General features: G+C 43.7%; 2 protein-coding genes across 3 annotated transcripts in view; both read left to right on the forward strand.

Moving 5' to 3' along the window:
* Positions 1-28,672: 28,672 nt before the first annotated feature.
* ccbe1 (collagen and calcium binding EGF domains 1) lies at positions 28,673-93,518 on the forward strand. 2 transcript variants are annotated; one of them, XM_056290845.1, is made up of 11 exons: positions 28,673-29,171; positions 29,265-29,348; positions 67,410-67,462; positions 68,282-68,416; positions 68,712-68,849; positions 72,850-72,959; positions 83,392-83,500; positions 84,183-84,313; positions 86,322-86,357; positions 90,079-90,114; positions 91,572-93,518. In XM_056290845.1, the coding sequence occupies exons 1-11, from the start codon at positions 28,726-28,728 to the stop codon at positions 91,842-91,844; spliced, it is 1,551 nt and encodes a 516-aa protein (XP_056146820.1). In that variant the 5' UTR covers positions 28,673-28,725; the 3' UTR covers positions 91,845-93,518. The 2 variants fall into 2 exon arrangements, with proteins under 2 accessions (XP_056146820.1, XP_056146821.1); XM_056290846.1 differs by having other exon boundaries at positions 29,268-29,348.
* Positions 93,519-119,274: 25,756 nt separating this feature from the next.
* lman1 (lectin, mannose-binding, 1) overlaps positions 119,275-144,179 on the forward strand; it is a 32,948-nt gene continuing 8,043 nt past the window's right edge. The window contains exons 1-10 of the mRNA XM_056290738.1: positions 119,275-119,522; positions 121,192-121,346; positions 136,451-136,558; positions 141,046-141,107; positions 141,472-141,571; positions 141,801-141,924; positions 142,689-142,747; positions 142,906-143,038; positions 143,343-143,530; positions 143,861-143,937. Coding sequence (XP_056146713.1) covers positions 119,303-119,522; positions 121,192-121,346; positions 136,451-136,558; positions 141,046-141,107; positions 141,472-141,571; positions 141,801-141,924; positions 142,689-142,747; positions 142,906-143,038; positions 143,343-143,530; positions 143,861-143,937 — 1,226 coding nt within the window. The 5' untranslated portion in view covers positions 119,275-119,302. The remainder of the gene's footprint in view (positions 119,523-121,191; positions 121,347-136,450; positions 136,559-141,045; positions 141,108-141,471; positions 141,572-141,800; positions 141,925-142,688; positions 142,748-142,905; positions 143,039-143,342; positions 143,531-143,860; positions 143,938-144,179) is intronic.

The raw sequence follows: 144,179 nt of genomic DNA on the forward strand, positions 1-144,179 counted from the left end.
AGGGTGAATAAGATTAACTGTATGCAGTATTGTTTGACGAGGTCAATTGCTGATGAATATTTTCAATTTTTACATTAAAAAAGGTCATGAAGGCGTTACACTGAGCAACTGAATACAGGTGAGGTGCAAGAGTGTCCGGTGGCCGTAAAATATTGTTTACCATGGAAAACAGGGCTCTAGTGTTCCCTTTGCCTGATCGAATTAAATTTGCATAATAAGACGATTTAGCTGTGGATATAGCCTCCTTATAATTAAGTATGTGGTTGTTATACATGTCTTTATGAACAACATCGCCAGCTCTCATGTAAAGGCATTCCAGGCGACGGCCTTTAGCTTTAAGCTGGCGTAATGCAGGTGTAAACCAACGGGCAAAGTGGGCAAAGGAAACAGACCGGGTTTTTAAAGGAGCAAGATCTTTTAAAAGACCATAAAGGCCATCATTGTAATGAGAGACCTGTTCGTCTGGGGTGGATAAATTGTATTTGCTGGTGGAGGTTATCAATTTCAGTAGTAAGAGCAGATAAATCAATACACATTTGTTTTGGATACTGTTAAGTTAACATCGCAAGACACTAACTTGTGGTCAGAAATGGGCAAATCAGACGCATTGCAATTAAGAGGCGTTACACCAGAGCAGCAAATCAGATCAAGTATGTGTCGTTTGGAGTGCGTAGGAAAATCAATATATTGCTGTAATCCAACACTCTCCAGGCATGATGTAAAATCCCTTGTGAGAGTATTGTGGACATTGTCCATGTGTATATTAAAATCGCCCAGCAATATTACATTAGGGGACAAAGAACATAAGAAGGTTAGAAAAACAGAAACGTCATTTAAGAAATCGTTGTTGGGCTTCGGTGGTCGATAAACAGTGGCTAGTATAGTAGGATTTGGTCCACTGATTTGTAGGGCAATGGGCTCGAATGAAACATGCACAGGCACAGTTACAGAAGACACTTTCCACTTTTCATTGTAAAGTATCGCAACACCACCCCCTCCCCAGCTGCTGGTGTCACGGAATTTGCAGGTGTACACAAACCCAGGAGGAATAGTTTGATTGAACTGTGAAAAGTAATTGGGTTGTTGCCACGTCTCAGTCAAACATAGGAAATCAAACTTACGATCATTCAGTAGCTCATGAAGTACATAGGAGGCCTTTGTTGGTTAGCGAGGGAATGTTAAATATCCCAATGGTGAGATTATTTTTTCCCGGTTTTGATGGTAGCTGACCTGGCTAGGTTAGCTAGTGCACTGTGTTCAACAGTCCATTGGGACTTGCTTGAGGGACGAGGAATGGAAGACCTGAAGAAACGTATTGGTTTTGTGTCATCGAAACTGAAGCTCTGGCGGGATCCACGGTGAATGTATTTCCGACGAAAAATTACAAACAATGTCCCAGTGAAGTTGCAGTGCTGGTGGTGGCTCAGAGAGGTGGGGTCATAGTCGAAAAAGTTCCACTGATGTTTATTGAAGTAATGGTATTACTGTATGGGGTATCAAAGATAGGGTAAACCAGGTGAACATAACCCATATAAACAGTCCATTGATCCACATTATTTCCGATATTGTACCAAACATAGGCTCCGGAGTAGAACGACAGTAGCCGGGGGAGGCGAGGAATCCAGTAGCCAGGTATAAAACAATTGGTAGCCAAAATCACATAGGATTGTCAGATAAAAACAAAATAAAAACAAGCAAACTTTTCTGAAATTGTCAGCAGAATGAGCTACTGTTCATTTGGCTAAAGGAACAATAGAGTCAACGACAGAGCAAAAATCAACAGAGATCCAGCAGGCAGCGGCAGCTAGTTTCGCCAGCATTCACCCGACCAAAATTAAAGTACTTATAAACGTACTTGTAGAAATCCAAGTGCAAGAACAAGATACATGTGTAAAAACAGTCAGTGCAGACTTTAGATGTAATTTGTTGGACAGTGTAATACAGTGGAGAATGTCTGTACGATAGTAAGGTGACATATAGAGTGGCGGCACGGTAGCCCAGTGGTTAGCACTGTTGCCTCACAGCAAGAAGGTCCTGGGTTCGAACCCCAGACTGTCCAAGGTCCTTTCTGTGTGGAGTTTGCATGTTCTCCCCGTGTCTGCGTGGGTTTCCTCCGGGTGCTCCAGTTTCCTCCCACCATAAAAAAAAAGAAATGCATGCTAGGGTTAATACTCCTGCCTGTGCCCCTGAGCAATGGAAAGAAGAACTGGTCCGCAGGCACTGCAGCTGCCAAACACTCCTATACAATAGGATGTGTTAAACTCAAGAGAACAAATTCATTGTAAGAATACAATTCATTGTAAGAATACAATGTTGAATAAAGTGGCTTTCATTCTTTCTTTCATTCATATTGTAAACAGTAAACTTGAGCAAATGGCAGATTGTGCAGTCGATCACAGTAACCATAATGAACAGAAATGTAACTGTAAAAAGTCCAAATAGCAGAAGGCACAGTCCGTGACAGCAACCACAATCAAACAGGTATTGTGAGTGTTTGCTGGGAATGATTTTATCTTTCCCTTCTGAACTTCTCCTGCATCCCGGAGGAGCTAAGGGAGCACAGAATCTGAATGGATTCTGTTCAAAACCTCTATTGTAGAAGTAGTTGCTTGGAGTTGTGGTCAAAAGTGAGTTGGTGCCTGTCATGGTGGCAACCCAAGAACCAGTTGGTGGATACAAGCAGTGAGGGGTCTGTCACATTTAAGAAGGTCAGTACTTCTCAGCTGATTCAGCAGAGAAGTACCTACAAGCAAAAACGTCTGCTGCTGGTGCAAAATCCAGCATATGGGAGAGGTATGAAGAGGCCATGGAGAAGTACTGGATTACCATTAGGTGACTTTGGAGGGGAAAGCAGGACAATCGCTGAAGTGTTGTTAATAATGGCTGTCTAACACTGACCTCAACTGGGGATACTGTTGGAAGGAATACTTTAAGGAAGGCAGGGAGTCTGAACCCATCTCCTTGGCAGAAGTTATATGGGTAGTTGGAGAGCTCCTCACCACCAAAGCACCAGAGGTGAATGAGAATGTGATCTGTAATGTGCAATGGAGCTGTATGCAGCTGAGTGTAGAGCAGTCAGCATAAGGATTAGCACCTCCAAGTCTGAAACCATGTTTACCTCTTGAGAAAAGCTATTTTGATTCTTGAAGTCGAGGAAGGAGCAAGTGCCTCAAGTGGAGGGGTATCTCAGGGTCATGAGGGCGTGAAAAAAAATTACTTATGAGCAGGGGTGGGCAATCTTATCCAGAAAGGGCCAGTGTGGGTGAATGTTTTTGTTCCAACCAAGTAGTTACACACCTGATCCCACTAATCAACCATTAGAGTCTTTGCTGAGGAACTTGATTAGGAGACACAGGTGTGTAATGGCTTGGTTGGAACAAAAACCTGCACCCTTTCCCTTGCGAAGTACTATTAAACACTAACAGATGATTGTAATGCTCTGGTCTTAAAGCTGAGATATTAAGATTGTGTCGATATTAACATCCAGAACCGCTCACTTTTTGTCAAAGTTTAGGTTAAAACAGCTTTGTATGTAAATAATAATGAATAAAACTTTATATAGCACTGTTCTTAAACAGCCTTTATGGAGTGCATCACAGAATAAAATACTTCTTTCTTTCTTTCTTTCTTTTTCTCTGACATTTTCTTCCTCTCAATTTTTCTCTCTCCCTCTCCCCTCACCATCTCTCACTCGCACTCCCTTTCTCATATGTCATGAATCTCATCATCACTGTGAGTCCCAATACATCACTGCTATCCTGTGCCCTTGAGCTATAGGCTCCCTGATAATTGGATTGAGAGGTGAAATATGCAGGTGCTTCAACCAATTCCCATTATTTCAAAAGTTAACAGCCTTCCAGTCGATCAGTACTGTTTGCCGAAGAGCTTTTCAATGAAATAACATCAAAGCCATCCACTCGCCTGTGTGGACATGAAGGGATCTGCATTATGGGCATAATACCAGGTCCATAATATGCATAGGCCAACATATCTCCTCCAATAAACCACCAAGAAACAAGGATATTCAAATGGGCCTACTGTCCCATCTTCTTCAGCATTACACATAAGAGTGCAGACAATTTGAAATTTGCAGAAAAAAAAAAGGGGGGGGATCCATGTAGCATTCATTGAAGTTTCATGAAAACAGTGTATCTTATTTGTATTTTGAGTTTCATATGTTTTATGATTCCTTTTTAATATTGCCATAGCAACCAATTTAAAGGTCAGAAACGTAAAGGCTCTCAACTCTCCTATGTTGTTGTGGGTGAACATTTCACCTATATTTAGTTACTGATACTTTCGTATTGGACAGTTCAATCACCCTTATGAACGATGGGAAAGTCTCACCACTCTACAGTTCAGTACATGTTCTGGCCTGTCTCAGATTATTCAGCATGTCTCCTAAATTATTACTGTCCAATACAGAGAATAGCGAATTATGTGACTGAAAGAGGCATTAAACATTGATAAACCAGCAGCTGTGAGCGTCAAAATGTTATGTAATCAGTTCTTACCAGTGTGTGTGTGTGTGTGTGTGTGTGTGTGTGTGTGTGTGTGTGTGTGTGTGTCTTTGTATGTCTGTGTGAGAGAAAATTAGATAAAGACAAGAAGACAGTGAGTGAGAGAGTGAGTGAGAGAGAGAGAGAGAGAGAGAGAGAGAGAGAGAGAGAGAGAGAGAGAGAGAGAGAGAGAGAGAGAGAGAGAGAGAGAGAGAGAGAGAGAGAGAGAGAGAGAGAGAGAGAGAGAGAGAGAGAGAGAGAGAGAGAGAGAGCGAGAGAGAGAGAGAGAGAGGTGAACAGGGGCAGCATGGCTAATATGAGAAAAACAGAGTGAAGTGGCCAACAGCCCAGCTGCGTGAGACCTACTCTGCTATTGATGGGGTGTAGACTTCACCTCCCACAACAGTGACTAAATTGTTGCTGTTTCATGTTTTATTTATGGGGCCTCAGGACTGTACTTTTTTTTTTATTTTATTTTTTTTACAATGATTAAACTATGTGAGGAGGTGCATTCTTTGTGCGTCATCAGATAAATGGGGCAGGCAGTGAGGGATAGATCATAGGCCTACAGCATTTGAAGTCAATAGGAAGTGTAGCTGCCTGGTTAAAGTCATGACCTCCAAGGGTGCTCATTAAATAGAGGGGCAAAATGCCTGGAGTTAGAATCATAAACAAGCACTTCCTCAAACTGCAATAAACAAGCAACCCCCAAGCAATCTGTGGAACATTCAGTTTGTTTTTAAGGCACTTAAAATAACCATCCTGTAAGCGTAACATGAGTCATGCTGTGATTTATTGTGTAAATCTTTAATGTATTTCCTATGTATGGCCGTGATGACTTTTTTGGCTTTTGCAATCAAAGCACAAATAAGAATTCCAAATGTAATCAAAACATTGCATAAGATGACCATATTGGCTTGATGCAGGAAATTAGTCCTCTAATACATGCAGGGACATTAAATGTTGGAAATATGATGAGACGTATTTGTATTCAGAAAGCCCTCTTCCCCTTCAACAAATAATATCTGGAATCACGATTATCTCACTCAAATGAAGGATGACAATGAGGTACAACAGATGTTTATTTTATTTTTTTTCATTTACTTTTTCCCAAGTTCCTCTGTTGCATGCAAACAAAATAAAATTGTAGTATAATGCAATCTTGTGACAAGATAGATAGAAAATCAATAAAACATGCTCTGATACTGACTGGCATTATATGCAAAACTATTGATTTACAGTGAGGTGGTCCAGGGGTTCTGTTATGCTGTGGAGGGGCATTTTCCTGGCATGGCAATAAATATTAAGTTATTCTGAGTGATCACCTTTATCCTATGCTGAAACATTTCTATCCTGATGGGAGTGGTGTCATCCAGGATAACAACCCTGACCAGAGCTGTGCCCGAAGAGCTAACACCAAGGGCAGTCTGACAGGACACGGAAACAGGGCAGGCTAATGCCCCTTTTCCACTACATGGTACCGGCTCAAGTCGACTCGACTTTTTCGTTTTCCATTACTGGAAAGTACTGGCATTTTTGTAACTGTTACCACTTTTCTGGTACCACCTTTGTCGAGGTTCCAAAAAAATGGAGCGGGAACCAAAATCAATGCAGACCAGCTACACTGAGGGGGTACTGTTACGGTAATGGAAAACGACACACTGCGAGTCGAGTCAAGTTAAGTTGTTACTATGTAGTGGAAAAGGGGCATAAGCTAACTGATAGGCCATGCAGACCGGCAGTTCTGATAAAACTGAGGGCGGTCTGGCAGCAGCCTTGCCTAGCGTTGACTGTGTTTTAGTGTTGTCGTGTGGAGTGTGGGGAGGTGTGTCGAAAGTGTCTGGCTGGGAGAGCTGGCGTTGGATCGGCTGGGGGAGCCTGATCTGCTGCATCCAATGGGCCCAGGGACCATGGCCCTTATGAAGCTGTGCCCGAGGAGGAAACAATGACGGCGGTCTGACAGGATGCGGAAACGGGACAGGCTAAGCTAAATGCTAGCCCATGCTGACCGGCAGTTCCGACAGTCATCCTGGATGGCGTTCGTTCTCTGGACAGACTGTGTTGCATTGAGTGGACTGTGTTGATAACTGTTCGTGTTTTATTTTGGGAAACTTGGGATGTGTGTTCTTGTCTTTTGTGTTGCACTGCTGTGGGCTGGGGGAAATGGAATTTCATTTCTTTCGTGTGCGCAATTAAACGAAAGAAATTACAATCATTTGTTCCTGATTCCTAATCCTAATTCCTGAAATGACCCCATCGAGTGGGCACGAGGGATCACTGAATGGTTCGGAGTATGAACATGATGTAAATCATATGCTATGGCCTTCGCAGTCACCAGATCTCAACCCAATTGAATGCCTATGGGAGTTTTTGGACCAAAATGTTAGACAGCACTCTCCACCACCATCATCAAGACACCAAATGAGGGAATATCTTTTGGAAGAATGGTGGTGTTCCATTAGGACCGTGTATTGGCAAGAATCTGGTGATACGATACGTATCACGATACATGGTTTACGATTCAATATATTGCAATATATTGCGATTTTTTAAATCTAATTTTAGGAAAACTGCCATAGTATAAAGAATACACCAGAGTAAAGAAAGGTCTAAGTCCGCGGTGGTGTAGCGGTCTAAGCATCGGCTCTATGTCGATGCAGTTGCCAACTGGGGACCGGGGTTCACGCCTCGGTCTCGTCAGATCCAACTACGGCCGGACTCGATGAAGCAGCAATAATTGGCAATGCTGTCTTCGGGAGGGGGGGTGGAGTCGGCTTGTGTTCGTCACACTCATGTGTCTCTGTGTGTGTCGGAAAAAGCAGTGGTTCAGCCTGGATTCGCCTTGTCACAGACGTGGCGAGGCGTCTCCTTCGAGACTGCCGGCCGGAGAGATGCAGTTGGTGAACGCATGCAGTATGAGGGTGGGTGTTTGGACTAAAATAGGGAGCAATTGGCTACTAAATTGGGAGAAAAATCAGAAATAAATTTATATTAAAAAAAAAAAGTCTACTTTATGTATGCGATTAAGTAAATCAAAAAAATTTAAACAGACAGTGTTACATATACAGACTATTTCTAGATCCTGGTTTGAAGGTTCACAGTATGCAAGTTGTTAATTTCTCAAGTAGTTAATAAAAGAAAATGCATAGTCCCTGTAACATCAAAAAACAACACTATTTTTGTACAATTTGACTAACAAAGGAATTACAGCTGCCTGTGTCAATAAAAATAAAAGTGCTTGCAGGATTCCTAAAGAAAACAAACAAATGTTAACAAAAAAATTAATACAGGTGGTGGACATTATCAGATCCTTTGAATGTGGATTTCACATGTTATTCTATTTTGTATATATGTCAGTGCTTATTTTTTTTAAAGTTTTTGTGGAGGAAAACGAGCTGGTCAACATGTCCAGCGTTCGGGACACTTCTCTGCATGTTAACAATGTCTCCTGCGTAGGAAAAAACTCTCCGCAGAGACTTTTGCCAGGAATGCACAGGAAACGCTTTGCTACTCTGGATAGCTGAGGGTACTCATGTTTGTGTTCTTTCCACCAACTGAGTGGATTTTCTGGGGGTGGCAAAGGGGGTTCTTCTCTAAACCTCTTAATTTCAGCTGCAGCAGCATAATGTGCAGATTTTGGTGCAGTATTGTTTTTGGCAGAGGCAAACGTAGGTCCAAGCAAGTCAGCCAATACACACGAGCTCCTTGGTCTCTTCATGAGTGGCTGGGGCGCCAAAGCAGGGCCACCCTCATAATTAAGTGATTGATTAACCTCCAGTGACTGGTCAGTCTCCTCCACTGGATTGTCCACCTCCTCTTGCTGCTGAAAAATATCAAAGTATCAAATCAAACTAGCATTGATTTTACAGTAAATTTACATTAACTACCACAAAACATAACCTGAGCCCAAATTCATCCTACTGCACATTACTATTTTTGTACATAATTATCCAAGTTCAATGATTAAAACTAAATGGTCATCAATATCTTTAATTTGTATTAATTTACTCAGATTTATACACTTATAACCTTTAATTTATGTAATAAAATAGCCTACTTTTTTATTTACTCACATTCTGTTGCTTCTTTATGGCAGCCACCACAGCATGAGTCATTTTGGAGTAGGTGTCATTGATCTCTGCTTCAGAGAGAAAGGGTAGATCCTTAAATCTAGGATCAATAGCTGATGCCATGCACAGTGTAGCACTCTCATTGGCATATCTTTTCCCCAAATCTTGTGCTATAGCAGCCTTGATGTTCCTCAGGCTTTCTTCTGTGCTCATGACAAGCTTGGCATAAAATGATGCAATTATGGAAAGGGTGGGCATGCTCTCCTCTGACATTACCAAGGTAGCATCCTTCATTGGCTTGAGTGCCTCGAGCACTTCCTCGGCACGTGATGTCAGCCTCGCTCAGTGTGAAGATATCCTTTTCACTCTTTCTGACCTCTGTTGAAAGTGCTGTTGCACAGATGGCTGGTTGTTGTTCTAACAATCTTTCAATCATAGCATAAGAGCTGTTCCACCTTGTGACATCTGTGATTAACCTGTGTTTTGGTAACTGGAGCAGGTCTTGGTTGTGTTTCAGCTGGTGGCTGGCTATGGTGCTGTGTCTGAAAAAGGATGTTACACGTCTGATCCTGCTGAGTAGTCGCTCTGCTGTTGGCAATTTCAGTGCTTTTTGTGAGGCGAGATTTAGGTTGCGTGCAAAACACGGTCATGTGTCGCTCTTGTTTGTAGCACATACGAATCCAGCTTCCACTTATCAGTTATATGATGTGCTGTTATGGTTACGTACGATTTAGTGGCCCTAGATGTCCAAGCGTCGCATGTCAAAGGGACTCTCTCAACTGAGCTACGAGAGTCCAGCACCCTCGTTTTAACCTCCTTGCACAGCAATATCAGTGATGTGTTGCTGGGAGGGTAGTGTAATGAGGCTCCATTGTATGCACCATGTTACGGAAGCCTTCATTCTCTACCAACACTGAGAGGGTGCATGTCTTTGCATATGAAATAAAGTATTGACTGAGTTATTTTTGTTGCACGAGCTGATGTGGGTGGTAACTTCAGTGTGTGAACTTGTTCCAGAGTGAGTTGAGAGGAATCCACTCAGTTAACGTTAGCCGCCTGCTGTTCCGTTAGCTGTACGTCAGAATGGTGTCTTGCTAAGTGTACTCTCAGATTCGGTGTGTTCCCCGAGTATTTGATTTTTGCATGGCACATTTTGCAAACGCCGTGGCTCTTGTCGATCTCCTTATTGTCTTCTTTATTGTGTAAACCAAAATGAGCCCATACTTGAGCTTTGTACGCCACAGGAGCCGGTCTAATTTTTTCGGATTCAGCCATCATTCAGCTATCGCTAGGTTTGCTAATGTTTACATTAGTGGTGTGCCCTTCCTCTCAGGCTGGGCGCATAGCGGTGCACCCAACTTCCTGTACGTTGGAATGGAAGAATCAAATGGCTGAACACTGCCATCTAACGGTCGGGGTTTAAACACACCAAAAAATTAACCACTGTCTGCCACAAATCTTTGCATATAAACTGTTATTAAAAAATCGATACAATGTTTTTGAGAATTGATACAATATCACAAGACATAATATTGTGATACTTGAGTGTATCGATTTTTTCTTACACCCCTATATTCCATCCCTCCAGTAGAGTTCAGAGACTCGCAGAATCTATGACAAGGAGTACTGAAGTTGTTCTGGAGGCTCGTGGTGGTCCAACTGAGACGCTTAATGTTGGTTTCTCGTTTGTCACCCATCTGTCTATATATACCTACTATGTGTCAAATAGGATGCTATCTCATTTGGCTGATTAGCTCTCCATATAGCAGAATAAAAAGACCTAATCTAGGTGATGACAGCCAGTATGAAAATTTGGAACTTAGGTGATAGCCAACAATTAAGCACAAAATTTATTTGTGAAAGACAGATAAGAAATAAAAGCTGAGGTTTCCCTAATTTTCACTCTTTTACAAACTGTGACCAAGAGATCACTGCAGTGTAAGATGTATGCTGCTTTTCATTACCAAGGTGCAACAGTTTGGAGCACAGAAGAAAAAAAATCAAATTGGTTTTAGCGCATAGTTTGGCGTGGATCAGTTAAAAACCCTGCTGGTTTCATGATTCTTGGCAAAATTTGTTAACCGTGCGGTACACAGCCAGGTTGTGCCAGTGGGAAGGCTTAAAGATATCAGTATTCAATTATTGCATTTATATTCACATCACATCCAGTGAAGTCACATCTGGTACAATGTTGATATCCTAAGCTGCCATTATCTTATCTTGCACTGATCCTACATGTCCTGAAACTGCACCAATAGATGTTTGTCTTTCTCGATCAGACAAAACAAACTAAAAATGTTTGAATCCGTGCCATAGTTAGTGGAGGAAATACTGCAGCATGGCGTGTGTGTTACATGGCATAGTTTGTTGTAGTCATTGTAGTTTCACCTAGTCCTGATCTGAGCTCCAATAGTAATGGAAATGCAAACGATAACTGTGCATGACTCCTTGCCAGCACAGCATGTCATGCGGTGGCCTCATTATGGCCTCAGCACAAAAGGTATTACACAGTTTGTAACAGCAATAAGCACAAAATGTTTCAAAATTTGTTCTGTGGGCATTCTGGATAAAAATGCAAAGCTTTTCCTAACAAAATAATCTTCTGACTGTCTCTGGCAGTGTCAGCTGATTCATAAAAGGAAAAAGGCTAAGTCAGTTTATTGATGTGTGATCAGGAATATTCTTCAGTCATTACTGTTGCATTTTAACTATTCCGCTGTCCCTATTTTCCAGAATGACTTTGACTTTTCTGTGCAACCACAAAATGAAAGCACTGGTGTGAGATAAAGGAACAAAATGAGAGGGGACTTTAACAAATAATGACTTTCAATGGGTCTTTTATAGTAATTCGACTTTAAAAAAAAGACACACCAAACCCAGTCAGGAGAAAAATCAAAATAGGAAACAGTTAATCACTCTGGATGATCAGGACAGTGCTGAGAAGCTGAATGACTTTTTTCTCAGATTCAAAACACAGGAGAGGGCTGAGGCCTTAGACTCGATTACCACTACTCATGCCTCTTAGAGGCTGGAAGTTGAACCACACCAGGTACAGTCCATTTTTAGCAAAGTATGCAATACGAAATCAACAGGGCTGGATGGCTTACCTGTCTTGCTGCTAAAAAAAAAAAAAGTCTCATCAGAACTAACTGCTGCATAGTTTCCGAGTTTTCAGCAGTCCTTGGATAGTCATACTATTCCAGCTCTCTCGAAAAAGTTCATAACCATTCCTGTGCCTAAAATAACGTGCCTATCGGCCAACAAGGACTTTAGACCAGTAGCTTTAACATCTGTAGTAATGAAGTGTTTTGAGAGAGTCAAAGTAAATATCCTTAAGACATAGACCACTGTGATGCATTAATGGTACAAAATAATTAAATTTCCTCACAGACACAAAGCTCACCTAATAAAGAAAGGGCAAAGTATCAAACAAAAGTGTAAAGTGTTTAAAGTAGCAACATAAACAAATTCACATATATCCTTTTGTCCCTTGTTTTGTACTTAAATGGTATTGCTTCCTCAATGTTTAGAGTATTAGTTATTTTGTGGGAAAAACATAGTTTCAGTGTTCCTTTTACCGATATTGTGATCACTTGTCTACCCGAGCAGAAACGTAAGAGTGCACGTGTTATCTTATCTGAAATCCTGACGAGGATCAGATCAGTCGCCACGAAGAAAGGAATCCAAACGAGTTGGCCACACTGGTTCCAAACGTTCCCTGCTTGGAGTTGCTCACTGGGCAGGCTCGCCACCAAGCTCAGGCATGGCTTGAAACCAAGGTAATTCCTGGTTCAATAAAAAAACAAATCTGCACATATAGTACAGAAAATATTAGTTAGGATGTTTATTTTCTTATCTCTTAACATGAAACCTCGTGAATTTCCATTTCTTATTTAACACAGTAGCATAAAACCATAAATTATGGAAATAACTATAATTTTACATTACCAATAGCTTGTTTGTACAACAGATTGGGCTACACAAATAAAATTGATGACTATGATTTACCATAACAGAATGAAATATTACACCTTTAACATTTTCCACATGTTCTTATTTCTTTTGGAAACATTGTTTATTTTGTCCATACTTATGAACTGGATATTGATATTGTGAATAAATTTAATGTTTATCCTTACCTGTAACATTAAATGTAATTTTAGCTTTCTATACAATGTATTCAACTTATAAATGCTTTGGCACAAACCATCATGGATTTAGCTAAATGCTCCTTTTACCGGATAATTCTATTAATTAAGTGCACCGCACATTTAATGTAAACAATGTTAACAGGCTGCTCGTTAAAATAAAATATGACGACATAAAAGGTAACGCTAATAAAAAACAAAATTAGCGAGTATATTACTTTAGCACCATTTACGAGGATACAGGACACGCAGGTAGCAAAAACAATAAAGCTAGCTAACTGCCTAGCTTAACATATTAAACAATGACAGAGAATGCACCAATGTAACACTCAAACAGTTCACAATACTTCCTTATTACCCCGTTTTTTGGGTTTTTTATTTTTATTTTTTACATTATGTGATTCCAACAACAGCATTTGCGGTAAAACGCTCACGTTTTTCAAGCTGGTATAGCTAACAACCCTGTAGCTTTAGCTAGCAAATATGTGCTTCATATTGACTTACCGGAAGTCCCGGTAGAAAAGCGGAAAAACGATGTAATAAAACTGGCTCCTCCCGTCATTAACCTGGTCGCTAAACAGAAGGCTACCTTATTAGCAAGGATTTATATACATTAAACGAATATTTTCATGTTTTGTGACTATTTTTAAACATTTCTCACCAAGCTTTTCCACAAGTAGTTCTGCACCCCGAAAAGCCTTTGTCTCCCGCTTAATTAGAGCACGCATGCGCTCTCTACTGGGCATCACCCATAATGCTCTCTTTCTCTTTTTTTTCGTTTTTTTTTTTAACCCTTCGATAACCCAACATTTCGTGCGGGTTACAACGCCTAATCAGCGAGCATTTAGAGGACCCCAAGGCATACGTGTTTTATTTGCGGATTTTAGTTTAGCTTTTAATATACTCCAACCAGACCTGCTTGTCCAGAAGTTAAATGGCATGCAAGTAAATCATTTTATTTATCATAAGGAGATTGCTACCTTTAAGTCCTGGGGTGACAACCACATTAACAAAGCTCACCACACATTTTAACATTAGTAAAACTAAAGAAATAATATTTAACCCCAAAGAGGTGAGAGACAATGAGCCTGTGGTCATTGGTAACGGTGAAATTGAGCAGATGTGCTCCTATAAGTACCTTGGTATACATAAAATTGAGGGTCCACGTTGGCAGAGGCGTAAAAACCAGGTCCAGAAAGTAAAAATCCAAACCATGTATTTGCTCCACTCAGGCACTACACCAGCAGATTCTAGTCAACGCCACTCCTCAACTAGGTAGGGAAAACTAGCTTATGAAATCAGCTGGTTTAGTAACACGGTTGGAGCGAATACACGGTTTGGACATTTACTTTCGGGACCTGGTTTTTACACCTCTGATTTGTGTGCTAGGCTGGCTCAGAGACCTCACTTTTCTCCACAGACTCAAGACTGTTTGCCGTGGGGGCAGAGATCATGTTAACCTTTTACAATGCTGTGCTGGAAAGCATAATTAGACATGGTATGGCATCATGGTATGGCACCCTTACAGTCCAATTAAAATCTAAAATTGACAAAATGGTGAAAACAGCAATGAAAGTGATAGAGAAGAAATAACACCCATCCCTTCACACTATCTATGAGAGAACTGTTGTCAGACATGCACACAAAATAGTGAAAGACCCTACACACATTCTATATTCCGAATATGAACTATTGCCTTCAGGTAGATGTTACAGAAATAGTAACGGTTAAAAACAACTGCTTCAAGCTTTCTTTTCTCCCAACCTCTATAACACTACTTAACAAACAACCAGTCCAATGCTTAATCATGTAATGTCTCATAAGAAAGTAGATATACTTGCACCATATCACCTCTTATTTCACCTGTATAAGTCAATCCCGTGTATATAGCTGAAGATTGTCATGTTGTAGTGTTGTTATTCTATGTTAAGTACACTGACTGAGAGAGTCACGAAACTGGAGTCAAATTCCATGTATGTGCATGGCCAATAAACATGATTCTGGTTCTGATTCTGATTTTAGTTCTATGCATAAGGAATTTTAGTTTTATGGTTTTTATGATTTCATTACTCATTTTACATGTGTATGTAGTTTTATCTCTGTCTCACAAAGCATGTGCAATATCTACATATCTCTTTTTTTGTATTTTGTTGTATGCAACTTATGGTTTTGCTGGTATGAATTGTTTTAAGTTGATGCAGCTTTATGTAGCGCTATTGTCGATGGCAAATTTCCCCTCAGGGACAATAAAGGGTGTCTTATCTGATCTGATCTGATCTGATCTGATCTGATCTGATCTGATCTGATCTTATCTTATCTGATCTTATTTTATCTTATCTTATCTTATCTTATCTTATCTTATCTTATCTTATCTTATCTTATCTTATCTTATCTTATCTTATCTTATCTTATCTTATCTTATCTTATCTTATCTTATCTTATCTTATCTTATCTTATCTTATCTTATCTTATCTTATCTTATCTTAAAACCCAGTAGAGACAGGGAAGGAAGAGCCAGGCTGCCGATAGTGTCCTGGAGGTATGGTGGTCAGAGCCGAATTAAATGGTAGACTGTATTTTTCGGGGGGGGGGTACACACACATTTTGATATTTGGTAAACAAGCAAAATGACTTTTCGCTACCGTATGATTATTATGTTCATTAATTTAGTTAGGTATATATTTTAGCTTATCTATTTATATGTCGGTATCCATATGCAATTTGTCAGTCATTTATTTATAGTGGAAAGTATTGCCCTTTATTATTAATTTCAAGCACTTTACATTTAATAATAATGTGTCTTTAGCTAGGTTAAGAGGAGAGGTGACGATTAGTGAGCAGCAGTATGGTTTCATGCCACGAAAGAGCACTCCAGATGTGATGTTTGTTTTGCTTTGAGAATGTTAATTGAGAAGTATAGAGAAGGTCAGAGCTTTATTATTGTATTTATTTATTGTGTCTTGGTGGATTTAGAGAAAACATATAACAGGGTGCTGAGAGAGGAGGTGTGGTATTGTATGAGGATGTCGGCAGTGGCAGAGAAGTATGTAAGAGCGTTGCAGGATATGTATGAAGGCAGGATAACAGCGGTGAGGTGTGCAGCTGGAATGACAGATGGGTTCAAGGTGGAGGTGGGATTATATCAAGGATCAGCTCTGAGCCCTCACTTGTTTGAAATGGTGATGGACAGGTTGACGGACGAGATCAGGCAGGAGTCTCCATGGACTACGATGTTTGTGGATGACATTGTGATCTGTAGTGAGAGTAGGGAGCAGATTGAGGAGAGCCTGGAGAGGTAGAGGGATACACTGGAGAGAGGAGGAATGGAAGTCAGTCGGAGCCAGACAGAATACATATATGAGAGGGAGGACAGCAGAATGGTGAGGATGCAAGGACTAGAGGTGATGAAAGTGAATGAGTTTAAATACTTGGGGTCAACTGTTCAAAGTAACAGCGAGTGCAGAAGAGAGGTGAAGAAGAGAGTGCAGGCAGAATAGAGTGGGTGGAGAGGAGAAGAGTGTCAGGAGTGATTTGTGACAGAAGGGTAATAGCAAGAGTTAAAGGGGGGGTTACAAGATGGTTGTGGTACCAGCTATGTATGTTAAATTGTTTGGAGACGGTGGCACTTACAAAAAGACGGGAGGTGGAGCTGGAGGTGGCAGAGTGGAAGATGCTAAGATTTTTGTTGGAAGTGACAAAGGATGGGTTGGAGACCAAGCAAGAGAGGCAAGATTGAGGTGGTTTGGACATGTGTGGAGGAGAGATGATTGGTATAGTGGAAGAAGGATGCTGAAGATGGAGCTGCCAGGTAAGAGGAAAAGAGGAAGGCCAAAGAGGTTTTTGGATGTGATGAGGGAGGACATGCAGGTGGCTGGCATGACAGAGGAAAATGCAGAGGACAGGAAGAGATGGAAATGGATGATCGACTGTGGTGACCCCTAACAGGAGCAGTCGACAGTAGTAGTAGATATGCTAAACATTGTTTAACATACATACTATACCTACTAGAGGCATATACCTCAATGCCTCCTATGTGAAGAGGGAAAGACCATCCCTGAACTGGGGGGGGTGGAGGGGTTGGGGGGGGCTAAGAGTACATCTGTCACCACCTTACAATGCTGTGATTGCAACTATTCCCCAATCTTCTGTGAATAGTATAAATGGCCCTTGAAACTCTAGTTAATGGTCATGGCAATTTGTATATGAAACTGGTCATTGGCCACTGTATTGTTTATAAGGGTGGGGATACCTGCAATCAGTTGAAACTGAAGAAGTCACTTAGATGAATGATGAAACATTTCTTTCAATAAACGCTGTCTAGATGAACTGATTAAACTTTCTGTGAACTGTCGGGTAGATTAAAATAAAGCTCCTTGAATTTAGTCTTCAACTTCAAACTCCTTCATGTGAAGTGCAAAATCAATAATGTTTTCACACTGTGGTAAATTCAAATAACCACGGACAACTATCACTGCAGGAAAAGCAAATTAAAGGTTATGAGAATAGCTTCCCTTCCAAACAACATGGATCGGTGTTCTGGTGCATGTTTCCATATTTGGCCTTTAAGTTCAGTGATACCTCAGACCAATTCTGCATGCTTTAGAGATAATATGAATTATAATGTGTCATTTGTTTATTATGCTGGCTACGATCACCAGAAGAAATCATCTTGACAGCGTGAGCAGGGCAGCAGGGTTGAAAAGTAACAAGTGTGGGAGGTAAGGAGATTGGTACAGGGAGAGGAGGGAAATCTGAGTAGGCTGAAGGCACAACAGAGGCTCCCACACTGCAACAGGAAGAAGACAGGAGGAAGAAAACTAAGTGGTGTTTGGGGAGGCGATGTTTAGGTAAAGAAAGTAAACTTCTTTGTAATACAAATCATCTGAGGTTGTTGTTAATGTCACAACTGGATGAATGTGAAAGAGTTTTTATCCCATATATATATATATATATATATAAACACCGTGAATAACGTGGCCGTTTTGTGCTCTGCTTGTCGGCACATGGAGAGAGCTGTCTGTTTCCACATCTCTTCTCCTTGTTGGACTGGTACAGCTCGTAACCTTCATCTCCACTTTCTCACAACAGTGGGCTTTATTTGTCCCCAGCCCTCATCCCCTCATGAAGAACGTTAGATATTCTACTATACTCTGCCATTGGGGTGCATATGGGGTTCTGTGATGTGCCATTATGAACACGCAATGAACACTGTGAATTCACGACACTTTAAATTCAACTGGCACTTGAACATGGAACACATTTTTTTAAACTATCATTTACATTCACGCATACAAGAAATTATTGCCTTCTAAGCTGATGTCCAATTTTAATGGCCTTGATAGTTATGAAGTTCAACTGGCACTTGAATATATAGTTCCTGGGTTTTGTTATTATTTCTGTTTGTGCATATAAGATATTAAAAGTGCATTTTTATTAGCGCGGTTAGCGTGGTCGCCTCACAGCAAGAAGGTCCTGGGTTCGAGCCCCAGTGTTGGCCAACCTTAGGGGTCTTCCCAGGTCATCCTCTGTGTGGCGTTTGCATGTTTTCCCCTTGTCTGCGTGGGTTTCCTCCAGGTTTCCTCCCACAGTCCAAAGACATGTATGTCAGATGAATCGGCCATTCTAAATAGTCCATAGGTGTGACAGTGTCGGCCCTTTGATGGGCTGATGGCCTGCCCAGGGTGTGTCCCCGCCTGCTGCCCAATGACTGCTGGGATAGGCTCCAGCATTCCACGACCCCGATTGGTATATGCAATCTGCAGTCTGGATATAGCATATATCAACATGGGTACAGGAAAAAAGATTTTAATATCTTGCAGTACAGGCCTGTTTCGTGCGTCTCGCACTCATCAGCTACTAATGTTTTATTCACAAAGAATCATACATTTTTCGTTGCCCAGCGTCATGCCCCTAATTTCGGTTAGACAGCGACCAATCAGATGGGGAAACATTCAAATTATAACAACCAATGGGGTAGGTACTTATGATGCACAGCAACCAATGGAGGGTAGAAAACATTACAACTAATGGGAGTGGGGTTTGATTTGAAAAGCATTTAGGGGCCAGGGTACTGTTGAGATGCCATACATTAAAAAATATAAAAAGGTACTTTATGTGAATTATATATTGGGGTGGTGTTGGGGCACAGTTGGAAGGACAGGCAGTTAAAATATAAAAAAAACTAATAAATATCATGTGTATCAACTAATGGGGGGAGAATAATAAATACATTTTACTTATAGTTACAAAGGAGATATTTTTTTCGGTGTCTACAACTGGTGGCCAATTCGTTTCTATTATTCAAGGTGGGCATGTCAGGTCTGCAAAAACTAAAATACTTTTCTGCCAAGCACAGGTTACATCTTTTACCCCTAACTGATGGTGCATTACTCTTTGCAAGGATTTTCCATGAGACAGAATAACTGATATTCTTGTCTACCAATGAGCAAATGTGGCAGCTTAAGGCCGTTGCATTTCTCGCATGCTCATTTCTGAAGCTACTCATATGGGCGTTAAACCTAATTTTAAAAGGGCCCTCTGTTAATCCCACGTAAGTGTCCACATTGCAGTTATCTTCTCTTGTCACCAATGAGGGTGACAAGAGAAGATCACCGAAACATTGGTTCTAATGTTTTCTACCCCTCCTTTGGTTGCTGTGCATCATAAGTACCTACCCCATTGGTTGTTATATTTTGAATGTTTCCCCATCTGATTGGTCGCTGTCCAACCGAAATTAGGGGCGTAACGCTGGGCAATGTAAACTGTATGATTCTTTGTGTAAACACATTGGCAGCTGATGAGTGCGAGATGCACGAAACAGGCCTGTACTGCAATGTATTAAAATCTTTTTTCCTGTATCCGTGTTGATATTCCGCCCCTCATTTGTCGAGCACTCACAACACCATTGACGGTTTCAGGAAAAAAAATACTATATATATCTATATCTATAGATAGATAGATAGATAGATAGATAGATAGATAGATAGATAGATAGATAGATAGATAGATAGATAGATAGATAGATAGATAGATAGATAGATAGATAGATAGATAGATAGATAGATAGATAGATAGATAGATAGATAGATAGATAGATAGATAGATAGATAGATAGATAGATTTGTTAATGTTCCACTCTATTTTAGATTTGTGTCAAACTTTCCTGTCTGACAGAGTTGACCGGAAGAACTGAATCTCTTCTTACTGACAGTTTTCCTATATGGATTCCCAAGGTTCGACTATCTGCCAGTTGGCGCTGTATATATCAGCCCACTCAGAAAAAGAGATAGGAAGCATACTCTTACTGACTAAGGGATTTAAACCATCATTCTGACAATAGATGTGCCCACAGTCCTGCCAGACAGTTTTACTGTTCATTAATCAGATGGTGGATGTGATGAGTAGACAGTCTCCAGCTCACCAACAGCTTAGTTTTCTACCGAGTTTTGACACTACCGTCTCCCTTCTCTGTTCTCTTCCTGCTTACATCCCTGTTCAGTCATCATGCCTGCCCCAGTTTCTCTTCACACGTTATTTTCCTCCCTACCTGTCAACACTTCAGCTTGCAAGTGCTCCTTCTTCTCATCCTCTTTACACTTTCCTCCCAAGTTTCCTCCGACCCAGCTATCCATCCGTGTTAGTCACATGTGGACACAGACCTGGTTGCTCCAACAAGTGTCCGGATCTGATTGGAGGAGAAACACTAAGGATGGAGTCACAGATGGATGCAGTGAAGAGAGTGGTAGGTGACAACAAAGGCAGAGAAGGGAGGGAGGAGGGGCAGAGAGAGGGAGAGAGAGAAAGCGAGTTGGAAGGTGGAGGGCCATCACAAGGACACTGCACTGAGGATATATTTATATTGATCTCACCACCACCGAGGGGACGTGTTCAGCGGTATATAACTGAAGCAGTGCGGACTGCACATATTCATTGATACTGATGTGGAAATGTCAGGGTTTTGATTCAGATTTATGAAACTTGTTTTATTATTTATTTATTTTCTCCCTTTTTCTGGTACTTGGTCAATTACCCCACTCTTCCGAGCCGTCCCGGTCGGATTTTCGCCAGGGGGGAGGTAGTGCATCAATTCCAGACGCTTAAGACCAACTGAGAGCAGTCCCCCCCGCCCCCAAAAAATGGCGCCCGACCCACCAGAGAAGGCGCTAGTGCAGCGACCAGGACACATACCCACATCCGGCTCCCCACCCGCAGAGACGGCCAGTTGTGTCTGTAGGGACGCCCCACAAAGCCCGAGGCAACACGGGGATTCGAACTGGTGATTTCCGTGTTGGTAGGTAACTGAATAGACTGCTATGCTGCCTGGGCGCCCTGATTTATGAGACATTGTATTAGACGGATCAACCCCCTTGAGATGAACCATCTCGTTTTCAAGGTGGTCCTTAACACAAATGCACAGAAAACACAACACTGGTTCCCCTAAAATGCCAGAACACACTCAGTAAATGTACACATACCCACACAAAGCTACATACATCCATTAATATGCAGCTAAATATTGTTGTTAAATTATTTATATCTCAAGTATAATTAGAAGCAGGTTGTTTGAAGATGGGTAAAAAGAGATGCCTTAAGGTGATGACAGGAAGTAACAAATCCAATTGAACTGGGCAGGTTGGTCCAACCAGAGATTTGAATTTAAAGGCACGTCGCCAAGTTTCTATAGAAAGTCAACAAACAAAGGAAAAATTATGCTCAGTATGACTTAGACTATATGGTGATCAATATGCAATTTCAAATTGTTTTAAGTAAGAAGGACAGTTAAAGAAAATTAATGTGAAAATAAATTGCAGCCAGTGAAAATGTCATCTAGATTTAGGCGTTAAACAAGTTAGTGACTCATACATAAAGCAGTGATGGGTTCTATAAGGACACCTCAAAACAAATGTAAAGAGACTAATCATAAATCACACTTAGAGGGCGAAGACTTGTTTCTGATATGATCTGATAGACAATATCTGCATAATCTAGTATTGCTAATATCAACCACGAAACAATTATTTTCCTGACCTATAGAGTGAAACAGCTGATAGAGCGATGTAATCTTATCAGGACGCAATTTATTTTCTTTATTTTTTTTAAATATTATTTTACTAATGTGAATATTAATTTATTTTTAGTTATCTCCACAGTTTTAGATATTAGTGTGAAAAGGTTTAGAGGATCATGGAGAACAGATTCTAGGAGATTCTGTTTCTATTTTGGCCATGTGATGGACTGGCGGCCTGTCCAGGATGTCTCCCCGCCTGCCGCCCAATGATGGCTGGAATAGGCTCCAGCATCCCATGACCCCAAGTTGGATAAGCGGTTTGGATAATGGATGGATGGATGGATGTTTCTATTTTCTGACAGTACATTTGATATCAGTGATGCGTCAGCATGAGTCTTTGAGTGTGAGGGCATGTGACTGCAAGTATATATATATATATATATATATATATATATATATATATATATATATATATATATATATATATATATCACTCTTCCCTCCACATCCCATTTTGTGGTGTTGAGGTGCATGGTTTTACACCAAATGACAACCTCACATAGAATATCTTTTTACACCTTTTGTGACTCACCAGTGAACCTCTAAACAGGTGGCAGGTGACAGACAGACAAACAGGAAGACAGACAGATAGATAGATAGATAGATAGATAGATAGATAGATAGATAGATAGATAGATAGATAGAGAGAGAGAGAGAGAGAGAGAGAGAGAGAGAGAGAGAGAGAGAGAGAGAGAGAGAGAGAGAGAGAGAGAGAGAGAGAGAGAGAGATAGATAGATAGATAGATAGATAGATAGATAGATAGATAGATAGATAGATAGATAGATAGATAGATAGATAGATAGATAGATAGATAGATAGATAGATAGATAGATAGATAGATAGATAGATAGATAGATAGATAGATAGATAGATAGATAGATAGATAGATAGATAGATAGATAGATAGATAGATAGATAGATAGATAGATAGATAGATAGATAGATAGATAGATAGATAGATAGATAGATAGATAGATAGATAGATAGATAGATAGATAGATAGATAGATTAGACAGACAGACAGAAAGTGAGAGTTCATGAAAAACACACTGACATGAGATGTGGGAAATTGTGAGATGGTGGAAGTGTATTTGCCTGCTGTAGTGGTGGGGTGAAAAGTAAATCAATGAAGGCTATTTTCTAACTCGCTCTGTGTTCCCCTCTCAGCTGGGTTGCCGAGGATGGCCAGCTGACATGGATTGCTTAGTTTACCCTGCTTTCTTCCTCTTGTGATGATGCAAAAAAAAGAAGCCTAAAAACAATGTAGAAAAGAGATGTACCATGTGTGAATTACAAAGAGTGTTTCTCCTGTCCTTTTTTTAACTTGAGCATCATTGACTATAAATCAATGTATGTGGTATGTGTCCTGGTCGCTGCACTAGCACCTCCTCTGGTCCGTCAGGGCGCCTGTTTGGGAGGGGGGGGGGGACTGGGGGAAATGGCATGATCCTCTCACATGCTACGTCCCCCTAGTGAAACTCCTCATTGTCAGGTGAGAAGAAGTGGCTGGCGACTCCACATGTATCGGAGGAGGCATGTGGTAGTCTGCAGCCCTCCCTGGCTTGGCAGAGGGGGTGGAGCAACGACCAGGATGGCTTGGAAGAGTGGTGTAATTGGCCAAGTACAATTGGGGAGAAAAATGGGGAAAAATCCAAATTAAAAGGAAAATAGCTTTATGAATACAGAAGCATTTATTTGTGTAATGTGAGCTTTTTGCTCAGGGGGCAGATGGGTGCTTATAGTAGTTCATGAAAATCTCCCCCGTTGTCTGCGGTCAACATCAGGAAGGATTGCTTTACACCTTGTTGGATTACAGATTGTGTTGTGATGCCTCACAATCTAACAGCTCCTCGCTGCAAGGTGAAAAAAAACATAAATATAAATTGCTGATGTTACATATGAATATTAGGTTCAACCAATAAACAAAGCATTACACTTACTCATGTAACATGATGCTGATGATTAAGTAAGCTAACGATGTAATACAATTCATTTTTTAATAATTCTAACCCTCATAACTTAAAGGTGATTGGTTTAATTGCAATGCATGGAGCCACTGTCCTTTGGCACCTCATTTCAAATCAAATTAAATGAGAGTGTTGATGCCTTCAATATAAAGTGTAGCTTGTGAGAATGGATTGAGATGTGTGAGGGATACAGCCTGCTCATATTTCCTGTGTGCTGAAACTTGCTGTGACTCCCCCAGTCTGTCTGGGCATGTGCAGAGAAGCACCGCAGTGCTGCACTGTGGGATGACAGATAGATAGAGAGAGACACAGAGGGAGAGAGAGACAGAGAGAGAGATGAGATAGTGAGAGAGATAGAGACATGGTGAAAGAGAGAGAGACTGACAGACAGACAGACTGACTGACTGACTGGTAGACATACAGACAGATAGACTGACAGACAGACAGAATGAGAGAGAGAGAGAGAGAGAGAGAGAGAGAGAGAGAGAGAGAGAGAGAGAGAGAGAGAGAGAGAGAGAGAGAGAGAGAGAGAGAGAGAGAGAGAGAGAGAGACTGATGAGGTTGTCGTACAGTGTTTGTTTACTGCCATATTATCCCAACAAGCCAATGTGTGGGGTAGCAGTTAAGGGATATAACCATGTCTCCCTTTATGCTAAAAACCCCCAGTCAGGTGAGTTAAATCGGTACCTATAGTCCAGCATGGACTAGTCCTACACCCATCTACAGGCCAGTGGCCACTCTTTCAAGGATGAGGACGTGCACATCCTTGATAGGGAGGAAACTCTAGTTAATGGTCACGGCAGTTTGCATATGAAACCGGTCGTTGGTTTGGGTCGTTATGCCACTGTACTGTTTGTAAGGGTGGGATACCTGCAGTCAGTTTAGACCGAAGAGGTCACTTAAATGAGTGACGAAACGTTTCTGTCACTAAAAGTTGTGTCCGGATGAACTGATTAAACTTTCTGTTATTAGTCCAGTCCAGTTTTCTTCTCTATCGAGCAACGGAAGAGCTGGTTAAGGTCATACTACGAAACCTACTTTTAGTTGAGTGTAGTTGTGTAGTCCTGCTAAATCTTTGTCATCCTGCATCTCGCCCCAATACAGCTTGAGTTGTTTTCCTTCCTCTAGTGTAGATTTAAAGGCCTGCAGATGGGGTCTCCTTTATACAGCAGTGCGTAAGAGCCTTACCAAAAGGCTACGTGCGCACCAAATCCGAAAATGGCGTGCAGGTACAGACAAGGCAGCTACAGGAACAAACAAACAAACACGTACAGGTACACACAAAGGTACAGGAACGTACAGGTGCGCACATTCTCCCGTCAAGTTTGTTTTTATAGATCACATTTTTGGGGGGAAGTGGAGTCGCCAGCTGCTTCTTTTCACCTGACAGTGCGTGGGAGGATCACGCTATTCCCCCTCCCCCGAATAGACGCCCCGACTGACCAGAGGAGGCGCTAGTGCAGCGACCAGAACACATACCCATATCCGGCTTCCCACCCGCAGACACGGCCAATCGTGTCTGTAAGGACGCCCGACCAAGCGGTAACACGAGGAAATCGAACCGGCGGTCCCCGTGTTGGTAGACGACGGAATAGACCGCTACGCTACCCGGACGCCCCACAAATACCTTTCTGCTGGGACAGGCACACATAAACATGCGCGCACGCGCGCACACACACACACATACACACTCGTTTCACTATCCTTATGAGGACCCCTCATTGACTACATTCATTTCCTAGCCCTTAACCCTAACATTAACCACCCAAACTACATGCCTAACCCTAACCCTTACCCTAACCTTAACCTAACCCTAATTCTAACCGTAACCCTAAAACCAAGCCCTAACCCTAAAATAGACCCTTTTCCTTGTGAGGACCTCTGAAATGTCCACACAAGGTAGGTGCTGTCAGGTTTTTCTATCCCAATGAGGACATTTGGTCCACATAAGGATAGCTAAACATGTACACACACACACACACACACACACACACACACACACACACACACACACACACACACACACACTTGTAAGCACACATAAAACATGAGGACACATACAACTAGGCACACACATAAACCCCTTGGTTAGAAATATACTCAGGCAAACACGAATTTATACATAAACCCTGTATAAACATACCAGTGGGTTTGTCACGGCGGGTGCATATGTGCATATAAGTTCAAGCGCATACAGACACCCAAACAGTAATACCCAGCAAGAGGTGAGGAAGAGAAAAAAGGAAATATTTCATCAAGGCATGGAAGACTTTTCTATTTCAAATGCACCGATGATCGTGATGATGTGTTAATTAAAAGGGCTCTCAAAACATAGTCACAGGCAGTCAGTTCATATAATTATGGTAGGAAACGTTGCTCGACTTTTTAAGATTATAGATTTGATAGAAGTCCCTGCAGCCCTGATCAACCCCAAGCTAATGATACTGGTCAGGTGGACTGTTGCAGACGTGATAACCGTTTCCTCCGGGCTGCTGAGGCATCAAAACAGGTGGAGCACAAATGGCACAGCGTGTGCACCTCGTAGTCGTGACGCACCCTGATATTGCTCAAGGCCTTCATCCATTTTGTGGGCAACGATGACGGTGGAGAAAGACGCTGCGGAGTATTCCCTGGTTTGAAAGGGCCATCTAGTGGCCACAAACAAAACTGGACCTTCAAGACCCTGGCGGAGTATGGATCCTCGGTGTATTGTCATGAAGGAAGCAGACCGGAGAAACGCTGCTTTCCCTGAAATTGAAACGGCCATGCTTGAGCGGGCCCTCTAAATCAGGTGAAACCACCCCCTGCCGCTCGTGGTTACTGAATCGCACCACAATGGACTTGACTCACAGGCTTGTTTAAAAAAGACCCCCCCTGATTGAAATGAGTAATTGGTCCCGCTGCCATTAGTCACTCTAGGGTGTCTTTGGCCCTGACAAATGACATCTGTATTAAGTGGGTTTTGCACAGCTGACCCCGGAGTTGAAAGGCCAGTAGAGGCTGTAAGTGACACCACGGTGCTCTTGTTTCACCGGGTATCTTTTACAAGCACCTCGGCGGCTCCGCTAACCTAAACCCCTGTAATGCCATACCGCTTTCCTGAGAAATAGAGTGACTCCTTATTTCTGCAGAGCTTCGTCAATGAACTGGCTGTGATTAGATCAGGCGTATTGCTGGTTGAGGGAACAAAGGGATCAAGGTCATTCTGGACAAAAGTCCTCAGAATGCCCCATTGAGCATGGAGTTACTCATTACCCGCCTTCTCTTAAAATCGACAGAGGCGTAAATTGAGTTCATTGCCTCAAGTCGCTGCAGGCCTAAAAAAGGACAAGTCTGCAACATGTGCTGGCATGCAATGCTCGAGCAACTAAAACTTGTCAGCTAATCAAAGGAACTCTGTTACAATTTTTTAGCACAAAACTTGTGTTTTCTTATGTTGTTTGTGTTTGGTGTTAGAAATCTGATTGGAATCATTTTGAGATTGATTATTTTAGCACAGTTCGCCATCGTGGGCATCACGGTGGCCCAGTGGTTAGCCCTGTTGCCTCACAGCAAGAAGATCCTGGGTTCGAACCCCAGGCCGTCCCAGGTCCTTTCTGTGTGGAGTTTGCATGTTCTCCCCATGTCTGCGTGGGTTTCGTCCGGGTGCTCCGGTTTCCTCCCACCATCAAAAAGACATGCATGTTAGGGTTAATATTCCTGTCACTGCCCATGAGCAAGGCAATGGAAAGAAGAGCTGGAGTTGGTCCCCGGGTGCTGCATGGTGGTTGACCGCTGCTCCTCGCTACACAGCTAGGATGGGTTAAATGCAGAGAGTTAATTTCATTGTATGTATATACAAATGACAAATAAAGCGTATTCTATTCTATTGATAGTCTGCATTCAATTGAATTTAACCTTTTTTTCTCTATCAGACAATGATGAGGAGAAAGCAGTTAGCTATCATTAAATGTTAGCATTATGAAGCCTCCTGAAATCTGTGTAGTAAACGTCTGACACACTGCAGGGATGGGCAACATGATCCAGAAAGGGCTTGTGTGTTTGCAGGTCTTTGTTCCAGCCAAGCAGTTCCACACCTGACTCTATTAGTCAACCAATAGTCTTTGCTGAGGACCTTGACTTGCACACTCAGGTTTCATCACTTCTGGAGTGATGAAACATATCTGTCAGTAAGCGTTACATCCAGATGAACTGATTCAACCTTCTTGGATTTTCTTACCTGGATTATTGAGCATGAATCAAGACAGTAAGCTATGAATGTTTGTCCGACAATACTTCACTTTGCACCATTTGGTTCTCTCCGCTGATGTGCTCATCTGTGAGCAAATCTTAATTTAATTCTTTCAAACTTTTTGTTTTTAACTGACCCGCACAAGTCCTATGTATCATGTATCTTTTATCACTGTGATATATATATATATATACATACACACACACACACACACACACACACACATACATGCATACATATACACACACATATATATATATATATACATATATACATATATATATATATATATATATATATATATATATATATATATATATATATATATATATATATATACCATTTTTCTGATATGGACGTTGCCAGTTGTAAGGAGAATATTCTTCTGAAATAAAATGCAATCATTTGGGGTTTTCTATCCCATTGTCGCCCCCTCCCAAAATTTATTGTATTTATTTATTTATCTATTTATATATTTTTTGTATTATTATTTTCGTGATTAGCCGCGTGGTGGTAGCAAAGTCGTGGACATCACGACGCGCGAAACGCGCTCGGACGCAATGAACGCGCACGCGTGTACGTTCGTGTGTGCGTGCTGCGCGCAAGCGCAAGCGCGTTTGTCAATCAAGCTTCGAACGAACGTTTCACGGAAACATAATCATTAACCGAGAGTGCACCAGACGTCCGCGATGACCCATTTACTCAGAGGCTAGTCTTCTGAGGTGGCCCTGCTGGATCAACGATGGAAAGACACACATCTGTCCTTGGCGTGAAGCTTGGCAAAACTCTCCCAAGTTGCGCGAAGGATGATGTGTCAGCTGACGGAGAGGTCTCCACAGACCGCCTAGGGGGAGTACAGTACATAAACCCACACCTATTCAATAACGGTGTACCTAATCATAAAAGCGAAGCTCACGACAAGGGGGAGGGTCCGAATGTGGATGACAAAAAAAAGAAAAAAAAACACTTTCTGGAGGTTAATTCCACAGCTGGGACCGAACAGCCAATCATTTCAAGCCTCGAACACTCCGCGCACACGGACGCAGTACACAGGTGTTCACGAGGCGACCGGACCTATGAGATGAAACTAAAAGGCAGCGGGAGTCCTCTTCTGGTCACCGTGACGTGCATGTTGCTCTCAGAGGGCTTGCTGTGGTCGTACCGAGAAGAACAGGATGCCTCTGACAGGTAACGTAAAGCGCGCCCGGCGCCCACACGCGGCAGCATGACGATTGATTGCGTTGAGATTCAAGCCTTCACTGCGACATGTTGTCTCCGCAGCAGCGAGTCCTGCTCCGAGAACAAGATTGTCACGACCAAGTACCCCTGCGTGAAATCAACCGGAGAAGTCACCATATGCTACAGGTAGGGTGGTCGGGGGGGGGGGGATACAAGGATGCTGCAATGACGTAATAACGCGCTATACTGAGATATCTGAAATATGGTGAGGTCTAATGTAAGATGTTAAGGTTATAACAAGTGTTGAATCATCAGGTTGCAGCCTTGGGTGCTCACATTTGCATGAAAAACGATAATACATGCATCTAATTAGTTATTTTGTTAATTGAAAACATGCAGCCGATAATATGTTTGATTTTAATTCGTGAAATTCCTAACAATAGGGGGACTTTTTGTTTTGTATGTCTGTTTCAGGAGAAAAAAATAAACCATGTTGTTCTGTGTTGAAGTAACTCTTTGACATTCCCTCTGATCATTAATTACCAAAGTCAAACAAGTTCATACATTTAAATCTTGACCTGAAACGAATGTTGTGTTTTTCTTGCCAAACACCGATGATGTGCAAATTATTGCAAAGAAACCTACATCACAGCTATTTATGTTTAAATTAAAAGGTCAGTGAGCACTACGATTCAAATGTGAAAAAGTTGGGACCCTATAATTTAGTTGGATTAATATCTCAGATGGTTCCCATATTGCCCAGTCTTTCTAATAGAACAGTATAGATAACGAGGAACAACTCTTGACTGTGTTCGCGATTGTATTGATATGCACCTCGTGTGTTGGGAGCTGGAAGTGATTTCCGAACAAAGGCTGGCCAGTTTACAAATTTCCCTAATTAGTCCGGAACACGCATCTTATCCAAAATCTATTGATTGGTCTTTTGTATGCTAATATCTCTGCCTTGCGTGACAGGTTAGGTAGACCCAGGCGTGCCTAAGCTGTTGGGCTTAGTGTTAGATCCTCATCTTTCATCATTAACCAGGGGCCACGCTGAGTTTAAACAGACATTTCAGCCAAAGCCATTAGAGCACTACCAGATCTGTCCTGTGACAGTCCTAGGAGGTTTAGTTGTACATTGTATCTTCCATTGATGTGGTTTCAGTCAGGTTAGTGACGTATAACTCATGTGATACTGATATCACATCCTTTAGGCAGGTAGCAGTTTTGGACATGCATGCAGGACATGCATGCAGCACCAGAGTGACAGAGGGGCCATGCGTGGTGTGATAAATGCACCCCTGAGCCTGTCCAGTCCGTTTAAAAGTTGCATCATCTGAAACATAACAGGAGGAGCTGCTTCAAATCCCCCCTATGTGGGTTCTCCTTTACAATACATTCAGATGAACGAGCCAACCATCATATTGTGGACCACCCTCAAAGACAAAAACAGCATACTTCAATGTGATTATGTTATTAGTCGCCCAAATAATTTGGGTATACACTTGCCTGTTGGGGATTTATTGGTGTCCTTTTGATGCATACCATAATACTTTGTAAGGAAATATGTTTCAGATTTGCAAATCAACCATTTATTCGTAGCAGACTGCAACAGACGAGAGGTAGCCTCTGCCTAAGTTATATTTACTGTATACTTGCAGCCTCTAAAATAAAATATGAATTCATTCTTACTAAGAGTCTATAACCAAACCCTATAGGAACATCTTGCACTAATGGAGGACAAGATAAAATTGTGCATGATATTTCATGCATTACAATAACTTGAAGCTAGACATTTCGGGGGGGGGGGGATTCCTATGTAGTCATTAATATCTGTGATTCCTCTTTTTAATGTCTTACAGTTTTTGTAAAGGTCACAAATAGAAGCAGCTTGTCAGACGCTCTGTGAAACTGATTGAATAAGTAACAGATTGTTTCCCCAAAATCTGGTGACATTTTGTTGAATGGTTGCTTATTCCGGTGGCACGAAGGTCCTGGGTTCGAGCCCCGGGGCAGTCCAACCTTGGAAGTCATCCCGGGGCGTCCTCTGTGTGGAGTTTGCATGTTCTCCCCGTGTCTGCGTGGGTTTCCTCCGGGTACACCGGTTTCCTCCCACAGTCCAAAGACGAGTAGGTCAGGTGAATCGGCCGTACTAAGTTGTCCCTAGGTGTGAATGTGTGTGTGTGTGTGGGGGGGGGCTGTGATGGACTGGCGGCCTGTCCACGGTGTCTCCCCACCTGCCACCCAATGACTGCTAGGATAGGCTCCAGCATCCCCGCGACCCTGAGAGCAGGATCAGCGGTTCGGATAATGGATGGGATGGATGGGTTGCTTATTCCGCATAGTTTTTCGGAAGCTGAAGCACCTTCCCAATATGTGCGGTTTAGTCAGTCACCTAAAATCCAGAAAACTGTGGTCCGATTCAAAGTTTTGTAATTGGATCATCGCTCTGCATGTCCCTGTTGCAGAATTTTCCATTCTGAACTATCTATATTAAGTTATATAAAGTGCCAGACTGCTGAATGGTCCATTAGTATTACCATCCAAATGTGAACTTTATACGGCCTCATTCTTGCATCACTTGGTGTAAAGCTGCTTTCATGTATGTGGTGACACCCTGTTTTATTTCTGTCTTATCAACTTCCTTAAGCTATGTTGTATTATGGTTATTGGGTGTTGTCACAGTTGTCATGTGTAATGTTTACTTAAAGAAGAAACATTGCTGTTGGTCAAGAGACATGTTTGTTTGGTCTCTAAAGCTTTGGGTGCACTTCAGTCCACCTGCATTCTGCAAGTCAACACATGACCTTCTTCATATTAGCTAGCTCTGTTGTGGGCTGCAGTAAAAACATACTCCCGTTCCGTGGAGCTCACCACTTCCAACCATATACTTGGGGTATTTCCGAAATCAGGAATCAGGAACATTTATTTGTCATTTCATTTCATGCACTTGCGTACATGAAAAGAAATGAAATATCATTTTCCCCCAGCCCACAGCAATGCAACACAAAGACAAAAATCCAAACTACAAAAAAAATTACAAAAACTACAAACTACAAAAATACATATATCCAACACATCGGGGGGGGAAAATCACTCTCCAAGAGAGTGAACGCCAGCCAGGATGACAATCGGAAATGCCGGTCTGCATGGGCTAGCAGTTAGCTTAGCCTGTCCCGCTTCCACGTCCTATCAGACCGCCCTCGGTGTTACCGGAACTGCCGGTCTGCACGGGCTAGCATGTTAGCTTAGCCTGTCTCGCTTCCGCATCCTGTCAGACCGCCCTCGGTGTTACCGGAACTGCCGGTCTGCATGGGCTAGCAGTTAGCTTAGCCTGTCCCGCTTCCGCGTCCTGTCAGACCGCCCTCGGTGTTACCGGAACTGCCGGTCTGCACGGGCTAGCATGTTAGCTTAGCCTGTCTCGCTTCCGCGTCCTGTCAGACCGCCCTCGGTGTTACCGGAACTGCCGGTCTGCACGGGCTAGCAGTTAGCTTAGCCTGTCTCGCTTCCGCGTCCTGTCAGACCGCCCTCGGTGTTACCGGAACTGCCGGTCTGCACGGGCTAGCATGTTAGCTTAGCCTGTCCCGCTTCCGCGTCCTTTCAGACCGCCCTCGGTGTTACCGGAACTGCCGGTCTGCACGGGCTAGCATGTTAGCTTAGCCTGTCTCGCTTCCACGTCCTGTCAGACCGCCCTCGGTGTTACCGGAACTGCCGGTCTGCACGGGCTAGCAGTTAGCTTAGCCTGTCCCGCTTCCACGTCCTGTCAGACCGCCCTCGGTGTTACCGGAACTGCCGGTCTGCACGGGCTAGCATGTTAGCTTAGCCTGTCCCGCTTCCGCGTCCTGTCAGACCGCCCTCGGTGTTACCGGAACTGCCGGTCTGCACGGGCTAGCAGTTAGCTTAGCCTGTCCCGCTTCCGCGTCCTGTCAGACCGCCCTCGGTGTTACCGGAACTGCCGGTCTGCACGGGCTAGCATGTTAGCTTAGCCTGTCCCGCTTCCGCGTCCTGTCAGACCGCCCTCGGTGTTACCGGAGCTGCCGGTCTGCACGGGCTAGCATGTTAGCTTAGCCTGTCTCGCTTCCGCGTCCTGTCAGACCGCCCTCGGTGGTACCGGCACTGCCGGTCTGCACGGGCTAGCATGTTAGCTTAGCCTGTCTCGCTTCTGCGTCCTGTCAGACCGCCCTCGGTGTTACCGGAACTGCCGGTCTGCACGGGCTAGCAAAATGGAGTATCAAAATACCTGTGTATTACCATGTGCTATAACCCCAGGCGCACTTCAAGAGGAGAAAAACTTAATCTGTGTGCAGTAAAGACTCTGAGCTGCCTGCAACTGGAAAATACATCCAGAAATTCTCATGTATCCTCTTTCATGCAGTCCGCATAATATAATGTTGCATAATACACAACATTTAGTTTGCCAAGGAACAGCTCCTTTTACGTTGTCTTGGAAACTTTGAGTTTCATGAATCACTATTAGATCCCGTGGAAATGCCGGGGAAATACTACCGCAATGCTACTGACCGCACTGTGATGCAGTTAACGCTCAACACTGAGTCACTCGTCGTATTGGGAAAGACCAGAAAGTCAGAAGATGCATCATTGTATACAGGAAACTGGCGCTGAGGAAGCAAACAAATCTTGCCCTGTTTTTCTGGCTGTCTTGCTGTGCAAGTGTAGGCAACTTCTTTCCACACACTTACTTGGTCAGAAGCAACTTTTACATGTCAAGGCATCTACATTTAGGGCCTTTGTGTTATTTGTCTTGAAAAGTTCAATGCTTGAGAGTTTGAGACAGAAACAAAAGCGTGTATATATTTGCTATGAAATATTTGCTTATATTGGTTTTTGAATATACATTTTGGAGTTAGATTGTTCAAATTTTCTAAATTTGAAGTAACAGTGGAATAAAAAAAAAGATGCACACTCGTAAATACCCATTTTCCCTTTCAGAAACTGTATTTTAATACTCCAAAAAAAATGTTGAAATGTTTCAGAGTTTGTTGAAGGAAACCGCTTACTTAGCTGGTTTTCAGATTGTTTTATTAGACTCGGAGACCTCATTAGAGTTTATCCTGAGATGAAGATGATTTGACTACAGCAGCCCGGTGATTATGGGAGGACATCTTAGCTGCGCTACACCGAGTACGGTGCGGCCAGACCCATTGTTTCAAACACTGCAGTATCAACACCCATGAGCAATCTGTGTTTAGAACTTTGCCTAGGTGACAAGTGAAAACACGAAGCACTGATTACATTGCCTTGATTTATTGTGTTTTACTTGCTAGCCCCAGCTACCCTGCAGTGTAAATGCTTTGCTAGTGGTGGTGCAACACTCAGGCAGCGAGTGTTTCCATTGTACAACTGTAACAGTTACACATAATTGATATGTGGCGTGTGTAATTGCTTCTTTGTTATTCCTCCAAAATGTGTCTGGTGGTACCGAGTGGCTTGTTGTGTTCTCCACTTCTCCTTTCTCCTCCTCCTCCTCCTCCTCCTCCGTGTGTGTGTGTGTGTGTGTGTGTGTGTGTGTGTGTGTGTGTGTGTGTGTGTGTGTGTGTGTGTGTGTGTGTGTGTGTGTGTGTGTGTGTGTCTGACCTCAGTCTTTCACTCGTGGAGTATCAGAGAAAACCTAGTTCACTGAAGGCCGAGAAAGCAGTCAGACTTTTTTTCCCCCACCGCCCTTGTGAGGCAGGATAGCCACAAGGCCTCACATGATCCCTGCCGATCCCAACACCCCTTTACCTCCGTCGAACCACTCAGAACTGTTCCAGTGAAAAACTTTACCATTCGTTTTGGACTAGCATTTTCTATTCTGTCATTTGTCACTCCCAGAATTAAAAAGCACGAGGGCGTCCGGGTAGCGTAGCGGGCTATTCCGTTGCCTACCAGCACGGGGATCGCCTGTTCGAATCCCGATGTTACCTCCGGCTTGGTTGGGCGTCCCTACAGACAACCCGTGTCTGCGGGTGGGGAGCCGGATGTGGGTGTGTGTCCTGGTTGCTGCCCTCTGGTCAGTCGAGGCGCCCGTTCGGGGAAGGGGGTGACTGGGGGGAATATGATCCTCTCACGTGCTACGCCCCCCCCCCCCCGTTGTAACTCCTCACTTTCAGGTGAAAAGGAGCGGCTGGCGACTCCATATGTATCGGAGGAGGCATGCGGTAGTCTACAGCCTTCCCCGGATTAGCAGAGGGCGTGGAGCAGCGACTGGGACGGCTCGGAAGAGTGGGGTAATTGGCTGGGTACAATTGAGGAGAAAAAAAAGGGGGGGATAATTAAGAGGCATGGAGGTTGGCATGGTTACTATTTGTCTACACAAACCAAGACTGGCAGGTATTTTTGAAGAATAACTACAAATTATATTAATAAATAATAATAATAATGCAATAAACGTGAATGATGAGATCAGTTCAAGCTGTACTCGGTTGTCAGCGAAAAAATCTGCTTAGTGTGCCAGTATAGTTTATCCTTCCCCTGACTGCTCCGCAACCTTCCTTCTCAGTTCAGCTATTATGTTTGACCACTCGTCAGTTTCCCTGCAGTCCGGCCCGCTTTCTGAAACTGCATATAAATGTCTTCCATGCCTCACAGTTAATCCTTTCCCCAAGTGCTTCAGCGTGCAGCTTCTGCTCCAAACAGCTTTCAGCTGTAAAGTGAAACAGAGTTATGGTTGCTGTTATGGAGTTGCCATAGTGTCGTCCCTCCGGTGGCTGCAGGGAGGATTTACTCGTGGCACGGTGGAGGGGACCGAGCAAGCCTATTCGGACGTCTAGTTTCGCTGTTTCTTCACCTTTGCCGTGAATGTTCTGCATTGTAAAGCAGAATGACTCGAGACGTGAGACGCGAGCGAGAGTAAACACGTGACCCTGATCCCGGGTCGGTGTGGTCAGTTTAATATCGCCGCGTCACCCAGTGAGTCAGGTTCGAGGCCGCGCCGACGTCAGAGTTAAAGCTTTCAAAGCCTGCGGTCCCGCTCTTTATAGATGCGTTATTGTTTTACGCATGCTTTGTGTGTTTTCAAATTACGCCTTCTTACGGACAAAAAGATCCCTTTCACGAGGACAATGGTCATTCTTGTACAATGAAACACTGGTAAACTGTTTATTGCACTCAGGAGTCAGTCAGAAATGTGTTATGCAATTTACAGTGATTAATATCTGTTGCGGTCATTCTCTGCAGATGGTTTGTGTTAGGGAAAATTAGACAGGCCCTTGAAGTCTTTTTACTGAAAATGCTGTCAGAAGACCGGTAAGGTGAATTCGGAGGAATGTAACGACGCGTTTCATAAACAGCGACGGCGTTCATGACCGCGCTGCACTGTCATGTTAAACTGTGAGTTCACAGGAAGTGTTTTCGTCTGTGTGCACGTGGGTGTGTGTGGGTGTGTGTGTGTGTGTAAGAGAGGGGCAACGAGCAAGCGAGAGAGACAGACAGACAGACAGACAGACAGACAGACAGACAGACAGACAGACAGACAGACAGAGTGAGAGAGAGAGCTACAAAAAGAGAGAGAGCGATAGGGAGTTACAGAGAGCGAGACAAACAGAGCGAGAGGTAGCTAGAGAGAGAGACAGAGCTAGTGAGCTAGAGAGAGACAGAGAAAGAGAGAGAGCAAGAGGGGGAGAGACAAACAGAGCAAGAGAGAGCTAGAGGAAGAGAGCAAGAGAGAGGGAGCGAGAGATAGAGAGAGTGTGACAGAGCGAGAGAGAGAGAGAGAGAGAGAGAGAGAGAGAGAGAGAGAGAGAGAGAGAGAGAGAGAGAGCGCGCAAGAGGGAGAGACAAACAGAGTGAGAGAGAGAGCTAGAGAAAGAGAGCAAGAGAGAGAGGGAGAGACAGAGAGAGAGCTAGAGAGACAGAGCGAGAGAGCGCTAGAGAGAGAGCGAGAGAGAGAGAATGATTGTCTGACCACAGTCTCTCACTCATGCTGTGCTTCACCTCATGAGGCCCAACAGCAAAACAGCAATAAATTTGCAATAGATTGTCTTCTATTCTAAACAATATTTGTAAGATTAATGTTTCACTCAAGGGTCTCCATGTCTCCAAAAACACAGAAAACAAGTGTCAGAGTCAACTCAAGCATGTTTTGATGTATTAAAATCCAATTGTGCCTTGACTTCGCGAGTAAGCATTTTTTTGTTACTTGGCTTTTAGTACAAAAGATTTCCTTTTTCTTTTTTGCGGAGAAGAAAATGTTACAGGCTATTGCAGATTACAATTTTAAAAGAAGAAAAAAAATCCATAGTGATAAGGTTAGCCAGCCATCCAAAATGTGAAAAAAAAATCCAAAATGTTTCCCAGCAGCTCTTGGAATGAGGAAAAATGTATGAGAGTTAGCCTTGTGGAGATGGCAAAGTGATAACGCTTATGAAAATCACAGCAATCACAAACATCCAAACTGATTTACAACATGACACTTTACCTTGACCTCGTGGAATACTAAGTCAACATACAGACAGTGGGGGGTGTTGATTCCTAATATTTACATTGTCGATTTTCTCTGTGTGAGTGTGCGTGTGGGTGTGGGTGTGCGTGTGGGTGTGGGTGTGGTGTGAACGTCTCCCTGCAGCATATGTTCCGCACTCTGTTTCCGAGACTCTTAATTTTGTAAACATCCATTTTAAAATATTCATAAATGACACATTTTAATAGTGGGCAGAATATATATAATTCATCACAAACGCAATGCTTGACATAAAAACTGCATTAGCTAGACTCGGAGGCAGAGGTCCCATCAAAGAAAATAAATCACCATATGTTTTCACTCAAAATGGAGCGTGTTAAGCCCTCTTTTGACTGAAAGAGAATTATTGCGGCCTTTAAAAGATATTCAAGGAGTCAACATGGAGATAAACTCATTGGTATGGGTATTTGGTGTAACACTTTAATGATAGCACCCACGCTGCTGAAAGGTGACACTATCCAAAGCTTAAGGAGGGAGATTAGCCGCCATACTAAGCTAATGATCCTCATATGTCAGATTAAAGACTTGTTGTTTATTATACTTGAGAGTGCAGATGAAGTTGTCAGGTGAAATAATAATGATGACCACTGCTTTTCCTTTCGTTCTTGCTCTTCACCTATAGCCAGCTACCGGGTCCATTCATCAAGGCGAGTCAGCAAGTTTTGTCCTTAGTTGTGGACCAGGTGTTTGCAAGTCCCTCAGCTCCTGGCACTGTTCCTCTGTGATGGATTGAGTTTGAGCAAACTGCATCGTTTTCAAATGTCAGCAGAGGAGAAGCAAAACCAGCCTTAACTTTTTTATCTGGGGTCAGGCGAGAAAAGTTAGCTTGGTCGTGTCAACACCGAGCTTTGCCGTCGCTCAAGAACAGGAGAGGAAAGATGGTTGCGCACCAGTAGGGAGGCAGATGACTCCCATGTATGTTCCTTAAAAGGACGGAGGAAACTGCGGTGGAGCGTGAGTTATCGTGGTGAAAGTTGGGGAGGACATGTTGTTAGTGTTTTGGAGCATTCCTCAGTGATGGATGAGACGCACCAGCAGCAGTGCACAGACTCAGCTATGGGTAGTCGTCACCATTTTCTCCTGCTTCTGTTGCAGCACACATCTTTAGGAATTATAATAATACATGGGGAGAGTAAGGTTAACTCCTTATCTCTGATGTTTCATTCATTCTTCCAAAAAACAAAAACAAAACAAAAGAGGAACTTACATAACAGTTTTCAATTGCAATGTCAAATGACATAGGTAGTCCCCGGATTACGAACGCCCGACGTACGAACTGACCAGCGTAAAGCCTATTTAAAAAAAAACCGAGTTACACAAAATGGTTCGCACGAACGAACGGACGGACTACTTTGCGCGGCGCTCAAAGCGCTGTGCTTTTTGTGTGGTTCGTCGGCCCGAGGGAGAACAACGTAACGCCGTCGTCGCCATTTTATGTCGGATCGTGTAAACGTTGTGTGCGTTGTGTTTTGACCGAAACATTTTCGTGTGTTTTCCCTCGTAATGGCTTCAAAGCGTAAATCTGATGTAAGCGATGCTGATGCAACGAAGGAAAGGAAAACGATCACAACTGAAACGAAAGTGGGAATAATAAAGCGTTCAGAGAGGTGAAACGCTCTTATCATTTTACGTGGTGAGGCGGGGAGGCGAGCCCAGAGCGGGCTTTCGTTTCTGGCACCAAATGGCGGGCCTCCGCCGGTCGCGACCCGCTCTGGGGACAGCGGCAAGTGGGTAGGTTGGAATGTATGAAATGTTTCTTTATCTCTCTCAATTACAAAATACAGTACTGTAACTAGATTTATTGTTATTACTGCATTATTATATGTATGAGGTTCTGGGCGTCCGGGTAGTGTAGCGGTCTATTCCATTGCCTACCGATACGGGGATCGCCGGTTGGAATCCTCGTGTTACCTACTGCTTGGTCGGGCGCCCCTACAGACACAATCGGCTGTGTCTGCAGGTGGGAAGCTGGATGTGGGTATGGGTCCTGGTCGCTGCACTAGCGCCTCCTCTGGTCGCTCGGGGCGCCTGTTCGGGGGGGAGGGGTACCTGGGGGGAATAGCGTGATCCTCCCACGCACTACGTCCCCCTGGCGAAACTCCTCACTGTCAGGTGGAAAGAAGCAGCCGGCAACTCCAAATGTATCAGAGGAGGCATGTGGTAGTCTGCAGCCCTCCCCAGATCGGCAGAGGAGGTGGAACAACGACTGGGACGGCTCGGAAGAGAGGGGTAATTGGCCGGGTACAATTGGAGAGGGAAAAAAAAGTTTATGATGTTTTAAGTAAAATATATACCGTATACTAAGACAAGCATTTGACTAACAGACGCTAGATGTGAACTGTATGTTACTGTTCCGACTTACAAACAAATTCGACTTACGAACAGAACTCGTTCTTAACCCGGGCACTTCTTGTAGTTGATTAGGCTTTGACAATTATAATTCTTGAAAATCATATTTCCGCACTTCAGAGTCATCCTGCACAAACCAACAAACTCCCCATCCTGTCCTAGTGGATGCAGTAGATATGGACTGTTGTCTGTCCTCTTCCACGTGTCCAGTCTGCAACAGATTCAGTAAAGCATTCACAGATCTGGGGCATATTTCATCATTGTTAGTCACTGTACGGCATTTTGTAGTATTCACCAGACTGTTAAATGATACCTCTTTAGCATAGATCTGTCAGTGAATCTCTACTCCATGAGTTCGTTTATCAATATCCTTTGTGTAACCTTTGTTTCCTCCAACCAAATTGTATGCCCTTTAAAGGGTTAAAAGAAAAATGGAAACAGACTTTCTGTGTGACCTCATTTATAACGTGATCTTCATATATAGTTATCTGTGAACCCAAGGTAATTCTGACCTCTGAGTATTGTCCATGTTATGGACATTATTTCTCCATTACGGAGAAATAATGGCGCATTAAGATTTAGTTATCACTTAATTTTTTTATCTGGCTGTGCTGATGAGTACCACTAAAAAATGGATGCAGCCTTTTTTTTACAGCACAGATAATAAAGAATAATATCTGTCATGTGTTTGAATAGCAAAAAGAAATGTCATTACATTGTTTTAAATTGCTATACAGGGTAAAATTTGATTTGTGTCCTTAGACGACCATTTCACCATCTGTTTCCATTTGAAAGGCAATTGTAAAACAAACTGCACTTTCCCCACAAAGGCTGGGACTTAGAGCTGAAATGCTTTGTAAAGGCTGCTGATACCCACAGTGGTCTTATCTGAATAGGTTCATAACGTTTGTTTAGATAATTTGAATTTACCTGCCAGGTCACAAATTACCCATCAAACAGTAGGTCCTACGTTTTGGGACAGGTCAATGTATAAAGAGCAATGTTTGTTGTCTGTTTAAGCACCCTGATCCTCAAAGGAAAAAAAATGTATTTTTTTTTTAGCTTAAGAACTGTTCTTGTAAATCACAGTCGAGATAAGTCGACATGTAAATCAAATGTGAAAATGAATTACCATAAATCACAAGATTTCATTATGTAATGGGGTTAGTGCAGGAAATCTTATAGGGCTTTTATTCCCCACATTGTAGTCTTGAAACAGAATCAGAATCAGGATCACTTTATATGCCAAGTCCAATAAATTCAAATGAATTCATCCTAATGGCATTTTTGGTCACACAGAGACAGATGTAACAGAATGTCACATATCATAAGGATTGCTTTGTCAGTATCACAGTGGGGTAGTTTGGGATGCATTAATTGTATTGAATTTTAACATTAACATTAAGTCCACCCAAAATTTGAAATCTCTACACTTTCGATGTAAAAACATTATAAATCAAATCAAGATTGGATTAGGCCTCATGGTGGTGCAGTGGTTAGCACTGTCGCCTTACAGCAAGAAGGTCCTGGGTTCAAACCCCGGGGTTGTTTAACCTTGGGGGTCATCCCAGGTCGTCCTCTGTGTGGAGTTTGCATGTTCTCCCCGTGTCTGCAGTGGGTTTTCTCCGGGTGCTCTGGTTTCCCCCACCATCAAAAAGACATGCATGTTAGGGTTAGTACTCCTGTCTGTGCCCCTGACCGAGGCATGGCAAGACGAACTGGAGTTGGTCCCCGGGTGCTGCACGGTGGCTGCCCACTGCCCCTAGCTACACAGCTGGGATGGGTTAAATGCAGAGCATAATTTCCCTACGGGGATCATTAAAGTATATCAAAATAAAAATAAATAAATAAAAAAGATATCAAAGTTATTGTGAGTATTTTATATTTTCAAAAAGAAGGCAAAGCATAGTTTTGGAAAACGGCATCTAGACCTCACACCACTGAGTGGCCGTTCGCATATCATTTGAGTGACAGCTGAAAGCCAGCATTGCTGGGAGACTCTCTGCAACATCCTTGTCATGCAGCTATGAACGGCAATGGCTGGCACATCTTTAGTCATCCAACACTATCTGGCAATTAACTTTGTGAACTGTTCCGTCAAATTACATCTAGAAGGACCAGTCGTGAAATTTGCTGATATGTTTGTATGTTGCTCAGACAGCGCCCAAAACTTTCGTCATCGCCGCTTTTATGCTAATTTCCTTCAGTGACAAATTCAAAAAACTGTGTAGTGTTGGTATTTGTATGTCTTATCTCCTGGCTTCAACAGCAGCTGCAAACCCAAGCCGCTCCGTTTCTCACCCCATGTAACGAATGCGGCCAGGTTCAAACTAGTGGTATTAGCAACACATAGTGGCTTCTTATTCACAAAAGCCACTAATATTTGTCTTGCTAAACAGCAATATAAATCATTTCCATGTTCTCTCATTTGGACCTTCGGAGGGTTAACATTAGGTACAAAAACGAAACATGAATTCATGTACTTACTTGTGCGCTGTTAAGGACTGCTGGTTTGGCTCCAGGCTTCAAAATGATGTGAGAACAGAAGCCACTTTGTTTCTGAGCCCAGCTGATAAAGCACCGTGGGAGGAAGTGGAGGCTGCAAATCTGCACGGGAAACTCTAATGTGTCGCACTTCCATACATCTCACCCATGTATCTTGTGTAGGCCACTGAACCTGCTCTCAGGAGCTGACACGTGGGGGAAATAAAACCTGTACTTCAAATAAAATGTGAAAACTGGCTATTCTCCTTAAAGATGGATAACCAAATTCACACCTACTAGTAGCAGCTGAGATGGGTGGTGACCTCATTACAAAAAAGTAAAATGCAAATTTATTCTGTCACTTTCATGATTTTTCTTCCAACAGAGGACACAAGACAGCAGGGCAAATATATATATATATATATATATATATATATATATATATATATATATATATATATATATATATTATTGTTTCAAAAAATATGCTTTTAATTTCGGTTGGACTTTAAAATTCATTCATAACCCTTTTCAATATTTTAGCCACAAAATATACACTAAATTGTAATGGTTCATGTTTGAAGAGAATGATGAGTCGAGTCAAGTAAAGTCGAGTCAAGTCAATATTATTTGTAAGACCCAATATCACAATTTACCAATTTGCCTCAGGGGGCTTTACAGCAATACAACATCCTGTCCTTAGATACTCACATCGGATAAGGAACAACTCCCTAAAAAACCTAACAGGGATTAAAAAAATAGGACGAAACCTCAGGAAGAGCAACAGAGGAGGGATCTCTCTCCCAAGATGGACAACGTGCAATGGATGTTGTATTTACACAATTTACAGAATACAACATTCAAAGAGGATAAAAAATTATTATTTTATTTTTTTGTGTGGATTTTTCACCCTTTTTCTCTCCAATTGTATCCGGCCAATTACCCAACTCGTCCAAGCCATCTCAGTTGCTGCTCCGCCCCCTCTGCCAATCTGGGGAGGGCTGCAGACTACCACATGCCTCCTCCGATACATGTGGAGTCGCCAGCCGCTTCTTTTCACCTGACAGTGAAGAGTTTCACCAGGGGGACATAGTGCATGGGAGGATCACGCCATTCCCCCCAGTTCCCCCGAACAGGCGCCCCGACCGGCCAGAGGAGGTGCTAGTGCAGCGACCAGGACACATACCCACATCCGCCTTCCCACCCGCAGACACAGCCAATTGTGTCTGTAGGGACGCCCGGCCAAGCCGGAGGTAACATGGGGATTTGAACTGGTGATTCCCATGTTGGTAGGCATGGAATAGACTGCCACGCCACCCGGATGCTAGGATAAAAAATGATAATGGAATGATAAGATATATGAAGAATATTATGAGGAGGATGCCAGTGTCCAGATGGCGTCCACCATCACCATGGAGACCTGGGAGGAGGAAAGACTACACGTGCACACAGGGGAGGCTCACATCACACCATTCACATACACAGGAGAAGAGAAAGGAAAAGACATAATTCAGAGAGAGAAAAGACATGTGAGAGAAGAGAACAATTTGCAATAGTCAATAATCTCATCTATAATCGATCTATAATCTGTATTCTATAATCTCGTCGGTAGAACAGTGCTTGGTAAATTCACTGAGACAGAAACCGACCAACCATGGGTCGTGAAGTATTCAATTTAAAGGCAACTAATTGTAGGTTAATGCAAAAAGATGAGTTTTAAGTTTGGATTTAAAGGACTCAACAGACTTTGATTATCTGATGGCAGCAGGCAGGTTATTCTACAAGAACGGGGCCTGATGGGAAAAAGTCCTGCCACCAGCTGACTTCCTTTTTTGTCCTTTTTTGAGGCCATGTGTAGTGTGTTTTATATTCGTCTGTAGTGAAAAGACATTTCTGTCTTCTGTTCACAGACATTTTCACTTTATTCCCATTTGTGGATAATGACTGCAAGGATTTTGCAACTGTCTACTCTGCCCTCCTGCCTACTCTATATCTTTTCACTGATGCGTTTTTGTCCTTTTTTCTCCACAGTGAACCATACTGTGACTGTGTCTTGGTCATGCTATGGTTATGTAGTGGTTAATATAGCATAATGGTGGTAATTGCTAAACCAGGCTTTGTGGTTATGCAGCTTCCAAGCCCTCTGCTCTTCATAAGCAAAACTCCACTGAAGCTATAAACAAAACAAGCTGTCGTATTGTTACCCACAGCCCACAGGAAGAAGCTATTTAACCAAACCCACAGCTATTTGATAATGCAATTGCAACACTTCTCTTAAAATACAAAACAGTGGTTTGAACAGTATTTCCTTATAATAATAATATATAATAAATATTCAACAAATAAAGAATGTTAAAGCAAGAACGGGTGAATCTGCTAATTGATCAGCCACGTGCGCAATGCAAGTTTTAACTCAATGTACTGCTCTTTTTCATAGTTAACTGTTATTCACCCTGAGGCAACCTGAAGTGCTAATTTATTCCCAATTGGTGGAAAGAATAAGCCGCTAATTCATCAATACTGCAGTACACCACCTAGCCAAAGGAAATGTTCTCCTGCACCATTAAGCACACAGCCATTCCAATCAGTTTCTATTGCAAACAGCTGCACCATTCACCATTAATAAAAAAAGATTAAACAAAAAAGGACATTTTGGCACAGTAGTTTTATGTTTATTACCTTTTGGCAGTGCAGATATTGCGTCCAACTATTAATTTTGCATACACGTGTTGAATTTCGATATTTTTGTGAATCAGTTCCAGTTCACTGAAAATTTTCTTTCCCTTATACATCATCATTGTTTCTGTCTTGTTTGTTTACGAGTGAACTTGGTATTTTTCAAGTATTTTGCCTTCCCCCTCACCTTGCATTTTACTACAAATAGACTGTTAAGGAGGACTGCTTATCATTACATTTTATATGGCCTGGCTAAATCATGGAGAGGTTAGTAACAACAATATTGAAAAAGCTGGTTCATCCCTTTTTTTGCTGTAACCCTGTAACCCTAATTCTAAAAAAAAAAAAACTCTAAACTGAACAGTTTTCTTTTTAAATGGTGTGTGTTCTGTCATGTCTACTTCGACTGAAGTTCACCTTTTAAAAAAGGTTAAATCTTTGAGGGAAATTTTTCTGAAAATATATATTTTTTGCCACATTTAGCTGGGTAGTTGCCCAATATTAGGAAAAAGTTCATTATAATTTTGATTCATATTTTATTTTACCAACTTATTTAAAAAAATAACATGCATTTATTATCATGGACCATAATCTACCATTACTTTTGGCTGCTCCCGTTAGGGGTCGCCCCAGTGGATCATATGTTTCCATCTCTTCCTGTCCTCTGCATCTTCCTCTGTCACACCAGCCATCTGTATGTCCTCCCTCACCACATCCATAAACCTCCTCTTTGGCTTCCCTCTTTTCCTCTTCCCTGGCAGCTCCATATTCAGCATCCTTCTCCCAATATACCCAGCATCTCTCATCCACACATGTCCAAACCATCTCAATCTTGCCTCTCTTGCTTTGTCTCCAAACCGTCCAACCTGAGCGATCCCTGAAATGTATTCATTCCTAATCCTGTCCTTCTTCGTCACTCCCAATGAAAATCTTAGCATCTTCAACTCTGCCACCTTCTGTCTTTTTGTCAGTGCCACTGTCTCCAAACCATATTACATAGCTGGTCTCACAACCATCTTGTAAACCTTCCCTTTAACTCTTGCTGGTATCCTTCTGTCGCAAATCACTCCTGGCACTCTTCTCCACCCACTCCAACCTGCCTGCACTCTCCTCTTCACCTCTCTGCCCTACTTCCCGTTACTTTTAACAGTTGACTCCAAGTATTTAGACTCATCCACCTTTGTCACCTCTACTTCTTGTATTCTCACCATTCCACTGTCCTCCCTCTCATTTATGCATATGTGGTCCATCTTGCTCCTAATAACTTTCATTCCTCTTCTCTCCAGTGCACACCTCCACCTCTCCTCAACCTGATCCCTACTCTTGCTACAGATCACAATGTCATCCGCAAACATCATAGTCCACGGAGACTCCTGCCTGATCTCATCTGTCAACCTGTCCATCACCATTGCAAACAAGAAAGGGCTCAGAGCCGATCCTTGATGTAATCCTACCGCCACCTTGAAATATATCCTTAATTTCTACTGCACACCTCACCACTGTCCCTCTGCCCTCACACATATCCTGCACCACTCTTACATACTTATTATCGTGGACCATAATAAGTGGCCATAAGTGATTTCATGAGATTCCTGGAATAGCTCTTGTGAATATCACTTAAAGTGCAATTTAATATACCTTCTTAGTAATGTCTTTTGACAAGGAATGGTAATGCTTGGCCTGCACCCAACAGAATGGTTTGAGTTAACAAAGGAGCATGTAGAAGGGATGATGATGGTGATGATGATGGCTTGCTTTCCTGGAGTATCAGCCCCAAATACATTACACAAAGCCCTTCATTTATCTTTACCTTTCAACTTCACTATTTCTTAAAGGTTCAATCGGTAATTGTGACCACGATTGGTGACCAGTAGGAATTGCAACAATGGACCATCGTTGCTCATATTAGTGGTAGTTGTGTCATTTGAGGGATGGTGGGCCACGCCAACATTGCTAATAACATCTCACAATTTCACAGACTACATAATGCAGAGATCCTACAGAAATGACAAATGATATTCTAAGTAATCATGTCGATAAGCATAATGACTACTTAATCATGTTATAAAATATTCTTCAAAATGGCTTATCACATACGGCTATATGCTCAATGAAAATGTTGCTGTTACCAGTATCAAGTCCAGATTGAAATCAGTTTTTATGCCTTTAAAGTTGCTAAATGTTTGCCCTCATTGAAAAGCAATACACAGAAGTTGAATCAGTTCATCCGAAACAACGTTTATTTGGAGAAATGTTTCATCCCTCATCTAAGTGACTTCTTCAGTCTAAACTGACTGCAGGTATCCCCGCCCTTATAAAGAGCATAGTTGCATAACGACCGAAAACAATGATCGGTTTCATATTCAAATTCCCGTGACCATTAACTGGAGTTACAATGGCCATGTGTACTGCAACTATTTCCCCAATCCTCTGAATAGTAAACATGGCCGCTGTAACTCTAGTTAATGGTCACGTTAATTTGCATATGAAACCGATCATCGATTTCAGTCTTTATGCCACTGAATTGTTTGTAAGGGTGGGATACCTGCAGTCAGTTGAGACTGAAGAAGTCACTAAGATGAGTGATGAAAAGTTTCTCCCAGTCAACGTTGTGTTCAAATGAACTGATTCAACTTTCTGTGATTTCCTGACCTGGATTATCTAGCATGCGTAAAGATATGTTTTACTCTTTTTGGCGATAATTGCCTTTAACTTGTACATGAGTACAAGCAAATGGCGCATTAGATGGCAGACTAAAGAAACCACCTGAGATTAAGCATCAGGTGCAGAAAGAGCGAGATTACACCCAAGAGCCTGCAAAAAAATAAAAATAAAAAATATTTGGCCAAGGGCCACTGAGCTAGCAAGATCCTCCAGAAGGCACAGAGCCAGATGTTAAACGAACAGGTGAGAAAAACTAATTTTACCATCGACACTTTGAAAGCCAAAGAGGAGCAGATCCAACAGATTTACGTCGCGTCTAGATGAGACCACTTTCCAATGTGTGATTGAGTTCACGGAGGATGCTCATCTAGCGCTACATGGAAAGTCGAAAACCAGGCAGCCAAAGAAGTTCGACCTACATGCTGCAAGCCAGAGGCATCGGCAGACAGAGAAACGGACGCCAGATACACGCCGGTGATGTGGACACGTGGGTGGAGAATCTGTCCGACAGACAACTCGCCCAGGCGGAGGAAGACATCCTTCCTAAGGGGTTGAATGTTGCTGTCATAGTGGGGCAAATCCCGCTGGTGGAAGCGATCGTAAACAGACCCGGAAGCGGAAGCGGAGCAACTGCGGACGAAAGTTTCAGCCGGCCTCAGCAATGCCAAGGCACCGCCGTTCAACATCAGCTGATTGAGTTGCAGTCAACCAGGAAATGCCAACGCAAGACTCGTGAAACTGGTATCAAAGTTAATAATAATCTATCCACGTACTACATATATATTCAGCGGATCTATTACTTTCACTAATATACTAATAGTGTTCTTGTGAAGCAGCCATTTCGTGTTGGTCTTGTCTTAGTGTGCGATATATTTGGAATGCGACTTCACGTGGCAGTCAGGCGCAGTCAGGTTTCCGGTGTTCTGACAATTTATGCTGCCTTATCGAAAAATGCCATCGTAGTGTGAATCGATAGTAGTCTACCCCTAACCTCACCTAACCATGCGCAGAACTGCTAAGTTGCACATATCGATAGGAAGCACATATTGACACATCACCGGGTACCGGTGGGCTTACATATTATCCTCAGGTTCTCTATCAGATCCACCTCTCGCTCCTCCCCAGCTCCACCATCGCGTCCAAATGTGGTCACATCCGGTTTCAAAAAAACCAAGATGACGATGGGAAAATGCAAACTGAGGCTCCAAAATGGTAGTCCACAAACCAGTGGGTAACATCACGTTGGCTACGTCCTCTTCTTTTACATAGTCTTTGGCAGGGACTTGTGGTTTCATGGAAGGACACTGGATTTCTAAAGAGCGGGGTGCCCTCTACTGGTTTCTTTTATCAAGTTATTCGGGGCCAGAACGCAGGTTTTGAAAGCCGAGAATCTCAGCACATTGTTAAGCTTTTGTTTTGTAGTGGGTACAGACTGACAACTTTTTCCAACCCCACTAAATCATGATCGTCATCTTTGCTAAGAGACCATCTGAATTTCACCAGTAGTACCTTTAATAAACACTTTTCCATGTTTGTCTAGTTAATATTAATAAATCGTATTTAAGTTTTCAGAGTCAGAAAACTTAATTCATCCCGGAGGGGAAATTGGATTCAGTTTTTAACTGAATCTTAAACTCTCAATTTCACTTTTATGGAGGTTATACGTTTTTTATTTTTCCTCTTGAGAACTTATGTTTAAAAGTAACCTCTTCTGGATGAATCATTCAAGAGCCTTGTTCCTTTTGTAAAAAAAAACAAAAAAAACAGCAAATTAACTGATTTTTTTTAACAAGATGAGTAGCATGTCAAAATGTGTCTAAAGAACACTTTTTTGTCTTATTCACGAGTCTTATTCATCAGTGGACTGCTGTACAGAGGGTTTGCTGAAAACCAAGAAGCAGATAGATGATGAATATGTAGTGCACCCAATAGGTATCCAAGGATTCTGCAAGAATTTTAAGAGCTTATCACTGTTGATTTTAATTGCATTTAATTATCCACAGAAAAAGCAAATAGTTGAGTTTATTATCTGAAAATATGTCTATCATTGCATTATAGACCAGTGAAATCTTTTAAAGCAAAAGCCACATTCATTATTTAGAGACTGTATGGCTATGCTCCTGACAAGTGAAATACTTTCTTTAACATTTGTCCAAAGCATCTCGTTAAAGATTTGTGTTACAAGGGAAATGAAAACATGGAAGCCAGACGTCAGAGCAGGGATTTGAATTAGCGATATTAAATTGAGAGGTGCATTTGTGCAAATATCATCCAGAGAGCCTGTTTGTTTTAGACAAGAAGTGATAACCAGGAAAATTATACTGTCAAAGGGAAGGGACACCAGAGTTTAAATGGTCAAAGGTTAATGACCATTTGAACTCTGGTTAATGACCAGCATTCAAATGGTCATTAACCAATAGGTATTGTTAATGTGCCATGTTAAAGTACCCATGATTTGAGCAGGAGTATATTCACTTGCCCTGAATACAGACCAAAATAGTATGACAGGGAGCAATTAATGTTTAAAATGGAAAGAGGAGATTTTGCATGCTGTGAATGTTTGCCATTTGTAGAAGGCCTTTTTTACTTGTTCTGCTTTGCTTCATTGCCACTAGTCTAGCACAACCATTTATCTGTAACCCTCGCTCTGTAAGTCGATCTGTCTGTTTTAACCACTTTCTCTTTATATCTCTATGTATATGGCACTCTGCCTTAACTTTAATCAGCCTTGAATATATCTGCTTTACCCATCTGTCTTTCTATTATCAATTCTCAACCCTCCATGCTATCATACATGTACAGTATTCATACAATATTGTGGCGTTGCACAGTCTGTGTCATTGATCAAACAGTGCAGAAGTCCTCCTGCCAGGGCCAACAAGGTTGTCAGCATAACTGGAAGCAGAAGGTTTCAGGACCTTTAATAGATCTGTCAGTTATTCTGCAGACTACCAGCTGTGTTGCTAAATCTGCCATTTGCCTGTTGGAAGAAACTTTAATTTTCAGAGCTACTTATTTATTTGCTAAAGAAAGACACGTTAGTCCAATGGATGCAAAGCACAACTATTGTGTGACTTTGTAGTGGACAAAACAACACAGGATCATTGTTTGGAGTTTGTAATTGGAGGTAGGCCTCATATTGATTGCACATTTTCAAATTAGTAACTCATGGGGCGTCCAAGTGGTGTGGCATTCTATTCCGTTGCCTACCAACACGGATCGCCGATTCGAATCCCCATGTTGCCTCCTGCTTGGTCGGACAACCCTACCGACACAATTGGCCGTGTCTGCGGGTGGAAAGCCGCATGTGGGTATGTGTCCTGGTTGCTGCACTAGCGCCTCCTCTGGTCGGTCAGGGCGCCTGTATGGGGGAGAGGGAGAACTGGGGGGAATAGCGTGATCCTCCCACGCGCTATGTCCCCCTGGTGAAACTCCTCAGTGTCAGGTGAAAAGAAGCGGCTGGTGACTCCACATGTATCGGAGGAGGCATGTGGTAGTCTGCAGCCCTCCCCAGATTGGCAGAGGGGGTGGAGCAGCGACCGGGTCTGCCTAGAAGAGTGGGGTAATTGGCCAAGTACAACTGGGGAGAATATGAATACCTAACATTACACATTGTTTATGTCTAGATTGTAGGCTTAACACTGTCATTGTGAATGCTTTTGCACCAGTTGAACAGAATTTACCCTGTCCGACTCGTGTTTTTAACTAACCAACAACCCAAAAGCAAACTGACACATCCAAAATCATATTTTGTCAAAAGATTGATTTGTTTGAGGTGATTAAAACACGTCTTGCTTGCATGTCTGGCATTTCTGTGAATTCCTACCTTGAATGAAACTGCATGGACGATACCAAGTGGTGGAATATATGACCGTGAGGCTAAGAGAGAATAGTAGTCGGGTTGCAGAAAAAGTATATTTTACCAATATTTTACCAAAGAGGATTATAGCGTTACTTCAAAAAAAAAAAAGCTCAATATTGACTGTCTTACAACAGGATATGTTTTTAGTTGCGCCCACTCACAAACACTTTTGGAGGGGTCACGACCTCCAGTTTGAGTGCCTTTATTGACCAGGGAATTTCATACTATTGAATCAGGTCTGCAGTTTTCTCCTTCCTCCCTCAAATACCCCTCCTTGGTGGTGTCTGTGGTATTCCAGCTGATTTCAAAATACATAATTATATCCATACAGTAGATTAGACAGGCCAATAACAAGCAGGATATTCCATTCGCCCCTTGTAAATGTTGCTGGGCTGGATATAATCCTCCGAAAGTACACCCTGTCTATGAAATATCCCTCTGGTCTTCACACTGAGTTATACTGCTAAGTGCTTTGGGGCTGCGATGCTAAAATCATTGACTGTGATGGAAGGCCTCCAACAGGCTGACAGCAGCCTGTGGAAAATATCTTCATCCAACATCATTTACCCTCCATGGTGTCTCCAAACAACCTGTAATTGTGTTACTTATGAGTATTAAGGATAATGGGACATAATGTAGCAGAGGCTAGAGTTCAACTGCTGAAGTCCAAGACTAGGTCAAAACAATGTGACATTTTCTACTTTCCCTCTTCTTTTTTTCCAGGACTTGGATGATTTACTTAAACACGATAGGGTGTTTAAGCACTTGTTCTTGGAACAGGGGTTGTTCTTTACAAGAGTCTCTTTTTTTTTTTTGATCTCGTCATTTTGAAAACAAAAAAGCTTAAGCAATCTAGGGAAGTATTCTCCCTACTTCACTTTTTCTGTGTTTCTGTAAATCCATTAGTTTCAGAGAATTATTTGGTGGATATAGAATTACCAGTCCCGGTTCATATAGAGTTGTCTAGCCAAGCGTCTGGCTTTTCCTGATATGCAGTTTGTGGTGATGAACAATTTAGGCTTACGGCAAACAGAAACATTTTGACATGTTAGATTATACTTCTGAAAGAGATAATGAGATTCCTCTGACGTCATGTCTAAACCCTGAGCTCTTACACAGCGCAGTGCACCCTTATTCATCTGTTTGTTTATATTACACTTTAGTGACCTTAAAGTAGAAGGCAGGGGGGCCATTGTGTCTTCGTCATGGGGGCAGTGTGACATGGTGTGTGTCTGTGTGTGTGTGTTTGAGAGAGCGAGAGAGAGAGAGAGCGAGAGAGAGAGAGAGAGAGAGAGAGAGAGAGAGAGAGAGAGAGAGAGAGAGAGAGAGAGAGAGAGAGAGAGCGAGAGAGAGAGATGTTGATGAGTGTGTGTGTGTGTGTGATAGAGAAAAAAGAGAGAGCGAGAGAGAGAGCTGGGGGGAGGTTGATGTGTGTGGGGGAGAGAGAGAGAGATGATGATGAATGTGTGTGTGTGAGAAAGCAAGAGAGACAGAGATGGGGGAGGTTGATGTGTGTGTGGGGGAGGAGAGAGAGATGATGATGATGATGATGATGAGTGTGTGCGATTGACAGAGAGAGAGAGAGAGAGAGAGAGAGAGAGAGAGAGAGAGAGAGAGGGACTGAGAGAGAGACGTTGATGAGTGTGTGTGAGATATGTTGATGAGTGTGTGTGAGATATGTTGATGAGTGTGTGTGTGATAGCGTGAGAAAGAGAGAGAGAGAGAGAGCAAGAGAGATGTTGGTGAGTGCGTGTGATAGAGAGCGAGAGAGAGAAAGAGGGGGACGGAGAGAGAGAGAAAGTGTGTGTGTGTGTGTGTGTGTGACAGAGAGAGAGAGAGAGAGAGAGAGGGAGGGGGGGTGTTGATGGGGAGGTGCATTCTGGGAGAGGTTATATGGATAGGAATGAGTTCAGATGGCTTCTCACCGTCAAATATTCGGACAGTCTCCAAGTTATTTGTTGATATTGGACTCTGTCCTGTTTATAGTACACACTGGCCTCCATAACTGCTGAGGGGGTGTGCTAATGTTTTTCTCTTAAACTGTTGTTTCCTGTTAATGGGAGTTTTTGTTTTTCTTTTCTTTTCTTTTTTTTTACTTTGTTTTTTGGGAGTCCATGCATGAAGTGCTGGAATTGCTCTGTTAAATTGATAGTTTGTTTAGTTTTGAGTTATGTTTTGGACTGTATTCATCAGTCAAAGTGACATCGTATTTGGGCTGGTTTTACTCTCATCGACACTTCCGATTTTACATTATTTTTCAGAGTTGAAATGTTGCGCTAGTGGAAAAAAGAAAACCAATTATGTTATGTTATCTGGACAGCAACCTGCATTTTGCTGATAGGGTGGCATCCTCATGATGTCAGACGAATCAGTTTTCCAGTTTTCTGCATATCTCTTCCAAAAATGCTCAGCTCTCCTCTATCTGAACAGTCATACAAACCAGCATACTTGAACAATTTTGCAGCTGGGTAATCTGTCTCGTATTTATAGCTAAGAAGATTAAGTATGAGGCCACAATTAGAGGTATACACATCGAGGCTTCGACATTTGGTCTCGATCCAGTATATACTGTTGGGTCTGTTGTGTTTGGCGCAAGTCCAAGAATTCAAGAACTGAAGGAGAACTCACCTATGCTTCAGTTGTTCACAAACCCGGTAGGGACGCTGGAACGGGGCTGAAACCCATGCGGGATTGCTTTTTTCATGGAAGGAATTGGGGTTATCTTATTTGGAAACGTGGGGGGTATTTTTGTGTATGAAAGGAGAAAAAAAGACAAGTTTATCTGGCTCTGGTTCTGAGGAATGTTAGCAATTTGTTGTGCTTCGTCAGCCCTCGATCTAGAGACTGGCTGTTGAGCTCAGCTAAGAACTTAAGCTCGTAGCAGAGTTTGCTGCCAGTAAAGTTGGGGGGGGGGTTGTATACTTAAAGAGTTAGCTTGGGAGAGTGAAAGATATTTTACAATATGCTGAACGAGAGAGGTATAACAAAAATCTCCCAATGCTATGACATCCATATGTGCAGCCAGGAGTTACTGTTGTATCGTCTGCAGCCTTGCTGATTATCTGTCGTTCTGTTGAGGTGGAAGCCTTCATGTCTGTCGTCCCACTGTTCAGACTGTCAGTAGTTCAAAATCAACAACACAACTGAAGTTGAACACTTGATCCATTCAGAGTCGTGTGAAAGAAAGAAAAAAATAACTAAATTGAAAAAATCAAACTAAATATTCGATTCTTTTAAAGCTTATGAATTTGTTTTTACTCATCGCTCATGTGTGCTTCTTTTTTAGAGTTTCAAGCAGTTTTTTACTTATCGTTTATCATTTATCGTTTATCATTTCACGCACTTGCATGCATGAAATAAAACGAAATATCCTTTTCCCCCAGCCCATAGCAGTGCAACACAGAGACAAAAACACATCCAAATGACAAGAATACATATATCAAAACTACAAAAAAAACTACAAAAGCTACAAAACTACAAAAACACATACATCCACCATACCAAAAAAATAAATAAAATTCACTGTCCAGTGAGTCCTCAGAGCAGCTTTAATATCCATACTCCACATTTGGTCATAGGATGATGCATGCGTAGGCCAAACTGGTTTGAGTCCAGCAGGTTCCGGTGTAAGACTGAAATACCAGTCTATAGATAGACAATGGGATGACTTGGTGGTGAGTCTCTTCAGAAGAAGGGTGACTCTCAAGAACCATATCTGACTTGAAGGGAGATCCTGAGTTTCCAGAGATCAGGGCCCAGCTGACATAGCTAGGAAGGGGGCAGAGCATCAACTCCCTAAATATTGTAAATCATGATATTGTAACAGTATACGATCAAGGATGTGTAGACTCACTAGCCTGTTGGCTATCGGCTCAGACCCTTTAGTCAACTGGTTAATGTAGTCCTCCATGGTGCGGGGCACTCAAGTTCGATTCCCGCCTGCCCCCTGAATTCACGCTACACATTTGGTGGCAGCGGTGGGATGCATATGCTCTCAGAGGCGTGAGGGGGAGCTGGAATGGAGACGCGTGGGGATGCACTTCCCGAAGGAGGGGGAGTAGGGTAACAGTGTACAACCACGGATGTGTAAACTCACCAGCCCGTTGGCTAACGGGTCGGACCCTGTAGTCGACTCGTTAATGTAGTTGCCCATGGTGCGGGGAACTCAGGTTCGATTCCCACCTGCTCCCTCAATTCACGCTACAATATATTAATAACTTATCAGTGATGCTTATGTATAATTTCACATTGACAGCTACAGCTCCTATAGCCAGTGTAATGTAGGCCGCGTTCCTTCACTGAACCGGCTCAACGGTTGCTTCCTGTTTGCTCACACAGAGTTTATATTGATAAAAAGTCATTGATGGATGTCGTTCTCGGTTGAAGTACAGCGCTCTTCAAGGGCTTTACAACTACATCTAATGGGGTTTTTCCATTTCCACTTCTCCCTACAGCTCCACACTTCATGTATAATTGTTGTGATTCCAGCAGTTGTGTCCTTTGCCATTTGACAAGCGGCTCCCCTTGCGTGGAATGCGGACACATGTTATTGTATAGCACTGGCAGCGATGCTGGACAAATAAGCCTCCACTGAGCAGACTGCTCATGTTGTCTCACAGCTGCGTGCATGTGTGCATGTGCATGACCCAGAATGATTTTGACTGGTAATCTATGTTTGAGAACAAGCTGGGATGTTATGAAGAGGGCCCCTTCAGAGAATGTGAAGGTGATGCATGTGGTTGTGCGCGAGTGCAAATCCATCGTCTGTCAGACGTATGGGCATCTGCCATATATCTGTACTTTGTCTGTCTGCGTTTTGTTTTTCTGCATTGGTTTACTCATGTCTGCGTCTACTCGGACACATGCATGCTGGTTTGCATCAGTGTATTGTGTTCGCCAGACAAGGCAAGACCGTCCCGCTACAGCCCGACCTGTTTGTTCAGGGGAGGGTATGTGTTTATAAGGTAATTAGAGTGCTTATGGCTAACAGGGGGCAACTGAGGTCAAACTAATCTGTGTCTGGGTTTCAAGGGGCCCTTGTAATATGACACGAATCACGGGTAAAAATTAAATAACCTTTGGGTGAAGGAAGGCACAGGTGGCAAATCAGTCACAAATTGCCTGAGACTGCACCAGTCAGTGTAGGCCTCACAACATAGCAGCTTTTGCGAGACTAAAAATCATGCACACCACATTGGTGTGTGTGTCTGTGTGTGTGTGTGTGTGTGTGTGTGTGTGTGTGTGTGTGTGTGTGTGTGTGTGTGTGTGTGTCTGTGTCTGTGTCTGTGTCTGTGTCTATTTGTGTCTGTTTCTGTGTCTATTTGTATCTGTTTCTGTGTGTTTCTGTGTCTTTGTGTTTGTGTCTTTATGTGTCTGTTTCTGTCTGTGTCTGTTTCTGTCTGTGTCTGTTTCTGTGTCTGTGTTTGTTTCTGTCCATTTCTACCTGTGTCTGTGTCTGTGTCTGTCTGTGTCTGTGTCTGTCTGTGTCTGTTTCTGTGTCTGTTTCTGTGTCTGTGTTTGTTTCTGTCCATTTCTACCTGTGTCTGTGTCTGTGTCTGTCTGTGTCTGTGTCTGTCTGTGTCTGTTTCTGTGTCTGTTTCTGTGTCTGTCTGTGTCTGTTTCTGTCTGTGTCTGTGTCTGTTTCTGTCTGTGTCTGTGTCTGTTTCTGTGTCTGTGTTTGTTTCTGTGTCTGTTTCTGTGTCTGTCTGTGTCTGTTTCTGTCTGTGTCTGTGTCTGTTTCTGTGTCTGTGTTTGTTTCTGTCCATTTCTACCTGTGTCTGTTTCTGTCTGTGTCTGTTTCTGCGTCTGTGTCTGTGTCTGTCTGTGTCTGTTTCTGTCTGTGTCTGTTTCTGTGTCTGTGTTTGTTTCTGTCCATTTCTACCTGTGTCTGTGTCTGTGTCTGTCTGTGTCTGTTTCTGTGTCTGTTTCTGTGTCTGTCTGTGTCTGTTCCTGTCTGTGTCTGTGTCTGTGTCTGTTTCTGTGTCTGTGTTTGTTTCTGTCCATTTCTACCTGTGTCTGTGTCTGTGTCTGTCTGTGTCTGTTTCTGTGTCTGTTTCTGTGTCTGTCTGTGTCTGTTCCTGTCTGTGTCTGTGTCTGTGTCTGTTTCTGTGTCTGTGTTTGTTTCTGTCCATTTCTACCTGTGTCTGTTTCTGTGTCTGTGTTTGTTTCTGTCCATTTCTACCTGTGTCTGTTTCTGTGTCTGTCTGTGTCTGTTTCTGTCTGTGTCTGTGTCTGTTTCTGTGTCTGTGTTTGTTTCTGTGTCTGTGTTTGTTTCTGTGTCTGTGTTTGTTTCTGTGTCTGTGTCTGTTTCTGTGTCTGTGTTTGTTTCTGTCCATTTCTACCTGTGTCTGTGTCTGTGTCTGTCTGTGTCTGTTTCTGTGTCTGTCTGTGTCTGTGTCTGTCTGTGTCTGTTTCTGTGTCTGTCTGTGTCTGTTTCTGTCTGTGTCTGTGTCTGTTTCTGTGTCTGTGTTTGTTTCTGTCCATTTCTACCTGTGTCTGTTTCTGTGTCTGTGTTTGTTTCTGTCCATTTCTACCTGTGTCTGTTTCTGTGTCTGTCTGTGTCGGTTTCTGTGTCTGTTTCTGTGTCTGTCTATTTCTGTTTCTGTGTCTGTTTCTGTGTCTGTGTCTGTGTCTGTTTCTACCTGTGTCTGTTAGTGTCTGTTTCTGTGTCTGTGTCTGTGTCTGTTTCTACCTGTGTCTGTTAGTGTCTGTTTCTGTGTCTGTGTCTGTGTCTGTTTCTACCTGTGTCTGTTAGTGTCTGTTTCTGTGTCTGTTTCTGTGTCTGTTTCTGTGTCTGTGTCTGTTTCTGTGTCTGTTTCTGTGTTTGTCTGTGTCTGTGTCTGTTTCTGTGTCTGTTTCTGTGTTTGTCTGTGTCTGTGTCTGTTTCTGTGTCTGTTTCTGTGTTTGTCTGTGTCTGTGTCTGTGTCTGTTTCTGTGTCTGTTTCTGTGTTTGTCTGTGTCTGTGTCTGTTTCTGTGTCTGTTTCTGTGTCTGTTTCTGTGTCTGTTTCTGTGTCTGTTTCTGTTTCTGTGTTTGTCTGTGTCTGTTTCTGTGTCTGTTAGTGTCTGTTTCTGTGTCTGTCTGTGTCTGTTTCTGTGTCTGTTTCTGTCTGTGTCTATTTCTGTTTCTGTGTCTGTGTCCAAACTACTTTTAATTCCCTTAAGTTGCAATTCCTCCTGCAGGAAAATGTCAAGTACCTGTTTAGGATCTCCTTCCCTCCCTGTTTGCTCTCATGAATATTGCAGGACATTCACAGGTGGTAGGAATATGTCAGCTGAAGTGCACTGGCCACTGACATCAGGGGTCACTGTTTGCACGGGTATAATTTGGTGCGATGGTATCGTAAATGGTGTATTTGCGATTGTAAAATTAGCATCTTTTGCATTAGGTTAATTTATTGCACGCCACTGTAATAAATAAAATCATGTTGAGTTTCCCTGGAGCAACGTGGAAATTAATTATGTCTGATAGTTAAACTGGGGGAAAGGAGGTGATGTAATATCGAATACATTTTGGGTAAATCCGTTGCAGGTTTATTGACTCAGACAGGTATTCATTTTTGGACATTATTGTTTAAAAAGCATTCTGTCCTTCTTACTTCATGTCCATGTGCATTTCACTGCAGCCTGGAAGTCATTCAGTGGCTGTAAAAATAGAATAGTTAAATTGTCCTTCAGCACCATTACAGGCCCCTAGATTCTGCAACCATGAACAAACATTGCCTTGAACAGTCTAAACACTCATTTAGAGAGGTCATGTTTGGACCGCAAACACGAGTCTTAACCTTGAACATTGCTGCAATATATTATTTGAAAGGAATACGTTTTAAAGAGGTAATGAATTCAATTGTGTCATTTACTTCTGAATGTTATGCCAAACTGGCAATAACATTCAGAAAAGATTTTAAAAGTGGGCGTAGGGGTAGTGTGGTGATCTATTCCATTGCCTACGACCACGGGGATTGCCAGTTCGAATCCGCATCTTACCTCCGGCTTGGTCGGATGTCCCTACAGACACAACTATCCATGACTGCGGGTGGGAAGCTGGATGTATGTCCTGGTCGCTGCGCTAGCGCCTCCTCTGGTCGGCCTGTTCGGGGGGGGGGGAATAGCATGATTCTCCCACACACTACGTAAGGCTGGATTACGTACCAGGCATGCCGGGCAAGTGCCCCAAAAAGTCAGGGGTATTGTGTTCACATATAGTAGAGATCCTCAATCATACCCTACCAGGGACGTTTGTTCCAACCCTGCATCATAATGCAGGGCCCAAGGTAGTCTCTGTTGATGCGGGAACCCCAAGCTACAGTCTCTACTGATGCAGGACCCCAAGCTACAAAGTCTCTATTGATGCAGGGCCCCAAGCTACAGTCTCTACTGATGCAGGGCCCCAAGCTACAAAGTCTGTATTGATGCGGGGCCCCAAGCTACAAAGTTTCTATTGATGCAGGGCCCCAAGCTACAGTCTCTACTGATGCAGGACCCCAAGCTACAAAGTCTCTATTGATGCAGGGCCCCAAGCTACAGTCTCTACTGATGCAGGGCCCCAAGCTACAAAGTCTCTATTGATGCAGGGCCCCAAGCTACAGTCTCTACTGATGCAGGACCCCAAGCTACAAAGTCTCTATTGATGCAGGGCCCCAAGCTACAGTCTCTACTGATGCAGGGCCCCAAGCTACAAAGTCTATATTGATGCGGGGCCCCAAGCTACAAAGTCTCTACTGATGCAGGGCCCCAAGCTACAAAGTCTCTATTGATGCTGTGAGCTGCTTTCTCATCTCTGATAGTTTTGTGATTCAAAATTGTGTTGTACTTTGTAGTCACCATCCGAATCCCATGCAGATTGGCATAGCGCCAACTACCATGTTGGGTATTTGAATTTAACAATGTTTAGTATTGTTTGTGTAGCCTATCTGATGGGGCGGGGGGGGGCAATGGACGTGCGTGCCCCGGGGCCCCTGGTGGGTTAATGTGGCCATGACGCTATGTCCCCCTGGTGAAACTCCTCACTGTCAGGTGAAAAGAAGAGGCTGGCGACACCACATGTATCAGAGGAGCCATGTGGAAGTCTACAGGCCTCCCCAGATCGGCAGAGGGGGTGGAGCAGTAACCGGGACTGCTCGGAAGAGTGAGGCAATTGACCTTTCACAAAGCACCGCCCCAGAACAGTGCTTGTCCAATCCTACCTTAGCAAGGGTTTCTATGTGAGGGAGGTCCGTCAAGCTTTCAAACAGACAGCAAAATGCTGAAATGGTGTGGCTGTGGGATCTGCAAATCGAATACTAGATATCTGAAAAGTTTGGACGGCTTAATCCATCCAAAATCAACAAAAATACCGGCCTGCTCCAAGCTACGTTTGCTACTAGCGATTATTGATAAGTAATACAGCTAACGTATTATTACTGTTACTTTTACCCACACAATGATTATTACCATTATCAACATATCAACGTATTACTGAGTAACAAAATGACATTATTAATGTCCCTGATGAACGTAACCAGCTTAGTCTGTGTCCAGAGATACCTAACTTGATGATAGCTAATGATAGCTAGCCCACTAACATAACTTTGTTATGCTAGTCACAGGTTAGCCAGGTTCCACCTTTCATTTCAGAGCATTAAGACCTGCAGGGAGGGTCGGCTGGGATGGTCTCTGGCCAGTCTGACCTCCTCATATCCGGCCTATTTTATACGTTTCTCCCCCTCTGTGAGCTCCAGGTGGGGACCGGCTGTTCGGAAAATTCTTCCCGCCCGCGGAGGCATCTCGTTTGCCTCATTTTGATGAAAATACCGGTTCTGGTCCGAAGGTTAAAAAAAAAAAAAAAAGATAAATAAATAAATCACGGGGCGGTTCCCCCGGCCCCGGAGCATATCCCTGGCCGCCCTGTGACCCCCAGGACCCCATACAGTACCCCCGAAAAAGCCTGGATGAAAGAATACCATGGGGAACCTTGGTCAAAATCAACACTATTGTAACGTGCATGGATAAGTAGACACGCTGGCCGCTGGCTGGCGGGTCTGACCCTTTAGTCGAGCGGTTAGCGATGTCTCCTGCGGTGCGGGCGATACAGGTTCGCTTCCCGGCCGCGGCAGTTCCTGTGGTTGCGTTATCCCCCGAATTCGCTACACTATATTACGGTGATGTTGACAATGGATTATTAAAAACATACAAATAATAGCTGAAATGTTTAACTTACCCTACAGTGTAAGGGCACAATGTGTCTCAGAATTAGTTGATGGGGTTTCTCATTCTTTGATTGCAATTACAGTCGCACCCGGCAGCCCAGAGTCCACGCAAGTCAGTTTTACCTTTAATATTCTGAATGTATCCCTCCTGCATACTGTAGCCCCTTCTGCCTTTCACGGGACGATATTAAGGATGAGTTACTCCAGAATGCATCACTTATTTTCTCTGTGGGAATGTGCTGATTTCTTCCTTCATGCTGTGGGGTTTTCTGGCTACTTCCTAGATGGTTCTGAAAAGCTTGATAGGCATAACAACAGTAACTAAGGGGGCGGGACTTTGCGAAAGGTCAATTGGCCGGGTACAATTGGGGAGAAAAAAGGGGGGAAAAGTTACCAAAAAAAAGGATTTGAAAGTGGTGAATGTCAAATGTGGCAGGCGTCCTGGTAGTGTAGCGGCCTATTCCGTTGCCTACGAACACGGGGCTCGTCGGTTCGAATCCCCGTGTTAGCTTGGTCAGGCGTCCCTACAGAGACAATTTGGCCGTGACTGCGGGTGGGAAGCCGGATGTGGGTGTGTGTCCTGCTCGCTGCACTCGCGCCTGCTCTGGTCGGTCGGGGCGCTTGTTTGGGGAGGGGGGGGGATAGAGTGATCCTCCCATGCGCTACGTCCCCCTGGCGAAACTCCTCACTGTCAGGTGAAAAGAAGCTGCTGGCGACTCCACGTGTATCGGAGGAGGCATGTGGTAGTCTGCAGACCTCCCCGGATCAGCGCCTGAGGGAGGGAACTTTCCAGATTCATCCTAGGAAGAAAAAAAATTCTCTCCCCCGGATAGGCAGAGGGGGTGGAGCAGTGACCGGGATGGCTCGGAAGAGTGGAATAATTGGCCGGATACAATTGGGGAGAAAAAGAGGGGAATATCCACCAAAAAAAAAAAAATCAAAGTGGTGAATGTCAAATGTGAGTGCTAGCCTGGTTTTTGGTTAAGACTTTTTTGTTTTGTTTTCAAAGTTGTACAATCAAGGTTATGTGAACACAAGCTTAAATACGTCACGTGGCACCCCCCTTCCGCATTATGCCCAAAGATATAACAAAAAATTGGATCTTCTTTTTCCTTTCATTCAGAGGTCCTACATTTACATGGACCTACAGGTTTTTCCTCCTCCGGATCTTTGGAGGTCGTGTCCCTGCCTTAGTGTGATGAACTTTGGTAATCAATTTCAGCTCCGTGTCAGTCACCCGGAGTCTACACTGGACATGTTGTTGTAGCTTGTGACCGGGTCGTGTCATTACCATCTCCATCTTCCTTCTGGATTTCCCTGCCTGTCCGCCTGCTTTCATGTCCACAGACCATGTCAAAGTATGAAATACGTTTTCTACAGATGCAAGAGATGCAAGATAACACTTATCGCCCCAAAATGTTCCATTTAAAGGACACATTATGTGTCGAAATAGCGCTTGCATTTTCATCTTATTCACGGTATGCTATTGCGAAATAATATCATTTTCTGGCAAACAAGCCAATTCCTCAAAGTGAAGACTTCAAAAACCTTCTCTGAAAGCCGATCCCGCAAGTAGATTTCCAAAACAGACTTCCTACGTCAAGTTTCCATGAGATGCTGCCTCTTTCATGTGATTCTGGAAACAGACTTCGATGTTTGTTTTCTCGCGGTTGTTCAGCGAACCCTGGTTATTTTCCTAGGCTGGTTATTTGCTATAAGTGCCTTCTGTCCTCAGGAGGATGTTATTGTGAGATGAAATACTGGGTCACACAGGAAGCCATCTTCAACTGAACTCTCTCAGAGTGTCCGCGTCTTCTCCTCTGCAGACATCTCTCCCAGCGTTAGAAAAGGTTGATATCTAATAAGCTGAGAAGAACTGAGAGCGAGGATGCCCATTCTTCAGAGTAGCTACAGATGTGCATGCATAAACACATGGCACACATGTCTACAGTTGTTGAAGTTAACGTTTAAAATATGGTGACATCATCGTGCAGCCCCCCCCCCCCCCAGTCAGAATCTGTTTTCCTGTGCTGTGTCAGTGGCTGCGTTTCCTCGTGTGTATTTCATTTTTTGTGGGCAGGTTCTCTATTCAGCCTTACTGTGGAGATATGCAGTGGCTGAGAGGGAATCGGGGATTTTTTGGGCGACACGGTGGCACAGTGGTTAGCGCTGTCACCTCACAGCAAGAAGGTCCTGGGTTCAAACCCCAGGGTTGTCCAACCTTTGGGGTCATCCCAGGTCGTCCTCTGTGTGGAGTTTGCATGTTCTCCCCGTGTCTGCTCCTGTTTCCCCCATCATCAAAAAGACATGCATGTTAGGGTTAATACCCCTGTCTGTGCCCCTGACCGAGGCATGGCAAGACGAATTGGAGTTGGTCTCCGGGCGCTGCACGGCGGCTGCCCACTGCTACTAGCTACACAGCTGGGATGGGTTAAATGCAGAGAATTCCCCTTCGGGGATCAATACATCCATCCATTATCTGAACCGCTTATGCTGCTCTCAGGGTCGCGGGGATGCTGGAGCCTATTACCACGCCAAAGCGTGTAATACACCCGCCGGTCCAACGTGTCAGGGTCACGGTTTGCCTCCGCCCAGAAGTGAAAAGTACATGCATGTGTGAAGATGCACTGCCAGCAGAGGGCGATGATTAAGAGGTGAAGGCAGGTTAGGGTTAGGGTTGGGTTAGAGTTAGGGGAGGGATTTTGGGAAATGCTGTATGCTTCTTTTCCTCCGCGGGGAGTTGCTGTCATTTTTTTATGTGCATTTTTTAAACCACACAAAGGTGAAAGAAATAATTTACTTGACTCACTGGATTATATACACACACACACACACACCCATCCATCCATTAGCTTGACTGCTTATCCTGCTCTCAGGGTCGCGGGGATACTGGAGCCTATATATATATATATATATATATATATATATATATATATATATATATATATATATATCCCCTTTTTTCTCCCCAATTGTACTTGGCAAATCAGCCCCCTCTTTCGAGCCGTCCCGGTCGCTGCTCCACCCCCTCTGCCGATCCGGGGAGGGCTGCAGACTACCACATGCTTCCTCCGATACATGTGGAGTCACCAGCCGCTTCTTTTCACCTGACAGTGAGGAGTTTCACCAGGGGGACGTAGCGCGTGGCAGGATTATGCTTCCCCTTCCCCGGGTGCCCCGACCGAGACCAGAGGAGGCGCTAGTGCAGCAACCACGACTTATATCCACATTCGGCTTCCCTGCCCGACCAAGCCGGAGGTAACACGGGGATTCGAACCGGCGATCCCCGTGTTGGTAGAGAACGGAATAGACCGCAACGCCACCCGGACGCCCCGAGGTGCAAGAATATTTAAACACATGCCCGAACGCACAGAAGCAAACTCCCAGCCAAAGACGAAAAGCCCTCTGCAGCATTCTGACATGTGTTCTCTCGCAGCCACACACACACACACACACACACACACACACACACACACACACACACACACACACACACACACACACACACACACACACACCCCGCCTGCTGGCGCCTCATGGAGTGGTTCTCATGGGAATTGTTCCACCACCAAATGTCACAAGAGACAAAGTGCTGAGTGGCGGCAAAAGACTTGTAATCAGATTGTTACAGATTCAAACTCCCCAGTGGGGACTTCAAGTGCAGTGAAGGAGGTGCTCGGAGCCCCAACCTAAGGTGCTAAATATTCAACGGCGTGAGTAACCGAGCTAACTATCTACAAGAGACGAGGCCGGTTTACTGTGCACTCCGCTTGTTTCCGTGCGTGCTTTTTGTTTCCACTCTGCAGGCTGTCAAAGCTTCACGTTTCCAATATTGTGATTAGATGCTGCGATTTGATCTGACAAGATAAACCGCAGGGTAAAATCTCAGCTAAATTTTGTTATAAGCATGAGAAGCGTGTGCGTGTGCGTGTGCGTGTGTGTGTGTGTGATTAGGCAGACCCATTAGAATATCCTTGTCGTCATGACCACACCTGAATAAAAGCTGCAAAGAATTACCAAGCAATCTCCCTTTTATTACCACTATCAAACCGAGGGTGGCTGTATGGCCATGACTTTATACATGACTTACAGTAATTGGATTTTTTTTCATCGCCTCCCTTATGAAAGCAACAGCTGGTAGCGCTTTCCTCAGAATTGAGACAGAGCGTGGGGTGAATACCTCACGACGGAGCCGATAATAACTTGACTCATGAATATAGTCATTCTTGCGCAGCGCTGTAACGCCGGCTCACCTTGCGGTTCCTCATTACTCTTGTTTACTATCGTCTGCAACCCAGGAAATATTACAGCGATGTACTACAGCTCGACGGGACGGAATTACTAATCCAGTGGAAAAGATGCTGGAAAGGATGAGAGGGAAACCCCGGCCCTTCTTTTGGCGCTCTGTAGAGTTCGACTCCTTCCTTCACTGTCTCTCTCTCTCTCTCTCTCTCTCTCTCTCTCTCTCTCTCTCTCTCTCTCTCTCTCTCTCTCTCTCTCTCTCTCTCTCTCTCCCTCTCTCACGCACACACGCACGCACACACGCTTGTTGGAGTAGAAATGTGTAAAGATTGCATACAGTTTCTTGGTGCCGTGTCCTCCACAGCGTTTGTGAGAAAATACAGGTGAGGTGAACTGAGGACAGGGAAGGAGAGGTCATGGGGGTGGGGGGAGGAGCATGGAAATGAGTGAACATTTAAAACAAAAAATTCCCAAGTTAAGCCAATAACTAGGGTTTCAAAGGAAAATATTCTGGAGAATGGGGAGGAGCTAGCACATTCACCACGGTGGGGGGTGGGGGGGTGGGGGTGGTAACTAACAGTAATTCAGTGGAGTGTCATCGAACTTGAACCAGCATGCCAAAACAGTGAGACCTGGCCTGCACAACTGTGTGTGTGTGTGTGTGTGTGTGTGTGTGTGTGTGTGTGTGTGTGTGTGTGTGTGTGAATGAGGGAGGGAGGGGGAGAGAGAGAGAGAGAGAGAAAGGGGGAGCGAGAGAGCGGGAGGGAGAGGGAGAGAGCATGAGAGAGAGAGAGAGCGAAAGAGAGGGCGAGAGCGTGAGAGAGAGCGGGAGAGATAGAGGGATGGAAAGAGAGAGCGGGAGAGCGAAAGAGGGGGCGACAGAGGGAGAGGGAGAGGGAGACCGAGCGAGCGAGAGAGGGAGAGAGAGAGCGGGAGAGCGGGAGAGCGAAAGAGAGGGCGAGAGAGATAGAGGGAGCGGGAGACCGAGCGAGAGAGAGCGATGGAAAGAGAGAGAGAGCGCAAGCGAGAGCGAGGGAGAGAGAGAGAGCAAGCGAGAGCGAGAGAGGGATGGAGAGCGAAAGAGAGACAGAGTCCTGACCGTAGCCAGCTTTGTGGAGATGGTTCTCACATTATGATAGAAAATCATAAAAACAGACAAAAATAACAAGCCGAATTAAGAATCACTAGATGGAAACAGAAACCTAATCGAGTCCCTGGGGATTCGTGTACATTCAACAATGCTTAAAGGACATCCTGTGGGTCAAACATTCGTCTTTAAAAGTGTTTGAAATTTGTCTTAAACACTCGGTCGTTTCATCTTTTACAGAAAGAAATGCTGCGAGGGTTTCAAGTATGTGTTGGGCCAGTGCATTCCTGAAGGTAGGGAAATCGGCCCAATCTGTTTGGATTTCTGTCTTCCCCCCCGCCTTTCTTTTTTTTATATAAATTTTGGAACACGCTCTCATCCTTTCCCATAGGTTTTTAGCCCCATAAAACATTTCAATTGACTTTTTGTTGTTTTAACCTCACTGAAAGTGGAATAATGCATGTCAGGGCTTTTTCAAGCAAACGTTTTTCTACCCTGTCACCCAAAGTTTTGAACTCAGAAACACAGACTTCATGCCAGACTTTTTCTTTTTCTTCTGCTTCTTCTTCTCTCTAAATGCCCAATGGCATTTGCAAAGCAATTTTAATTTAACCGCAAAAAAACTTAGCTTATTTTCCTTCTGATGAAAGACTTGAAATTTACAGAACATTAATAGAGATTAAAACAGATAGATAGATAGATAGATAGATAGATAGATAGATAGATAGATAGATAGATAGATAGATAGATAGATAGATAGATAGATAGATAGATAGATAGATAGATAGACGGACGGACGGACGGACGGACGGACGGACGGACGGACGGACGGACGGACGGACGGACGGACGGACAGACAGACAGACAGACAGACAGACAGACAGACAGACAGACAGACAGACAGACAGACAGACAGACAGACAGACAGACAGACAGACAGACAGACAGACAGACAGACAGACAGACAGACAGACAGACAGAGAAACAGAGAAACAGAGGGGAAGAAACAGAAAGCGATAGAGATGGACACATCTTTGTCCGTAAACCCATTTTACACTGTGTCTGTATAGCGGTTCCAGTTTCAGTTTCTACTTTTTTTTGGTCTACTCTAGATTATGACGTGTGTGCGGGCGCCCCCTGTGAACAACAGTGCACGGACCATTTCGGTCGCGTGGTGTGCACCTGTTACCCTGGCTATCGCTACGACCGCGATCGCCACAGAAAACGAGAGAAGCCTTACTGTCTGGGTGAGATTAGGTTTAAATACTTTGTTAAATCGTCTGTAAATACCTCCAAAAAACTTCCTTTTTTCAAAATGTCTTTGAATTTTTACTTTATTTTATTTTTTTGTGTCATCTGTGTTATTTGACTGGAACTTGAATTGTGTTTACCGGTATTCGAAACAGTCATCAACTGTATAAGTGAGTAATTTTAAATAACACTCATCTCATGGTACCCAATGCCATTAAATACAACGTCAACGTATGAATAAACTTCTCTCTTTTCTCTTTCTTTCTTTATCTCTTCCCATCTAAAAAATAGACATCGATGAGTGTGCAGACAAGAACACGACAATGTGCACCCAGATCTGCATCAACTCGGCGGGGAGCTACAGGTGCGAGTGCGAGAAAGGCTATTTCCTGGAAGAAGATGGAAAGACGTGTACCAAGGGGGAGAGAGGTAAGGAGGGTATATTCAGTCGGACATTTTGCCCAGGGTTCACACCCAAAGGCCACATCTGACTGTGATGAGGAGGTGACCAAACACTTATTTTGTGTGTATGTGCGTGTATATAGGTGAGAGGGGAAAGAGGGAGCAGGGAGGAGGTGGGTAGCAAACATACACACCTGGTAGTCATTATTTATCCTCTCTCCTTGTATATGTCAGAATTGTTCTCTTTCGCCCTGCTGCCCTCCTGACTCCCGGTCTCTCATGATTTGCTTGATGCATTTGTGGCAAACATCACAAATGGACCAGGGTATATAACAGAGAAAAAAAAGGAGTCTCGCCCCAGATTCAGTTGCAAATGGAGCGGTCACGGGCTGCAGATTTGCTACTTCCTCCCATGAGCTTGTCTTCCATTACTCAAGATAGAAAAGGGGCTTTGACTCGAACACTTTTTGGGGTTAGGGGCACTGGTACAAGCTCACGCTTCTGCTTTGGCAACATGCTGGAAAAAAAATACTGTCCAGACACTCTCATTCATCCATTTAATGTATGCATTCATACAGTAAGTCATATTTTACTCCTGACCAGAAGCGCAGCGAAGAGAGCACAAATCAGCCATGTTTTTTCAGATTTCTGGCTCTTCTCTTTGGGGTTGTGCAAGGCTCTGGGTTAAACTTTAATGTTTTTGTGCGGTTTCTGGAAAAAAAAGAAAAGAAAATAGGAGTGGCAGGTAAATGCGGGTGGGAAATCTAGAGCAGGAAAGTAAAGTTGTCGTCAGACACGTGTCCTTTTTTTTCAATTTATTTCTGATTTTTTCCCCCTTTTCTCCCAATTTAGTGGCCAATCGATCCCTATTTTAGTTCAAACACCCACCCTCGTACTGCATGCGTTCACCAACTGCATCCCCCCGCCGGCAGTCTCGAAGGAGATGCCTCGCCGCTTTCGTGACAAGACGAATCCAGGCCGAACACTGCTTTTTCCCACACACACCCAGAGACTCATTCATGTGACGAACACAAGCCGACTCCGTCCCCCTCCCGAAGACACCGTCGCCAATCATTGCCGCTTCATCGAGTCCGGCCATAGTCGGATCTGACGAGACCGGGGCGCGAACCCCGGTGCCCAGTGGGCAACTGCATCGACACAAAGCCGATGCTTAGACCGCTACACCACCGCGGACCCGATCAGACACGTGTCTTTAGTGTATTTTAATTTCCCTTCTCTTGTACTTGAACATGTTACGACGTTACAATTTCATTTACATTTCATTTAGCAGACGCTTTTATCCATAGCGTATAGCATAAATATCTGTTGCTAATGGTACCGGTGACATTGTTTTGGTCAGACTTTGTAAACATTGTTCGCTTTTTTACTTCAATTTGAGAAAACGTTTGTGGCTTTTAGTTGTCTCCGTTTCCTATTCAGATTCACTATTTCAACGTATGGTAGATAGGTTGTGGGAGTGCAGGAATGAGGAGACGGAGAGATCGAGTCGAGTCAGTCCCGTTTACTCGCCACACAAAACAACACCGATACAGCACAATCTCTCGTGGCAACCAGCTAACTGCTAGGCTGCTGCAAACATGGCTCCACCCCGGAAACTCCCAGCAGTGCCTACGTCAGCACTCTGAATGTCTGCCTTAAAGGAGCAGTAGCCCCTGGTGAATCTACCCTCAATTGTGTATCACCACAAGGTCATGTTTCTATTGGAGCGAATTCGCCGGGAACCGGCGCAGCCGGGACGCGAACCCGGGTCTCCCGCATCACGGGCGACTATGTTAACCAGCCGACTAAAGGGTCCGACCCTCAGTGTTGGGGAGTAATGGAATACATGTAACGGCATTACGCATTTAGAATACAAAATATGAGTAACTGTATTCAAATACAGTTACAATTTAAATGTATGGTATTCAGAACAGTTGCATTCTTGAAATTAATGGATTACTTTTTTTCCCTTTGGTGCCATTCTTATTTTAAGAGGATTGCGACACGACATGCAGTGAAAGTGATACCTAAATGTTAGTTCAGCAGTAAATTCAGTAAAACAGTATGCTATATTTTCATCTTTGTCTAAGGTTTTTCATTCTAACAGCTATGGAAAGAAAGAAAAGGACACGGAAAAGTTTTTTTTTCTTTTTTTTAACCAGATTTTAAAAAATGATAAATCTTTTGTGTTTACATACTCTTCTAGCCTTTGTAAATATGTATTTAGGTGACTCAAAGGCATTCAGCCAGTTGATACAATAGAAGAAACAGAATAGTCTACTCAAGTAAGTAGTATTGTGTGAATGCTACATATACTGTTACACAAAATGTAAGAAAATATTAAAGTAATCCAAAGTATTTAGAATACGTTACTCACATTGAGTAATCTAACGGAATACGGTACAAATTACATTTCATGACATTTATTCTGTAATCTGTAGCGGAATGCATTTTAAAAGTAACCCTCCCAACACTGCCAACCCGTTAGCCAAGGGCTAGCGAGTCTACTCATCTGTGGTTGTTACACTATTGTCAATAGAGCGCTCCTGTTGTCAAGTGCTCCACATGGCCATGGTGGCACACGCCATGACAGGTTGAACCTTTCAAGTCTGGAGAGCAGTAATCTGGACGGAGGCATGGTAAAATATGATTAATATGTCATATTGAGTCCTTAGCTGTTTTTTTTATTTGAAATCGCCAAAAAAGGGTATGATTTCACATTTCACCAATTACACCTGTAGACTACTTTTCACTATTTTGAACATTAAATTGAAAGAGTGAATGGATGAATGAATGACTTTGAACTTGTAACTAAGCAGGATATAACATACAGATATAAACCAATATGACGTGATCAACAAATCCACACATCAAACTCAGCAAACAAATCTCCATGTACATGTTTATTTGTTACATGTTCGAAAAGGAGTAGGAGGAAGTGTACACTTGTTTTTTCCTACCCCTTCTCACTTACTCTTACTTTAATTCAGCTACTATACATGACAAAAAGGAAAAGAAAAAAATAACAACAAAAAAAACAACAACCAAGATATCCACTCGGTGTCATATAAAGGAAAATAAAAAAATGTAATTAGAGGTGTTTGGAGATAACAGTTAATACAACTCTTTATTGCCCCTATATCGCTTGATTGAAATTGGAGATGAAGGATTTCCAATATTAGAAAATGTAATAAGTAACATTACAGATAGATTTGTTTCAGCTTAGATTGTCCAAAATCTTGTGTCCAAAGCCATCTGGCTGCATTTTACCTCTTTTCCTGATCATTCATAATCTTTCAAGTGTGAATCCAGGAACTAGTAGAAATCTTTTAGTTCTTGTAAATAACACAATGAACCTGTTTTATTTCTAGTCCCAGGAGATGAAATGCGTCACAAAGATTTTGACATGCTGAGATCAATACTACCTGGTCCCCTAGGCTATGACACACTTAATAGACCAATTTCTTTTCCAGGTCTCAAATGTCAAGTTACATAAAATCCAAAGGTCACAGTAATGACAATGTTACAGTTTTGATACACAGAACTAGTCACTCATCCACTAAACAGACAGCTAGCTTGCAGATACTGCAGCTCTCTCGAATTGGCATTGTGGTAAACTGTTAAACTGTTTATAATAACAAGGATTTGTGTTTCAGTCATATCAACACTGACAGTGTTCTATGTGTAATTACAAAACAAGCTCACAAAATTGTGACGCTATGTCGATATGTATTGTGGAGTTACTTCAAGTTTTCATCATGGGTATTAGGTTTGCTTTACCACTGTAAACCATAGCTTGGTAAACTTTAAACCACTATTTGATTTATATTTTTTTTACAAGAGGACACAACATCTAGATACACCTGATTTTACAATCCATTACAAAATACAAGTTTCCCAAACCGTCAGTAGTACTGTAAACACATACATTTGAAGCTGAGTTTTAATCTATGCTGGCAGTGGTATAATTATTGAATGTTCTCTAAAAGGGAATTTGGGGAAACAACCTTTTTTTTCCACCTTCCAGCTGCACGCTTTTTTGAGAAGTCTGACAATATGATGAAGACTGGGACCTGTTCAGCTACATGTGAAGATTTCCACCAGATCAGGACATCTGTATTACAGCTCAAGCAGAAGGTATGGGTTCCAAATAAACAAATAGAAGGGATAAAACACTTCTCCTTTGAAAGTATGCAAAATTGAATGTCAAAAGCTAAACTGAACTTGAACTAGCCTACATAGGCCCTTTGATAAATCGTCATTGTATTTTCACAGAGCACAGTTCATGCTACTTTATGGGTAACACATTGCCCCTGAGACACCCTAATGCCAGGATCAGACTACACAATAATTTTGTCTTTCAAGATGATCACCATGTCAGATTAGGCAATCACAGTGCTATAAATTCGTGCTGTCTTGGCCGGGAGACTGGCAATGTTACCGGTACTGGGATAGCAACAGTGGAGGTGGGGCCTCTACCCAGGGCCGTGATCCAGACTTCCTCAGCCAGGTTTGATGGGATTCAGGCCAGATTGTTAGAAGTCCCTGCGGGCAGATCGTTCCTGCATCAACCCCTCACTCACCTGTAGCCGTATGCCCTTCCAGAAGGAGGGAGTCAATCTTGCAGTTTCTAAAGAAGGTAGGCTCCTCCTGGCTGATGACATGGGCCTGGGGAAAACAGTGCAGTGCTGGTGGTGTCACGCTTCTCTGTATGATTCACCTGGGCTGAGGCTTTCAGACACTAGCTTCCCTCAGTGGGTTCGGACAGCAGCAACGTGGTGGTGAAGGCAAAAGACAGCCCGTGCTCCAGTTTGGTTAACATCATCAGCTACGACCTCCGCAGTAGGATGGACAAACGGCAATTAGTCAACTTTAATGTGCTTATCATGGATGAGTCCGAATTCCTTAAGAACATGAAGACCACTTTGCCCCTGCTAAAGGCAGCAAAGAGGGTGAGCCTTCTGTCTGGGACCGCTGCCATGTCCAGACCCTCAGAGCTCTACATCCATGATCCAGGCAAAAATTAACGTCTTGGAGCAGTTGGCCTTTCTGAGTCAAACTTCTCTGAAAATGCACTGAATTCAACCTTCCACTCGAATGACCCTCTGCAGAGTATCATTACAGAGATGTTCCAGAGGATTTTTACAGCAGAGGATGACATGGATGAGGCAGTCTTATTGAATGCTCTGAATGACTGGGAAGATGACGACCCGCGACACGCTTACGGACAGCATAATGACATAGTCACAGAGAGCCCCAACAAAAAGAGATGCATCATGGACTATTTCACTACATGATCTGGGAAGCATCTGTTCTGCTTTTAAGAAATTATTTAAAGATGACTTGATCAGATTTTGTGTTACTACTCACAAAAGGTCTCGTTTGTTTAGGGTAATCAGTGCTTATTTCTCTCTGATTCCACTGGAATCTATTAATCATGTCTGGTATGAAATTTGTTTTAAATTCCTTCAGCTAGTTGACTTAATGTAAATAAACATGAAATAAACCTTTATTTTTACCACAATAAATCTTGAATGGAGGTCAATGGAAGCTATCAGAACTCAGAACTTAATTAGTTGCTATGATGATGAACACTGCTTCCTAAGTTCTCCAAGCAACAACATATTTGCAGACCAACTCAACTGTTCTTGAACTCATTTCCAAGTAACAGAAAGCACAACAAAAGTTAGAGAACTGTTCCTCTTGAACTTCAGCATGATGGACACTTCATCAGAGAGCCCTGAGATCCTTGGCTACTTTACTAATGAAGACTTTCACGGTTTTTTGAGCATTGTTGGATTTGTATGCACCCTCCTCTTTGGTGCCATAGTAATCACCCTGATCCTGTCTAAAATCTTCTGGGAGAAAGAAAAGTGGGGTACATTCTTAAACGAAAGGAGAGCGGGTTACAACATTGCAAGTGGCTCTTGTTAGTTATAGGTTAGTGGATCCCGGAGGAGCCCCAATTGTTACCGCCACCAGACCTAGGGGAAATCTGGACCTGCAGCAAAGGTTACACAGGCTAAGAAGCATTGTGTAGCCAAGACAGAAACACTGTGGATTGATAGAGAGAGGACCAAAGTTAGCATCTGACTCAGGCCAGTGCTTGCTTATTTCTGATTAAAGTGCATATTAAGTTAATATCAAAATGTTTCACAAATTAAATAAATGGTGTAACTAAACTCCATTCCATTACCTAACTAACTAAACTGATGATAAATAATATAAAACATTCAGCCTAAAGAAAAAATAAAAGCACAAGAATTCAAAATAATTTAACATATATTCCACATAAACAAAATTGGCTCAACTCAAAATACTAATATGTACCAAAATAATATAACTTAAAACACATTCACTTCACTCTAACTCCTACAGTCACTCACGTAACACATACAGTCCTGCTAACACACATTCAACACTTGCGTAATATGTGCACAACCTTATTTTTTACACAATACACTCTCATGCACATGGGGTGGGCAGTCTTATCCAGAAAGGGCCAGTTTTTGTGAAGGTTTTTGTTCCAACCAAGCAGTTACACACCTGATCCCACTAATCAACCAGTAGAGTCTTTGCTGAGGAACTTGATTAGGAGACACAGGTGTGTAATTGCTTGGTTGGAACAAAACCCTTCACTCACACTGGCCCTTTCTGGATAAGATTGCGGCGCTTAACAATTTGGCGCGACCATGTGAAACCAGTTTAACTACTGCATCTTTGTCATCACCATTTACCGAACGCTGGCTGACAAATACTCTTAACAGTGTCTAGAACACATTTTCTCATGTTACAAAATGCTAACATCAAGTCATCACTTACACTTAGGTTAGTAGTTGTGTCAGGAAGGACATCCCATATAAAATTTTGCCAAATCATGCGGATTGACAAGACCGCCATTGGTGCTGTGCCCTCACATGGTACCAATGGAAACTATCAAATCTGCTGTGGCGACCCTTGGCAAACAGGGAAAAAGCCAAAAGAAGAAAAAGAATGTCAGTCACTTACACTTACAAAACTACTGTGTAAAACTGAAGTCCATGGAAACAACTATCAGCATGATGACGCTTGTCTGGACAATTATCTACAAAATTAAACTTACTACACTTAACACACATCTGAAAATCACATTAAAACACGACAAAACGCTTAATGCCTTCACATTATATTGTAACGTGCACGGATAAGTAGACACGTTAGCCCTTTGCTAACGGGTCGGACCCTTTAGTTGACTGGATAACGTTGTCGCCTGCAGTGCAGAAGATAGGGGTTCGCGTCCCGGCTGTGGCGGTCCCTGGCTGCCCCCTTAGTTCGCTGCATTGGTGTCACCTGAACCAAGTTAAAGATAGGAAAAATTGATTGTGCATTACCGTTATGTAAACTAAATAGTGTTAAGAGTAGTTCAAATATTCACACAAAAACAGGGAGGTGTCTATCTAAGTTAAAAAAATAAAATAAACAAATATCATTTTCAGTCTACAACAGCAACACTACAAATATTTCCCCGACCAGTCATCGTATGCTACCTTTCACAATCTTGTGTGAGTTCATAGGTCGTCGGGGGCAAGAAACTGTCAATCATGGCTACAGAAATGGTGTGTCATGCTGGTGGTCTTGTGTTCCGAAAATAAACAAGAAAGAAGAAATGGTTTTGGACGCTGTTTCGACTAGTGCTACTGGGGAATGATAATACTCACCGCCGGGTTGCTGAAGTGCCTCTGCTATTTCTTGCCAATGTGGTGGACACATATTGGGGACAGAATTCAACCCAGGAACTAAGGGTTAAGTCATGGTTGCCCTGGCAGGTTAACGCAGGGTTAAGTTATGGTTGTCCAGCCAGTTTTCTGGTCATTCTTGCCACCTCCGCTCAGTCGAGCTGTGGTTTGGTTGTCTCTCTGATTTACCGTGGATTAAAGAAAGTTGCCTACACGGCTAAAGTGTGAACCTACGGTCTTCTCCGTTCCTTCGGCTCTACACTGGTGACCCCGACGTCGGTTTTCGGATAAGTTTTCTGAAACCACACACATTATGGCTACGAACGCCGTTGCAATTAAACTGCCGGAGTTTTGGGAGTCTTCCGCGGCTACATGGTTCGCGCAGGCTGAGGCACAGTTCGCGCTCAGAGACATAACAGCAGACGAGACCAGGTACTACTACGTATTGGCAGCGCTGGGGTGCGCTACGGCTTCCAGGATAAGCGGTTTCATAACCAACCCACCGGCCGATGGTAAATACGCCGCACTTAAACATCTCCTCCTTGAAACTTTTGAACTGTCAACAACGGAGAGAGCACGTCGCCTCTTCGCAATTCAGGGCTTGGGAGATGGCAAACCATCGGAGCTAATGAGCAGGATGTTAAACCTACTGGGTCAAGAAAAGCCATGTTTCCTGTTTGTGGAGCTGTTTCTGCGCAACATGCCGCCCCACGTCCAGACTGCGCTCGCTAACTCCACCATCACTGATCCCCGTGAGCTGGCAAAGGAGGCTGACCGATTCTTCGTCGCTACACAACGTTCCTCCCATGCCGGGGTGCTGGCTCCTACCTTCACTGGCCCCCCGCCAACATCGCGGGCGTGGCCCGACGGTGGCGCCACAGCATCAGACCGCTACAAGCCCTCTGGACTCTGTATGTACCACGCTCGATTTGGTGCGAAAACTAAACGGTGCCGTTCCCCCTGCAACTACAGGCCGACGGGAAACGGGAGGGCCAACACTCAGTAGTGGCCATGAGTGTTGGCGATACGAGCAGGCTACTCTTCATCCTCGACACCATCTCCGGTCGGCGATTTCTTTGTGACACGGGCGCACAGAGAAGCGTGCTCCCTGCTACTGACGTCGACATCATGGGCGGGGAGCGGGGCCCCCAGTTGGCGACGGCTGACGGCAGCCCTATCCACACCTACGGCGTGCGGTCTGTAGAACTGTGTTTTGGTGGACAACGTTTCACGTGGGAGTTCGTCATGGCCAATGTAACGCTTCCCCTCCTCGGAGCTGATTTTTTGTGCGCTTACGGTTTGCTAGTGGACATTCAGAACAGCCGTCTGGTCGATGCCTTAACCTTCTCCTCCTTCGCATGTACGCGGAGGGAAGCGGCCTATGCAGGTCTAGCCAACTCTCTCTCAGAGGCAGACAAGTTCAACCTCCTCCTCGCTGAGTTCCCTGACCTCACCCAGCCTACCTTCTCTGCACCCACCGCTAAGCATGGGGTGGAGCATCACATTGCTACGAAGGGGCCCCCGGTCTACGCCAGAGCCAGGCGTCTCGACCCCGCCAAACTCGCCATTGCCAAGTCTGAGTTCGAGCACCTGGAACGCATGGGGATCATCCGCCGCTCTGACAGCCCGTGGGCGTCCCCACTCCACATCGTCGCTAAGCCTGATGGAGGTTGGCGCCCATGCGGGGACTACCGCCGACTAAATGACGCCACCACGCCCGACCGCTATCCTGTCCCGCATATCCAGGACTTTTCTGCAAACCTGTCTGGCAAATGCGTCTTCTCAAAAGTCGACCTGGTCCGTGGTTATCATCAAGTTCCCGTGCACCCCTCAGACATCCCCAAGACAGCGGTGACTACCCCATTCGGCCTATTTGAATTCCTACGAATGCCATTTGGACTCAAAAACGCGGCCCAGTCCTTTCAGCGGCTGATGGATTCAGTGCTCCGTGGCCTTCCTTTCATCTTCGTCTATTTGGACGACATACTCATCGCCAGCGCCTCCGAGGAAGAACACCTGTCCCATCTTCATGCCCTCTTCACACGCCTCAGCCAGCATGGGCTGATCGTCAACCCGGCGAAGTGCCGGTTCGGGCTGACAGCCATTGATTTCTTTGGGCACCGCATCACTGGGGACGGGGCAGTCCCCCTGCCCTCAAAGGTGGAAGCGGTGGCGGCCTTTCCGCGCCCCCAAACAGCTCGTGCGCTCAGGGAGTTCATCGGGATGGTGACATTCTACCACCGCTTCATTCCCCGAGCCGCCTTTATCATCCGGCCACTGTACGAGGCGCTGAAAGGCATGTCCCCCAACCAGGCGGTCGACTGGACAGCAGAGCGGGACCGTGCGTTCACCGAGACTAAAGCTGCGCTCTCCCAGGCTACCCTGCTAGCGCATCCTTCACCTACAGCGCCTATTTCCATAACCACGGATGCATCGGACTATGCTGTTGGTGCGGTTCACGAACAGTGGGTGGGGGGGGCTTGGCAGCCTTTGGCCTTTTTCAGTCGCCAGCTTACACCCCGAGAGCGCAAGTATAGTACTTTTGACAGGGAACTCCTCGGTCTCTGGCTCGCCGTCCGGCATTTCCGTTTCCTGCTAGAGGGCCGCGAGTTTACTGCGTACGTGGACCACAAGCCCCTCACGTTTGCCATGTCCAAGACGGCCGAGCCATGGTCCGCTCGCCAGCAGCGACAACTCTCCTACATTTCGGAATTCACTACCGACATCCAGCACGTCGCTGGTAAGTCTAACCAGGTAGCTGACTGCCTCTCTAGGGCAGTGATTGGAGCGGTCCACCTAGGCCTTGACTATGCACAGATGGCTGCTGACCAGGCCACGGACCCGAGCATCCTCCGTCTCCGGGCCTCCGACACGGGGCTCCGCCTGCAGGACGTTCCTTTCAGCGACACAGGTGTCACCCTCCTGTGTGACGTCTCCACAGGACAGTCCAGGCCCATCGTCCCGCACAGCTGGAGACGCCCCGTATTTGAAGCTGTGCACGGCCTCTCTCATCCAGGCGGTAAGCCATCCGTGCGCCTGACCTCTGCTAAGTTTGTGTGGGAGGGACTTAAGAGAGACGTGAAAGCGTGGGCCGACTCGTGTGTTGCCTGTCAGCGGGCTAAGATACACCGCCACATTAAGGCGCCCCTGGAACGCTTCGCAGTGCCGGAGAGACGATTTGACCATGTCCACGTCGACCTGGTTGGTCCCCTACCCCCCTCCCATGGGTTCACCTACCTCTTCACTGTGGTGGATAGGACTACGCGCTGGCCTGAAGCTGTTCCCCTGGCATCCACGACGTCTGCTGATGTGGCCCGGGCTTTTATTGGGTCGTGGGTCTCACGACCGCGGGCCACAGTTTACCTCAGAGCTATGGAATGCTGTGGGTGAGGCTCTGGGTGTCAAGCTTCATCGCACTACCGCCTACCACCCACAGGCGAACGGCCTATGTGAGCGCTTCCACCGGTCCATGAAGGCTGCGCTTCGGGCTACTCTCAAGGACTGCAACTGGGTCGACAAGCTCCCATGGGTCATGCTGGGCCTGCGGACCGCCCCGAAGGAAGACCTACAAGCCTCCTCTGCGGAGCTGGTGTACGGCACGCCGCTGCGAGTCCCAGGCGATTTCATGCCCAATGCAACGCGTCCCTGGTCAGCTGTGGACCAACGAGCCTCCTTGCTGGACGGGGTCAGAGCTTTCACACCCGTCCCTACCGCCCAACACGGCGCTCCGGTGTCCCAGGTGCCCCCAGGTCTGCAGTCAGCGGACTACGTGTTCATCCGTCACGACGCACACCGCCCCCCTCTGCAACCCCCTTATGACGGCCCCTTCCGCGTCCTGGAACGGGGAACTAAGCACCTGGTGGTGGATTTTGGGGGCACGGCCGAGCATGTTTCAGTGGACCGAGTTAAACCCGCACACCTGGACTTGACGCAGCCGTTGGAGTTAGCCCAACCTCCTCGTCGCGGTCGTCCCCCGGCTCCGCCTCCTCCCCCCGTGGAGGCCCGAGCTGCCTCTTCTGCTCCTCAGGCCGACCTCCACAGGCCCGCGTCAATGATTCCCAGAGACACTCCGGCCCCTGTTATCCGGAGCCGCCGCGGACGGCCTGTCGTCCCCCCGCGCCTGCCTGACTTCGATTACTAGGGCGAATTCTGGGGGGGCTCATGTGGTGGACACATATTGGGGACAGAATTCAACCCAGGAACTAAGGGTTAAGTCAGGGTTGCCCTGGCAGGTTAACGCAGGGTTAAGTTATGGTTGTCCAGCCAGTTTTCTGGTCATTCTTGCCACCTCCGCTCAGTCGAGCTGTGGTTTGGTTGTCTCTCTGATTTACCGTGGATTAAAGAAAGTTGCCTACACGGCTAAAGTGTGAACCTACGGTCTTCTCCGTTCCTTCGGCTCTACACCAACATTTATCTTTTTTGACTCTGTGATGGTACTCCCTCAATGAAACATCCAAAAAAGGCATGCAGGGGTATTCTTACTACTGCTCAACAAACCTTTCCTCGGTTTTGTTGATCCACCTGACGGCAGCCAGCAACAGCAGCATCGCTTTCTCTTTGCCATATTTATATATGTGCGTCAGAGAGCACTCTGTCATCCTATTGGTTAACGTCAAGGAACACGTCACAGCAGTTGGCGGACGGGGCGGGAAAGTACAAAATATTGTGACGTGCTGGACTTTTCGTCGGGGTGTGTCCTGTGGCATTCCAGACGCCACCTCGCTGTTCTTAGATTATGTCATACTACAAGGGGTAATGACGCCTGTTCGTCGTTCCCGGCGTTCATAACTGAGCCCGACGCTGGAAATTCGTCGGCGACAACAAAACGTGTCAAAATCAGGCTGCTTCAGACTACACGAATTCAGCCTGATTTTGACACGTTTTTGTCGTCGTTTGGGCATCTTTACCATGGCTTAATCTTCTAATAAGGACTATGACTGAATATATTTTCCTGGCTAATTTGGTTGGAGCCCGTAGGTTTTAATTGGCTGTTTTATACTTAGCAGTAGGTCTTAGACTTGGCTGTCTGCACCTATGAGAATACTAGTCTGTCAACAGTGGCACTCACCACCCTCCCCTATAACATATGATATATCGCTTGCAGCTGTGTGGTCTAGGTGCTCTTTGAGGCAATATGTACCTATTTTTTCTTACTGTTAAAATTAAAAAAAAAAGTTGGGGTATGTTTTTATATGTTCTGCATGAGTGATTGAGTGTTTCCACCCCTAGCCCCCCTCACCACCACGCCCCCCCAAAGATGCATGCAACTGAAGAATGAAAGCCAAAATAAAGTGTCGCTAAAATCTACTGGAGGGATGGAGCACCATTCTTCCAAAATATATTCCCTCATTTTGGTGTTTTGATTGTGTTGGTGGAGAGCGTTGTTTAACACGTCGGTCCAAAATCTCCCATAGGTGTTCAACTGGGTTGAGATCTGGAGACTGTGAAGGCCATAGCATATGATTTACATCCCTTTCACCCTCATCAAAACATTCAGCGACCCCTCGTGCCCTGTGGATGGGGGCATGGTCATCCTGGAAGAGACCACCCCCAATCAGGATAGAAATGTTTCATCACAGGGTATAGGGGATCGTTTAGAATAACGTCACATTGATTTGCAGTGACCCTTCCCTCTAAGGGGACAAGTGGACCCATACCATGCATGGAAAATGTCCCATGTAGCATCACCTGTTATCAATTATCCAACCCGCTTATCTTGCTCTCAGGGTCGCGGGGATGCTGGAGCCTATCCCAATAGGCATTGGGTAGCAGTCGGGGAGACACCCTGGACAGGCTGCCAGTCCATCACCCCCTCCCCACCACCACCACCACACACACACACACACATAGGGACAACTTAGTACGGCCGACTCACCTGACATGTCTTTGGACTGTGGGAGGAAACCGGAGCACCCGGAGGAAACCCACGCAGGCACGAGGAGAACTTGCAAACTCCACACAGAGGACGACCTGGGATGACCCCCAAAGTTGGACTACCCCGGGGCTCGAACCCAGGACCTTCTTGCTGTGAGGTGACCGCGCTAACCCCTGCGCCACTGTGGCCGCATCCTATGCAGCAGTTAAGAGAACATTATTTCAGTGAAAAGGAAATTTGCCACACTTAAAGTCATCAAGCTGACTTATTTCATTCTTTCCATATCAATGAAAGGAAGGGATAGAAGGAAAATCTCACAGACTAAGAATTTAGAAACGTGTTGGGGTCCCTTGATCGTGCTGCAAAGGGAACAGCGGGTGACACATGATACCTCCCCACGGGTGTGTGTCGGGGCTCTATGTGTGTAGGTACATGAGTGTTCATGCTTGTGCAAGTACAGTTGAGCATGTGTGTGTGTGTGTGTGTGTGAATTCTGATTGTACCAAGATAGGACACTCTTTCAAGTGCTGGCCCTGGAGAAAACCAGATCCAGATGATGTTATACAGAGATCAAAGACAGATATCCCAAGGACAGCAGCGTACGGAGTAGGAAATGTCCTCATCAAGCTCCGTAATGCAAAAGGGCTCTCGGTCTTCCATCTGTCTGGGTTACAGCTGCTATCCCGCAACAGATGGAAGATCAATTTCCATCTCTGGCAGGGTGCACTTGTACATTAACTCATGTTCTTTCAATATAATTTAATTTGCAATTGGCTTTAAGAGCATGTTTTCCTGACCTGTGTGACACTGTTAACATTTATAGATCAATATACTACGTTCAGCAGTTTTTAAAAGCGCTACATGTTTTTAACACCTATTTGTACCCCCCCCCCCTTTATATTTTGTGTTACAAACTTCTGACAACCTCCGCCTTATAAGAAATGATTTAAGGTTAGTTTTCTCCACCCTTGATTTTTAGATGGCCATGCTTTCAAACACAGCCGAGGTCCATGAGCAGAAGACAAATGAAAAGATGCTGACGTCACATTCATTGTTATCAGGGTCTCCTGGTCTCCCCGGTCCTCCAGGTAAGACATGTCACAATAAACACAATTAGTTTCCTCCACAAATGTTTAGCCTCTTTCAGACAGAAATGTTTAGAGGCAACACAAAAATAGAAATGCTGGAAAAATATCAGAGCCCAGTTAAATATCACATTCTAGGAGGGCGTCCGGGTAGTGTAGCAGTTTATTCTGTTGCCTACCAACACGGGGATCGCCGGTTCGAATCCCCGTGTTACTTCCGGCTTGGTCGGGCGTCCCTACCGACGCAATGTCTGTGGGTGGGGAGCTGGATGTGGGTATATGTCCTGGTCGCTGCACTGCACTAGCATCTCCTCTGGTCGGTCGGGGCGCCTGTTTGTGGGGGAGGGGGAACTGGGGGGAATAGCGTGATCCTCCCACGCGCTACGTCCGCCTGGCGAAACTCCTCACCATCAGGTGAAAAGAAGCGGCTTGCGACTCCACATTGTATCGGAGGAGTCATGTGGTAATCTGCAGCCCCTCCCCCGGCTCGACAGCGGAGGTGGAGCAGCCACCGGGACAGCTTGGAAAATACGTAATTGGCCAAGTACAGTTGGGGATAAAAAAAGGGGGAAACCCCCCCCCCAAAAAAATTGCCTTTCTATCTTTGCTTTGATCAAAGTTTTTAACAGTTCACGAGCTTATCCTTCAGTTATATCAGTCATGCTGTTTATTTTATGGCACCCAGGACCAGAGGGGCCTCCAGGACGCACAGGGCTTTTGGGCCCACCTGGCCCCCCTGGACCCAGAGGCCTGATGGGGCCCATAGGACCCTCACCGGACCTGTCCCACATCAAACAAGGCCGCCGAGGTCCCATGGTCAGGAGATATTCTTTTCCTTGGCATTACTGAATAGATGTTGTTTAAACTCATCCCACTTCTCCCAGATAATAGAGATGGATTCCATCACTCCATCTCTTGTCTCGTTAACGGTGGTCTGTTGAATAAGCAAGTAGGAATCATTTATGTTTGTGTGTGTGTGTGTGTGTGTGTGTGTGTGTCTGTGTGTGTGTGTGTGTGTGTGTGTGTGCATGCATGTGTGTGTACATATCACAGAGAGTCCTAACTCTAACCTCCACAACTGTCAGTCATCTCTCTGAAGGTTTCTAGGACTTAGCTCAGAGGTCTCTTTCTGTCTGTGTTTTTCTATTGGTCCACTCCCAAAGAAGTGCTTGACTTGTTCTCATGCAGTAAGCCTTGGTGGGAGGCAGCCAAGTGACCCTCGCATTGCATATAACACTTGGCGAAAAAAAAACAACCTTCAAAACGACATGGAAATTGATACCAAAATCCATGAAACTCCCATCCCCGCCCCAACCCCAAGACGCTCACACCAAACCTTGGCAGAGGTTTGGTGTGAGCAGTGGCTCAAGAAGTAGAGCAGTTGTGAAGCAGCAGTCAGAGGGTTGCTGGCTCACAGCTCCTCCTCACCTCATGTCCAAAAAGTCATTGAACTGGACTTGACACTGAACCCCCCCAACTGCTTCTGACGAGTAGGTCTGGCGCCCTGCATGGCGCCCTCTGTTGTCTGTATGTAGGGACCCATGAATGTGAGGCATTCGCTGCAAAGCACTGAGTGCTCTGTAAAGTAGAAAAGCAAATTATATGTAAATGCAGTCAATGAAGCGTCCGGGTGGTGTGGTGGTCTATTCCATACCAACACGGGGAGCGCTGGTTCGAATCCCCGTGTTACCTCCGGCTTTATCGGGCATCACAGTTGGCCGTGTCTGTGGGTGGGAAGCCAGATGTGGGTATGTGTCCTGGTCGCTGCACTAGCGCCTCCTCTGGTGGGTCGGGGTGCCTGTTCGGGGTGGAGGGGGAACTGAGGGGAATAGCGGGATCCTCCCACACACTACGTACCCCTGGTGAAACTCCTCACTGTCAGGTGAAAAGAAGCGGCTGGCGACTCCACATGTATCAGAGGAGGCATGTGGTAGTCTGCAGCCCTCCCCAGATCGGCAGAGCGGGTGGAGCAGCAACCAGGACGGCTTGGAAGAGTGGGGTAATTGGCTGGCTACAATTGGGAAGAAAGGGGGGGAGGGTAAAAAAAATGCAGCCAATCATAGTGTGATGTGAGTGTAAAAGTGTACAAATGTAAATGTAAAAGAAATTCACAAGTTGACACATGTTAACGATAGAAGCAGGAGAAAATGACGGATCCAGTTGTAGTTGTTTTCTTTGGCTCAGAGCTTTGTGAGGGCCGCTCATGATGCCTTCCTCATATTGACTGCCTGAGTGCTGACCTGACATGTTTAACATGTAAGCTCTGAATCAAAAACATGTCAGACGTCTCCTCAGAGACGCAATCATGTGTGTAGTAGTGGGGTCCTCTAAACTTCCAGTAACTGTTTGCTGCGGATAATGAGAAACCATCCTGACGGCAGCTACAGTTAGCAAAACTGTTTCTTCTGCAGTCTGTGTGTGTGTGTGTGTGTGTGTGTGTGTGTGTGTGTGTGTGTGTGTGTGCGTGAACTGAGGATGGATCGCCAGCTCATCAGAGATCACAGTTGATGGCCATTTATAATGTATAAGTCAGAGTATTAGAACAGGTCTGATAATTGTTCCCTCTCCCAATATGACAGCATCACACCTGTTGAAAGCTGACGATCTTGGGAAAGAGATCAAGAGTCTGCCGTAATTTCACAGGGGACTCGACAAAGGCCAATAATTCTACTTAGAAAAACATTGTTAATGGCCCACAGCAGGATGTCAGTTATGCATTTATCTCGTGCCCCCCCCCTATGAAAATATTCTAGAATACACAATTAAAGAATGCAACTGCATAAATGTGATTCATTCATGTTGTTGGTTTATGTCACACTAACAGGGACCTCCTGGAGCTCCGGGAAAAGATGGCATGAAGGTAAAATCAGATGCTTCCCATTTCCCATCACGCTGTCATCTAGTGTGGTGTAACCCATCCGTTATCTATTTCCCCATAGCAGTTTAATGGGAATCAGTATTTAAGACAGGATAAATAACTATTTAATGATGTAAGAATGATGAAAGAATAACAAGCAATACGTTTCCCAACACTGAAGGGTTTGAATACCAACAATGCCATTGCGCAAAATCTTCCCTGGAACTTCAGACATTGCAAAAGTCTCGCATTGTTTAATGACTCAACGTCATGCCAGCTCCTGGTCTTGGTTAGCTACATCTGTTCTGCATGCTACTGCATGTAGAACAGATGTAATAATTTATAATATAATAATTATAGGTAGGTAGGTCTTTATTTCAAATACAGCAAACGAGCAAACGTTACATGTTGAAAAGGAGGAGGAAGTTTCTAATTATAATATAATTTCTAATCTTCTAATTTCTAATTATAATATAAAATAATAATTTAATATAATAATAATGCCACGAAAGAGCACCACAGATGCGATGTTTGCTTTGAGAATGTTGATGGAGAAGTATAGAGAAGGCCAGAAAGAGTTGCATTGTGTCTTTGTAGATTTAGAGAAAGCTTATGACAGAGTGCCGAGAGAGGAGGTGTGGTATTGTATGAGGAAGTCAGGAGTTGCAGAGAAGTATGTAGGAGTGGTGCAGGATACGTATGAGGGAAGTGTGACAATGGTGAGGTGTGCGGTTGGAATGACAGATGGGTTCAAGGTGGAGGTGGGATTACATCAAGGATCGGCTCTTAGCCCTTTCTTGTTTGCAATGGTGATGGACAGGTTGACGGACAAGACCAGGCAGGAGTCTCCATGGACGATGATGTTCGCGGATGACATTGTGATCTGTAGCGAGAGTAGGGTGCAGGTTGAGGAGAGCCTGGAGAGGTGGAGGTATGCACTGGAGAGAAGAGGAATGAAAGTCAGTAGGAGCAAGACGGAATCCCTATGCGTGAATGAGAGAGAGGACAGTGGAATGGTCAGGATGCAAGGAGTGGAGGTGACAAAGGCATTTGAGTTTAAATACTTGGGGTCAACTGTCCAAAGTAACGGGGAGTGCAGGAGAGAGGTGAAAAAGAGAGTGCAGGCAGGTTGGAGTGGGTGGAGAAAAGTGTCAGGAGTGATTTGTGACAGAAGGATATCAGCAAGGGTTAAAGGGAAAGTTTACAAGATGGTTGTGAGACCAGCTATGTTGTATGGTTTGGAGACAGTGGCACTGACGAAAAGACAGGAGGCGGAGCTGGAGGTGGCAGAGTTGAAGATGCTAAGATTTTCACTGGGAGTAACGAAGAAGGACAGGATTAGGAACGATTATATTAGAGGGACCGCTCAGGTTGGACGGTTTGGAGACAAAGCAAGAGAGGCAAGATTGAGATGGCTTGGACATGTGTGGAGGAGAGATGCTGAGTATATTGGGAGAAGGATGATGAATATGGAGCTGCCAGGGAAGAGGAGAAGAGGAAGGCCAAAGAGGAGGTTTATGGATGTGGTGAGGGAAGACATGCAGGTGGCTGGTGTGACAGAGGAAGACGCAGAAGACAGGAAGAAATGGAAACGGATGATCCGCTGTGGCGACCCCTAACGGGAGCAGCCGAAAGTAGTAGTAGTAGAATTTAATATAATAATAATGTAATAGATATCATATAATAATATAATATAATAGATGGGTGGCATGGTGACGCAGTGGTTAGCACGGTCACCTCACAGCAAGAAGGTCCTGGGTTTGAGCCCCGGGGTAGTCCAACTTGGGGGTCATCCCGGGTCGTCCTCTGTGTGGAGTTTGTATGATCTCCCCGTGTCTGTGTGGGTTTCCTCCGGGTGCTCCGGTTTCCTCCCACAGTCCAAAGACATGCAGGTCAAGTGAATGGGCCATACTAAATTGCCCCTAGGTATGAATGTGTGTGTGTGTGTGTGTGTGGGGGGGGGGTCCTGTGATGGACTGGCAGCCTGTCCAGGGTGTCTCCCCGACTGCCACCCAATGCCTGTTGGAATAGGCTCCAGCATCCCCGCGACCCTGACGGCAGGATAAGCGGTTTGGATAATGGATAATGGATGGATGCTACATGGGACATTTTCCTGGCATGGTATGGGTTCCCTTGTCCCCTTAGAGGGAAGGGTCGCTGCAAATCAATACAACATTATTCTAAGTGGTCGTCTTCTGTGTGGACTTTGCATGTTCTCGCCGTGTCTGCGTGAGTTTCCTCCGGTTTCCTCCATCCATCCTGGGTAGATGGATGGATAATAGATGTAATAATTTTACGACATATTATCAAATTATGGCATTGTTATTGAAAAAGTAAAAAAAAAACTTAAATTGCACTCAAAAGAAGTAGGATAGACTGTTAGGAACTAAACTAAAAATAAAAACTAATAGGTCATTAAACTGTGAAAACCCTGCGGCAGCCTCTTGAAACTGCAGCTAGCTTTGTATTGATTCATTGTGTCGTTCGTGAACATTTTTTGATAATTTTTATTCAATGATAGCTCTGTATTGATAAAATGCGGTTGGATAAATTGGAATACCTTACCAACCAGAACATCCGGGTGGCGTGGTGGTCTATTCCGTTGCCTACCAACACGGGGATTGCCAGTTCGAATCCCCGTGTTACCTCCGGTTTGGCCAGGCAACTGGCCGTGCCTGCGGGTGGGAAGCCGGATATGGGTATGTGTCCTGCTCGCTGCACCCACGCCTCCTCTGGTCGGTCGAGGCACCTGTTCGCGGGGGAGGAGGGGGAACTGGGGGGGGGGGGATAGCGTGATCCTCCCACGTGCTACGTCCCCCCTGGTGAAACTCCTCACTGTCAGGTGAAAAGAAGCGGCTGGCGACACCACGTGTATCGGAGGAGACAGGTGGTAGTCTGCAGCCCTCCCCGGATCGCCAGAGGGGGTGGAGCAGCGACCGGGACGGCTCGGGCAGTAGGGTAATAGGCCGGGTACAATTGGAGAGAAAAGGGGGGGAAAGTAAAAATAAAAAATAAATTTACCAACCAGCTTTGCTACACATACCACTGAATTGATACAAAGTATTGTAGCATGCATGGATAAGTCGGACCTTTTAGTCGAGCGGTTAGTGATGTCTCCGCAGTGCGGGAGATACGGGTTCGCGTCCCGGCTGCGGCGGTTCCTGTGGTTGCCCCCCGAATTCGCTACAGTATAAACAAGAGGAAGAAGAACGTTTTAAACCAGCAGGTCTGGCTGTTTAGTACCCTTTGATTGTTGCCTGCATGGGTCATGTACGGACGATGCCTCTGCTCTTTTGACACGGTACCTTGCTGTTCTTCCTCTACACTGGGGATGTTTGTGTGGATAGAAACCAGGATGATAGCTATCTGTCTCTCCAAGTAACAAATCCAAACCATCTGCCACAACACTCACAGCCCTGTCGTGACCCGGGGCCTGGCTAATAACCACAGTAGTCAGGACAGTGTTTGTGGGCTACCTTAGGTCAACAGCCGGCCGTGGTACTCGTCTGCCTGGTTACACGTGCGGTGTGGGTGGTGTCATTCAAAGGACACAAAATCTCCCCGTCTTCTCATCCTCAACGTAGCATGTTAGCTTGCTTTTAGTCGGGGCATCCTCATCCCTTAAAAAAAAGAAAAAAAGTTTCCCTGACCACAATAATACCAATCTTCTCCTGCTAATTCTCACCGTAACCCATCTAAGCTAAATATTTGTTTTGTTTCCCAGGGGGAGAGAGGAGATCCTGGGCCCTCTGGACCACCAGTAAGAGTCTGACTATCTTTATTGATGCCACACTATTGGAAGCTATTGTCTTAACCTGAGAAAATACACTTCATATACACTTTGACTAAACCGATAGGCAGATGGTAAAAAAAATCTTATGTCTAGGTAAATAGCAGTATGTGTACATTGAAGTATTCAGTTTGCAGTCACAATGGGTGAATATGATTCAGAGTTATTAAAACCTTACCACTGCTGCTCAGAGATGTCAGGACATAAGTCATGTAACCTCCACAGAGAGGCGCTCTCACTGCCGCAGGCGTGAAACTGATTTCAAGTCACAAGAATAATGTTTCTGAACGCCGGTCCCAGATGGTCCATTCATCAGCACCGTCCCGCTTGTGATTGTTCCTTCTGTGTCTTGTGCTCACCGGCTTTAACAATCATTAGTCAGTGTGTAGTGCATCAGGACAACACATTTATAAACACTTACATGCACTTACACACACATACACTCACAGATGCATACAGGCAGCCACACACACACAAAAAGATATGAAACTACTGACTTTGTAAGGTAGATTGTAAAAGAAAGGGGTCAGTATAAATAACTGACTCTTCCGGTTGGTAGAGAGTCAGGAAGCCTTGCATGAATGAAGCAGAACAACAGAGGAGAAGCTCTTCTAGCCCTGCTCATTTTCTTCTCAGCCCTCACCGATCTCAAACAAACAGACAACCAAACTCGGGGTTATTTGCAGGATTTACTTGAGAAGATGACTGGACTTTTTTCTTTTTCCAATTTCTTTTTTGGCATTTTAGCCTTTATTGACTGGACAGTGTAGACGGACAACAAATGAGGGAAGAGAGGGGACTTCCCAATGTGGTACGTGCACTTCCAGTCAAGCCACCGGGGTGTTGGAGCGTCCAGGTGGCGTGGCGGTCTATTCTGCTGCCTACCAACACGGGGATCGCCGGTTCGAATCTCCGTGTTACCTCCGGCTTGGTCAGGTGTCCCTACAGACACAATTGGCCGTGTCTGCAGGTGGGAAGCCGGATATGGGTATGTGTCCTCCTCTGGTCGGTCGGGGCGCCTGTTCGGGGGGGGGGGGGGACTGGGGGGAATAGCGTGATCCTCCCACGCACTACGTCCCTCTGGTGAAACTCCTCACTGTCAGGTGAAAAGAAGCGGCTAATGACTCCACATGTATCAGATGAGGCATGTGGTAGTCTGCAGCCCTCCCCGGATCAGCAGACGGGGTGGAGCTGCCACCGGGACGGCTCAGAACAGTGGGGTAATTGGACAGTTGGGGAGAAAAAGGGGGGGTAATCCTAAAAAAAAAAAAGCCATCGGGGGCCCTGCTAATAGGACATTTCTGTAAAGTGGCCAGAAAAACCCCTAAAGATACTTGGTCTAGGAGGTGAAAGTCTAATAAAATATATTCCAGTCTCTCATTTGTGCACTTAGCACCCCCTATCTGCTCCTCCTCACCTCTACCCAGGGCCCGCCGGGTTCCTTCGACTTCCTGCTGTTGTTAATGGCAGATATCCGCAACGACATCGCTGAACTGCAGAACAAGGTGTACGGCCATCCAATTCAGTCGCCAGGGGAAGACTCCACTGTGGTCCCTGACAGCTGGAGGGAAAGCCAGGACAGTCTGGATATGGGCTCTGGAGAGGACAAGGATATGAGACATCGAGCTGAGCAAGGCTCGATGAGAAACAAGAAGAGAAAACCAACGCGGGGCAGGACAGACTTTGATTGGACTACTTGAAGAGAACGGATATCATTACTTGTTTGTGGCAGATGTAAATATTGAGCAGTTTTCTTCTTTATTTAACTCTCATGAAACTGAATGTATACCTTTTTGATCACAGAAGTCTATTTTTGTATTGCGTGTAAGATTGTCTAATTCTATTTTTTATATAAGGACTAGAACTGAATGTTTTAGTACTTGTAGGGTTTTTTCTTCCATGTTGAAAACAATCTGTTTCAGGAGCATTTTTTTTTTCCTAGAGGACATTCAGTGAGTCTCCATTTTGTTGAAACCAGTATATACACCATGTCATTATATCAATGTTACATAATCTGTCCCTTGAAGACTCTTAAATCAAGTAGGTTGTCTAAAGGAGCACACATGAGAGTTGAGGTGGTGAAGAACGTGTATTGTTACCCTTTATTTCTTCATTCCTTGTATGCAATGCACTTCAGTATCACACTATACAGCAATGCTCCAGTTACTAAATAAATAGGCAATTTTGATGCAAATAGCTGTAATTATATTCTTAACATTGATATTAATGTTAAAAAAAGGTGATCTGACGGTTTGCTGAGACTCACTGGCCAGCCCACAACCACATGTGCAGCACTGATGCTTGACAAGGCAGGAAGGTGATGTCTTAGTTAATGAGGGCTAATAATTAGTGCTTGCCATCTATGTTCATAATCTAGATAATGCCGGCAGCCATACCAACATGTACCCTGGCTCTGCCAAATGACGGAAGCTAAGCAGGTATGGGCTTGGCTGCTTGGATGGGAGACCTCCCGGGAAAAACTGAGTTGCTGCCGGAAGTGGTGTTGGTGGGCCAGTAGGGGGCAGTCTTCCATCTGGACCGAGTAAAAACAACAAATATCAAATTCCAATGCCCCAGTGCAGTGATGGGGGCACTGTGGTGTAGGAGATGCCGTTCTTCGGATGAGATGTTAAATCGAGGTCCTGACTCACTGTGGTCATTAAAGGTCCCATGGCACTTATTGCAAAGAGTAGGGGGTTCCCCGGGGTGCTGGCAAAATTCCCAACCTGGCTCTCTCCATCTGGCCACCTAATCATGCCCCCCATGTAATTGGCTTAATGATTCCTGCCTCTCCACCTGAAGCTAATGTGTGGTGAACATTCTGGCGCAAAATGGCTGCCGTGCATCACGCAGGTGGGTGCTACACATTGGTGGTGGTTGACATGAGCTACCCCCTTCAAGGTGAAGCATTTTTGGTGTCTAGAAAAGCGCTATATAAATGTAATTATTATTATTATTATTGTTATTATTATCAATGGAACAGATGTTTTCAAAGTTACCATGAAATACTTAAAATTAAATCTTGGTTGTTTAAAACTGAATGTAACATAGATTAGTTGAGCTAAATTACGTTTCTTCTTAGTTTTGAGCTAATTACAAACAGACAAGAGTCCAGGCCACAAATAGCATAGTTACACAGTAGGATAACCCTACCAAGTGTAAATTACTTTTTTTTATCATCAGAAGTATTTGCATAAGTATTTTTGGAGATTTCCGACTCTTTCTGTTTTTGTCTTGATGTATGAGGTAATAACTGTTTGTTTTCTTCTTGTCCTGTTACGTCTGAATGTGTTATTTTGATGTGGACCCCGACAAGGGTAGTGGAAATAGAGCAACCGTCCAGATTCAAAACAGAATAAATAAAGTGCAATTTGAAGTCCTCCTTCAAGGCTTAAGATCCTTAGCACAGAGAAAAAGAAGTACGAGAATTACTTGGAAAAATGTTATGAAACTCACTGAATGTGGATATGAAAGCTGAAATCTGTGACTTTTCTCCCGTAAAAAATAGTTATTTTACCCATCTGGACCATGGAGGTCAGGTTGCATAATCTAATACGACTACTTTTGGCTGTTCTCGTTAGGGGTCACCACAGCAGATCATCTGTTTCCATCTCTTCCTGTTCTCTACATCTTCTTCTGTCACACCAGCCACCTGCATGTCCTCCCTCACCACATCCATAAACCTCCTCTTTGGCCTTCCTCTTTCCCTCTTCCCTGGCAGCTCCATATTCAGCATCCCTCTCCCAATATACCCAGCATCTCTCCTCCCAACATGTCCTAGCCATCTCAATCTTGCCTCTCTTGCTTTGTCTCCAAACCGTCCAACCTGAGCTGTCCCTCTAATATACTTGTTCCTAATCCTGTCCTTCTTCGTCACTCCCAACGAAAATCTTAGCATCTTCAACTCTGCCACCTCCAGCTCCGCCTCATGTCGTTTCATCAGTGCCACTGTCTTCAAACCATATAACATAGCTGGTCTCACTATCATCTTGTAAACCTTCCCTTTAACTCTTGCTGGTACCCTTCTGTCGCAAATCACTCCTGACACCTTTCTCCACCCACTCCACCCTGCCTGCACTCTCTTTTTCACCTCTCTTCCGCACTCCCTGTTACTTTGAACAGTTGACCCCAAGTATTTAAACTCATACGCATTCATCACCTCTACTCCTTGCATCCTCACCATTCCACTGTCCTCCCCCTCATTCATGCATATGTATTCAGTCGTGATCCTACAGATTTTCACTCCTCTTCTCTCCAGTGCACACCTCCACCTATCCAGGCTCTCCTCAACCTGCACCCTACTCTCACTACAATGTCATCCACGAAGTCCACGGAGAGTCCTACCTGATCTCGTCTGTCAACCTGTCCATCACCATTGCAAACAAAAAAAGGGCTCAGAGCCGATCCTTGATGTAATCCCACCTCCACCTTGAACCCATCTGTCGTTCTTACCGCACACCGCACCATTGTCACACTACCCTCATACATATCCTGCACCACTCCTGCTTACTTCTCTGCCACTTTCGACTTCCTCATACAATACCACACCTCCTCTCTCGGTCGATACCCTGTCATATGCTTTCTCTAAATCCAAAAAGACACAATGTACTCTTTCAAACCATACTGCTGCTTGCTAATCATCACCTTTCCTCTTAACCTAGCTCCACTACTCTTCCACTATGCACATCACCCTTATTCTTGAAAATCGGTACCAGTATGTTTCTTCTCCACTCCTCAGGTATCCTCTCACTTTCCAAGATTGTTAAACAATCTAATTAAAAACTCTCCTTCCATCCCTCCTAAACATCTACATGCCTCCACAGGTATGTAATCTGGACAAACCACCTTTCCACTCCTCATCCTCTTCATAGCTGCCCTCACTTCCTCCTTGCTAATCCACTGCACTTCCTGTGTCATCATCCCCATATCATCCAACCTTCTCTCTCTCATTTTCTTGATTCACCCGTCCGTCAAACTACTCCTTCCACCTTCTCAACACACTCTCCTTGTTTGTCAGCACATTTCCATCTCTATCCTTCATCACCCTAACCTGCTGCACATCCTTCCCTGCTCTGTCCCTCAGGCTAGTCAATCAGTACAAGTCATTTTCTTCTTCCTTAGTGTCTAACCCCTCATACAATTCACCACACACATTTCCCTTTTCCTTTGCCACCTCTCTCTTTGCTTTATGCCACATCTCTTTGTACTCCTGTCTACTTTCTTCATCTCTTTGACTATCCAACTTCTTCTTTGCCAACCTCTTCCTCTGTATCACAGAAAGTTGAATCAGTTCATCTAGACACAATTGTTTACTGAAAGAGAAACGTTTCATCACTCATCTAAGAGACTTTTTCAGTCCCAACTGAGTGCAGTTATCCCCACCCTTATAAACAATACAGTTGCATAACGACCAAAAACGTGACAATGTGTACACATTGCCATTGAAACTCTAGTTAATGCTCACGGCAATGTCAGTTAATATGCCACTGTATTGTTTAAAAGGGTGGGGATGGCTGCAGTCAGTTGGGACTGAAGAGGTCACTTACATAAGTGATGAAACGTTTCTCTCAGTAAATATTGTGTCCAGATGAACTGACATGACTTTCTTTGATTTCCTGTACTTCCTCATTCCACCACCTACGTAGTCTCCTTGTCTTCCTTCTTCTGTCCAGATGACACACCAAGTACCTTCCTAGCTGCCTCCTTCACTATTTCTGCAGTGGAATTTCTGCAACTCTTCAATACCACCCAGCGCCTGTCTTAACTCCTCCCTGCACTCCACACAACAGTCTTCCTTCTTCAACTTCTACCATTTGATCTTTGGCTCTGTCTTCACCCTCTTCCTCTTCTTGGTCTCCAAAGTCATCCTACAGACCACCATCTGATGCTGTCTAGCTATGTTCTCCCCTGTCACCACCTTGCAGTCTCCAATCTCTTTCAGATCACACCTCCTGCATAAAATATAAATCACCTGTGTGCACCTTCCTCCACTCTTATACATCCCCCTGTTTTCCTCCCTTTTCTTGAAATATGTGTTCACCACAGCCATCTCCACACTTTTCACAAAATCTACCACCATCTTTCCTTCCACATTCCTCTCCTTGACACCATACCTACCCATCACCTCCTCAGCACCTCTGTTCCCTTCACCAACATGCCCACTGAAGTCTGCACCAATCACCGCTCGCTCCTCCTTGGGTACACTCTCCACCACTTCATCCAACTCACTCCAGAATTCTTCTTTCTCCTCCACCTCACACCCAACTTGCAGGGCATATGCACTGATAGCATTCATCATCACACCTTTGATTTCCAGCTTCATACTCATCACTCTGTTCGACACTCTCTTCACCTCCAACACACTCTTGACCCCTACCCTATTTCTCCTCCCATCCACACCAAGGAAGAAGAGTTTGAACCCTCCTCCGATGCTCCTGGCCTTACTCTCCTTCTACTCGGTCTCTTGCACACACAGTATATCTACCTTCCTTCTCTCCATCAGCCAGTTGTCCCCCTTTACCAATCATAGTGCCAACATTCAAAGTTCCGACTCTCCCCTCCACACTCCTGCCCTTCCTCTTCTCCCGCTGCCTCTGGGCATGCCTTTCCCCTCTCTTTCTCCTTCGCCCAACAGTAGCAGTAACAGTAGTTTCCACTGCCACCCTGCTGGCCAACAGTACCAGTGGCGGTCGTTGGTAACCCGGGCCTCGACCGATTTGGTATGGAAATCTGATTTATGATCCACATATTTGAATTGGCAAAGGTTTTACCCCAGATGCCCTTCCTGACGCAACTCTCCCCATTTACCTGGCCTTGGACCAGCACTAAGAATGCACTGGCTTGTGCATCCTCAGTGGCTCAGTTAGGTTGCACAATACTAACTATCATCTTTAACATGGTTTGAGACACTCCCCAGTCTCTGTATACTGCTATTATTATTTTTTTATTTTTGGGACCGGGTAGGACAAGCACAACAGCAGCAGCAAACACGTATGTGTTGGAAACACCCCAGCAGGAAAAAAAAATTGAATGTGATGCTGATGTGGTGATACTTCTACCAGAGATATGGTCAATATCACTGTAGAACAATGTGATGATGTAGTTTGATGACGTTTAGACTGTCTGCGTTGGCTGTAGTCCAAGGATACCATTTTTACAGGAGTGCTGACTATTTACTGGTGAGCTGACAGCAAACGAGCGATAATGGCTGCCACTTCTTGTTTGTAGCCTGAGAAAAGTTAAAAAAGCTCTATTTCTTTCCGTCACCTACATTACATTATATTGGAATATTGTTCTATTGCCACATTGTCATCACATTTCAGATGGTTAAAGCAGCAAGGAAAGTCATGGACTGCAGCTTTAAGAACTCAATGCTAAGTTAAGGCTGTGGCTTTATACATTTGTTCATATTTATCACAAGCAGTGCAAAAGAAAACACATCAATCTTAGCACCATTCTTATTCATGCTGTACCACATTGTCTCTGAGAGATGCATATATGCATAAATGAGCGACACGGTGAATACACAAAGGCTATTGTCAAAGGAAAAACATGCAACGTCAGTTTGTTTTGATACTTCCTCCATTCTCACTCCAAGGTTTGCATGGCACCTCGTTAACTGGGTCTTGTGACCCTGGAAACCACATTCACTCATTGCATTTTATATGTTGAAAAATACATGGCATCACAGAGAATGTGCTTTTTTTATGTCCTTGAAAAAGGCAAAAAACACAAAGAAACAAATGAAGGCGTGTGGGGTTTTTTTTCTGCAGAAACACAGTAAGCTCATATGCAATATGTGCAGTTTATTCTGCTCACACCCATTAGCTTCATGTCTCCAGTCTCTCCACCTCTCTGGTAGTTATTGTGTGGGGTTCTGTACATTGGCCTTTATTCTGTTTACCTGTGTTGGAGAATGTAATATGAATTTATAATAATAATAATAAATCAATCTTATATAGCACTTTTCGAACACTCAAAGTCGCTTTACAATAAACAGGTGAAACAAGACAACAGATAAACATTGCACAGACATACAGGGGTGGATGGGAAGGGGGGCTACGAGAGGGGAGAAGCGAAGCAGCCACACACGATGCCAGCAGTACTCTCCCACTTAGACAGATACAAAAGGGCAACAAAAACAAAAAACAACAAGTCTGTGGATGTTGGTTTTCTGTAGGGGTTTACTCCCGTAGCCTAGTCCTCTCCCGGTGGATCCACTAGGGGCAGTGGCACTATTCATCCCATAGCTGGGGGCTGGTTCGTGGGCATCAGGGAATATCTACACACCGGTGGGCCTGCGTACCGCACATGTAGGGGCCAGACCTCCTCCGAGTCCCTTGTAGCTCAGCCAGGGTCCAAGGTGTACCCAGTTACCATGTGTTGCCACGAGGAGGCGCTACATAGGGCTTGCTGTCGGAGAGGCTATGTACTGGCAGGGAGAGACTTAAGGGCTCAGCTCCCCTGTTTGCCTTTCTGCTAGCCAGCGGTGAAGGGTGAGAGTGAGACTTGACAGACACACAACACTACACCAACACACTAGACGCTTCACAACAACCCCACTTCTTACACAAGAATGTCAGACACACAATTTAAAAGCCATCTAAGACTTAACTGTGATTTAGGGCTACATGAATAAATTTGACTTGACTTGGCTGGAGCTTAAAGGAAGAATGTTGAGGCGTATGACAATGTAATCCTTCCTATTCAATATATATTGGGATTATGGCCTAAATGAAATATTGGTTTGGGTTTCTAACTGAGAACAGGGTGAGATTAAGCCCTCCCTGTTTCTCACAAAAAATATCTTTCTGTGCATTTTTTGGGGGGGGGGGTTGTTGTCTCTCGTAAAGAGACTGTAGGACAACAACAAGTCAAGTCAGTTTTATTTGTAGAGCCAATTATCGCATGCGCTCAGCTAGCCCACTAATAAACCTTCTCTCCTGTTTTATATCGAAGCACTTAATTACCTATGGCCTATACCTAATTACCCATACCTTAATTATATGTAAGAGATATATGCATGTAGAGACATGTAGAACGAGTGATATAGTGCTTTTCCCCCACAATGTGACCACTAAAAGATATTTACTAATCTTAAGCTTATTAATAAAGCGTACTACTGGTACTTTGTTTTAAATTCTTCATCTACCCAACGTAAAGCTGACATGGCAGTTAAGCTAACATCTTTTAAATGCTGGTTTTCAGGGATAATGACTGCGTGCTAACATCAAACACATTATTAAAAATAATTATTTCAAACGTAAATGTTACACATTATATATTCTCCACCAGAATGAACTAATTTAGAAAGCCATGTTTCAATTTCAGAGCCGCAATCACTGCTTTCGAATTTCTATCAAATTATTGTTTCTTTCAAATGTTAGCTTTAAGTTATTTCAATGTCCCTCGGTACTCCGTCAGCACCGCACGGAGCTGACTGAGGGGCGGCGGTGGCTCCGGAAGCTGAGCAGGTCGTCTGGTGACCCGGGGGCTGCCGGGTCGATCCCCGGCTCCTCGTTGCAGAAGTGTCGAACTTGACCAAGATGGGAGAGAGAGAGAGAGAGAGAGGGATAGAGAGAGGGAGAGGGAGAGAGAGGGAGAGAGAGAGGGAGAGAGGGAGGGAGAGAGAGAGCGAGGGAGAGAGAGAGGGATAGAGAGAGGGAGAGAGAGAGAGGGAGAGAGCGAGGGAGAGAGCGAGGGAGAGGGAGAGAGCGAGGGAGACAGGGAGAGAGGGAGAGCGAGAGGGAGGGAGGGAGAGAGGGAGAGAGTGTGTGTGTGTGTGACGAGCTAGTGGCTGTTTGTAAGAAAATCGAGAAATCGTTGTATTTTAAAAAAATACAGTTACCACTTAAAGCCACAAGATGGCAGTCATCTCTTATTTTTCCCCATTATTCTCAGCCGGCCATTAATTACAACGCACCCGACTACATATTCACAAGTCATACAAGTATAATAATAAAGTAAAGTAAAAAAAAAAAAAGAAGTTTTTTTTGGTTTTTTTTTCTTCAGGGATTTGTTCCTTATCTGATGTGAGGGTCTAAGGACAGGATGTTGTGTTGCTATTAAGCCTACTGAGGCAAATTTGTAATTTGTGATATTTGGCTATACAAATAAAATTGACTTGATTTAACATTAAAACAATTTTGTTTTGCTATTTGCCTTGCATGTCCAACACGAATCCGTTCCTGTTTGTGTTGTGCCTCATAGAGTGGGCGTTTCTTCAGAGAGAAGCTTCTGGTCAGGTTTTGGCAAAAAATCAGTATATAGGTAGAATTGCAGTTGAGTTTTTGCACTTTGTTGGCTGCATTTATGCTTGCAGCAACTATTGATTCTGTTCCAACTCATGTAACTTAGACAGCAATTTAAGGTGGTTGTAAAACAGCATGATTTGACCTATGTAACTTGAAAACGAGTCCACCTTAAATCGCAGCAAGCATCCGTCAACAAGGCAGCGAGTCTCTCTCGCTGCGAGCAAAACAACGCTGCTGGTCACTGTGGACCTTAAGTTACTCACCGTTCATAACACCTATGCTGCCTGTTCATAGACCAGTCTGACTTTATTTCCAGCAATGACAGCTGCTGACAATACATCAGGTATTTAGCCAGATTCGTTGATGACGGTTTTTATTATTTGGTCAGGCGATGAGAATGAACGTTCAAGCTTCTCCCCCTTCTTAAATCCATACATCGAATTACTTCTTTCTCGATGGAGGAGAGCAGGTTACCTAAACGCTCCTTGGATGCTGAACTAATCAAAGCTGCAGCCGAAATAATCACAACCATCTTTAGGAAACCCACTGACAAAAAACAGCCTGCTGAAATTTGAGAGCCACCATGCAGTTTCTCTGAAAAGAAGTTTACCTGTGAGTCAACGTCACACGCTTAAACGCATCTGCAGCACAGAAGAGGCCACAGAAAAAAAAAAAAAAAACAAAAAAAAAAAACAAAAGAAACAAAAGAAAAAGAAACAGGGGCGGACTGGGCATCTGGCCGCCGCCGGCCCGGCTCCATCATCGACCAGTTAAGAGTCAGTGTGACGCTAACAGTCAACAGCAGAGGGCGCTAATGCAATCATTTGTTTGCCAAGCGTTAAAAAAACACTGGGGGAAAAAAAACAAACGAGTGGGATGGCAAGCAGGAAACGCCAGGAGAAAAAGTTGGAAAAAAAAACAAGTCACTGGAGACGGATGCTCCCAAATGTGAAACGCTGAGCTGTTGGCTGCAGTGCCCCTGCCAGCGGCAGTGACGTCATCATGATGCGGGCCCGGTGGCCGTTGGGCCTGAGCAGCTTCCGCAGGCTGCACATGACGGTGAGGGACAGACCGCAGGGGGACGTTCATACCCGCAAGTGGTACTGGTAAGTAGCCTGGCAGGCACCATGGACGCAATTACAAACATTCAAGCTTGCCCCCTTCCTCACTATAGTTAACGTCCCTCAACTAGCTCTGCACGATTGGCCCACAGTACCCACGTGACACCACTCCTCGTGTCTCTATTCAAAGTGGTACCTCTGGTTTATTAAATGAAGAGAAAATAATGATCGTTTCTGTAAAACGATAGTGTCATTTGAGCTATCCAGATGAATTCATATGAAACAAAAGTGCAATTACATTAAAACAAACATGAAATTGTCTGCATGTACTACATTATATAAAGTGCGGTTATAAGCAATTAGACATGTAAACCCTTTGTCTAAAATAAATTACATTTATAAATTTAGCAGACGCCTTTATCCAAAGCAACGCACAAGCATTTCAAATTATCTATTCAATAATTTCTTTATTCAGGTTGAAGATAGTTTCAGCTCCAAATATCACAGGTTTGTAGTTGGACTAGACTAATAGATGTTATTTGTAATCTGTTCTTCATATGTCAAGGTAATGTCACTGCAGTCACGGCAAAGCACTGTCTAATGTGAGATTCTCCTTTTTCGTTGGCCATACTGACTGGGATAACTGAACGATCGGATAACACACGGACCCACGGTTGTGATGGGTTGAGACTGAAGGCTACAGCAAAGGTTTGCAATGAAAGCTGTGTCATCTCAGTTGTCCCTCTGTATAGCATAGTCGTTTAATAATGTGCAAGATCGAGCCATCGACCCACTGTGGGACCTCCGGGTCAAATCAACAATAGATCACATACACCCTCCCTTTTCAGTGGAATACATTAACACATTTTCAAAAGAGAGCGGTCAACTGAAGCTCCTCCCAACAATGTTTAATGAAAAACAATTAGTATGAAGACAACTGTAATATTTTGCTTTCAAACTGCTTTAGTTACAAAACAAAGTGGCCCAAAGTGAGGAGCGGAATGTCACTTGGCATGGGAGAGCAGAGGCAGGGTCGGTCTTTGAAAACGTTGGCCTTTGTGCCAAACATGCAGACAGAGGCACAGATAGCCTCAGCCGCAGCCTCAGCCTCAGCCGCAGCCTATGGCCTTAAACTTCCTGCATTCAGGAATGGCAATTTTAGGAGCAAGCTGTGGCAAAAGGTGCATATCATACTTTTAATACAATTATTTTGACTAGTTTTACTGGAGTATGTGTAGTACTGCGACAAATTAGATGTAAGTGTATTATATAAGTATGAAAGATATACGCATATATAAGTTATAGTATACATAAATATATAATATATAAGTGAGGATACTCAACCTGTTGATGATGAAGTGAAGATATAGTTATATTATAATATTATATTATATCATATCATTGTATAATATACTTATATTTTATTCATATTAATTAATTAAATAATTAATATCCATCCATCCAAACCTCTTATCCTGCTCTCAGGGTCACGGGGATGCTGGAGCCTCTCCCAGCAGTCATTAGGCGGCAAGTGGGGTGACACTCTATGATAATTAATTATAATTATCATGTTATTGTTAATAAATTATTATCCATTAATATTAATTAATATTAATTATCATATCATTCTATATTATATATAATATATAATGGTATAGTCCTGAAGATTGTTGTTATGTTATTCTGTGTAAGTACATTGAGAGCCACATAACGAGAGTCAAATTGCTTGTATGTATAAGCATACTTGGCTAATAAAGATGATTCTGATTCTGAAATTATGAATAATGAAAATTTAACATAAAATAAATAAAAATTATGATTATGAAGAAATTAACAACAAATACAATTATCATGTAATTGCAACAATATTGTCAACTTTGGCGAGGCACTGCCTACCCTAACCTCACATCACTGGCCAAGCCCATTCAACGATGTGCTCTTTGATTAAACAAAAGCTAGTGTCTATTCTATAGGGGTAATTTTATTCATTTATCTATTCATTTCAACTATGTCTCCAAACCCATGGGTTAGGTCCATTTAGTGGACACATTCACAAAATGAGGCTAAACCAGTTCCCACCACCGATGTTACAGGTGCCGTTTCATATTTTATTCTATAATACTTTGATATTTAGCCTCCAGTGTCCTTACTCATTTCACTCTTGAACAAGGGAAAAGCAATACCTCTGAAGAAGGGATTACAAAAAACTCTGGAAATTGCCTTCAACCTTGTTCCCACAATAGCTACTTGGGCATTTCTAAGCTGTTAAAATAATGAGTAAAGTAGGTAAGTAAAGTAATATATACTAAAATAAACTAAACTAACCAACAATATCATCACCATTGACATTCTTCTAATCTGCAATATCATAAAAGAAAAAAAAATTGAACACACTTCCATATTTCCCACACAGTCAGGGGGTCCTCCAATCAATATATATTTAAAAAAAAACTAAACAAAAAAACGCTTAGCTAGATACCAGCCTCATTAAACACTATATCATTGTTTACATGTCGTTTGTTTGTTTAGCAATGAGCCCATTTTCAGAGAACAGTTAGGGCCATAATTTCCATCTGATTAATGAGTGACCGAAATGAAAGGCTTGTGCACATCCCTTTAACAAGCTTAGAGCGCCCGGTCTAGAAAGACAGGAAAAGTTGGCAATTTCTCCAAAATCCCTTGTGGAAGTAATTAATCACAAGCATACAAGGGCGAGCCTTAAAAGATTTCAAATATTTGCTGAAGTGCCCCCTTGTTCCTAATTATATCTCCCTGCCTGTCCACCTCATTATTTAGAACTACCCACACAAAGATGTGAAACTGAATGGGACGCTCAAAACAGCCCACCCCCCTCCTCCAGTGCAAATGCTTAAAAGCAGATAAATGAATGAGTTGCTGTGCTAGAATAAAGGAATTAATGAGGTAATTTTATGAGCATTGGCTGCCCAAAACTGTTGGAAACAGAAGAGGAGGGGGGGCGGGCAAACAGAGAGGGGGCAGAATAGAGGAAATTAGTGTTACCCAATTCACTAATTAATGTATTAGTGCAGGCAGCAAATTAACTGCCCCAAAAATCATCCATTCACTGAAGATTATGGTGGAAAAAAAATACTTTGTTGCCCCGCATTGCTATTAAAAGACAGTGCAAATTCAATTCTAATGAGGCGAAAGGCACCCCCTTAACATACATCCCCTATTTCTCCCTTTTAAAAAAAAAGACTGCTGAAAGCTTGCTCTTGTTGGGGCCTAAGTTTAAGGAAGTATTGAAGCTGAGGGAAACAATGATGAGAGATCGCCATGACCCTGTGTGCTTTATATGCTGCAAACAGGTAGAGGACGTTGAATGGCTCTTTTTCTGGGACTCCTGGGGGGCCTGTCTTCCCAGCACAACACTTGGCCCTGAGAAAAGAATCTGCTGAGGAACCCGTAAAGTGAATAGACCTGTGCTGCAGCGAGTCACGCTGAATGGCCAGGAGTTCTTCAACGATTATGCTATGTTGTGCTCATCTCTGTCACACAAAATGCACACGTAAATATACAGGCAAAGACAAATTCCCGCACACACACACACACACACACACACACACACACACACACACACATGCACATCCCCACACAGATACAGACCCTTGCCCTTCCACCTCTCCTTCTCATCGAGTTATGTTTACTCGGTCTTTGTCTCCCCTAATTGGAGCTGATGAGGGACTAATTGGTAGCTTTTTTTTACAAGGCCCAGTACTTAAGCAATGGCAAGCCGAGGGAGGCAGCATGAGCGGAGTTAATGAGAGGCTTTGCACAAACAAAGGCTTTAAAATGGGCTTGTTTCAGAGAATGGGAGAAAAGGAAAGTTGAGGATATCTTTTGTCCCCTCCACATCTTTCACTTACATGCAGGTATCTGAAAAGAAGGGGGGACACACAGTGGCCGCTGAAATGTTGAGCACTTGTGGGCATAAAGGGATCTGTTCTATATTGTTTGGGGCCCATCGTTTAGTGTGTCTGTAAATAATGAGAAAGGGCTGCTCCTCAAATGAATGTGGCAAAGTCCTTAGGGACAATAAGAACCCTCTTGTCCCTGGACCACACTGGACCATGTTGAACCCATCTGAGATAAAGGTTTAGTCCTCATGTATTGTCGAAGTTTAGTATAGAATATGTTTCCAGAGTTGGGCCAGCCAATAGAAGAACATTTAAGGCAGTTTATTAGTTTTGCAGTCTTGATTGCCCATGTGCTACAGTGAAAATCTTTTTAAAACGACCAAATTCCAAACTATCTTACATTAAATCCTACCTATCATTTGGATATATATGTGAAGAAGCAAACCTGCATGTTTTCTAAAGATGCAATCCCATCATGTATACCATCGCAGACTTGGAAAAATCATCCTCAATCAAACAAAAAGTCTGCAGCACTCAGGTGCAACCGGCTACTTTTTAATATTGATTGTATTTTTCACAGCACAACAGGTTGTTATACAGGACATTCCCTTGCCAAACTATAATTACTGACATTTTTTCTTTTGTTATGACTTGCTTTGGGATGATGTGCTATGAACACACCATGAGGAAAGAGGCTTCATTTAGCTAAACTAATGTGTCAGATTTGCAGGTGACAAGCAAGTCTTTCCTCAAAGGACATGTTGTATGTAAATTTGGATCTATGTTATTTTTGTTACATAGATCCTTGAGGGACAAATGTCCCCATGTGCAGCCTAAGTAATGCTTTATTCACGTCATAAAGTTGCTTTTGGTAACATTTAAATTATTGAAACAATGCCCTACAAAGAAAAGTAAGAAAAGCATTTTAGAGCTCTGAAGAAATATTTGCTGGGAAAATTTCACCTGGAACCATATTTGTCTATGAATGACACTGAAGATAAAGTGTATTATCAGACTGCTGATTGGATTAACAACTTTTCGTACATTTTCAACATTCAGTGTTAATGATATTATTAATTTTACTCAAATGTCATTGCTAAAAATACATTAAATACTGTATAATGCTCAGATCAACCCCTTGTCACTTACATCGAAAATGTTTTTTTTTTTTTTTGCTGTGGTGTAATTCCCTGGCCAAATATTTGTGCTGACTCATTTGTAATGTTATTCACAGTCTCAGTGACCCATTAACATCTTACAGGGTCTCATTGTCCTCCTCTAAAAGTCTGATTAGTACTGCCATTGATATTAAAATCATGGAACTCCTGACAAAGAGAGAGAATTAACTTCCTAATGAAGACCTCCTTACAGAAAGAACAGAGGTCTCCACTTTCTCCACACTTTGAAGCCATTAACATCAACTTACAGTTCATGAACATGAAAGTAGTACAGTAATGAATTATATAAGAATGAACAAAGAATGCAAAATGTGAGGTTTCAAATTATTGTCATTCTGCATTTCAGAGTTCATAGTGCAGGGGTGCAGTTGGTTGTGTGTTGTGGCCATAGAGGGTGTGAAAGTGCATTTATCAAACCTGAAGTAAAACACATTTAGATCATCAGCCAGTTGATGGTTCCCTGCAGTGTGGGGAGATTGTCTCCTGTAGTTGGTAATGTCTTTCAAACCTCTCCAGACTGATGATGGGTTGTTGGCAGAAACATTGTTTTTCAACTTCTCAGCGTAGCACATTTTTTTGCCACTCTGATTTCCTTTGTTGAGTGTATTTCTGGCTTGGTTGTACCAGAGCCCATCTCCACTCCTGTAGGCTTCCTCTTTGACCTGACAAAGCTGCCTGAGTTTTGTTGTGAACCAGGGCTTATTGTTGTTGAAGGTACAGAAAGTTTTCGTAGGCACACAAATGTCCTCACAAATACTGATGTAAGATGTCACATAATCATTAAGTTCTTCCATGTCTGTAGATGCAGCCTCAAAAACACTCCAGTCAGTGCAGTTGAGCCAGGCCTGAGGCTCCAGTTTTGACCCATTGGTCAATTTCCTCACAGTTTTAAGCATAGGCTTTGCAGATTTTAGTTTCTGCCTTAGAGTTGGGATAAGATGAATCAAACAGTGATCAGAGAAGCCCATGGCTGCACAGGGAACAGAGTGATAAGTATCCTTTAATATTGTGTTGCAGTGATCCAGAGTGCGTTTGTCCATGGTGGGACATTTAACATGCTGTCTGTAATTTGGCAGTTCGTGGCTGAGGTTTGCTCTGTTAAAATCCCCAAGGATAATGAGAAGGGAGTCTGGATATTTGCGCTCTATGTTTGTAAGCTGATCAGCCAGGTGTTTTAATGTCTCTTTAACACAGGCCTGGGGTGGGATATAGACACTGACCAGAATGAAAAAGAACTTTTTCATTGTGATCAGGACACATACCCACATCCAGCTCCCCACCCGCAGACATGGCCAATAATAGACCACGGAATAGACCACCATGCCACCTGGATGCTCTGATTGAAGCTCATCTAGCCCATGTAATGAGCCATTCAACTCCTTGAAGGAGCCACCTGCATCCGGGAACTGGTGTGGTTGTTACCTTTAGATCATCCATGAACACTGATTAGGGGTTGTGAGATTTGGACCGGGGACCTCTGCACTCCACTCCCGCAGACTTCATAGGCAGATTCAGGCCAGCGCAAAAAGGGATACTGAAATTGTGCAGCCAGTGATAATACCCATTTCTAGCTGATGCCACGCTGATGTCGAGGTCCCAGAGGACACCTTCAGGCTAAAGTTGTTGTAACAGTCGAGGATGAGGTTTTGGATCTTCTCTTGGATGTGTTGTCTGATCAAGGCCAATTCTAACAGCTTGTGTGGGATCAATCCGTAGGCATTAGCAAGGTCCAGCCACAGCACTGCCAGGTCTCCCCTACTTTCTTGTGCCTCTCTGATCAGTTGGGTTACCACACCTGTGTGCTCTATGCATCCTGGAATACCAGGGACTCCTCCCTTCTGCACTGAAGTGCCTATGTGGGAGTTCTTCAGGAGAAATTCCATGAGGCAATTGGCAACAACCTTGAAGAGGATCTTCCTAAATTGTTCAATGTTGTTTGCGTTCTGTTCCTTGGGAATCCACACACCTTCTGCATATCTCCACTACTGCAGCACCTTTCCTCTCCTCCATATTACCCTGTAGATCTTCCAAAGACATTTCAGAAGCCTGGGGCACCCTCTGAAGACCTTGTACAGCACTCCACTTGGGCCTGGGGCTGAAGATGTTCTGGCTGACTTGATCAACTCCTTGATCTCTATCAGTGTGGGTTCATTGATGTTGAACAGTGTGCTAGGTTTGGGTCGGGATGTAAGGGCTGTGCAGTGGCCTAGGTCTTGCTCTCTCATGCTGTGACTGTAGGTGTTGCTAATGTGGCAGTTGATCACTTCTGCAGAGTATGACAATTGACCACAGTGTTTCTGCCCCAGCAGCTTCTTTGTAAATCCAAATGGATTTGCAATAAAGGCACTGCACTTGGGGCCTTTTCCTTGCTCCTTTTTCTGTGCCAATCAGTGCACTGAAGGGTGATTAGCCTTTCCCTTAACATGCCTCGAAGTTCTGATGGGGCTGCCTTCTTTTCCTCACTTGCCTCCCTGTTAAAAGTAACAAAGTGAACAAGTAACAAGCATAACTTAAATGAACAAAAGAAAAGGGCAAAATCTGACTAAAAAAGTAAATAAATAAACAAAAAGGAAAAGGGGAATAGAAGAGAAAGGGTTGAGAACAAGTTTGCAAGCCCATCGACCCCAGCCAGCAACTGAACATCTAACTCCTCCACAATGTCTAAAAAGGGCTTCCATGTCGAGTGGAATTTGGGTATAGATCCTCTCATGGTATATGTTATCTTTTCTCATTTTAATGGTTGCATAACCTCTGCAATCAAATGTGCAAAAGTAGGAGGGGAAACCTCCGTCGATTTGAGCAGTATCAATCTCCTAGCTAATAGAACAGTGTAGGCCAACAGAGTTGCTTATGTAGCATTTAAAAGTGCATCAGTTTGAACGACCCTAAAGATGGCACTCGGAGGGGAATGTTCAAGTGGGACATGTAAAACAGTGGCCAAGGCCTCAAACATGGAATGCCAGAACTGGGTTAGTTTCGAGCAGGACCAGAACATATGTAAGAGACTGGCAGTGGCCTGTTTGCACCTGTCTCATGTTGGGTCTAAATCTGGGTTAATTTTAGCCAATTTCTCTTTGCACCAATGAAGACATTGCACTACTTTGAACTGGATTACACCATGTCTTGTGCCTACAAAGGAGAACTGTATCCTCTTAATTACTTGATCCCAAGTTTCCTCTGGAATGGAAGTTTCCATATGACTCTCCCATCAATTTTTTTTAGGTGTTCAAGTGGTATTTGGCCAGAAGTATTAAATGCATAATAACATTTACTGATATACCCCTTTTCAGCAGGATTAATTTCAATAATGTGGTACAGTTGGGTCTTTGGAGGCAGAACGTGGAAACAAGAAAATTTAGATCAAGTAAAATCACGAATCCGCAAATATCTAAAAAGGTGACTTTGAGATAAATTAAACTTCCTAGACAGCTGATCGAAAAACGCAAAAATGTCATCAATAAATAGGTCCTCCAAAGTGAATATTCCGTTGAGTCTCCAAAGCTCAGTTTCCACCAGAAAAAGAGGGGGCAAAAGACTGATTTTTTTTAATAATAGGGGTACCAATAGGGAGATCTTTAAATTTGAAAGCCTGTCTAAATTGTTTCTAAATCTTAATAGACTCATAAATGACTGGGTTATCAGTAAATTTGGGTATAGCATAGCATAGCTTCACATAACGTTTCTGTAGCCAAAATTGACAATTTCTTGACCCTCCTCCCTGACGACCTATGAACTCGTGCAAGTTCGTGAAAGGCAGCATATGATGATTTATTTTTGATGATTTATTAAATTTAGGCTGATAGGTCTGATAGATAACTTGAGGGTTGCTTGTTTGATCTTGTGCTCCTCCTGGCAAAAATGACGCACATGCACAAAAATGTCCCTGAGCAAGATCCTGAACTCCTCACTGCTCCCAAATAGCAGTTATTAACTTGCATACCTTGCATAGTTGAGATGCCATCAGTGCGTGCGTGCGTGCGTGCGTGCGTGCGTGCGTGCGTGCGTGTGTGCGTGTGTGTGTGTGTGTGTGTGTGTGTGTGTGTGTGTGTGTGTGTGCATACCATCTTTTTCTATCCTAATGGGGATATTTGGTCCCCATTAGGATAGAAAAACCAGAAACCACCTACCTTGTGGGGCCATTTTATGGGGCCCCAGAAGGAAAAGGGTCTATTTTAGGGTTAGGACTTGATTTTAGGGTTAAGATTAAAATTAGGGTTAGGTTAAGGTTAGGGTAAGGGTTAGGGTTAGGCATGTAGTTTGCGTGGTTAAGGTTAGGGTTAAAGGCTAGGAAATGAATGTAGTCAATGAGGGGGCCCCACAAGTATAGATTTGTGAGTATGTGTGTGTGTGTGTGTGTGTATGTGTGTGTGTGAATTAATTAATTGTAAAGCGCTTTGAGTGGCTGTTGCAGCTAGGAAAGCACTATATACAATGCAAAAGATAGATAGATAGATATAGGGTGAGCCCAAGGGAATGCTGAGCAAAGAAGCGAGTGCAAAGATACATGAGAGACAAATGACATCTCAAAGGCTAACCAACATGGAATTTTAGTGCCTCTGAACTTAGACTGCCAAAAGGACAATGCCCTTACATTACAGGACCATTAATGTTGCTGAAAACTTGGCAAGGCCATTCCACCAGCCTCGGAGTTTCCGAAAGACCACTTTGTGTATCTGAGGCAATTTTCTATTCCACATAAATCATGAAATACATTTATCTAGCAAAGAGAGGAATGTCTTATTAACGTATACTGGTATATATTCAAAGAGGTATAAAAATTTGGGTAAGAGATTCATTTTAACTGCATTAATATGACCTACAAGAGAGAGAGGCAGCCCAGGCAAGCGTCCAGATCAAGTTAAGTACAGCCTAGCAGAAATAGAGTTACATTTAAAAAGATCATTATATCGCTATCGTGTTACAATGATCCCAAAATAAGTAAATTTGTTCGGTGGAATCTTAAATGAATGGGAGCTAAGCGGACATTTATCTGCTGCAGAGTTCATTGGGATTAGTTCACTTTTATATATGTTGAGTATATGTCCAGAAAAATATCCAAAATCCTTCAATAATGTCAACATTTTAGGGATTCAGATTAAGGAGTCAGATACAAAAACCAACAGGTCATCAGCAAAAAGTAATACCTTACGTTCCTGGTCTCTATGAATACCATGAGCAGAGGGACTTAAAGAGCACCCCTGTGTAGTTCCTCTGCGTAACAGGAAAGAGGAAGAGATTTATATTATTTGTACGTGTTGAGGCCTTCAGGGGCGAGTACAATAATCTGACCCAGGATATAAAATTATCACCGACATTTCGGCCAATAGTGGGGAAAGAAGCTTTGAAAATGTCTTATAAAATTTGGTTGGGAAACTGTGTAGCCCCGGAGATTTGTGACTGCTGGTTCCAATTGCTTGCATTATTTCGATTTCAGAGATGGGCCCCTCCAGTCTGTCTTTAACATTTACATCAATGGAGGGGATCTCAAGGTTTTGGAAAAAAAGAATCCATTAATGACTTCAGGGGGGTCAGAAGCATGAAGTTTGGAAAAAAAATCTGAAATGTATCATTTATTTCATCATGGTCAGTAGTGACTATACCCAATGGAGTAAGAATTTCTCCCCCTGTTCATAATTACTAGAGCACAGTTTCAAAAGGCGGTGCTCTGCATGTCCAGTTGACAAAACCTCAAATTGTATTTGTAGTGAAAGATTATATATATATATATAGAGGTCGGGCAATGGGGAAGTGGCATAAATTCGATCAAGTTCCAGGATTTCATCATTGTAAGACATTAATACGTTACATTTTACGTTGCACTTTTTTGGGCGCAGGAAGAGTAAGACATAATTTGACTCCTCATATAAGTTCTTAATGTCCCCCATAAAGTTGTCATGGATATGTCTAGTGTTTGATTTATTTCAAGAGGTTAAATAATTTGATGAGACAGAAATGTGATGAAAGCTTCATCAAAAAATAGGAGAGAGGGGCGTCCGGGTGGCGTGGCGGCCTATCCGTTGCCTACCAACATTAGGATCGCCGGTTCGAATCCCCGTGTTACCGCCGACTTGGTCAGCCTATAGACCCAATTGGCCGTGTCTGCGGGTGGGAAACCAGATGTGGGTATGTGTCCTGGTTGCTGCACTAGTGCCTTCTCTGGCGCCTGTTCTCAGATGGCCTGAGCCTGGCGGGTGTAATCATAGACCACCTACAGGTTGCTTACCAGCTTCAAAGAGGAGCAAACATCAGCAAGAGGAAGCATCAGCAGTGATGATAACTGGACCATCTCCCGGATTCTCCGCACCTACCATACTGCTTTGGAGGCAATGCCAATTGTTATTGCATTCAGGCATGCACTCACTTTTGGCGCATCAAACGCCAAGTGTGAAAACTCTTTCTCAGCGTTGAAAAACGCCTTCACAGACAAAAGGCTAATCATGTTGCATGAACAGAAGGCGCACTTGATACAGTTGTCTTTTGAAACGGACTTGACAGCAAGATTTCACAATGAGTGGAAAGAGGATGTCATGCAGAGATTCAACCCGCAGCGGAATTGCCGCCTTCAACTCCGCTAATCAGTGGGTTCAATATTCTATTCTATTTAACAAACTTATTGTTGAAGGTATCTGCGGTGCAATTTAAAGTTGTGTGGCTGGCTGCCACGCCACCCTATTTGTGAGTGAGTTAGGCAAGAATGCGCCTGAGAGATACTATTACCACTCGCCATAGTGGCTGTGGGCTGATGGCTATAGGAGGGTTTCCGTGCAACGTCATCACAGAGATGCGTGCGCAACTAGAGGGCAGAAAGCAGCTACAGCGCAGAGATTTTAACCAAGAGATCAGATACAGCAGAGATGACGCACAGTTGTTGAGCAATAAACTGCACGCCCACCAAAAGGATGAGTGGCAAATGTTCAGCATTCCAAACTTTGGAATGTTGAACATTTTCATTGTTGAACCGCTTTGGTAGTTCTGAAAAGATTATGCATCTCATAATCTTTCGAGAGCTACCAAATCGGTTTTGCCCCCTGGCTGCGCACGCACCCAGTAATGTTTGTTAACAGGAAACCCGTCTATAGGGCCTACCTTTTCTATATGGGAAGTGGTTGTACTAAGATGCATAAGCTTTGAACGAGTTGCTATGTTTTGTGCCAGTTAGATTGCAAGCCTTGATTTGGCTGTTTTATATCTATATCTATGTATCTATATCTATATCTATCTATCTATCTATCTATCTATCTATCTATCTATCTATCTATCTATCTATCTATCTATCTATCTATCTATCTATATATATATATATATATATATATATATATATAATTCCAGCCCCTGTGTCCCATACACCGTACGATCCCGTGAGTACTTTATTTTTGCCCCCAATTTGGTTGCCAAACAATGGCATTCCCCCAAGGTCACTATTAAAAACATTAGCCTTAGCCACGGTCCTACAGTCAGTCAGTCTGTCAGTCAGTACGATGGTCGTCTACCCAGTCCGAGTCGAACCCCCAAGCAAACAACACAACAATAACCAAAACATGAACTAAAACACAATTTTACCCCGAACATTAACAGTTTCATGAGCCCCTGCGCTCCCTCAGCACAGAGCCGTCAGTCAGGGCAACCACCTCCTCCGGTCACTGCAATATGAGTATGACAACTAATCAGCATCAGTTAGCCGTAATGCTAGCCAAATCATGTTCACGAGGCAGTTGTGTGTGTGTGTGTGTGTGTGTGTGTGTGTGTGTGTGTGTGTGTGTGTGTGTGTGTGTGTGTGTAAGGAAGTGAGTTACACTTAATCGCCGGCAGAAGGTGATCTTGCATTGTCGGCACGTATTTTTTCTTTCTTGAGTGTTGCGAATCTGAGTCTTTTGTCCCTCCGTGGCTACTGTAGAGCCAGTTCCGTTTTGTGTTACAAGCTGCCTGTATGCTGCAAGTGGTGCTGTGTGTGCGAGGAAGCTAATAAATGCAGAAAACCTGATCTGCCTCAACCGCCATCAGGACTCCTGTCTCCCGTCTGTACAACTGTCTTCTCCCTCCGTCCGCCCTGGAGTCAGTATACATTAAAAAAATAACACAACTCAGAGACTGTTCAAGGGGTGTTCGGGCCGACAGACAGAAGAATAGGGTTACATCGTGAAGAGGTGTATTTAAGAATTGTACCTGTGAAACCAAGACTCATGAGCTTTCGGGAGCTACAGACTGAACTAAGAAACCTGTCCAGAGAAACAAAGAAGTTTCATTCCCAACACAAACAAAAGAAAATGTTAAGCCACGTTCATGTTGCTGGAAGTGAACAGCAGAGCGGGGCAATTGGCAGGGAAACTACAGGGAAGCACAACCCTGAGATCTCTGAACTGACTGCACTGGTAAAGGAAATGGCTCTGAAACAGGAGGAGCAAGTTCAGAGACTTATGCAGCTAAAATTGAAAATGACTGCCCCACCTGACCCAGTGCCCTCCAGATCCCAGCCAGCAAAAGGGAGTGAGAGGGGAGGTGCTAATTACGTGCGTTACCATTGTGGCAGGCCCGGGCATGTAGCACGGGTCTGCAGAACTGTACTACTGGACAATGAGCAGGCTGGAGCCCCCCCAGTCTCATGTCACCGTTGTGCTAGATGGAAGCCTGTCTCGGGCTGGGCAGCCTGTAAACGCCAAAGGCCCATAGAAGCTGGGGCAACCATATGCAAACAACAAGGTCACTAAAAGGAAGTACAGGAAAAGTGATTGGTCCCATAAATGAAGGTCCAGTCGAGGTAAATGGAGAAAACTGTAGGGCTCTCATTGATTCTGGCTCTCAAGTAACCACCATTACTTATAAGTTCTGGCGCAAACACTCTGAGCTGTGCAAACAGAAACTGCAGCCTTCCAACATTCCAGTAGAGGGGGTTGGTGGTCAAAATGTACCCCACTATGGTGTGTTACATATCAAACTAAAGGTCATGGGAAAGGAGTACAACAATGTGCCAGCCTTTGTAGTTCCTGAAACGGAGTACTGATCCATGGTTCCTTTGCTGGTGGGGACTAATGTCATACGTGCCTCTAAATGCCACCTCCAAGCAACATATGGCCAGCAGTTTCTTTGCAAGGTGAAAGAGAGCCACCCAGAATGGTACATATCCTTGCTAGAGGTAAATGGCACTGAACCATATGGCCCCGAAGGCCGTGTGGGCCCCATACACTATGCCGGCTGCAAAGTGTTTGTCCCCCCTGGTAAAGAGATGGATGTGAAGTGCAAGGTGGGGAGAGGACCGAGAAGAAGGGCATATACTGCTCTGATTGAGAGGCACTCCTCTTCTCAGCTTCCTGAGGGCCTTATTGTGGGTGGAGTTCTTGCTAATGTGAGAAAAGGTTGTGTTCCTGTCAGAGTAATGAACTTGTCTAAATGAGCAGTGCTGATCAAACCGAATGCTCACCTGGCAGATGCATTCCTTGTCAAAAATGTGTTGCAGTGGGAGGATGACAGTCAGAAGACAAGCAGTGAGGGACAAGGTGGTGGTGGTAATGAAAATGTAGGGAGTGCAGACTCTGAAGCATGTCAAAGCCATGACCAGCTAATAAGCCGTATGCCTGGGAAAGGTTCATCAGCCTGTTGTGTGGATCTGAGTGGAGCCGCTGTTGAAGGGGAGGAGCAGAGGGCCCTCCTCAGACAACTGGTGGAGAGGAATGCCGATATCTTCTCCCAGGACTCAATGGATTTTGGCCACGCAAATACTGTGCAACATGAAATCCCCCTGGTAGATGCAAAACCATTTCGCCTCCCATATCGCAAAATACCACCCTCTCAGTGCCAGGATGTCAGAAAATACCACCCTCTCAGTGCCAGGATGTCAGAAAGCTCCTCAAAGACATGGAGGGGGCTGGAGTGATTCGCCCCAGCAAGAGCCCATATGCCTCACCAATTGTGGTTGTCACAAAGAAGGATGGGTCTTTGAGAATATGTGTCGACTACAGGAAACTCAATAACACAAACTCAATAACACAACGCAGAGACTGTTCAAGGGTTGTTCGGGCCGACAGACAGAAGAATAGGGTTACATATATATAGCGTTTTTTTTCCCGAAACCGTCAATGGTGTTGTAAGTGCTCAACGTCATGAAACAGGCCTGTACTGCAATGCATTAAAACTTTTTTTCCTGTATCCGTATATGTATATATATATATATATATATATATATATATACATATACATACATGTGTGTGTACATGTGTGTGTGTGTGTACATGTGTGTGTGTGTGTGTGTGTGTGCGCGCGTGTGTGTATATATATGTATGTATGTATGTATGTATGTATGTATGTATGTATGTATGTATGTATGTATGTATGTATGTATGTATGTATGTATCAGTAGCGGACCGTGCATTTCAGACCTAGGCCTTTGGTGAGACGTCACCTCCTCATAATTACCCAAAGACAGCCATCATATCGCCATGCTACAATGTTTTAGTCGCAAAAGTGGTAATCATCACAATCATCACCGTCATCGTTATTTGACACTTTTCACTTTCACAACAACGACATCGTGTGGCGACATCGTGTAACGTACAGCCTTACTTGAAGTAATCCCGCTGTGCATAGAAATATGCTATCAAGAAACTCAATAAACACATCTCAGCCGGGCCGCTGGGCATAAAAACAATCAAACATTAAGCAAATCAAATAACTGTACAAAAAAAAATCTGACTCACCAGTGTTGTCTATTTGAAGACAAAATCCATTCTCCTTTCTTTCTGGATGAAACCGTCGATCACACGGTCATAGACCACTTTGGCTTTTAAATAAGACAAGCCAGGTTTTAGAAGCCTGTGTAGTTCCATGACCCCTTCTCTGACGAGAAAAGCAAGCACGCCCAGCAGTAAAGTTTTCCGTTTTGCTCGGATCCAGTGAGCCACGGGTACCTTTCGTAGGTGCTTGGCTGGTTGGGTCAGAGCCGCTAACTGTGGGGTTGATCTGCCCATCTCCACAATACTTTGCTTCCCCCCAAACGATTGTCTTGAAATTGGTTTGACTAATAAATATGCTACAACATAATTCACGAGTTCTCCTTGAGACATTATTCTCATTCACGGCTAGCTAGCTTAGCTAACTCAATCAAAAACACAAACGCTAGCTAACGTTAGCCACTAACTACCGTGACCTAGGCGCTGCTGCTGATTGGCTGAACAAACGGCCATGTAGGCTGTATGCTGCGAAGGCCCTATGACGCTGTGCAAGTATGAAAGAATACGCCCATCCGCTACACATCAAAATCTGATTGGTTGAGTAATCTATCAATCCAGTCTGCGCTGGCAGAAGGAGTCTTCTCACATAGTTACAACAGAGGAAAAAAGCTGATTGGACGATTTTTTTGGCTGAGAGACTGCAAGCAAAGCCTCCCGAATTCGTATGTATAGTCGAAATCAAAATGTAATGCGATATTAACAGATTGATTGATTAGAAGATTGTATTATATTTAAGAAAGTGTTTTCCTTTTTCTGTGGAGTCTTATGCTACGTTCAGACCAAAGGCGGCGAGAGAGTTGGCGCCGCTTTGTTCGCCAGAGTTTGGCCGCCAGCTCCGCCAGGTGTGTTCAAACAGAACGCGAATTCGCTGTGTTGACGTCACAACAAGCAGCTAGTTACACCAACGCTGCTAGCAAGTTTGCTAGACCGCCCACAACAAATACCACACACGAGCAGTTTGTGTTTACTTGTGATCATCATGGATGAGCGACAGAGATCAGTTGCGGTGGCTCTGCTTTATATCAACTTGCGCCGCCGAAACCGGCGTCAGCGTTCGGTTTGGGTTCATAGCATAAACCGGAGACGTGCCCAGCTTGGCGAATTTCACCGGAATTCTGGGTAGGGGGCGTGTATTCTTTCCCAACATGAAGGCGGGTTCTAACCCTACTTGAAGGTGATTGGCTATCGCCTGGCGAAATCTTCGCCCGAGTTGGACATTTTTGAACTCCCACGAAGGCGCGTTCGTCGCTCGATTCGCCCAATTCGCGCCGCCCGTAATTTCGCCGCGAATTATTCCACCCATTCGCCTCCTCCCATTGAAAAATTTGCGCCGCCTTTGGTCTGAACGTAGCATTAGGCCTTCACCGAAGGCCTAGAAGGCCCCGGCGGTTCGCGCAGATCTATCTATCTATCTATCTATCTATCTATCTATCTATCTATCTATCTATCTATCTATCTATCTATCTATAGATATAGATATAGATATTATGGAACACCATTAATACAAGTCCTAATGATTACTAAAATTACATTTATTTGCCTGCACATTGTTTTTAATGACAATAAATTGAATTGAATTGAATTTATGTGGGAAGTATTGCAGTCCTTTGTAATAAATAATTTAGCAGTTAACCCAGTAACCTCCGTGTCATTCTGCGAGAATATGCACTCCTCGACTCACTGACGACCAGCTGCCAAAGTTATATTGCACTTAAACCAATTGTATGTAAACCAATTGGAGAAGCTGGCTGCGCTACTCTTGGGAATCTGAGTCTCCAAATGTGAGACCCTCAGCCTACCTCCTGTCGCCTAGTGTGAATAGGATCAGGGCGGCAAAGTCTGTTCAGCCGTCCTACAGCTGGGCAAACACTCTGTAAATCTAACCCAACTCTAACCCCGATTTGGCCGTCGCCGAATTATTTAAAACGTCTGTGGCCCTTTAAAAAAAAAGAAGAGTCTGACGCTATGGAGGAGGGGGGGGGGCAAGATTGGTCCAATGAGAAAACGCCCTGTTGGCCGTACGCTGTTGCAGTGGACTCAGCGCTACGTCAGCAGTGATACCGAAACATGGCGGTGCCCATTAGAAAGCGCCCGGCTACCACCGCCGGCATGACGATATCAACTTTATTAACAACGCTGCTGTTTCGTCTGTGTGTCGCTGAGATCCTCGGGGGCGCCTCGTTAGTAGGAGAACTGCCCCACCGCCGGTTTGAATACAAATACAGCTTTAAAGGACCGCACCTGTCCCAGTCCGACGGCAGCGTTCCCTTTTGGGTACATACTGGAAGTAAGTTTGTGTAACTTTCATTACAGAAAACTGTTGTAATGTTTGGAAAACTAGTCTTTTTTTTTCAAACTGTTAGTTCTGACTTTTTCCCGGTATTACGATTTAGGGCGTTTATAAGCACAGCCATGCGCTGTCCGGCCGTGTTTTGGCCACTATTTGTGCCAACTACCCCACTTAACTGGGAGATGCTCCTGAGCTATGAGCTCTCAAAATGCACTGAAATGAGCAGTCTTGCCTACTTACTACAAGACTTCCAGTGGCGTGCAGTCAGATTAAAGGCTTCAGCATAGCAGGCCTATAATTATAATAATAATAATAATAAATTAAACTTATATAGCGCTTTTCCAATACCCAACGTCGCTATACTGCTGTGACAACCTCTGCAGACACATGGTGGTGGAGTATTGATCTTCCCTCTATCTTGAAAGTCTTTGAAAATCTTGCAAAACAGAGTTATACAATTACTGATGTCATTACTGCATTAAACAGTAATGACATCAGTATCAATCAGAACGTCTGTAACCTGGCACAGTGTGGCTGCGTCAAGACCTCTGGGACCACAATCTAGGAGAATTCCCTTTAAAACAAAATCTGAAGAAAACATGTAACACTAATGTGTGTAATAGTAAAAGAACCCAGCAACAATGTACCCAATGTGGTTGTATTGCATAGCGGCCAGTAAAATGTTTGTTACAGGAGTTTACAAAACAGTTTCTATGCAATGCAAAAAGATTTAAAAGTTATTTTGCCTTTATTGAAATTGATAAAATAATCATAATTACTGGTAATCATCTAGCATAGTTTTCAGTTTAAAGTTCACCCAGCACTGCATAATTGGTCTTGAATGGTTGCAGGATAAGATTGCAAATCATTCCCCTCAATTGGACTTTCTTATCAATGATGCTTTCTTTTTTTGTTAATGTAGTTTTTTGTAGCTATTAGAATGTCTCATGTGGTCAAATTAAATTGATATTAAGCCAACAGCCACACGTCCATTTGATTTAAACATACGTTTGATACGATTTAAACACATAATGGATTAAGGTTATATTAGGAACTGCACGGCCATATCAACAAATAAACACATTTGACATATTGCTAGGTTACCCTGCAAGAGTGTTACGCTAAAAGAGGAAAACCATTCATCCTAATATTCATTATTACTGACTGAGACTTTAATAGAGAATGTTTGCTTTGGAGTAGAAGTTGCACATGATGTTTCCAAATCGTTCCTGATATCATTTTTTCCCCTCCCTAATTTGGCATGTCCAATTCCCTATTCTTCTGGGTCTCACTATTGCATGACCCCTGCAGTGACTGAGGAAGGCGAAGACTTCCATGTGCATCCTCCAATACACAGCCAGCTGCTTATTTTCACCTGTCAGCTGCAGGTTTTTCCCGGGGAACGTAACACAAGCGGAGGCTTACGCTACTTCCCTCAGATCCAACTGCAGCTGTACAGGCACCCCGCAACTTGTAGAAGTCACTAGTTCCAATGGTCAGACAGAATACTTGTCCCAACTCCCTACTCAGTGCCATTTACACTCCCTGCTATGCTTGGCTGAGCCAGAGGCAACACCAGGATTCTACTCTTCTTTGTATACTTGAACAAACCCCTAAAGTCATGCTTAGAATATCTTCTCCTTTGCTACCTTTCTTTTTACCCCAGATGCCATTCCTAGTGCAGACCAAGTACGCATTACACCATCCCTCAGGAGCCAGAGAGGTTCTGTATGGACAAAAAATGTTGTCACCTTTGAGAACTGGGAGGCTGAGGTGACGTTTCGAGTATCTGGCAGAGGGAGAATGGGAGCAGATGGACTGGTAAGAATCGGAGCCTTTTAGGCGGATTTACAGAACAATTTGATTATCCAAATTTACAGTGGATGAAATGAATGCGCATTGAAAATGGACATACATTAGCAAATGTAACAAATTGTTACTCAAGTGTGAAGGAAAAATCTAACGATGTATAAGCTGTAATACTATCGTCTATATTGTTTACTTTTAAGTTAGAATTAAAGTGGCTATCAGTTATTTTAATTTAGAATACTTTTTTATGATATTTGGTCAACCTCTTTCTGCATCTCAACAGCTAACAAGTTAGTAGATGCACTGAGAAAGAAATCTGGTCCCAGTGGCAGCCCTAGGTACTGTAAACAGAAAATTAGCCCAATCAGTTTGTGCATTCACAAGGCTCTTATGCAGAAGTGAGGAGACATATTCTTTTGAATCAGAATCATTTTTATTGGCCATGTAGGTTTGCAGGGACATGACATTTGAGTCCAGTTTTGTGGCTCTCTCAGTGTATTTAACATAGTATAACAACACTACAGCACAACAATCTTCAGATATATAGTACATGAGTAATGACTTATACAGGCAAAATAAGAGGTGATATAGTGCAATGGTGCAGATAATATATCAGAGATGCTGAAATAAATGTTACCAGGTTACTTACATACATGCCTGAGGTAGATGGACATGACAGAACATACCAGTATGTGTACAGTGCACAGTACAGTATATACAAAATGGTTGGATTTATTTAACAGTGTTAAGTGTTCATTTGAATGGCAGCCCGCAGAAAGAAACTGTTTTTATATCTGGTTGTTTTGAGGTACAGTGCTCTGTAGCACCTATCAGAGGGGAGGAGTTGGAACAGGTTGTGACCAGGGTGTGATGGGTCTGCAGGGGACTGCCCATTTCCTTAGTCTGGAAGTGTCCTGAATGGAGGGCAGGTTGGCACCAATGATTTTCTCTGCAGACCTAACTGTCTGTTGTAGTCTGTCCCTGTCCTGTTCGGTGGCTGATCCAAACACACAGTGATGGATGTGCAGAGGACAGACTGGATTATTGCAGTGTATAACTGAATCAGCAGTTCCTGAGGCAGGTTGAACTTCTTGAGCTGGCAGAGAAAGTACATCCTCTGCCGGGCCTTTTTGATGAATGTGTCCATGTTGGATGCCCACCTTAGGTCCTGGGAGATTGTGGAACCCAGAAATGTGTAGGTTTATAACACAGACACCTTGTGTATGGTGAGGAGGGGAGTCCCTGGGCAGTCGAAGTGTTGGAAGATGTAGTGCAATCCTATGTTGACTGCATCATCCACTGACTTGTTTGCTCAGTAGGCAAACTGCAGGGCGTCGAGCAGGGGGCCTGTGATTTCCTTCAGGGGGGCCAACATCACTCTCTCAAAGGATTTCATGACCACAGACGTTAGGGCAATGGGCCTGTAGTCATTTGCTGTATGTTTTCAAAATACTGCTAGCTCTTGCTAAGTTCCGCACAAGATCACTTACCCCCACTTTTTGAGCAAGAAAATCCATTTTCATTATTGATTTGAAACATATGGAAAACATCAGACTGTGCTACCTTAATTCTGAAGACACCAAGAAATAAGCTTGCTACCTATCTTAAGTAGCTGGTTCAAAGTGCTGTTGAAGATATGGCTTAGTGAGTGAACTTGTGGGTGGGTGACTGCTTTAGTGGATCGGGGAGTATCTTGTTTTTGATGATGGAAAATCTGTCTGATTCAACTTAATGATTGTCCTGCATTTCGACTGTTTGCATCTGGGCAGCCTATGTAGATGTAGACTGTAGCTCATTTTGTGGAAGATTTAGCTTTCATTTCTGTTTTGTAATATAAGTTTGAAATTAGACTAAGTGCTTAATATCTAGAACTCAACGCAAAATAACTAACCAATCAACCCCAACATGTAATCAAGGCAGCAAGGAGCAAGGACTTGTGTGCACAGATGTAGGTTGTGTTTCCATCAGTGTTGGAGCTGAAATCAGGGCTAGGAATTCCCCATAGAAAAACCACAATGACCACAGATTTACTTACACCATACAACAGCATCTGTCTATGTAATGGACATGTGACTTTGTCACCAGCATCTCCTTTACTGATCACAGCACAGATTCAGACATTGTTCTTTTGTTTTGTGATCCAAAAAAAAACAAAACACAAATAAATGCCCTCTTACTGTGATTTCAGTACACGCTGTTGGATCAGTGCAGGACATAATAATAGCGCCATAAGATTTCGACATGATATCAGATATGGCATCACTGGATGTGACATGATTGGTTTTACAATCATTGCATACTGACATCCTTAAGCCCTCCCACCAGCACGACCTAGCCACACTGAGCATTGTTATGAAAAAGTGCCGAAGATCCAGAAATGAACATGGTTTGGAACTGTTCCACACCAATCCATGTGCTAATGTGAATGCCATTGGGATGGCTTCTTTCTGTGTTCAGAACCATTCAGCCTCGCTATGGAAAAGCACCATTTATTTCACAATTGCCTGTCCTTGGTTGCCGCTTTTATCACATGCTTGAAAATATTTGCACAGGGTGAGCTACAGAGATATGCAATATAAGCTAGCAGACTTATTACATTAAATGTATTTGGTAAAATCAGCTGTGCTACACTGTAGCAGTGACTACAGTTGGTTCTTAATAGCACAACATTTAAACACCTGTCTTTTTCTTGTCTAGTGTCAGATCACCTGCACGTTTTTTTTATTGCTTACCTTAAGAAGCTGTGAGCTGATCAGCTATGGCACTGACCCTCATCTACCACAATTTCATAATGAGTAGCACACATTGTAGTTTGTTCTGTTTGTCACAAGTGTCTCTAAACCCTGGTAATCTACTTTAATGATATTTAGCTTGCATCAGCGTTAGTCATATCGGTTCTTTATCTGAGTGTGCAGATACGTTTCATAATTCACTCATTTCACCAGTTTCACTCTTGTTATGTTTCCGCCACAGTCCATGCCATGCAAAATTTGTTCTAAGCAGCCGTCTCCCCTGGGTCCTAGCACCAGCCCTTTCTGTGTAACGATTTTGGTGTCTATGATATATTTTTGCATGTCCATCAGAAAAACATAATTAAACTAGTGGCTTAAAAATTATTGAGGGGGATAACAGTAAATTTTATAGGGGACTAAAGTCCCCTAAAATAGGTCTCGCAATACTACATCTCCACAGCTTAAAAAAGGATTTGTTCCAGTTTCCATGTGACAACATCAAGCACACAAGGATAGACAAATGTAACTGCAATCATTAGATAGCATAAACGTGATGAATCTGGAAAGGGAAATTGTATTGGGCAATGGCAAACAGATTCAAAAGAGTACAAAAGTATAGACTGAAAAGTTCCAAAACAGCCTATAAAGGATGATTAAATGTCTGCCATTAAAACATCCTTCAAAGCAGTCCAGAAGTGGAACTGTATCTGTGAACTGAAGTATGTGAGATAAAGAAACTGTCCAGAATTATATATTAAGATGAACGTAATGCGAAATTCGGGCTCTTCCTTAGTCACAGGATATTTTTTATCTTTTGCATCGTAACTGGTCTATTTTTAACAAACACATGATTTTAAGGAATCATGTGTTGGTTTAGTGTTGGAGCTGAAATCAGAACTAGGAGGTCTCACAGAAAAGCTGCAATGACAATTTGCTCCTGCATTTTGTTGTTGGACCGGATGCCGAACAACGCCAGTGATTCTCACCTCTGAACGATTCAGACATTTTTGTTTTGTGATCGAAAGAGAAAAACACCTACTCATTGCGATTTTTTTTTTCTCCCCAATTTTATCCGGCCAATTACCCCACTCTTCCGAGCCATCCCGGTTGCTGCTCCACCCCCTCTGCCAATCCGGGGTGGGCTGCAGACTACCACATGCCTCCTCCGATACATGTGGAGTCGCTGGCCGCTTGTTTTCATTTGACGGTGAGGAGTTTCGCCAGGAGGATGTAGCGCATGGGAGGATCATGCTATTCTCCCCCAGTTCCCCCTCTCCCCCAAACAGGTGTGCCAACTGACCAGAGGAGGCGCTAGTGCAGCAACCAGAATGCATACCCATATCTGGCCTCCCACCCGCAGACACGGACAATTGTGTCTGTAGAGACGCCTGACCAAGCCGGATGCAACACGGGGATTCGAACCGGCAATCCCCATGTTGGTAGGCAGCGGAATAAACCGCTACGCCACCTGGATGCCCCTCGTTTCGATTTCGGTACATGCTGTATGATCACTGCAGGATGTAAAAATGATGCTATAGGAAATCAACCCTGTACTAGATGTGGCGTCATTTGGTGTGACATGAATGTAAAACCAAACCAGCCCACCATGCTGGAAGTGCTTGGTGGCACAAGCCAGACCCGCAACCCTGAGGTGCACTAGGGCTGTCAAAATTGTCTAAAAATTATGTTCGATTATTTCTCTTAAAAAAAAAAAAACATAGGTTTGAGCCAATACAAATATATTTTTGCACATTATGTCCATAAGACATAATTAGGCTGGCACGGTGGCGCAGTGGTTAGCGCAGTGATCTCACAGCAAGAAGGTTCTGGGTTTAAGCCCCGGGGTAGTGCAACCTTGGGGGTCGTCCCGAGTCATCATCTGTTCTCCGGTTTTCTCTTACAGTCCAAAGATATGCAGGTCAGGTAAATCGGCCGTACTAAATTGTCCCTAGGTGTGTATGTGTGTGTGTGTGTGTGTGTGTGTGTGTGTGTGTGTGTGTGTGTGTGTGTGTGTGTGTGTGTGTGTAGGCCCTGTGATGGCCTGGTTGCCTGTCAAGGGTGTCTCCCTGCCTGCCGCCCAATGACTGATAGGCTCCAGCATCTCCGCAACCCTGACAGCAGGATGAGCAGTTTGGATAATGAGTGAATGAATGTCCATAAGAGGGCAAACCAATACAAGAGACATAACTACTCGTATAGGTATATATTTATTTCAACGTAAACATGTCTTTTGAAAGATCTATATACCTACACATTTCATCCATCCATCCATTATCCAAACCCCGCATATCCTGCTGTCAGGGTCACAGGGATGCTGGAGCCTACACATTACAAAATAAATAATATAATGTCCTATACCGTGAAACTTCATTTAAAGACCATAGACCTCTCTCTCTCTCTCTCGCTCTCCCCTTGTGAATGACCCATATAATTTGTCATAATATTTTTTATTATTATTGATTTGTATGGTGCTCATTATTGATTTGTATTTGGTGCCTAAAGTACAGTCCTGATTGATATTAACAGCGAATTACACTTCCTTTTGTTATGTGACCTTTATTTGAAAAACTCTGGTCTCCCATGATGCTGTGCGCCGCTGCGAGAAAATGGCAGAACAAAACTGAAAGTTGAACACGATGGTCATGTTCGCTATGCACAGAACGAATTCACAACTTATAATTCATTGATCATCATCATTTATTTAGCACCTAACTGGAAGGCGAACAGCTCTTACGGTGGTTCTATGGTGTGTCTACGGTGTGACTAGTAAAATGCTGCAATAAATGGTCTGATACCGCACCATGGACCCATCAGTCGTTATTGGAGTGCATCGTCTGAATAAAGTCCGGCTGGAATGCTACAGTAAGAGCTAACCCCTTCATCAACCCTGCCGCCACGCTGCACCGAGAGGTCTACGACGACGAATCACGGGGCCAAGTTGCTACTACGTCTGGTGTTGCTGACAACGGACACTTCGTCGAGCAACTCGGCGCCATTCTATGGGTCTTTCTAGACAAAGAGACTTTACGGCCATCAGGCAGCTGGCTAAAGGTTTGGTGCGACGGTCAGACAAAGGTATGGAACATTTCATTGATTGATAAGGAACAATTCATCTTCACTGAGAACATTGATAAACATATGGTTTGAGAAGAAAAGGTTTAAGAAGAAAAAGACATCAACAACAATGGACATTTATTGAATTTGATGTTTCTCAATGTGAAGCTGATGGGACTTTATAGAACAAATAAGTTCACACAAAGTAACAAGTGAATCAAGTGACTTTGTTTATTGACTGTTATTATTATTACTATCCATTTACTGATCATCCTTCCTGTTGACTGAAAAAAAAGGGAAAAATGTTTAATGCATGATTTATACAGTCTGAATGGTAACTGAATGTTGTATTCAGTGGAGAGATTGATATTATAACCTTGCAGTCAGTAATATAACAGTCAGCCTACAGTAATAGGCTCTAGTCCTCTAAGCAGTCTGTAGCTATACCAGGTTCTCTGCTCCTCTCTTCGGGTAGTCTATGGGCTATAGTAAAGGCAAACAATTAATTACATCACATTTATCATGGCAGAATTGAATATGACCGAAACAAAGAATCCTGCCCCACAGTCAGAGCTAGAGAATCAGATAAATAGACTACAGCTTAAAATTAGTAAGCTACAAGAGGCTCTCAACGAAACGCTAGAGACTACTGAGATAGAACACTTAGAGAAGGAAATTCAAACTAAGGAAGAAACACTCAGTAGCCTCCAAAGTCAACTTGAAGAACAAAATGGGGATAGCCTCCGACGCTCGACTCGAGTGAAGATCGACTCCTACAATGCTTGAACTGCAACAAGAGGAGGTGAGGAAGAAGGAGAGAAAGCTCCTCTCAGCGTACGAAAAATGGAAGAGTCGAGCTCATGAGTCAAGAGAGTGGCTAAAGAAAGACCTCAAGGAAACTGAGCTGGCATCTCTGCTTGATACTTTGGAGAAGGATAAAGAGGCTGTGTTGAACACCTATAATGACATACGAGGTCACTTCACACCCTCAGCCGAAATGAGAAGCCGTGTTGATGCATGTGAGGCAGCTACAACAGAGATTAAGAAAATCACTTACGAGAGGATTGTAGACATCGATTTAGATTTTGATGCAGAACAAGCACAACGACGTCTCAAGGAGCTACTCAAGGGCGGCTATGCGCGTTCAATCTATGGATCCACTGTCTCAAGAGTGTCAAAGTCAGTCCACAGCCACGAAGGCAGCACTTTAACAGTCAAACGTGTGGACGCAGCAGCAGAGCTTGCAGCAAAGGAAGCGGAGTTCGAAGGGCTGCTTGAAGAAGATAAGCAAAGGGAGAAGATACAACGTTTGGAGGAGCAACAAAGGACACTAGAGGAGCAACGAAGGACGCAAGAGGAGCAACAAAGGTGGCAGCTTGAAGTTGAAAAACGCGCTCTTGAACGTCCACAGGCAGAAAAGGACTTAAGGGCTGCACGGGCCAGACTTCAAGTCTATAACCAGGGAACATCACAGGGCGGCAGTGTCCACTCTAATGATCCTGAAAGAAATCTTCACGGCTACCAGCAACCAAACCCTCAATATAACGGCATCGTCACCTGACGTAAACGTGTCGTCCCTTGCCCGGGCCCTCCAAGATAGTATAGCCCTGAATAGACTTCCAGTGCCAGAGCCATCGGTATTTAATGGCGACCCCATTCAGTTCATTGAGTGGAGAACTTCATTCATGTCACTCATTGACTCAAAGGCCATCTCCTCAGCAGACAAGCTTTACTACTTGAGGAAATATGTAGGCGGCCCAGCTCGTAAGACACTGGAAGGGACCTTCTACAGAAACGACGGCGAGTCTTACAAGGACGCATGGAGCAAACTGAATCACTGATACGGACAGGTCTTCGTCATACAGAGAGCCTTCAGAGACAGGCTCACAAAGTGGCCAAAAATCCCACCAAGGGATGCAGAGGGACTTAGAGACTTTTCCGACTTCTTGAACGCCTGCCAAGACGCAATGTCTCATGTGAAGAGCCTCGAAATATTGAACGACTGTGAAGAGAACATGAAGCTGGTCCACAAACTGCCAGACTGGGCAGCATCTTGACGGAACAGGAAGGCTACGGAAGCCTTGGACAGGAATCAAGAATTCCCCAGCTTCAAGGACTTCACCACCTTCATGGCAAAGGAGGCAGCGATCGCATGCAATCCGATCACCTCACCTTATGCCTTACGCAACTCCGAGTCTAGCACAGCAAAACTGAATAACAGGGACCCTAAGAGGAACAAGGCGAGTGTTCTGAGTACGCAAACTGAAACGGACAGTGACAAGCAAAAGCCAGCCAGCGGAAAGGAAAAAACCCCCTGTGCGTTCTGCCAAGACAGCCAACATGGGCTACATGCATGTCCCAAGTTCATCGCCAAGACTCTGGAGGAGAGAAGAGAATTCGTGAAAGAGAACAAGCTCTGCTATGGCTGCACCAAACCCGGCCATAGCGCGAAGGACTGTCGACATAGACATACCTGCAACACCTGCAAAGGCAAACACCCCACCTGTCTTCACAATGACAACCACGTGAAAAGGGAACTGTCTGCAGCTCGGGAAAACACTCCCCCAAGCAACGCTAATGAATCAGAAGCTGCCGCGACTGCAATGTCACATGCCGTCACGACTGGACAGTCTACCAACACATCGATGATTGTGCCCGTATGGGTGTCGTCCAAGAACAACTCAGGATCAGAAAAACTTGTCTACGCCCTGCTGGATACACAGAGTGACACCACATTCGTTGACCAGGAAGTGAGCAGCGCTCTAAAGGCAGAGTCCTGTCCAGTGAAACTGAAGTTAACGACAATGATAGGACGTGACACCATCGTGAAAAGCCAACGAGTCTCCGGGCTTCGTGTGCGCGGTTACAGATCTTCCCTCCACATCGACCTTCCTCCTGCCTACGCTAAGGACGGTATACCGGTGAACCGCGCCCACATTCCTACAAGTGAAACAGCCAGACAATGGAATCATCTCTCCGCAGTCATAGACGAGATTCCACCACTGCAAGATTGTGATATTGGTCTTTTAATAGGATACAACTGTGCGAGGGCAATGGCACCAAGAGACGTAATAGCAGGAGGAAATGAAGAGCCTTACGCAATCCGAACCGACCTTGGATCGAGCATCATGGGTTGCTCTTCACCTTGCCTTGACACTCCAAGCGTGGCGAGACAGTGTTTCCTGGTAGCTGTGAAGGAGCTCCCGCCAGTCACCCCTGCAGATGCTATTCGCATTCTGGAGTCCGACTTCAAAGATGCCAAGGAGGATGAAAAGACGGTGTCCCAGGAAGATATCTTGTTCCTGGACAAACTCAAAAACGGCATCCAGAAGAACAGTCAAGGTCACTACGAAATGCCCTTACCTTTTAAGGAGAGACGCAACCCACCTGACAACAAACAGCTTGCCATCGTTCGTCTCAGCCATCTGAAGAGGAAGCTGTCAAAGGATGAAAGATACAAAGAACAGTACATCAAGTTCATGGAGGATGTCATAGAAAAGGGTGACGCAGAGGACGTACATGATGATGGGAAGGAAGGAGAAAAATGGTACATACCTCATCATGGTGTCTACCGTGCCAAGAAGCCAGACAAACTGCGCGTGGTATTCGACTGCTCTGCCAAATACAAGGGAACCAGTCTAAACGATCATCTGCTCACCGGACCCGACTTGATGAACAATCTCAATGGTGTTCTCCTTCGCTTCCGACTGCATTCTACTGCGTTGATGTGCAACATAGAAAAGATGTTTCACCAATTCCACGTGAGCGAGACGGATCAGGATTACCCGCGCTTCCTGTGGTGGAAGAAAGGAGATCTCAGCACGCAACCTCAAGAGTACCGAATGAGGGTGCATATCTTCGGTGCTGCCTCATCGCCTGGTTGCGCAAACTACGGCTTGAAGTACCTGGCTACTGAGAACAGAGACCTATACCCCCTAGGTTCACAGTTCATTCTGAGAGACTTTTATGTCGATGACGATGTCGCAAGTATGGACAGTACAGAGAAGGCTATTCAGCTCGCTCGAGAAGCCAGGGAACTTTGTGCCCTGGGTGGCCTTAGACTCCACAAATTTGTGTCCAACGACAGAGCTGTAATAGAAAGCATACCGTCATCTGAACGTGCATCAGAAATCAAAGATCTTAACCTTACCTTGGATGACCTACCTTCAGAAAGAGCGTTGGGGATCCAATGGCACATCGAGTCAGACTGCTTGAAGTTCAACGTGAATCTCAAGGATCAACCTGCAACACGCCGAGGTATACTGTCTACGGTTGCCTCCTTGTATGACCCCCTAGGGTTTGTCGCCCCATTCTTGCTCATCGGAAAGGGAGTACTGCAGGAAATGTGCAGACATGGAACGGGTTGGGATGATCCTCTGACTGATGAACTTCGCCCACGGTGGGAGAGATGGAAAAATGACCTTACCAACATGGAGAAGATCGACATTCCCCGGAGCTATGCACCTGCAAACTTTGGGAGGGTCACCAGACAGGAGTATCTATCCAACATCGCCATCGGGCAGCGCTGGCACACCCCAAAAAGAAACCTACAGGAAGGGGATATAGTGATGATGAAAGAAGATGATCTGCCTAGAAATGAATGGAGGTTGGGTAGAGTTTTAGAGACTGTAGTAGATAGAGATGGACTGGTTAGGAGGGTGAAGATCTGTCTAGGGGATAGAAACCTAGGCAAAAAAGGTGAACAGCTCACCAAGCAGACAGTGCTTGAACGGCCAGTTCAAAAAACTGGTCTTGTTACTAGATAGTGACTAGTTAGTTACTAACTAACACATGCCTTGCATCTCTTGAGATGCGTTTTTTATTTTGTTTTAAAATACTTGACACTCCTTTCCCACGATACTTATGGTTTATGGTCATTTTGAGTTGAGAAATCATTTGTTTTTGCTTATGCTTGATTTTCTATATTCGAAACATTAATGATTTGGTGGGAGTGTAAATGACCCATATAATTTGTCATAATATTTTTTTATTATTATTGATTTGTATGGTGCTCATTATTGATTTGTATTTGGTGCCTAAAGTACAGTCCTGATTGATATTAACAGCGAATTACGCTTCCTTTTGTTATGTGACCTTTATTTGAAAAACTCTGGTCTCCCATGATGCTGTGCGCCGCTGTGAGAAAACGGCAGAACAAAACTGAAAGTTGAACACAATGGTCATGTTCGCTATGCACAGAACGAATTCACAACTTATAGTTCATTGATCATCATCATTTATTTAGCACCTAGCTGGAAGGCGAACAGCTCTTACGGTGGTTCTATGGTGTGTTTACGTTGTGACTAGTAAAATGCTGCAATAAATGGTCTGATACCACACCATGGACCCATCAGTTGTTATTGGAGTGCATCGTCTGAATAAAGTCCGGCTGGAATGCTACACCCCTCTCTCTGTCTCGCTGTCTCTCTCCCTCTCTCTCTGTCTCTCTGTCTCTCTCTCTCTCTCTCTCTCTCTCTCTCTCTCTCTCTCTCTCTGTTTCTCTCCCTCTGTCTCTCTCTCTCTCTGTCACTCTTCTGTCTTTGCATAGTATTTCTTTTGACCCTTTGGGAGTATGTGACTTGGACCACTGTTCTAAAAAAAAAGAAGAAGACTTTTTTAGACTGCTTAATGTGAAGGAGTTGCTCGTGTTGATGTTGTGAAATGGATGTGTCTTTGTTGATTTTTTTTTATGTAAAATAATGAGTTTTTTAAAAATTCAAAAAAATTATCTCTGTCTCTCTCTTTCTGTCTCTGCCTCTCTCTCTGTTTCTCTGTCTGTTTCTCTGTCTCTCAATGTCTCTGTCTCTGTCTCTCTCTGCACCGTGGTTGGTGCTAGAGTGAGAAATGAGTGTGCTGTTTCTTGGAGCGAGATGACTGATTTGTAATCAATGTGTTATTTTCGAGATGTGCCCTCAGGGGACTAGTGGTGGAATGGTAAGCTAACCGTAGCTTGCATAGTTTGCATATGACTTAATCTCGAAGTTCCAACATTTTTCCGTTTTCTGACCAAAGTCCAAAGTATTTCCAAACGGGGCTTTTTAGGTTGTTCAGAGTGAAAATCATTCTCTCTGCAGCTGCGTTGGGTTGTGAACTCTCTGCCATCTTTACCACATGGTTGTTGCTGAATTAGTCGCTCGTTTCACCTTGACCTAAATTTCATTTTCAACGAATGAAAGTGATGTTGTGTGACTGTGACTCTTGTCCATCATGCATCATATTCAGTGCAGTGGCCAAGGCCCTTGTGAGAATTCGCAAGGCAGACAGCTGCAGTAGTGCTGCTTTTTTCACAAACGAAAATCAATTTTCACACTCAAATTTCTTTTTTTTCTTTTTTTTTTTTTACAGTTCGGTTATATATTCGCATTTGGAATATTCATTGACAGCCCTAAGGTGCATATGTCTGGCTGTCCATGGGTACTGTCGGGGCCCTGTCTGCCCCAGGTGGGGTTGCTGTCGGGTGGCCTGAGTCAGGTGTATTAGGCTACGTGGATGTATGCTTGGTTTGTGTGGACAGATGGGGCGTCTTATCCAGGGGTGGCATGGCAGACCTCACCCCTATGTCGGGTATGGATGGGCATGGAGCCGCTCCTGCCTGCCCACTGGGTGGGCGGTCCCTGTGGTGCGTCGGTCTGTCGGTCACGGGGCCCGGCTCCAGGCCAGTGGTCTGTGCTTGTCCCATGCCTGCAGGTGCACCCTGTACCTGTGCCGGGGGGTTGGTGGCAGAGATGCGCCCCAGGGATAGAGGCCTGGCTTGTGCCTTTGGGGACTGGTTTGTGTTCCTCATGGGCATGCAGAGCTATAGCTCTGCAGGCTCCTGGCCCCCCTATGGGCTCAGTGTTCCTCTGGGGTTGCGGTGCTTTGGCCTCTGGCTTCTCTCTTGGTCGGGCGGTGTCTGCATGACTCTGGGACCTGTGGGTGACTGCAGAGCCTGTCTTCTACTCAGAAGCATGACGATAAGTTGTGGATCTCAGACACCAGAATATGTTGGGATTAATCCCGTGCACTCACAGGTGGACACTTCACATCCACATACACACTGCTAGCATCTGCCTCACACACTCCCTGGAGCACTTGCTGGATTACAGCCTTCTGTCGTCTCCTTTATCGCTATAACTGCTATGCTAAACTGATATCGCTGAGATCGATTTAATTATGTTTTGTCGGGGCATCCGGGTGGTGTGGCTGTCTATTCCGTTGCCTACCAACACGGTGATCGCCGGTTCGAATCCCCATGTTACCTCCGCCTTGGTTGGGCATCCCTACAGATGCAATTGGCTATGTCTGTGGGGAGCCAGATGTGGGTATGTGTCCTGGTCGCTGCACTAGCGCCTCCTCTGGTCGGTCAGGGCACCTGTTCAGAGGGGAGGGGGAACTGGGAGAATATCATGATCCTCCCACGCACTACTTCCCCGTGGTGAAACTCCTCACTGTCAGGTGAAAAGAAGCAGCTGGCGACTCCACATGTGTCAGAGGAGGCATGTGGTAGTCTGCAGCCCTCCCTGGCTCAGCAGAAGGGTGGAGCAGCGACAGGGACGACTCGGAAGAGTGGGGTAATTGGCCAAATACAATTGGGGAGAAAATGGGGGGGGGGAATATATATATATAAATATACATATATGTTTTGTCGAACACATGTCAGCATCTGTTTCAATGTGTCTTATAGGGGTGGGAATCTCAAGGCACCTCACGATTCGATTCGATTCTGATTCAGGGGGCCACAACGTGATTATGAAACGATTATTGATGCATCTTGATGCATCAATATTTTTGATTTCTATATATGATTTATTTTTTTCTCACTGTGACTACTTGCTGCATTTAAAACATAGCATATTTGTAATGATCCGTAATTAAAATAAACAGATTAATTTACTTCCATTATATTTTTATTAATACACAAGGAAGAGCTGTGTCAACTGAAAGGTTTCCCAGCGTTGCAAAGAACCAACAAGGAAAGAAACAAAAGTGTGGCTGCAGCAGCACCCTTTTTGTAAATTAACACAGGCTTCATCAAGACCTCAGCAATCACTTGATAACATACAAAACTGCACTCATTCACAAATAAATAATAAAGACTTCAGCCGAAAACCTTCTGTTATAGGCAATGAGCACAGAATCCCTCAGACAAAAAAAACCAAAAAACATTTTGCTGTATATTAAAATCAAAAACAGCTTTCAAACAAAAATAACATAGAATTCTGTACCAGCTCTCATACAAAACTAACACTTTCTGTGGAATATGTGGTAAAACAATAAATAATGGAGAAAAAATACAAATAAGAGAATTACCAGTTCGAATCCCTGTGTTACCTCCGGCTTGATCAGGCATCCCTACAGACACAATTGGCTGTGTCTGCAGGTGGGAAGCCGGATGTGGATATGTGTCCTGGTCACTGCACTAGCGCCTCCTCTGGTCAGTCAGGGTGCCTGTTCAGGGAGGAGGGGGAACTGGGGGGAATAGTGTGATCCTCCCCTACGTCCCCTTGGTGAAGGTCCTCACTGTCAGATGAAAAGAAGCGGCTGGCGACTCCACATGTATTGATGGAGGCATGTGGTAGTCTGCAGCCCTCCCCGGATTGGCAGAAGGGGTGGAGCAGTGACTGGGATGGCTCGGACGAGTGGGGTAATTGGCCAAAATTCAATTGGGGTGGGGAAAAAAAGGGGGGGGATAACTTCTAAATCACTGAACTTCTAAACTCTTGTGTTAATGTATTGTTGTATCCCTGTCCTCTATATATGTCCCGTGGTATATATATTATATGTGCATGTATTTACTGTATGTGAGGCTCTGTAAAAAAGGTGAAAATAAATCTCTTGTAGGACCAAGTATCCATCTATTTTCCTAAATGTTTTACAGGCTCCCATGATCTGTTGAGATTGTCTCCATATCATCACTTGCACTCATCAAATATTGTTTACAAAGAGTTGCTTTAGAATATTATTGTATGCTTACTCTTAGAGAAGGAGATTTTTTTATAGCTATTCAAACACACAAACGCACACACACAAAACCACAGCACCCTATTTCATAAGGGTCCTACAAAGTATGTTTTCTTTATAGAATTTAATCAGGCTATCAAGAGATATGAGAAGCTAGATTATGTATTGTGAAAGTCTGGGATAACAGTGAAACAATGATAGAAGCTTAGATTGACAATAATGTATAAAAATATGTTACGCCTTTTTGTTTACAATCTTCAAGATAACTTGTATTCAGTGACTAAACAAGCCACATCTTATGGCCATCATCCAGAGTTTTACATTATGATATAGTATTGTCATGTATATATTGTCACAATTCACTTCACCAGTAGTACTTTGATCCAACAGGCTGTCTGGTTCACGACTGAACAAGGTCTTGATGGTCCAGTCTATGGTGCAGCTGACAGCTGGAACGGAATAGGAATTTTCTTTGACTCCTTTGACAATGATGGAAAGGTAAGTGGTTTTGTTGTTTATACAATAAAATAGATAAATTAATGAGTGGCAACTGAAGGTACATGTAAAGTTTTGTAAATCATTTTTTGATGATGGCTAATAGTTATGTAATAGTTTGCAGGTGTGTTCATGTTAAAATCCATTTTCAATAGAACAGGTATATATATGAATGAAACTGTTACCTATGGAGGATTTATTTGGTCACAATCAAAAGTAAAAGTCCAAATAGTGAATTAAAAAAGACAAAATTAAATCAATTATTATTTTACTCAATTATTTGGAATAATCGGGCCATAATTAAATGTTAAAAAGAAAAAGGAAATTGAAAAAAAATAAATGTAAAAGGTAAAATCATAATTTGAAAATGTTAAGTGACACTGAAAAAAAGTGAAATTTTAAAATGCAAAAGCTTAAATGGAATGCTCAAACTAAAAACTTAAATTGTAAAGATGAAATTGAAAATGGCAATGAAAATAAGAAAAAGGAAACATATGAAACTCAAATTGGGAAATGGAAAAACTTAAATGGAAATGCTTAAATTGAAACCTCAAATGGATTTTTTTTTTTTTTTTGCTTTACCATTTGCCATTTTTAATTTTATCTGCCCCATTTTGGCATTTGGCATTTACCATTTGACATTTCAAGCTGTATGTGAATGAAGAATGGCCCAAAGGCTGGAGAATGGATTTGAAACAGTTGAGGTGCAGAGGCAGACTTCAGTAAAGTTGGAAATATATTTACAGAATTGAACTTCCCGGATCAATAAATCATAAGCAAAACCTTGTTAAAACACAAATGATGCCTCGTTCCTACTGTAGTAAGGTAGACAATGAGCTACAACCTAATTTTCACCAAAACGAGCCGTCCTCCAAGTTGGACAAATAATACTGGTCTCTGTATACAGCCGGCTGTGAGACGAGTGTGCAAGGACCATCTAAAAAGCACAACACTGAAAAGAAATGCTACAAAAATATTCAATAAGTTCATTCTCATACAGCGTAGGTATTGCTATTGGTTGTACTGTTATACATGTGAGGGATGTAGTGTTGTGTTGTAGCCAGTATGTATATGTAAATACTACCCCCTCAAGACTGTGTGCTGCTATGGTGTAGCCTGTTATAATTTGTAGCAGAGCAGTGTCGCATTTTGTTGTGGTTTGTGTCTATGTTTGACAGACGACAGCAGCCTGAGCCTACACCACGGTAATAACTAAAGCAAGCTCAATAAAAGGGATTTTGTGACAATCATCCCCTTGGTGGTATTACTTAATTGTGCACCCACGGGCAAAAACATAAATTGGCGCCTGTGCTGTTTGTGGATATTGTGTTGTGCGATTAAAACAGGCATGCTGTGGCTACCCCAGCCTTCTATATGGAAATGTAGTGTGCCTATTAACTAGTTATCTCCACATGTAATTAACTTTTCAACATTTGAGATGGAGGCAATTATGAGTGGCCGCAGAGTTGAATGGCTAGTAACAGTTAGACTCTTCCATTATTGGTCACTGCATTCTGTTCAACTGCCGTTTCAGTTACATTGTGTTATCCATGGTGCTAATAGAAGTTGAAGAATCTCCCCCAGAGTGAAAGTTATTAGCATCTTCAGAGAGTTGGTTTTAACTGACGCCCAGACTTTCCAGTGATCATGGCAGCAGTGATTGTAGTGATATTTCGAAGGAGAATTTCACTTATTGGAGACCGAAATCATTTGCAGATACAGGTTGCCAGGTCTAACAATTCATGCTATACTTGATGACATCAAGGATGACATTGAACCTGCCTACTGTATTCTTGGTGCAAAGCCACCATTTATAATTTGACACATGGATAATTGCAATCAGATGCAAAACAAAGTCAAATTGCACTCAGCTTCAAAGCTTTATGGGTGTGTTTGTGCTGTTATATCATTTGCACAGTTTCTTTTGTGAATCAGACCTTGAGTTGGGGCAGATAGCAGTTGCAAGTCATGCACAATTCATGTTGCTATCAACGGCCACAATCCATTCTTTGTGAATTTGTCTGTCAATACAGAATGAGTCTCAGAAAAACAAGAGACATCTGCAGATAGAAACAGATGAAAGAGGAGGGGGAGTTAACAGATAATTAGAATAGATATATTTATGATTAAATTAAGTTCTCTTTCAAATCAAACATCCCAAGATATAAGTTGAAAGTACTGTTCTCAGACATAGATTAACCATGTCATGTGATATTTAGTACACTTTAACAACAATTATTACTGGGACCGGGGCATCAAGGTAGCATAGTGGTCTATTCCGTTGCCTACCAACATAGGGATCGCTGGTTCGAATCCCCGTGTTACCTCTGTCTTGGTTGGGCATCCCTACAGACACAATTGGCCGTGTCTGCAAGTGGGAATCCGGATGTGGGTTTGTGTCCTGGTTGCTGCACTAGTGCCTCCTCTGGTCGATCGGGGCACCTGTTCAGGTGGAGGGGGAACTGGGGGGTAATAGCGTGAGCCTCCCACACCCACACGCTACGTCCCCCTGGTGAAACCCCTCACTGTCAGGTGAAAAGAAGCAGCTGGCGATGCCACTTGTATCGGAGGAGGCATGCGGTAGTCTGCAGCCCTCCCCGGATCGGCAGAGGGGGTGGAGTAATGACCGGGACAGCTCAGAAGAGTGGGGTAATTGGCCAGATACAATTGGGGAGAAAAAAAAAAAGGGGGGGGGATAAAAATATATATATATTGGGACCACTACAGAAAATTGCAGATGAATATTTAATATCCAGGAATTCACATTATAGACACTACCACTGACTACCCTGTAATAAATTGGCCACAGTTCCGAACATTGACCATACACGGTCCAGCCATATACTAAGTTTTGACCTCATCTAGTTCATGGTTGAGTTACACTCTCCTTTAAGATTTATGGCTGCAGAATGTGACAATTGCCACATCATATTTTATACATTAAACTAATTTGTTGCATGAACAACAACCTCAAGTTTTTTTTTTTTAATTTGTTTGTTGTTTTCTCCCACAGTCCAAAGACATGTAGGTCAGGTGAATCAGCCGTACTAAAATGTCCCTAGGTGTGAATGTGTCTTCCCTGAGACGGACTGGTGACCTGTCCAGGGTGTTTCCCCGCCTTCTGCCCTATGACTGCTGGGATAGGCTCCAGCATCCCGCGACCCTAATTAGGATAAGCAGCTTGGAAAATGGATGGATGGATGTGTGTTTGTTTGTTTTTTTGTTGTTTGTTTTTGTTTTTTGGTTTTTTTTCGGGGTTTTTTGTTTTTGTTTTTCCTCAGACCTGAATTGGATGTCTGAGACAGGCGTGGGTGCAAGTACTGTGATGGCATCCAGCGCTTTACCTGTACCCCCATCCATAGGGTTAAAGGTTGTGTCAGGAAGGGCATCCGACATAAAATTTTGCCCAATCAGTATGCGGATTGACAAGACCATACTGGATCAGTCGAGGCCCGGATTAACAACAGACGCCATTGATGCTGTGCCCTCACATGTAGGGTTGCCAACTCCTTGAAATGGAAATAAGGAACAAACAGGGGACAGGGATGGGGTTGGATGGACGGGGCGGCGCGGGTATAACAAATATAATGTGTCTTACACTATACACACACACACACACACACACACACACACACACACACACACACACACACACACACACACACACATATATATATATATATATATATATATATATATATATATATATATATATAAGGAGTGATTCCTTATTTTAAGGAACGGTTAGCAACCCTACTCACATGGCACCAATGGAAACAATAAAATCCACTGTGGCGACCCCTGAAAAATGTAACAAACCGAAAGAAGACCATAAAAATGTACAGATTTTTCTGAGGTTAGTGGAGTTGCTCAACAACAACAACAACTCAGCAAAGGTACTGCACTTTAGTCATAAGCAGTTGTGGGAAACCCTGAAAACCATTCCTACCCAACAATAGCCATTAAAACGAGGGTCAACAAAAACATTCATCTCACTTGAACACAATTCACTGAAAGCTCGCCACCATTGGACCAGCTGACAAAAACATTCATGAAAACATTTTGGATATTGATGGATTAACTGTTGTCTTGAATATTCCAATGTTTGAAAAGTATCAAAACCCTTTATCTTCATGATTGTAGCCACAGAAAATATAAAAATAACCATGGCTGTCAACAACGCCTTCTTTTTTTTTTAAATCTAACAGTAGATGATAAAATAATAGGTTGTTTTAATGTAAAAACCCTGTATATGAAATACAAATGTAATAGAATACATAAATTAAATAAATGCATAAATTGTTCTGTTTTTCTGTTTTCTGTGTCTGTTTTTGTTATTATTAAAAGCATTCCTGTATCAACACACATCTGTTAGTAGTGAACAGGAATGTGATTGAAAATCTGGACTAAAAAAACAACGCCAAAGCCTTCAAATGAAATTGCCTAGGTTTTGATTGACCTCTCCCCTTGTTTATTCATCTTTCTTCCAGAAAAATAACCCAGCTATAATTGTTGTGGGAAACAATGGAAAACTTGTTTATGACCACCAAAAGTAAGTAAATATTTCTTTATTGTACTCAGACATTATCACCGACTCAAATTTTGGCAACTTAAAGAAGATTAGAAAATATGATTATATTCAGTTTGAAAGTAAATAATCCTCTCTCTCCTAATCTCCGCTGGACCAGTGAAAGCTTTAAATCACTTTTCTATGCAGTTCTAGTATATCTACAATTCTCACTCTTGTCACTACTGAAATGTTTATGAAATAGAAATGCAAAAACACACAGGTATTAATTTACTGGAACATTTCGTAAACATCCTGTGCTGTCATGTCTGCTCTTTCTTGAATGTTTATGTATAGTGGGGTTACAACTAATGGTTATGTTGCGTATATCAACCTTGCTTTGATCCAGTGATGGCACAACACAAGCTCTTGGAACATGTTTAAGAGACTTCCGCAACAAACCGTACCCAGTCAGAGCCAAAATAACATATTACAAGAAGACACTGACGGTAGGAAATGCCAAAAATGCACATACACATATATGTTGAGCATCAGTTCATCCAATATGTAAACCCTATGTAAACAAGTAGAGTATGAAAAGTCAATGTTGCTATCATTGACCTTTGAACCCTGGCAATTCCCAGCCAGTGGCTGCAATCAGTCCTAATATGCAATATTTCTATGGTCATTACCTAGAACAGCATTCTCTGTATTTCAACATTATTTCTTTCTGTTCAGGTGATGATAAACAATGGATTCACCCCAGACAGAGACGATTATGAGTTCTGCACAAAGGTGGACAACATGGTCATTCCCAAGGAAGGCTTCTTTGGCATTTCAGCTGCCACTGGTGGCTTGGCAGGTGTGTTTTGTTTTTTTTTTGTACCCGTTAGCAAGTCTAATTCTTATAAAAAATATGAGCTATTTCTCTGATATAATGCTCTCACTTAATCAGATTCATACAAGTTTTTCTAACCCCCTTGTAGCAACTTTCAGTCAGGCTAGATAGCTAAATGGATATCACACTAATTAATTATTGAAGAATTTCAACTATCTAGACTAGAAAAGTGCTATATAAATGCAGTCCACTTGGGCGCCCGGGTGTCAAGGCAGTCTATTCCGTTGCCTACCAACACGGAGATTGCCGGTTCGAATCCCCATGTTACCTCTGGCTTGGTCAGGCATCCCTACAGACACAATTGGCCATGTCTGTGGGTGGGAAACCAGATTTGGGTATGTGTCATAGTCGCTGCACTAGCGCCTCCTCTGGTTGGTCGGGTGGCCTGTTCTGGGGGGGAATAGCGTGATCCTCCCACGCGCTACGTCCCCGTGGCGAAACTCCTCACTGTCAAGTGAAAAGAAGCAGCTGGCGACTCCACATGTATCGGAGGAGACATATGGTAGTCTGCTGCCCTCCCCGGATCAGTAGAGGGAGTGGAGGAATGACCGAGACAGCTCGGAACAGTGGGGTAATTGGCCAGGTACATTTGGGGAGAGAAAGGGGGGGGGGGGACAAAAACAATTATTTTAAAATGTTATTTAAGAAACATAAGAATTGTCATGAAAGATCAACTGTTGTTGTCTTTTTGTTCCTCATTTTTCTGAAGTAACTTTTTCTTTCTTCAGATGACCATGATGTTTTGTCATTCTTATTATTCAGACTAACAGAGCCAGGCCAGCAACCGGTAACTACATTTTCAATATTTTTTTTTTTAAATTGTGTGTGGCATTCACTTTCATGTAGCTGTGATTCTTTTGTGAGCATGTGCATGCTCATGCACAATATAACCTAAGCAGGGCCTCTGGCGAGTTCAGAGTTGATGTTTTGTATCTTCCATTGAAGCCCCCACCCGAAGCTGAGATTCCCAAAGAAGAGAAGGACAAGTACCAGGAGGAGTTTGAGAACTTCCAGCAAGAGCTTGACAAAAAGAAAGAGGAGTTCCAAAAAGAGCACCCAGACGTTCAAGGAGAACCAAGTTAGTTTTGCTGAAAGCACATACGCGTCATACATTGCTTGGAATAATGACAAATTATTGTTTTAATCTTTATTTTCTATGTTTTAAAATATCTTTATCAAATAAATTTATTTTGGCATCAAAAATTGAGAAAAATATTTACTTTTACTTTCATTTTTTATCCAGATCCTTCATTTAATGTACATGGCATGTACATTAAATGAAGTAAATATACAGTAAATAGCAGCATTGATTATCTTGTTAGTTATAATTGTGTTTATTTAAGGTCTGTGTGGGGTTTCTTGCTAATGTGTGTCCACTACAGTTGAGGATTTGTATGAGAGTGTAAACGACCGGGAGATCCGCCAGGTGTTTGAGGGCCAGAACCGCATCCACTTGGAGATTAAACAGCTCCACAGGCAGCTAGCTATGATCCTGGACGAACAACGTAGATATGTTTCTGTTATCACTGAAGAAATTTCCAAGAAAGGGACACCTTCAGAGACAGGACAGGTAGGTTGCACAACATTGCCATAAACTGGGTATTCACAAAGCCTTATAGCAGCTTGTACATTCAGTTTCTTATCTAAATGCTCATTGTCGGCGTGCCGTCAATTTAAAAAGGCAAGTTTGACCTCTGACACACACAAATCTATGTAGTCAAGAACTGTTGCACTGTCTTGCTGTGTTTGATTAATCTTGGCTAAACATATTAAGATAGTCACACAAACACTGCTAATAGCTTGCCAATCAATGTTTATGGTAGTTATTTAGAATTCCTCATTGTCACTTTACTAGCTAAAGCACTTGTCCCTCAAATGATGGTGGTTTATTTCTCTATAGATGGACACTGCCAGTCAACAGCTGAACTCAGTCATTGCCACTCAGCAGGAGGTTCTTAGAAATCTGAACGAGTTGAAGTAAGTAACAACAAGCATAGCTGCTGTTGATATTTCGTCATTCTTACAAATTCTTAAAAGCTATTGTTTTGGGTTTTTTTTTACCAAATACATAAAAATAAGATCTGATACTGCAGAAAAACAAGGAAAATCCTGGAGGTTAAATCCCTCTATTCATATTTAATCTCACAACACAATTCCCTGAACATCACAGGTGTCTATCAGCTTGATAATCCAGCTGCAGTGACATCTTCCTGAGAAAT

The sequence above is a fragment of the Lampris incognitus genome, chromosome 12 (assembly GCF_029633865.1).
Source record: "Lampris incognitus isolate fLamInc1 chromosome 12, fLamInc1.hap2, whole genome shotgun sequence".
Lineage (NCBI taxonomy): Eukaryota > Metazoa > Chordata > Actinopteri > Lampriformes > Lampridae > Lampris > Lampris incognitus.

Bases quoted from the DNA above. Each gene is read 5' to 3' on its own strand.
- ccbe1 (XM_056290845.1), top strand. From the start codon at position 28,726: ATGGAAAGACACACATCTGTCCTTGGCGTGAAGCTTGGCAAAACTCTC. The intron at 29,349-67,409 runs GTAGGGTGGTCG...CATCTTTTACAG, and splicing joins GAAGTCACCATATGCTACAG to AAAGAAATGCTGCGAGGGTT. The intron at 84,314-86,321 runs GTCAGGAGATAT...TCACACTAACAG, and splicing joins AAGGCCGCCGAGGTCCCATG to GGACCTCCTGGAGCTCCGGG.